We start from the raw sequence: 144,179 nt of genomic DNA on the forward strand, positions 1-144,179 counted from the left end.
TGAGATTAGATGTTCAAAGATTTGCTGTTTTATACAAAAAGTATCATAACATTAGACATCCTGCTTCCAAGATACTAAATTATAAGCCACTGTTCAAATGGAATTCAGCCTAGAACAACTGAATTCATGTTAAAAGTTACCACTGCTTGATTGTAATACAATGTACATCTTAATCTTGAAAGGGAACGAGGTTATGGTCACTGTAGTGAGAGCTATTTTAAAGAATTAGCATACATTTCAGATTTAAACGAGTACTGTACTGACATTCAAGAATTTCAGTCCCCATACAGACTGAGATGAACAGCACATTTATTTATTTCAGTTACAACAAAGACAGACAAGTCAACCTTACAACCAGAAAGGCAATGAAGGCCTCATTAGCTTAGTTGATAACCATTTCATAATCTAGGCAACATGTTATGATTTCTTGAGATCACAGAGAAAACATCCCCTTGTTTAAACAAGTTTTCCTTATTTAGGTTTCACTTAAACTTCCTGTAAGAACAGCACTGTTAACAGGATCGAAAGGGACCACTGATGTACAAAGCCTACATCCTCCTCCCAGCCTCCAAAAAGCATAAAAGTGTAGAATTTATTCAAAAAACTTATATATATAATGCAGTCATGATCACAGCTAGTAGAAAGGGAAAAAATTAAGTTTGATTTCCAGATGGGGTTTATGATGCATAAAACTTTCTCATGTGGCAGTGCACTTTTTTTTTTTTTAGTAATGAAACTCTCCTCATTTTAAGCCAAAGCCTACTGCAACTTCTGTAGTAAGGAGAGAGAAAAAAAAAAACAGAGCTCACAATAAAAAGGGATTTCCCTGCACCCCCCCCCACACACACACTCTAGGTAAAAATTCTGAATTAAAGGAAGCGTTAGAAACATGGGAGAACTTACTATATAACAAGTGCCAAGCATAAAACCGCTTTCCTAGACTTCAGTGTGTTTAGAGGCAATAGAAAAGACTGAATTCAGGAGTGGTTGACAGTGGGATACAGTGCTACAGGTTGAACATGACCCACTAACAGACAAACCCAAAAGCATGCATGTATCCCACCACAAAGGAAAGACATGCTTGTCTAGCCTGCTCATTTCTGCAGTTTGCTCTAGTATTATCTCCTCTTTCCTTTTTTACCACGTTATTCCTTCACTCCTTCAAAGGACCACTTAAAGTAAGAGTCTCCATAGTGCTCCTTATTCTCCAAAAGATTCTCTCACTCTGTCTAGGGATACAGAAACAGTAGGAGAAAATGAGTGCAACTCATCTCTTCAGCTGTCCTTCTAAGCTGTATTTAGATCTAGAAAACAACAGAAACTGGCATATCAAGTACTGTCCCATCCTTAGCTGTTTTAACAGTATAATTGAGGCAGACCATAGCTTTTCAGTCAATTGCTAACAGGTCAGTTTTTGGTACATGGAAATACTGATCAACTGAAGAAAAATGTATAAATATATATGTATATACACATACATACTTTCACTGGCCTCACCTCAGTCAACTGATTATACCCCTTACCACCCAAATAAGGGAAATACATTAGATGCTACTCGCAACAAAAATCAGAATCACAGCCAGAACTATTCATTCACGAGGAGTATCTTTTTGGCTCAGTCAAGACTTTTGGATACCTTAGCTTACATTCAATTCTGTGAGGCAGCCACCATGATTTGATTTACCCAAAGTACTATTTTTAATGGGGCTGTTACCATCTTGAAATTGTAGTTTAAAGTTAACCAGTAATACAAAACATGTTTCAGTGTTTCCAGTGAAGGAGCTGAGGAAAAAAAAAAAAAAAAACTGTAAGAAACCATTGCTGCAATTTTATTTTAACAAAAGGGCAGATTTATTCATGTTTACAAACAAATTTCAAAAACAAAAAGGAGAACATGTATGCTATCCACTAACAACCTTTCAAAATGCCAACAGCCCTCATGTTGCATGAAGGATCCTATAGATTAGGGAAAAAAATCCACAGTTCCACTCACAGTTCACCAAGACAGCACTAAACTAACATGTTTAGACAAAAACAAAGGACTAAGATTCTGATGTATTTTGATTTAATCCATTTTGCCCGAGATAACAGAAATATTTCAAGCAAGTTCCATCACATATTGATGTCCTGCATTAAACAATCCTAAGTTCTGAACAAAAGTTATTTAGTAAGTTTCTCAAAATTTTTTAAAAATTAAACAGTTGTTTCAAAACCATTAAGTAGTAAATGTATTTAAGAAACTAATTAGGACAGAGGCCATAACTTCATTAGAACACCACTGCTCATGTTTTTACAAAGCATTAGTGTTATCTATTTGGCTATTAATATCAGCAATTTATCTACAATATTTAACAAGGTAAATTGCAGGCAAAATTTAGTACAGTTTCAATAGAAACACCCTTTTCCTGAAAATACAGCAGTATTTGAAGGACTATTTTTTTGTTTTTTTTTTTTTGTTGTTTTTTTCTCTGCATCATTTATAAGGAAGCTTCCCATCTATGAACAGGAACAAAAAAGTATCTACAAACCTTGTAAACAGATCTGTATCATTTATAAACATAAATAATCCAAATTATTAACAGCCAACAGCAGAATTAAAGTATCATTTCAGTGATCCAGGGCCTCCTTGCCCTTCCCAGCCTTCCCCTCACAAAAGGATCAAGATAAACTAAAGCTCTGCTAACACACTGTTCAGGACCATTCTTAAGTACAACAGATGATCCACAGGTCACTTATGCTGAGTTACTGTTTATCTGTCAGAGTTCATTATTACTCCCACCCCCAGAAAAGCACCCTCCAGTCTGGCAGAAAGCTTTTTTTAAAAAAATAAATCTACATTCGTACAAGTGTGTCTTCTGTTGAAGTCCAAGACAAGAATATCATCTTGTCCATCATAATGTGTGAAGAGACCCAGTTTCAATTTCTTTACAATGCAGCTAGTGTGTTAACATTCAGCTTACAATCAGAGTGATGTTTCCAAACTATGTAGCGGGCTCCCTGGGGATGAAGAGGTAGCAGACTTGTTCGTGTCTGTTGTAAGGTGAATTCCACTGTCAACCGCATTGTTATTTTTATTGGGAGAGGGGGGAGGAGTAGAGTTGCGTTTTGTTGGAGCATCATCTTCAGCATCAGTATCATCAATAAGGGGAATATGAGGCTCGGAATCTTCTATTCTAAACTCAGGATGTGTCATAAAATTGTGAATTGAGCTTCGTGTCTCAGGTTTCTCTAACCCCTCATATAAGGAGCTACGAAATGCATTCACCACTCGGATCTGTAAACAACAGAAAAAAAGGTTGTTAAAATGCTGCAGGCTTACTGGTAATGACATGGTTCTTATGAGTTTGAATCCACAAACAGCTAGACATGAGTGAATCGAATTTGTATGTGATGCAGTGGAACTTGCAATAAACTGTAAAAATGAAGAGCATTTCAGTAGAGCACTGCCAGTCTACAAAAGTAGGAATAAAAATTGTGAGAGTACTGCAAAAAGCTGAAGGGCCTAAAAATTCAGACATGACACTAAAATTCTTCAATTATTTAGCATGGGCTAAGCATTTTTCAAAAGTGAGGCCAACATTTTTTAATCTACTTATTCACAAATTAAACAAATTTCTGTGAGTTTTTTTGAATACCGAGGGGGGTAGAAAGCTGAAAATAAGTTAGAGGATAAAAGGGTTACTAATTCTCATGCTAGGAATTAGGATGTCAACTGACTATGAAAAAGCCAAGCAAGTGTAAGCCAAATGGCGCAATGACTGGACATTTACAAAGTGTCATGCAAAAAAGGATACTGCTATAACAGCTGTAAATATTCGAGTATATTTCCATTTACCACACTAGAGAAAGTTTCTTACTGAATAATGATTTGCAAGTTTAAAACCAGAACCAGGAAACTGAACACGGTACCGTACACTTCAGATGCAGCCATGACAGGCTGCAAGTTTGAAGAATCTAGCACAAAGTATGACAGATGATCAGGCTTAGTTTAATTGAATTTTCAATTTACAGTGAGTTAATGGACAAGTTTCCTTGCCTGAAGATTATTTCAAATCTTTTCATTGTTTGATTAGCTTTTTTTTTTTTTTCAAATCAGAAAGGAAGCTAAAGTTACAGAATTTGTAACTAAATGTTTTGGAATAAAGTTAGATAGAATAAAAGCAATACAACTTCACTTTGTGAACAGTGCAGGTCCCAAGTTGATTTTGGTATAAGCTTTTCAAACTGCAATTTGAAGGCTGAAACCACCTGCTCACATCCCCCTTCTCTGCCCAAACCCCACACAGTTCCCTGACCAACTACAGGTACTGAGGATTCATTAATGAACTGATATAAAGCAAGCAAGGCTAAGTAGGAGTAAATGACTCCTCTGTCCAACACTTTCATCAGGATACAGTTTCCCTTCTGGTACCATCCCATTCAATTCTCAATATCTCTTGAAAGTTCAACTTTTAAGTAACTTGAATAATTCTCTAAGAAGGTATGGTTCCAATCCAAAAGCTCCTCTGTTGTATAAGTGGGGAGAAATTCTAGAGTAAACAACAACAACTGACTGTTACAAAACAGTAAGTCCAGTTTTAAGAGATTTTAACACATTCAAGGCAATATATTTCAAGCTGAGAGAAGCATCTCGTGAGTAGCACTTCCATACAGGATGCACTGAATTCCTTGGTAAGTAAATATAAATGGACTTCCAGGTGAAGGAATGAAGCTGAAAGGTCAAACAGATCTGAAGCACTGACCTCAAAAGAGCTAAGATATACCAAATGCCTCACTAAGTCCACTCACAAAAGCAACACGCTACCAAATTGTTGTAATGTACAGTGCTTGTGTAAGTCCTAGATTCTGACTGTGTTCTTTGACCTCTAGAAATAGCAGGGGATTCCCCTCTACCACCACCTTCAAGAGCACTTTCACAAAAAAGTCAAAGCTACACAAGTCCATATTTTTATAGTACAACTAGATAGCTAGGTCCCATTGACAACAGAAACCATTAAAGTAAGGAGGGGTGTCCTACTGTGACTATCAATACAGAGAGAACAGGAAATAAGTCTTAATGTGTTTGAGAAGATAAGGGTTACAACAGCAGCTAGTGCTTTACTATTCTCATCGCAAGAAAACTGAGCGCACTCTTAAGGAATTGACTTAGTTACATGAGCTCTAAACCAAGTACAGCACATTGCATAAACTGTCCTGGCACTTACTAAAAAAAATTAGTGGTGCCATTGTGCCAAACTGAATGTTTACAATGCCTTCATTGGGCATGTTGCATCTCTCATTCTTCCCACTGTGCCACTGATTTTTGTGGTAAACTGAAATGCAACTGGCTCATGAGACCAGTTTTCTCTTGCTTCCAGATGGTAAGGTATATCATGAGCAGTAACAGAGAATAATTTTTGGCTCAACTAAACAGCTGTGATTATCGCAGGAATATAAGCATATCCACAATAAAGGCTTGATTCATATGCAGACTGCATACTAAACAAATGGTTTGAATCATGACACAGAACACTCGCATGAACTCAAGACTCTGAAGGAGTCCAGCCATGAAGGCAGAAATCAGACCATCTGCATTTTAAGCTATACTTGAAAGGGAAAAGTTAAGTGTTTTGAAGGCTTTATTTTCAACTTCCTAAGATAATCAGACAAGAGAGGTAACTATAAATAAATAGCATAAGCAAGGAGCAAACAAGACAATTTGTTATCTGTAATTTATACTGTCAACAGGCCTTCCTCATATTAGTACCAGAATAGCAAGGAATGCAATAAGCACTCCAAAACCTCCTAGCCAGATGGCTGCTTAAGAGTTGCAACCTCACTTCACAGGAACATCTGAACTATTTCCTTGGAAACAGCTCTCTGAAGAGAGACACAATGAAGTCACATTTGCTTCTCATTAATACATATTAGTCATCAAAAGCTGTTCTCCTGAAGGGTGTAGCAATAGGTAGTGCTTTTTAACAGGGATTGAAAAATAAATCCCTACTATTGCAGCACTGCATCTACATTGGTCATTTGAAGCAATGAGATGTTGTGGTGCCCATTAGATTCTGCTCAAATGGCAGCATGGTATGAAGTTGCTCTCTAGGCGGTCTTGAATGTTTAATGTTCTTCAGCATACTTAAGGATACAGGTTACTCATTAGCATTTTAAGTAGGAGATGCAATCCTGCACATCCTTAGTGTTAAATATACTTTTCATTTAGTGTTCTTGAGGTATGCACATTTGTGAGCTGAGCCTCTCAATACTACTGCAAGGTAGAGAAATATCTTTTTTGCTAACAGAGGAAAAAGTACAAGAGATAGGTGCTTGTGCAAGCTCACAGAGAAATTTCGGCCAAGCCAAAAAATTATCAGAAGAGGACATTTCTTTAAGACAGCTCCTGAAATTAAGGATCTTCATCCATCCAGCAATCTGAAAGTTTAAAGAAAAAAGAAAACAGTCTTCCCACAAGAGAGAATTATTTACAAAAAAAAAATATTTAACCATCCTCTAGTAAGTTAGAGAAGGAGGTTAAACATGTAACGTTTAGGATGTAATGCAATTAGGATGGAAAATTATTTCAACAATAGTTGGATATTGATGGTTAATATCTATAACTGTTCTACATCTTCAGATCCCAGAACTTAAGCCTACATACATGAGTAATTGAATCTCTAGCCTTTAAAGAAAGGAAGGCTGAAACTGAAATGCCACTTAGAGCACAATATAAAGAGGACAGAATTAAGGTGAAACAAAAACTTCGTTCTCACTGATGGCTTATGAACTGCTGCCAGAAGAACCTAGAGAGGAAAAAAATATCATTCAGGTTTGAATGAAAGTTTCACCATTTAATGCATAAGCCTTTTTTCTGTTTATATTAGCTGATTAAATCTTTCTTCTCCCTTGTACACATTCAAGAAGCCTTGATTCGCCACCTGAGTCCTGATGTTGAGAAAGTTGTGTTTAGTAAAAAAGATCCAACAAAGGCAGAGATTCAGAAGTTCCTTGTGGGCTACAAAGAAAATGCATTTAGTGCTCCATGTCCTAAGTACATTCATTTTTTAAAAAATATTTGTTTCCATCTACTTATTTGAAATATCATTTGTTCTTCCACCTACTTATTTTACCTTTTAAAGTATCGTGTGCTGTAGTGCAAGACAGCTACTTTTGCTGGCCTAACCCCATGATTATCAAGTATTCACTTATTTAACATAAGTCATCCTAAGAGGCATATACTCGAAAATTTACAACAGTTTTCCTGTTTTTCCTTTAAACATCCCTCTGCACATGAATGGATGAAGGCACAGGATGTGCAGGCTCACAGCTTTCATGTTAAAATCTTTTGTTGCAACTGTTCCACCTGTTCTCAGCCCTCTAAGAAAAAAGTCTTGAGGACTCCACTTTGTGCAAAAGCTTTATGAAAAGCCTGAACGATGATTTTTGAGTACTAAGGAGAAAGTGAGAAACGTTAGGTATATGAATTAGGAAATGTTAATTTCATGCACTTTAGGAACACACACTCACACCCCACAGTAGTAGAAGCAGTAGTAGAGGAAAACACTACATGTGTAGGGGTAGAAATATTTGTTACATCATGGTGCTGGCTGGCGATGGAGGGTTGCCGCCTTAGAGCCCCCTGAATGGTACTTCCACTCTGGAAAGCATTCACTACATCCATCTGCAAGGAATCAGAGATTGTGACAGCTTGCTCAGCAAGAGAGAGAGAGAACAAGAGAAAGGACCATCTCAACTATAACACACAAAGAAAAAAGGCACTTTTCATAGAGCAGATACACAGGCAAGATTTGCATTTAGAGCTGAAGAAAACAGAGGACCCTAAGGGAATATACATCCATCCATACCCCCTTTTGAGAGTCTCAGCCACACCATCTAGAACGGCCATCTTAGTCAAGGGATTGGGGATGAGGGAAATCTTTTCCTCTCCAGAACACCCAGTGTCCTACCTTTTCCAAGACCATACCTGAGTTTGTATCCTGTTCAGGCCCCTAAACCACAAGATCTGACCACGACGTAATTCTCTCTCAGCATGATCAATCTCTTCTACATCTTCTGCTAATTCTTCTTCAGGAATCTCTTCCTTTTGCGTTCCATGACCAGCTTCTTTAAGGAATTTCAGACGGCTAGTTGGAATTGTTGAAATCAGCTAACAGTGAATGAAAATATGAATCAGGATTTTTTTTTTTGTTTTAAACTTAAAACAAACAGAATACTAGACTTCAGGCTTAACAAAATATCCTGTTCTTGATTAGCAAAGCTGAAAGACAAATGATAAAAATAGAATGAGTGCATTAACATAGAGCAAGCACTTCAACCAAATAGCTGCAAAGCTGGGAGTTTCCTTACCATCTCAACAGTAGTGTGAAGTTAAACTTGGATTACAAACCTAAATAACAAGAGTTTGTACCTGCTAGGTACACAAAATTCCACTGTAGGATTACTTGACTACGCGAGGAAGGAGCAGTGCTAAAGCTAAAAGAACCATTAATTCTGTAGATTGTGTCTGTATCTAGCAGTGCTACTAGACAGTTACTACAGAGCTTTCAGAGCTTCAGTTTGATCAAAGTGTGAACTGCTCCTTAATTGAGAGCTACAGCATTTCATTACAAGTAGCCACAGCTAATTCAGAAATACAGAACGGACACACATTCTTTTGTCACCTGGAAGATATCAATCCTTTTGGAAGATGAGTGATGCTTCCAGAACCATTATCCTAAAATATTAATTTGCTACTTGTTGGACATTCATTCATCTAGCCCAAACTAAACAAAGCTGTATGGCTGTTCCAGCTTTCCCTACCCTCAGGGCTCTTCTGGTGAACTGTGTAGCTAAGAGTCATCTTCTGATACATTCCATCTAGCAGATCCAGTTCAGTTCCAAGCCTGCTTTCCTTGTGCCTCACAAAACTAGAAGGCTGTTTCAGCAGCTGCAGAGGAAAGACTGCTCCAAAAGCAAGAGGAACTGTCCTTCAGGCTGAAACTGCTACTATGCAGTGCTCACACATGAACAGTATCCCAAGAAAGGAGAAACAAGTTTATACTATTCTCAAAAAGCAAAAACTCTTCTACCTTAATGAGATGGTGAAGCAGCATGAACTACATCAGGGAAGCTCTACCCCTGCAAGACACTTTGGGTCAAAGGTGTTTCAAGTCATCTTGATTCTCTTCTGGGCTACCTTTAAACCTCATCAGAATGACTTCATTTGATTTCTTTAAATAATTTATTTTCCAGAGAACCTTACTCCTAAAAAGCTTATACTGACTGTTAGAATATGCATCTATGTGTTACTCTGACTGTTTCATATTGAAAATTGAAGCTTTCTTTGCAAGATGGAAGAGAAGGGAAGGAAGAGAAGTCATACTGGAAATCTCATCATGTGCTATGAAAAGTTTAGACAAATATGCTGTTAAATAAAAACTAGGTACCTCTAAAGTTTTATGTAAAAAGCTTGTGGCTTACAAGCACCATTGTGCATGCAATAGTAATGAAAGCCTGAAGAAAATTCAAATTACAGTTGCCTAATAGTTGGAAGAGCTTTCCAATTATTTCATAATTATGAAAGTGAAGACATTTAAGAAGCTCCAGGAAGAATTCCAAGAAGTTTAAATAAAAATACAACCAAGTAGAACAATTGTGATTCTCAAGGAAAACATTACATATAAGTTAAATATATTTAAACAATAGTACCTTAATTGCATCTGTATTCTTACAGAAGTTTTTCTAATATTTATCTGGCTAAAGATATAATTTCATATTTAAGGGGTAACTACAGCTGTTTCTAGTTAAAAGTTACTAAATATATACCAGCCAGAGCATCCAGTTACAAAATATAACTAATCAATCAAGTCAGAGTAAGGATTATCCAACTAAAGGACTTATTGAACTAGACAATTTTAAGTAGTATTTACTTTTAAGCTCCGTATCTACATATGGTCCGCTTGAAAGAGGAGGTTTTCTGAGAACTGACAAAAACACATTACACAGAAAATACAAACAAAGCAATGCAAGTAAATATTTAGCATTTTGAAAAAAGTAGTTTACCTGGCCCCAGAGTAGTGTTCCCATGCCCAGGAAAATGGACCACAGCCACTGTTCAACCGAGAGTTCTGAGCAACTAAAAGGCTTCCCACCAAACTGCACAATAATTATCTGTGAAGAGGAGCATCATTGTCAACATACAATGAATCAGTGATCTCTTACCAGAAAATTCCTTCATGCTTCAACATCACTGTAGACAGAATTCTAAATAAAATTCATACAATTGTCCATTTTATTAAGCATACTCTACTACTGTCTCAACAGTTCAAGCTACTTCTTAACCAAAACGATATTCTCTTGCTTTTCAGTATTTCAAGAACCATTAAATAGTTTAGTTATTCTTCAAACATTATGTTCAGAAAAGCCTGCTGGCCACCATTCTTCATGCTTACAGTTTTTCCTTCAGTTGACATTTACAGCATGTAATGCAACAAATTTACAGTGATTAGTTATCATACAAATGCCCATCTCAGAACCAAGTTAAGTAATAAACTTCTACTGTTAACGAATCTTAGCTCCACAAGAAATAAAGATTTCTGAAATAGCCCAAAAGAACATTAATATACATTCTGCCAGCGTTAAATGCAAGACTGTAGATGTCATGCTTATGATTGCTTACGTTGCAAGACTTTGGGGAAAAAACAAATCTCAAAAAGTAAATTAAATAAGCTCTTAATACCTTATTTATTACAAGAAGCTGTACAGGCCCTGATGAGCAAGGTATCCCACTGCATAGGAATTATATGCATGAAAGTCTGTGCCCTGAAGAATCAACAATTCAAGTAGCAGGGCAAGTGTGAAAAGAAGACAATATTGACCATTATTAAGTAGGACACCTGTGAGCTGGAAAGCCCAAAAATATCTGTTATTTTGTTAAAACACAATAAATCACTTTAAGACAACTGAAGAGTTACTTGACATTCAGTCAACACAAACCTAGCTGCAGTCAGGAGCAATTTCTGCATATTTGCTTTTGTTGCACAACAACAGCCTGCTATATATGCAATCCTAAAAATAAAAGTAGCTTTTGAGAGAGTATAAGCTAAAGCAAACTACAACTGGGAGAAGAAGAAAGTGAACTAACTTTACAAGAAGCAAAGGTGCATACATCTGCATTGCTTGAATGGTTATGACCTTGGTCAACTTTACGGAATTCCAAACTTTAAGAGGCTTAAGTTGGGATATCTCTTCATAAATCTAGAATAACTTAAGTCAAAATGGGGGAAAAGTTCTGTAAAAAATGCAGTATACTAATTTGTTGGTTATTTCATTGCACCTTTAATGATAAATTAAACTTTAGGGCCAGTTAGAAGGTAAAGCTACCTCATATAAACTATATTTGTTTAGATACAGCTTTGACCTGGTATTTGTAAATATCAGTAGGTTAAATTGATCAATTTCAGATAATTCATCTTGTTAATTAATACTGAGTTAAATAACTAGCTCTTACAAATCTTCCTATATACAAAAAAAGAAGGTCCCTAGATACCAGTGGTTATTCAGATCAAATTAAGAACTAAGGCAGCAGCATCTATATAAATAACTGATTTCTGAAAGAGGACGACAAAAATCAATACCTAAGCTTGAGTTTCTAAAGTTTATTCATGTTTCTAGTCTCATTAAGAAAATAAGAGAAGTTATGCAGTGTGATTTTTCTACAGTTCTGTAGGAAAAAAAAAAAAAAAAAAAAAAAAAATCGGCTTTTGTTCAGATGCACAGGCAGATATTATGGGCCAGAGTCCTAACTTTGAATATGCAACTTCATTACATTCTGCAGTAAGACTAGAACACTAAGATCAGACTGAGGGACTGGAGAATTCTAAGAGACAGACAAGTATTTCTACACTTCTACTGATTTGCGAGGCCTTACCAGAAAGCCCTATCAAGCAGCACTTCCACGTGATTTCTAGGAGTTTAATGTGAAAAATCTTCAGTATCAAACTTACAGAAAAGAAACATCTGACGCTAGTTGTTAGTATTTTGAAGGTAAGCAAGTACAGCAGCATATGAAGCACATTCCCCCGTCTGCCCCCTCCAAAGCCTTCAGTTACTTACCTGCACAACAAATGTCCCCAGAACAATAGTACAGAAGATTGCATTGTTAAAGATTCCTTCAAAAACATTTCTTTCACCATGAATTTTTCGGGCATTAATTTCATTAAAAAGCTGCATCATCACAAATGTGTTAAATACAATAGTATAGTGCTCTGAAGGAGGAGCATGGAGAGGTGCATTTCTTCCACTATCGATATCAAAAATTTTCTCACCTGTGTAAAAGAAACATTTAACAACAGCATAATTGGTAAGATTTTATACACATAGACAGAACAGACATCTCCATAAAGCTATCATCATAACTTTGTACAAACTTCAGTATTCTTACCAGCAAACAGGAGTGTAAAGACCACCACAAGTTGGTAGAACGCGTGTCCCAAAATATTCTTCATCATTGTACGAGAAATCAAAGGTTTGTTTCTACCATAAGGCTTTCGCAACAAGAGAGCTTCAGTGGGTGGTTCTGTTGCCAGGGCAAGAGAAGCTAACGTGTCCATTATGAGATTTACCCACAGCATCTGCACAGCTTTAAGTGGAGAATCCTATAAAGATAGATACAGAAACCCTCCAATCTAAGTGAACAAATTGCAGCTATTAAAGGCATTTATTAAACACGGGCATGTTTTGAAGAGCATTATGTTCTTTGGGCTAGTATTCAACCAGAAGCTTGAATTCAAGAGTTAATCAGTGAAGGCATTTTCAACCTTTACTAGTGGAAACAATCCACACCAGTACGTACTTGTGTTATGCATGCTCCCGTGAAAGCAACAATTACTGCTACTACATTGACAGTAAGCTGGAACTGAAGAAATTTTGAGATACTGTCATATACGTTTCGTCCCCACATAACTGCTTTAACAATACTTGTGAAGTTGTCATCTGTAAGGATAATATCAGAAGCTTCTTTAGCTACATCTGTTCCAGCAATACCCTGGTAGAAAAAGAAAGAAACACACTATGAGATTTAACAGGATGCACTGACTTAGAGAGCAAAAGCTATTATGCTGGCTACCTGACTGTTCCTTGCTACAAAAGGCTATATAACACCTTGCTAGCTGCAAATTTTACATCCAGACTGATAAATCAAATACAATATTGAAAGACTGCTGTCAGCCTTTCAATCATCGTGGTGAGTCTGCTGTATTTTTAAAATCCAAAAGAACTGTAGGCAATGAGATTCACACACCACAAAATATAAACAAGCTGAAGAACCTCATTTGGCATTGAGTAAATCAAAATGCTAGCAGTTCTGAGCACATTAAAGCAAAGTTCTAATCCAGTTAATGTTGGGGAGGAGGGGAGAGTAAAAAAATTCTGAGCATGCCTCCTCTTAGTTTTATTTGAAGAGCCAACATATACCAAGATAATATGGTTTAAAAAGCCCACAGCACCAAGTTCAAAATTTAGAGAAAAGGTGACAGCTCAAGAGATAGCAATTTTTTGGCTTGTTAATAGATATGGGTTAGCAGTACTCTGAAAGGAAGTGCTGGTTGCAAGTGGGTTATAAAACATTTTAGAGCCCTTGTAAAAATCTAGCTCTACAGGTGGCTATTTCTGAGGTTCATCTTTTTAAATTTTTTTAAATCTCCAAGGATCAGGTTTGAGAAGTAAAATGAAGTTTTATATCCTTTAAAGAAAGTAGCAGTAATAAAAGCAGGCAGATTATCTAGACAGCATATGAGCTCTCCCAAAGAAAGGTTACTGAACTCGATCAAACCAACGACCACCAGATGGTGCAGTACTACCGTTTAGTCCATGCCTAAGCAGTCTGCTATATGGATTTCAGCAGTAGAGCAAGATGTGATGCACATCTCCAAACTTTTTTTGCAGAAAAGCTTTGACATTAAACAGTAGACTACGTATGCCATTAAGTTTTAAGCAGCTGTAGCCTCCTACAGTATCTAAACAGTTTGTTATGTCTAGTATGCACTTCTCTAGGATAGCTTTTTGAAATACTGTAAGCAAAATATTTAACTTCAATAATAAATTTAGTGATCTTTATTCTTAATTCATTATTTTGCTAAGAAAATGAGTCACCTGCACAGCTATACGTACAACTTAAAGGTGCATTTATAACATCTACAATATGCTATTTAAGTAATATTAGATAAGCAGTCAGAGAAATGAGCTTCTTACACAGATAAACATAGATGGCATCTGCAGGAAGCACCTACATTCTGGAAGATGAAAATAAATATCCTCTGATAGTGCTAACTACAGCAGCTAATCAACAGCAGAAAACAGGCATTTATTATAACAAGACTGTTACAATCCAAAAAACATTTCATGTGTAGCTGTCAAATTTGGAAGTTACGCTTTTGAAAAAAGCTCCCCAAGAATGGCACAAAAGCTCTTCCTTTCCTCATTTTTTCACTCCAAAGATAAGTATCCGAGTCAGCACATCTGTATGCGTTCTAGGAAGAGTGGAGCTTTTGCTTCTTAAAAAAAAAAAAAAAAAAAAAAGACTTACTAAAAAGCCTGAAAAAGACAAAAGTGACCTGCTGGCACCAAACTATCATAGCACCTTCTCATCTTAAGGCTGAGGAGGAATCTTGAGGCAAGAGGAAATTCTAGAAATATACCTTCAGTGCTTGGAAAGAGACAGAAGATAACCGAAGCCTACATACTTAAGGCATCCCTCCATCTAGTATTAATGCTTTAAAACTGTTTGCTTGAATTGATAGGATCAATCTGTTTCAAGTATGATCATGCCAGGCACTTACTATCACTTATTCTAGGAATCTGCATACCATAAGAAGCCAGTATTGCTAGTTTTTCCTTTATTTTCATAGACATATAGATTTTAAACCAGATTTGAGTAAAAACTTCAGTCTGGTTTACAAACAAATGTTGCAAGCGATCAGGTTTTGTAAGGCACTCGCTTTATAGCTGCTGTTTGCCAAACACTTGTTGAAAAAGCGCGAAGTAGAAGATGATCTTGTCTGTAGAATAAATACAGAATGAAGCAAAGACATTTCTCAAAAAAGCCAGTAAGTGTTGCCTGTAGGAGAGATGTTTATTATTAAAATGTGTGTGTCTTTTTAATAAGAGTTATCTGAAAAGGAATTGAAGTTTTGTCCTCCCATTCCTTCAGGTCAGGCCAGAAAGCACAAAGTAACATTAGATTCCCAAAAATTGCTATACACTGCTTAGGACTTTGCAATAAATTAGTACTTAACACAGTAATGATTAACAACAAGGTAAGCCTAGAATATGCTGTTTATCCCCAGCTATTAATGGGCCCTGTCTAACACCTAAGTTTGGCTACTGTTTCAAAGGTTGTTTGAGAATTTTGAGAAAGCTACATAATCTAAGAAGCCATCCAGGCAAATGCTAGTCTTAGATTGCTGTAAAATCCTCTGACTTCAGAGTTCTATAGGGGGTGTTCCTTAGTGCAGCCTGCAAAAAACATTTTAAACATCAAGTGGTAGTTTCTCTAATGATAATCTCCCTGTCTCATTATTTAATGAGAGACAGACAAATACATACAAGACTTGCATCGGATGCATTTGTAAGTCTTACTGAAAGTCAACGCAGTATGCTTTTTATCACACAGTCATTTTACCATATGCTGATCAGATCTCATTTCTGAAATCTTAGACTACAGTATCAGTATAATCTTGCTACACTTTGCAACAAACCTTTCTATAAAAGGTTTTGATTTACAACTGATTGGGCATCTGTGATTTTAAGTTTTATTCAATGGCAAATGCCACAAACACATTTTTCATCAAATAAAGACAAGATTAAGTTGGAAGACTGAGGAGGGAAAGAGAGCAGTGAGAAGTGAGAGGAACGTTGACTCAATTACATTAAATTAGTTGTATATTAGGCCACTAAAAAAGTAATGTTGTTCAATCTTCTTTTAAGTGATTTGATAATCTGTTTTAGCAAAATAGGGCTTAAACTACTGAAGATAAGTCATATGAGTCATACCATAGCAAATCCAACATCTGCCTTCTTCAGTGCTGGACCATCATTGGTACCATCACCAGTCACTGCTACAACTTGCCTCTGTTCAAAGATCGTGCTGTCAATTATACCTAAAATAAAACAACATCTCAGTGTTATAGTTCAATATTGACAACACAGCACAGATTAAAGCTAAGAAAGCACAGATTAAAGCTAAGAGAAAAGCCTAGTTTCATCTTCCTCAGAGTCACCAAGAAATCACAACAGATAGTTCAGGTTGATTTCATTTCTCAAGTAGTAAAAATTGGTTGCCAAGTGATGACTCCCTCATGGGCGTTTCCCATTGCTAATGATCCTGAATATCTTCTAGGAGCAGAATTTTACCTAGAAGCTCAAATAAGGATAGAAATTTTATATAAGTAGTTTTGAGAGGCAAAAAAAAAAAAAAAGTCTAAGGTTTGTGAAAGAAGATATTTACCTTTTACTAGTGTGTGTTTGTCAGTAGGAGATGATCTTGCAAGAACACGAAGCTTTGGCCAAATTTTATCTATTCGCTCTTGTTCTATCTGCAAAAACAGCAATGGTTATATTTTGCAGTTAGGAGCCTGAATAAAGATATCTGCTCATCTACTTTAAGTAGCCAATGTGCTTACCTCTCCTTTTTCATTGCGTATTCTCCTATTGAAGTCTTTGCCTTCTAAACACAGAAAGTCTTCACCAGGATTCAGAATACCACATTTTAATGCAATAGCACGAGCAGTATTAATGTTATCACCAGTGACCATACGTACAGTTATGCCTGCACGCTGACATTTTTTTATTGCATCGGGTACCTATGTGCAAAAATAAAATAAAATCCCAGGCTTACGATTGCACATTAGCTAAATAAATCTAGATATGTCAGTGAAAGGAAAGTCTTTGGCTCAAACCAAGATCTCCACCCTTCCCCCCTCCCCGCCCCCGCAAGTGTTCTATTTCAAAAATCAGTGTAGTTTGTTATAAGAGTTAAGTAGCTTACCTTAATCCTTCCCATGAAAACCCACAAACTTGTATTCTGACAAGTTTGTTGTTGTTGTTTTTCCTTCCCATCCCCGCCCCCCTTTTTTTCTTTAAATGAAGAGTCATTTTTCAAATACTGCAGTGCTAGAAAATTAATATTACACACCTGCAAGAAGCCTCATGATACATTAGGCTGCAATATTCAAAGGTGTTTTACAGTTATGCCATGAAGTATTGGCTTCTCATTTATGATTATGTGAAATAAGAGGAGCAGTTGTGAGCCATAAGTTCTAGCCTCTCACTCTTAGTATGAAGACATGCTAACATGGATTAGATTGCAGTCCCACCTATATGCATTGCAAAAACTGTCACTGTTCTTAAGAAATACCGCCCTCCAAAGACCTCAACTACAGTCCAAACTCCTTCCCTCAGTTCTTGTACTGAAGAATGACAATCCCTCCTCTCTGTCACTCCCCATGAAAAGCTGGCAACAAGTAAAATGGCTAGTATTATCCTCAACAATAGTCCTAATATTTCTAGTGGTTTAAAAAAAAAAAATGCACTCACCACACAAGCTGTTCCATCTACTCAAGATGCTGCTTAGTAAATGTCTTAAGTCATTAGTTTGTACAGAGCTTCAGTAACCCAGCATAAGTGACATTAAGACGTTTTAATCTGCTTTTATAGCTTCATTAACTTTTCCCCTCCCCTCAGTAAATTAGATTTTCGTTAACTATGCTTTAGACTTAGAATAGCAATTCAGTTTCTTGCACTCTGAGTAACAACATGAATAAAAATCTGCTTAACTCTACCTCAGGTCTCACAGGATCTTCAATCCCAACAACAGCAATGCATGTCAGACCAGTAACAATATCATTTTCGTTGTCCCATTCTGGCTCCGGTTCCCCTGCTGGGAAGTCTCTGAATGCTAGACAGATGGTTCTCAGTCCTTCAGAAGCCATAGGCTCTATTACAGTTTTTACAATATCATCACGGTCCCTAGGTCTGAATGCCTTTGGTTCTCCATTAGCACTCAGTATTTTGAAGCACCTGGAAAAAAAAAAAAAAAAAAAAAAACCAAAAACCCACCAAGGTTTAAGTTGCTATCAGTTTTTTTTTTTTAAACCAGAAGTTCAAACCTGTTGTGGAAAACAGCTTATTAGTCAATCCCAGTAAGTTTCCACAAACTTTGTTTTCACTGTACTCTCCCTAAGAAAGCCAGTAGCAGCAGTTTAAAGGTAATCTTCTGCATATGCACTTACTCACTTCCTAATTGCAAAACACTCCAGCTGTAGAACATTAACTGAGCAAATGGGTCATCCTAGGATGAAAAAACGCCCAATGAACTTAGGAGACAACGTTACTCACCTCCCAAAAGTATCTATTTCTCTATTGCCTGTAAACAGATCTGTGCTGATTGAGTTAGTCAACCTTGTTTCAAGTTCAACAAAATAACCTCACCTTGTTAACAGTTATACAGATCTCAGTACAGCATGTTTCCTAGCACATTAAATACAGTGCATAGATAGCTATAAGTACTGAAAGCAAACTCCGGTACTATGATGAGCCAATGCTATCTTTAAAGTAAAGTTTGCATTAAAAAAAATCTAAGTTTAGACTTTATAACTTCAGAAAGCATTTTAGCATAAAGTTTTCAATGTGAAGCATTAAATGAAAAACAAATATTTTATCTGATGTTAAATAGTTTTATATGAGACTAGAGTCAAGACTCTGTACTCTAGCATTCTAGTACATGCTTCTCTTGTTACACATTTCTTCATATCAGATATCACTGCTTTCACAGAAAACATACATGCTTTATCAATATTGGTGCCATAAGTATGACACTACCAGATATTTTGAACAGTGAATTTGATTTGCCAATCTGTGTCCTTAGCAAAGTTCTTCCATAGAAAATAGCATTTACTTTAAAAATACTATTAATATGGCCCTGAAAAAGATACTCGGCTGTACAGGACAATTTAAACTATCAAGCTCAAATCTTGCAGATCTGCTAGACAACTGCTATTAAATTTAAGTATCTAGTTCAAGGGCTTGAATTCTCAGATGCAACAGCAGATTAAAAAGTTTCTACCTCAGCCAGGAAATGAAGATGAGGCAAGCCCTTAATTAAAAGTTCAGAATTTTCATCATAACTGAAATTTGAAGTCCATCCTAATTTCCTGATTTGGGTCATCTGTTCAGATGTCAGCACCCACTGAGGCTATCCCATGTTACCTCCAATTATAGTGCTCATGATGAATTCAAAGCACTCTAAGATGACTAAATGGAAGTCATAAGCTTTATGTAAAGACTTAATTTAAACTCACTTCAGGTATTTGACTCAAAGCTTGAAGATAAGTCAGAAGAGATTCTTCCCTCTGTTTAATAAGTTTTGCAGCACTTATTGTTAGTTTACCATTAGTGATGCATATACTTTATTCTTGAGCATTGAAAGTCATGCATGTGCTGGTAAAAAAGGGGCAGCCCAGCTGGCAAGCCAAGTTGCAAGCTCTGAGATTAATTTTGCACACTGAATAGGTTGTGGGTAAAGGAAGTGGCTTATGATGCTAAGATGTTTTTCCCAGCTGGTAGAGATTTTTAAGTAGTTTTAGAATTTCAGCTATTCCAATAGTATCCAAGTTCTTCCAGGTTTTCTTGTTCTTTCCCAGGTGCCTTTATTTAATTTGTTTTCTCATCTCAATTGTCAAGCCAAGTGGACCACATGAGTCCAGGCTGAATGAGTTCTAGTATCTTGTACAGTTTTCAGTTGCTCAACAAGAAAATCTGACACAAAATACTTCTTACAGTAGAATTACTGCAAGTGTAGGCATATTTATTCACTGAAGAGACTTCACTTGAAATCTAGCTATGGAAAAAAAAATGCATCTAAATCTAAGTCCTGCATCAGAAAGAACAAGAGTCCTTGAAAGGCTGACTTTTTGCTGTTGACACTAGATCAATGGGAAAAGGAGAACAAGATTTAATCTTTAGTGTATCAGTACTTCCTTCGACAGTGGTTTGGGCAGCTAGTAGCAAGCAAAAGGTACACTGAACTGACAAACATTACCTGAGTGCTACTCATAGACTGGAAATACTCTAACTACAGGACTGAAGACAGACTGGGTACAACCACTAGGCCTAGAAAACATGATGCATGCATGTATGATTTCTCTCTTCACCTGGTTAAGAAGCTGCCAAAGCCTTCTTAACATCTGAAAGTCTGCTGGGACAGATCTCTCCCCTGTCCCAGAGATATTATATCTCTGATAAATGTGCCCGTGTGCAGAAGGTTTATATGGGAACAACTTTCTCACATTAAAATAAAATTAATGTTTCTCAGTTTGTCAAATTCAACATCCTATTAAAATGATGAAGTTGGACATTGACTTGCACTCTTCTGAAGCTGACAGTAACCTGTGTTCATACTCGCTTCTGAAAGGTATAAACTCTTCCTGAGGTTTAACCATATCAGCTGCTCAGAATTCAGTGGAAGATGGGTTAGCATTTTGACCAGCCACACCTAAAACTGAAGTAACCTGGCAGAGAATAGGGCTATTCACAGACACTCTCCTGTATCAAAACAGTTCACAGATTAAAGTCATGACCTGCTTTTTTTGTTGTTTTTAAAACAGTTTTGTTTGTTTGGGGGCAATGGGTGGGGAGGGGGAGTGTTGAATGAAAACAATTGAAATGCTACTTGCCCACTTTACTGCAGCAAGCAGAACAAAATTGAGGGAGACAAACCAGGGAGGTTCCAGCGACCAGAAAGGTATTGGGACTGGTGCACTTGTTTGTGAATAGGATAAAAACTTTATATCATTATTGAAGACTTTGTTTAGCGCAGTCTCCTCAGCTACCACAACATTTAAGCAAGTTAAAGTATCAGAGTAAGACAGTAGTAGTTCTTACTTTTTAAGAACTATCTCAGAGGCACCTTTACTGAATATCCGGAAACTGCCATCAGAATTTTTTAACACAGTACTCATAGATTTTCTAACAGAGTTGAAGGTGTATACTTTGTACAAGTCCTCTTCTGGTATCTCATTTCTTACATCCTGATAATCACGTTTTAAATCCAAGAGCAACCCCAACAAGGCACATTCAGTTTTATTTCCAACATGACGTGGTAGGCCACCTTCTTTTTCAGGAGGCTGCAGAAAGAACAAGAATCTTTGTTGATTACGAGGTAAGCTTATCAAGCACTGAAGTACAGCATCTAGAAAATGTGGAAGTCAAAACTTAGTTCTAGGATAGGGAAGTTTCACTTTTGTAAAGGACTAATCTGTAAACTCCCAAGAGTCACGAGCCAAAGTCATACTGCTGACATTTAAAAGCAACTTCTGCACCTGTTTAGACTTACGATCCCTTTGTCAGACTCAAAAGTCCCCCGCTAACTTTCTATCAAATCCCAAAATGACCTTTCTAAAAGGCATTTTCCATTGTTTGAGATATCTAACTGAATCATTGGAATGTAATGGATCCTTCAGTAATTTTGCAATTTAAAAGTAGGTATAAGTTTGAGAGAATTAAGCATACTAAACTGCTTTATTTCTGCTGAATTAAGGCATCTTCTCCTGTAATAATTCTTCTGCAATGATTTAGACCATGACCACATCACTTGTTAGCCTTCCATTGAATACAGCAAGTCTTTAAGCTTCAAGTCTCACTACAAGTTCTGTTTTCCAGGCCATGGCCTATTTGACTTTTTTCTGAAGTCTTTCCAGTTTCTAAGTCTTTAGAAGCCAATATCAGAACTAGTTCTTGTTTCAGTAATGTGGAATATCCTCCTACTAGTGCTACATGTGATTCAGTATTTTCCAAAGATATTTCTGAGCTTTCATAGCTGTAACATTGCAGTTTGTGGCAAAAAAAAAAAAAAAAGAAAAAGAAAAAAACCAAACTTATTCACAGCCTAACATCCCTGCAAGTATTTTGATCATAACTACATTAATGCTAAGGCAGTCGTCTATGCTGCAAACCACACATTTGGCTGTACTGAATACTTAAACCTTCAAAAGAAAGTACCCAGTTCTGGTCTCCCCAGTACAAGATAGACATGGATATACTGGAGTGAGCCCAGCAAAGGGCCATGAAGATAAGGGATCGGAGCATCTCTCATATGGGGTAAGGCTGAGAGAGCTAGGACTGGGAGGAAAAAAAGGCTCGGGAGATTTTATCAATGTGCATAAATACCCGATGGGAGACCGTAAAGAAGATTGAGCCAGACTCTTCTTGTGGCCTGCCACGTCATGTTGTCCAGTGAAAGGACAATGGGCAATGAGCAGAAAATGAAATACATGACATTTCATTTAAACATAGAGAAAAATCTTTTTTACTCTAAGAGTAGTTGAACGCTGGATCAGGTCCCCTAGAGAGCTTGTGAAATCTCCATCCATGGACATATTCAAAAACCAACGGGACAGAGTCTGGAGCAACACGCTGTAGCTGACCCTGCTTTAAGCAGGACTAGATCTCCACGGGTCCCTGACTACCACAGCAATTGTGCAGTTCCGTAAAACAGACTAACTTAAAACTGCACTGCATTGGATATAATTGGATTAAAATTAAAATTGTAGTAGTAGGGAACCTGGTCAGTTTGTATGCAGCTATGTTTTTTCTTTATAAAAAGTTGTTTTGAGAGGATAGCATGTGAGAAACCTCAGTCTAACTCATTAGTATTTCAATCTTGTTTGAGAAATAGGTGCTTGCGATCTGGAGGTGCCCTTTCAACTCAGCTGTCTTGACAAAATTCTTGCAGAGGTACCATCTTTCCTCCTGGTTGAAAAAAAGCAGCTTTCAGACTGTTGGTTTTACTGCTATTCCTGTAGAAAGCATTCATAGAAGAGGGCTCTACAAACTCTTGAAGTGTGGGGTTTGTTTGTTTGTTTTGTTTTGTTTGTTTTTAAAAGCTTAAACCTAATTATTTTTTATTGTCTTAATTCAAGTTATGCAGTATCTTTGAATAGCAAGGAAGCTATGTTTTGAGTTGCAGAAAATTGATGCACACAAAAGGGAAATTAAGGTGTGTTTCATGAATCAGCCAAAGGGATTAGTGAAGAGCCAGATACAGTATTAAGGAGTCCAGTATTTATAATACATAACAGTCCATCCTATTTTTTCCAAAATATTTTGGAAGGGTCAGCAAGTTATAAGCAAATGTGCTTACAGAATTCTATAATCTACAGACTCACGGAAACATTATCTGCAATAAAAATCCAAAGTCACTACCTGCACTTGCATTCTCTCATTACGTTCTAGGCAACATTACGCTACTCTCACAATTCTACATTGAAATAGTACCCAAAATGAGCTAAGACGCTGTCCGAGTAAGTAGCACCTCCCTGTAAAACACATTTAGACACAACAATTAATTTACCTTTTTATAAGAAAGTTGCTTCCTGAGATCATTTTTAAATCACCAGTTCAAAACAATTCAAACTGATAAGACAGTTTTAAGTTTAGTTCCAAATAAACCATTGAGTAATTTACAGCAGATGCAAAAAATCTTGCACAGCTTTTTGCCACACACTTAAATAACAACTGCCTATCATGTGACCACCAGATAATTTGGATATTTTGAGGAACATGTTTTGATTTCCTCATTTTAATGAATGCATCTACTTACCAGAATTTTGGAAGTATAAGCACAGTTAACAGAAATTCCAGTCACAAGATAAGCCATAGTTTTCTCTGGAATAGCTTCTGGTTCCGGAACTTTTTTATAATGTTTTTCATTGATGTAGGCTTGGACCACTGTCATTCTGTTCATGGTCAATGTTCCAGTTTTATCTGAGCAAATAGCAGTTGCATTACCCATTGTTTCACATGCATCCAGATGCCTCACCAAGTTATTATCTTTCATCATTTTCTAAAAAGATAAAAACAGTCAAACAGCCATGATTTTTAGTTCATGTTTCAGAAATTCTCATTTAGAGTGTCAACTTAAAAGCTATGTGTATTCTGAAACTGGTCTAAAATTTATCTAGCATCTTACAGATTAAGAATTTGTACCCCACTTTGTAAGGATTTCTCCAAGTCTATCATATCACAATAAGCTGCATTTTGAATGAAGTCCCAGATACAGTCTTAATTGCCCATGTTTGCACGTCAGCCAAACTGAGGCCATTAATATTACTCAGACTGTTACGATGAAATAGTTTTTGATGTTCCTTAGAAGTAGAGCAGAGGCACAGATTGAGCTTTACTAGTTACAATGTTAAAACATCTCTAACAAGTGATGTAGGACTCGCCTGAGTAGCAAAAGATCCATCTGTTGTCTGAAGTCCGTTGTTCTTTCCTCTAATAAGGAAAGGCCAAATAAGCTATACCACAGACTTACCAGAGCATCACATGACATATATTTCAAAGATGCTACAGTCAGACTTAACATCAAATACAAACTGGAGACCTAGTGTTTCTACTAAGAGAATGAACACTGCACAAGTTTCACAAGCCTAACATTGCTTTAAAGTCTTTACCTAAGACGTTTAGATAGCATTTTAACCTTGCAGTGGCAAAGTAAGTTCAAACACTACAACAGCAAGGCTATTAAAAGTTAGTACTATAAGTTGGTAAGTTTTAGAACAGAGCATACTTAGCCATTGTCTATATAATGACATTTTCAAACCAGTTTCAAGATTCTGAAGCAGGAAGAAGTGTTAGAAAACAAAGAACATGAGTTTGAAAAAGCATGCTGTATAATAAATAGCAAGCTATGTTCTGCAAAATTCAGAAACAGAATAAGATGTCATTCCCAGCCTTCAAGGAGTAATAATCTAAAAACTTTCAGTAATTGCTTGTTTAACATACTAGTTAGGTGAAAGTCCAGGTTTACAGAAGAGTTTGTAAATAATACAAACTATAATACTCCCATTTATTATATCATTAACATAGCATTTGTTTAGTATCAGAACACTGTATCAGAGGACTAAACACACCTCACACCCCATAAGGAAAGATGAATCCATATAACAAAATCATCATTTTGTTAGTGACAGACTGTCACTGCTTACTATTTATGTTAGTATGAATTCTGAGATTAAGAAAAATACTGTGGTGGATTGCTTGTGCAGTTAAGTGAAGAGAGGAAAGCAAGCTTCCCTTAGCCTGTTAGAAACATGCTGCTTCTGATGCAGTATGTTTCAACTGAGTATAGGGCTGATGAATAAACCTACCTACTTTTAAAGTCTGTTCCCACTTACCTTAACAGAGTAAGCCAGGGATATAGTGACTGCAAGTGGAAGACCTTCTGGTACTGCCACCACCAAGACCGTAACTCCAATAATGAAAAACTTCACAAAGTACTGAATATAAATCGGTGTACATTCAGCAAGCCATGGTCGCTTCTGAACCCAGAAGGTATCAATCACAAAATATAGCACAAGGATAATGACTGTGATCGCAGACATCAGCAAACCTTGTTGAAAAGAAAGAAACCATTTTCAGAAGTTATCTTTAACATTTGTCAGTACAGACTCTGGACAAGTCAAGTGCAAAGACTTTTGCTTTTATGAAAGTTAGTTTACAATTAAGATTTTTTTTAACAGGCAAGTCAGGAAGCACGGGGTAGTGCAGAGCAGTTCTGACTTCCAATACAACTATTTTCCTCGTGCACTTTTTTACCTAAAAAAATTTGTAAAAGTTTGTTTTGCTTTTTACTTAATTTAAAAGTTTAGATCTAATTATGAACAAGAAAGATTAGTATTTAAGGCAAATTGATTAAGCAGAATGAGAACTGAACAAATTCAACTGGTCTTCAGTGACAATACTGGTGCATTACTCAGAAAGCTGTTAACAACCTAGGGAGGGTTGGATATTAAACACAACAGGTAAGCACAGTGTTCAGTGAAATGGAAATAACTGGAGAGTTAAATCAGAGAAACTACTGTTAGTAAGCTGAGTGGCACACTTAAGACACCACAACAAAACAGCAAGAAGAGTCAACCGATGTGTCAGTTCTTCATAGAAGAATACTTCAGTGAGGCACAACCCAAAGAAGCAGGACAGAAAAATGCATGCATAAAGTTGATGATTAACATTAACAGTGTGTAGGAAATTAAAGGAGGTCAAGAGGTACAGAAAGAACAGCAAGAGTTCTTACTTATGAAAGAAATGAAAAAAATTAAGAACATCACTGAACATATCAGAGGTTTTATTCAATATTTGTTAGTACAAGTTTCTCAGTGAAAGAACACTGATATACATAACTATGAAGTACTAAAGCTACAAGCTTTATTGCTTTGTCCTCGCTCCCTATGCTGAAGTTGGCCCTTATGCTGGAGATTGGTCTACAAGACCTCCAGAGGTCCTTTCTAATATGATTCTTTCAACAATTCTACATGCAGCAAAATAAAGCCTGAAAGAATGGAATTAAACCTCTACATGCTAGGTGAAACAGCCTAGAATTTAGTCTCAGTGATTCTTGAACACTGAGCTACGTTGCTATCTTAGTTTATCTTCAATAAGCAACAGTTATCGAATGCTTTGACAGCTGAAAAGTTAGCTGATAGGGAAAGTAAAAGAAAAGAAAAAAATAGGAAAGTCAGTAAAACTGTTATTTACTGGTGGGACATATGTTAAGCTGAAAATCCTAAGCCTCTGGAAGTGTCAGAGAGAACCTGATCGACTCTACTACATTTTCCACATACCTGATTAAGTCAATCTATAGTTCTCTAAATGCATAAGTGCCAAACCTTTCTAAAGATAACACTGGGCAACTGTTATGAAAGGTATGAAGTTGGAATGTTCTGTCCTAGAAGCTGAGACTCTAAACTAAGAATCTGTTTAAATCAAGGAGGGGAGAAAAAAACCACACACACACACAAAATAATGCAGTCTGAGAAACCATCAGCACACTTCATGCATGAAGCATAGTTGCATATGTTGGAACTCTGCACTTAAAATAGTCAAACTGGTCCAGACTAGCTACTGAAATTATCCTCTTATTAGCTATTTATATTCCAACTTTATTCAAGTGTGACATCAAAGGAAGATAGCAGTAGGTAGTGATAAGTCATACCTGCTTTGCCAATCTGAACTGCTAGTTTTGTAAGTTTGCCTTGGAGAACAGATTTTTCTTTCTTTGGCAAATTTGCTCTCTTCTTGTCTTTCTCATCTCCATCTCCACCATCTTCACTCTTCAACGGTTGCATTTCCATGGCTGCACCATCCTGTGCTTTAGCTAGGAGTAACGAGCAAATAAAGTTTAGCTGTTCTGAAGTCACTGAAGTCAAATGGTACTTACAAGGCGCATTAATCCCAGTCTCCACTAAAAATCAGTGTCTTGGTACCTTCTATCCAGTGATGCCATAACTTCCTTGAATATTTACACAAGATAGCGTGAAAATCGTTTACTAGCATTGCTGTTACTTCCATAGTATCCATTTTGAGACTTATGTTCATTTAAGCAATTGTTTTAGGCAGATTCACTTATGCTATCATTAGCATAAATACTTTGTACGTAACTACTGAGTACGTATTTTCATATGAAAGTATATTTATTGTATAAACGCTTAGAAAATAAGGACTTTAAGAAAGGAGCACAAACTGCATTTACCTTTGTTACGGTTCTCAACAGCTCCATCCTGCTTTTTACCTGTCAGGGAAGTGAGAGGGGAACAGGTTATATGTCAGTCAGTCATGCAAAGTCTATTTCTATGAAAAAAAATAAAATAAAAATAAAAATAGCATTAAAAAAGATATTTCTCTAAAACAAACTGGAGACAGAAGACTGACATAACTGAGGCTTTAAATGTTCTTTGGACTTCAGTTTTCCTTTACAAGACTTTCTGCAGTATTATATTTTTACAGTTAAGTCTGCACAGACTACTGATACAGATATTCATAAGCGAGTAAGTGGAAATACAGCAGAAGGCCTGGCTAGAGTGTTGCCCTATTGAAATGTGTTTGATGGGAGGGTGATTGTAGAGGGTAGCAATTTTCCTCTGAGGAAAGCTTTTAAAAGGTTTGCCTAAACTTTTTTCTAGGAAAGAAATTTGCTATGTTAAAGTGATTCCGGTGGCCCAAGTCTCACTCTTCATGCTTCCAACACTTGACAATTTTTCTGACTACTACTATAATTAACTGTAAGATCTCTTTTCCAGAAGCAGTGCTTTTGTACAACACTGTAGAAGCTACTGTAGTATAAAATATTCATAAATCCACACCAAAGCTTAATGGAGGCACGGCACTGGATTACTGGATCTATGCTAACCCTATTTACGCAAGCATGAACATAATCTGTTGGCAGCACACCAACATTAGAGCGTTAATAGAGGAGTTCAAGTTCATAAAATATTGCTCCTACCTCTGTTCAGAAATTGAGTTCAGCAGGAGATCATAAAGAAGGACATTAGAACAATGCATATCGATTCATGAATAAAATGTTAAATGTAACTAGAAGAGCTATGCATCATGTGTAGTTTATTAGGGGTTCACTACCTTTTTTGCTCGAGTTTTCAGGTTAACAAGTTTTAGACACTACCTCGTCTAGAGACGAGGTGACAGCTTTTCTCATAACTAGAGAAAGCAAAGGTTATAGTAACTATTTGTAATAACTTGAAATGAAAACAGGAAGCTGTGGAACTTGGAGCAAAACCCACAATTTGTAGCATCACTAGCAAGTGTCTGACATGTGTAATTCTGATATATTACTCCCTGATAAGTAATGACATCAATTATGTCTTTTGTATAATTTCTACAGATAAGAGACTCCCCCAGCATCCTCACAATAGCTCAGGAGAAAAAAACTGCTCATCTTCTCCAGAAGATGTCACTTCACTCAGTTTAAGTCCTCATTGTTATCTGTTAGCTTAGTATTTGTTCTCTTCCAGTTTTTTTTGGTCTTTCCTACAAGAACAAAACTTTGTACTTGAGATGCTTCTAACTCCCTGTATCTACAATATGCTTTCACTCTGAACCAAGTCACATACAGACAACTAAAAATAGCTGCTTTAATCTCCTTAACATTCACAGAGAAGCCAATTTAGTTTAAGATTCTCCTTGGTAAAATTCAGGTTATCAGGCTTCCAGCTTAAGCAAAAGAGGAAGTTACCCATCTCAGGAGACAAACAAGTATTCAGGCCCTAGAATACACCAAAGCACTATCTTCCAAAAAGATTTCTTCTTATAGAATAATATACAGTGATAGAATACGAGAGCTATGATCTTTCCCCTCTCTTCTGCAGCATCTGGTATATTGCTTGCTTCCTTTTCCTTCCTCTGTAAGGGAAAAGGGAAAGTATTCTATACAAATCCCGCCAGTGCTGCGATTCAACTTTTACTCTTCACTATACCACTTAAGCTTGAAACTAACTATAAACTGGAAGTAAATTTCAAGAAGGATTAGGATTTGAGTATTTATGGATTAGGCCAAACAGACAGAAGCACAGTTCAATCCCAGTTCCTGCACAGAGCACACATTTCAACAACTTCCTTCTTAAGTAGGAGGCCACTATGTTTCCTAAGCACATTTCTGTATGTTTTTAACATTACTGTTTCTGTTACTCCAACAGAGGAGTATATTTTTCTGGCAAGAGTCCTTGTAGGCTCAGTCTCATCCAGTAGACCTCACAACGGTTTCTACAAGAATTTGGCTGTGGTGAAGCTCTGTACTGACCATGCCTTGTAAGGGCTAGCGTCAAAGCATTACTAGTAAACTTTACTAAGCTTTGATTCTCATACAGATGGGATAAAGGCTATGGCCTAGAAAAGTGACCTTGTAGTGCTGGTTACTGATCATGCTCCTCAAAGAAAGATATTCCATTTTTCACTTCACAGAAAGGTTCTAAAATGCTCTGTAGTATAAGCCTCTTCCCTTCCCCTACCAGCCCCGCTGCCCCCCTCCCCCCAAAAAAATTTAGAGAAAAGGTTGCTAGGTTTTTGTCTTATGTAAATCTGAGCATTCAAAGTTTAAATTCAAGGAAAAGTGTTGGCACAAAAAGACTGTCTACTCACCTTTCAAACCAGGTCACGTTTACGTTTAAATTATACACATACTCAGCACCAAGTTATCAATGATTCAGGCTATTCCCCTTCAAGTGGCACATTTGCCATAAAAAACTCACTATACACAACATTTCCCATCTGTTGAAAGCAGAACTAGATACTTATTAGCTTTAATTATTGGTAATAAGCTGTTCACCATAAACAAGTATTTACTGTGAAACATGAATGCACTCTGAAGTTACACAAGATAGCAATGTAACAATTTACATGCTATAAGGCTGGTTACGAGTTACAAACTTTTCAACCTATAATTGATCGAATGACAAGTTCGATTAAAAATCCACCTGACAATAGTTATTAACAGTAGCATACACTCTCAGGTCACTGGATCGTTCATCTGTGAAACCTACAGGAAAGCATGAGGGTAAGAAGTTTTCTGGCTCCAGATAACTAAAACACTTTTGCATCCAGTAACATTCAGTTCACCCCTCCCTTCCCAGCCTTTTAAGATTATGATGCCTACTTTTCTTGTCCTTCTTTTCTTTTTCCTTCTCCTTCTCCTCTTCATCTCCTCCAGCTCCAAGTAAGGTAAAGATGATTCCAGTCTGAGAGTTCACACCTACAGCAGTAACTACCATTCTTCCAGAGCCTTCCATCACATGTGTACCTGAAAGATTGCATCAGGTTTTCCACTGAAACTTCAACAGTTGTACTGCAGAGTATAAAGTAAATAGTTTTTTCAATATGAAGTTTGAGAACCCATAGGACCGTGCATAAATTACTGCATTTTCCAAGAGATTTAATTGCCAAAGTTATCTGGAAAATAGAGGGGGAAAAAAGCAACTGCACAAGCAAGAACTTCTATGAGCTTTAAGAGTCAGCTCACTTTGACAGAGTTTTGTGATAGTTGGGCTAAGGTTTCTGGATACTTCTAGAAGTCACCATAGGTAAGGTCCAGGTTGCTAGATTTTTTTTACCTCAAAATTTTAAATAACCAGTCCCCAAACTTATCACTTGCTTCAAGAATTTTCAAGTGTCACACACCTGAAAGCAGCATAGGATCTCTGTCCAGAGATTTCTTAACATGGTCAGATTCTCCAGTCAGTGAGCTTTCATCAATTTTGAGGTCGTTTCCTTGAATGAGTACACCATCAGCTGGTAAGAGATCACCTAAAACAGACCATTAGGGATTTGAATTCAGTTCCTTACTTCAAAAAAATGAAAATTTAACTTAAAAATATATTTACCATATTTGACTTGTGCAATATCTCCAACGATTATGTCAGCTACTGGTATTTGGATGACTTGGCCACCTCTGATGACTGTGAATTTCTGTTCTTGTTCAATTCGGCTCTGCAGTCCCCGAAATTGTTTCTCTTTACTCCAGTCATTGAAAGCTGTTACTAATACCACACAAACTACAGATAGGAGGATTGCTGCTCCTTCAATCCAACCTGTTTCCCCTTCCTCCTCCTCTTCACCAATATTCACTGATCCACATACTGTAGAAAACAGATTTTACAGATGTAAGTTAACATGAATAGTTACTTTATAAAACAAAAAAAAGTTAGCCAAAGGGAAGAATACTTTATAGCTATCCGTCTTTGCAACTTTAGGTTTAGTTTCAGGGATAATACAACGCAAAGTTAGAGAACCTGAAAGTTAGAGGTGCATGAAGTTATATCACCTAGAATTTATATCCCTGCTGGTCTGAACACAAAAGAAGCCGATACACAAAGCTACACAATCCTTATTATCTTATTAAATTATGGCATAAGAAGGCCAGATTAGAAAACTGGTTATCCACCTTCTGCATTGTGAACATTTCCTACTTCACTTTTATCTTAAGCCAGATCTCATTGCAAAAGTTCAGTTCAATAAAGGCCAGATCTCTCCATCTTTTCTTCAGAACTACAAACAAGGTTTCCTTTTTTATATTGGAAAGTTATCAATGTCAAATTGTAAGTCAAGGAAAATTTAAGATATGCTGACTTTCCACAGAAAGCACACGACAAATTACAAATTGCTTAAATATATTTGAGGCAGAGTTAACAAAACACTTGCACAGAAACATGACAGTCTAAGACAGTATTGTTTCTGCTGCTTTTACTTCACTAAATACTTCTAAGTAGAAGTATTCTTCTACTTACAACACTAACTACTTAATGTAGTAGCACTTCTTTTACTTCGTTCATTAAGCACTTCATGTTTATTATTATTTCAGTCAAACAGCCTGGACGATGACCTGGGAAAACTCATGCTGCCATTTTAAGGCAAATTAGAGTTTTAGTAGTATTCTCTCAATATGGAACAATAAGCTGCTTTTCCAGACTTGCCGCCCCCCATCAGATTTACAGGATAGCTATGTTGGACCAGGAAAGTCAGTAGCATAGTATAGGTAGATAGCTACTTTTTAAAACATTTACTTACATGCTTCATTCCCTCCTGGAGGCTGATAAAAAGAAAGGCCCAAGGATACTATGGCTGCAATTTCTAATATAATTAGTGTAACATCCTGTAGTGCTTCCCATACTAACTGAAGAAATGTTTTTGGCTTTTTAGGAGGTATAAAGTTCTTCCCAAACACTGCTTCTCTCCTTTCTATATCTGCTGGATTTCCACTTAAACCTATTTAATAAGAAGACAAAGTTAGTGATGCTTATTTGCATTTCACCTTCACATTAGAAGTGATTAAGGTCTCCCATTCATGAAGTGGAATCAAGTGCCACTCCACAGAGTTCATATGCAATACTGAAAAGCTATACATTAAACACTATTATGCAAGTATCACTGTTAATCAATTCCACTATAGAGAATAACTATATTTAGTAAATCACACTTTGCCAATGTAAACTAAGCTGAAGGTCTACCTACTTGTGCTCAATATGACACAGCAAGAGAGTACTAGCAACAGGCATACCTCAGAACAAAGTATACAGGTTTGCAAGACAAGATTAATAGAGTAAAAACTATGATGTTCCTCAGTCTTTACAGTAGTAACAAGACCACAGCCTGAGAAGCCAACTCTGGTTCCCACTGTAGGGATTCTATATTCAGAGATAGCATCCTAGGATCCTACAATTAATCTAACATTTATCATAAATCTGGTGAAGTTATCCAGGCCCAAGGATGTGGTGACAGGCAGCTATGTAACAGTGCTGCCACATCCTTCTACCTGGACAGTAGCTGCTTCTTGTTCTGAGGTTTAAGTCTTTATACCTTTTCTCATATAAAGAGAGCTCATATTTTGCACTCTGCAGCAGATCCCGTATGGTTTGTCACCTGAACTTTGCACCAGTCTTACTTATTTGGCATATTTCTTTAAGAATCCTTTTCACTGCCTCAACTCCAGCACCATGCTTAAGGCACAGCTAGCAGTTATGAGTCAGAGATCTTCACTAGAAGGCATTACACACATCAAGAGTTAACTAAGTCCTTAAAGATAAAGCAATACCAAGCATATTCAGCACAAGACCACACTCTCAATGTCTGCCATAAGTACCTCCTGTTTATTTCTTCAGCAGTTTCCAGCTGTCTAACTATTTAGTATTTAAACAACCAGCTCCTTTCTGATGACAAAACGACCACAATTCTTGCTGTGTTCAGATCAGACTTCTAGACACTTCAAACCTCCTGTCCCACAGAGGTTGGGATCAGTTATCTGCTCAAAGACAACAGTTTTCCTAATTGCAATTTTTCAACATTTAACCCAACTGCTTAGTGACATCAAGGCCTTATAAACATGTTAGATAATTAACAAGAATAGTGACCACTGCAACTAATTTTCATAGTGAAAGAGGGGTATTCCTTAATTAACGGACGTCTCCGACAAGCATTTCCTTAAAGCATCATATGATATAACAAGACACTTTGTAAAGCCTACTGAAGCATGAAGCTCAGTTTTAAATGCTAAAACCTGCTAAATAATTGCTTAACTGAAAAGCAAAATGTGTAGATTATTTTAACATCAAAAAGAACCAAATATACTCTTGGCATATGTAAGTTAATTTCTTCTAACTTTCTTAGATTCACCAGCTCTAGAGGTTTAATATAAAGAAGCATTTTTATTGTTTAGCTATAACAATACACTTCTCACTTGAAGTCTACACTTTGACATGCTTACTATTTCTCTCAAACTCAAAGGAGTGCAGCAAGACTCATTTTCAAAATTAAGTCATATCAACAGGTTGGCCATCCTGAAAGACCACAAATATATTGCTATTTTGTATCAGAAGCCATTTGTCTCATCCTTTTAAAATGGCAGAGTTCAAAAGATTAGTTACATAGTGCCTGTGGCACCATTTTCTTCCTTTCTTCACAGGGTACCAGGAAGCAAGAACATCAGAAGTATATAGCAAAGGCTTCTGAAGAACGAAAAGCATTTTCTAACAAATCTAAAGTCTAAGTATTACCAGCACCACTTAAAAGATTAGTGAATAAGCCTAGCAAAGACAAAAAAAAATTGGATTTTCACTATTTACAACAAGCAATCGTGTACTGAGCTTACTACATCTACCACATGGCTAGTAATTTCATAGTTTATAATAGACAGGCCTGAGATCTAACTACTGCTTTGTGTTATTGATTATGTATTTTAATGACAGTCATTTATGTGATTTGGGCTTAAGGTGGAAAAATATTGAGGAAGTGACTAGTAGATGCTTTGTCTAAGAATTATTTAGTGCAAATTTAGAAGTAGATACTACTAGAGAATCAAAATGTAGATCTGTGGAAACACTGATGTCCTGATGGTCCATCTACCCAGAACATCGGGGGGGTTTTACTACTTTGGTATTTGTGAAACAGCTGCATTCATACATATTTGTATATGCACACATTTGTACACATAAAGGACATGAGAATCGTTAAATATTAAGCAGTAAAGTCTGCTCAAAGTGTCTTTTCTTGTAGCACTGGTAAAGGACAATTCCCATTTTTCATTTGGGGTCAGATAGATTTGATCCACCTTTTGGCTGCAAATATGTTGCCTTACACCGTCAACAGCTTCAACGCAAGAAATCGCACAAGCTGTTCTCATCCACTGTACAGTATTTCAGAGCTATCTGTACTTTTGCTATGAAGCCACTACTAGTTATGCAAGTCAGCATTTTGTCATACAGAAAGCTTCCGAATAGGAAGATATGTCGTAAGGCTTTGCATATTTATACACACATTGACAAAACTAGAATTTCTATAATACTGAGCCGTTTTCAGAGTCTTGCATAGGTTTTCTCCATTGGAAATTTCTCCATTTACATCCTTAAAATTTGAATTTGACAATAAAAAAGAGACCTAGTATTCTCCTTACAAAGACTCTACACTGTAATATCGCCAAGAGAATTCATAGCAACTTATCTTATAAAAGGAAAAGTTGGTTCTATAAAAATTCATGTCATGATTTAGAACCAAAACACCACCTTTGTAGAAGAGTCTGTTTTCTGTAACCCATCTTCCTTAACCTTTTTAGAGCTAATTATCAAGTTTGACTGCTGAGTCTGTTGCATTTATGAGCTATTCTCACACTTCAAAAATATCATGCCCTTTTATCAACTTTGTCATTGCACTGTCCTGTGATCATCAGTTAAATACGTGTAAATGTTAAATCTTTTTTAAAAAGGAAAGACCACACAGTTTTCAGTACAGTAGAATAATCACTACAGCTCAAGCCCTGCTGCAGGAACAGGTCCTCTAGCTATTCTAGTTTCAGTACATTCACACTCGTGATTCTCATGTGCTAACTTGATTGTTAAAATTAAGGAATGTGAATTCTGCATTTTCCTAGGTATTTCGTGTCCAGTGCATCAAGGCCACCTACAATCATACATTCAGCTAGCTTGCAGTAACAGTGGTCCTTGAAGAGACATCCTGCAGATTACTGTAAAAACATTTAACCCTTACTTCAGTTCCTGTTTATAGAAGGCAACAGCTCTTTCCACCACTAAAATTTTGTGCTACTCATGTTTTAAAGTTTCTTCAGACTAGCTCTGGTCTAGTTCCATGCACTGAACACTCACTGGCAGGTAAGTCATAATAGCTGATCTAGAGAAATCTTTCTGTTCCGTAAGAAGAATCCAGTTTGCATGCTGACACCATTTCTTGATGTGAACATCAGAAGGGACATCAGGAGTCTGGCTTCGAAAGCAACCTGAGACAAAATTTGCTAAGTGTAGATGCACCCAAAAGTATCTTAAGGCATTAGTAAGCTGTACTTGATGCAAGGTAACAAACCTTTCCGTAGCATTTCTTGAGACTAGAAAGCAATAGTTTTCCAGGATTAAGACAGCAGGTACTTCACTGCCAGCAGCATCAAGCTGCACTGGATGACAGTTACATGAGCACTTAAATACTGAGATACCACAATTTGCCAAAATCTTGATTTTAGATCATCAGAATTACTAGAAACAGCATGACTTACCATTAAGTTTGAGTTATAACGTTACGTAACAATATGCAACAAAACTTTGTACAGGATACTACATCTCAGATAGCTTAAGTGTCATGACTTGAAACTATTTCTTTTATGATGCCTTCAGCTTTCATTTCCGCTGGAGAAGAGCAACATAAGACAAACAGATCTTGAAAAGTGCTGGAAAGCTCTTAGGAGATGAAAATTTATTTTTTCCCCTAACAGTTATACAGTCTATCTTGAAGTAACAATTCTAGAGAAGAGCATTAGATATGATCAGTGGTATTCGATGAAGTGTCACTGAAATGGCAAAGACGTCTTTGACAAGATGCTTTTTCAAGAGACTAAAGATCGTGTGGTCACTCTGCATACTTCTTACCAAAAAGAGTCACAGTACCTCTTAGTGTCTTAAAGCTGTATCAGTAGTTAATTTTGTATAGATAAAGTGAAACCTACAGAAATACTGTGGATTTAAAAGTTGGATCCCAATATTAAGAATTTGATACAGTGAGGATAGAAAATAGATGTCTCCAACTTTAAAAACTGCTGTATTAAGGAACACAAGAACAATACACAAGCATTAACAAGCTCTGCATAAAACTATTAAAACCTTGCGTTCCGTGATAGCATGATCTGAATTATGAACTAAATGTCACATGAGCTGATCACAAGCCTTACATGCTCACACTAAGTTAAACACAGCCTTGTTGCATTGCTACCTCAGATCTGGATTCCCACATCAAAACTGTTTCTTCCAAAGTGCAGCTATGCAACTAATCCAAAATGGCACATGCAGTTAGACCAGTTGAAAACCCTTGCTTACTTATTGAACTATCATACGGCCTTAGAGGAGCAAGAAGCAGTATCTTATTATAATAATTAACTTAATAATTACTTAAATACCTTTATAAACCTTACTACATACAAATACTTAGTTTGCTTGACTAAATTTTTTTTGAAGTGGAATTTCTTCAACATCAGCCTGAAAATTGACTTACCTTCATTTGGGGAAGTTTTCAATCTTGTACAGATGCCATGTACATCTCCATAACATTCTTGTATTTTATGCAGTGCATCTGTAGCTCGAAGTTCCATAAGTGAACGGAGCTCTGAAAGAGTGACTCCAAAATCTCCATGATTAGCTTCTTTTACAGCATTTTTTACGCCACTATATGCAACAGAGTTGTTTGCCATATCACCCATGATGCATGCAGTCTTTAGTGTAGAAAGTTTCCAGTAAGGAATAAGATTTCAATTTAAAATATTTCCAAAATGAAAATAAATCCTTTGGGTATGAAGACAGTCAGGACAGCAGAGATATCACCCAAGTAAAAGTCCCCATCTGGAGATATATCTTTGATGTTGTCCCATGGTGAGTTCTGTTCCCAAGCCAAATGGCATGTACAGTCTAGGAAAAGAATAAATACACATTCAGTTACATAGCAGCTACACTGAAATATATTGTAAGACAATCCTATGCTTTGCATTGAAGTTACAGAACAAATTTTTGCTTAAGGACAAGCTGTTCATATTTCCTATAATATTTTTAATAGGCATTCAGCTGGCAGTGAGTCAAGGTATGAAAGTGATATTTGCGGTCTCAAAACCCACTGCATCATCATACTTTCTTAAATCATTAACTTCTTATAACAGCTGCTGCCTCTAAGTCTTGAATTTTGCTTGGGACATCCATATGGTTCATCATCAACAGGAAACCTTTAAGAGCACCAAGAAGTAAACCAGTCCCAAGGAAAATGGAGTTTGGAACATTTAGCACTGATGGATGTCACACGGGCACAAATATGCTCAAGTTTCAAGTATCAGCTTATCACTAAAGCACCAGGAAACCTTCATCTTAGACTTCAAGCTGAGCAAGCTTTTGTGTATTCCCATGAACTCATTTGTGCAAACCTCCAAAATAAGTTTCAACACTAGGCTAACCCACACGAAGTACTTTCGTAGCACAAGGAGTATGTATCAATGCAGACCTAGGTCTTAATGCATTTTCATGTCCCAACAGCTTTAGCCTCCCTCCAGCCCATCACAGCTCAGGCCTCCTACATCTTCTGCATTTTATTCTTTGAATAGAGCAAAAAAATTGCACAATACCACTTTGAGAGATTAAGATTAGGCCTTCCATTTGATTGCAAGAGCTTTGCAGTTGAGAAATTAGCACCTGCCCATGAGTTTCTCAGCCTGAACAGGCACTTAACATTTGTTAATTCAAGCACAGCTGACATATCTTGTATGAACACAGGCATCTACGTGTGAACATGCATCTACAACAGTGAACACTACATTACGTGTCTGTACATAGATCTGCTGTGCGCAGGAGATACACATCCGATCTATAGATCAGCTTTACTAACATAACATGGCAGGATGAGCACAAATAATCATATATGTCCCCATGAGACACCATGGCTGCCAGCCATATGTCCAATAAGTTGGATGCTTCCAGGTCAACAAGATCTTTAGGTGTCACATGCCCATTTTCCTAGAACCAAGAAAATTAGGCCTCATTAAGAAACACATTCCAAGGTTTAATGAATCTCATCTAGAAACTCTGGTATTGCCATGCCAAATAACCAGTCATGTAAAATTGTTGGTGCCTAACAAAGGCAAACAGTTACCACTTGTTGCACTGCTTTGCAAAGGCCAAGAGTCAAACACAGAAAAGATTACTGGCTGTTGCTCTGTCAGGTCAGAAGACTGTTTGGCTTAAACTACTGTGTCTACATAGAGATCTAGGTACAAGCACTTAATTACCAGAACTTTAAAGACTGCTCCAGGAAAGTCTCAGCCCTCTGCTCATCTCTTTTCTGGAAAGAATTAAGTTATAGTTGATCTATCATTTTAAGCACAGAGCTCCAGTACTGAGTTTGCACTGAAGAATGTTGAAAGACACTGGAGTGACTGTCCCCACTTCCAGCAGTCGTACAACTTTATCACTGCAAGATTCTTTTAAGAGCAGAGTATGTGGTTGTTTTCTGGAGAGATACAAGACATAAAGCAATATTCATACAGAATGTTGAAAGTTTTATGAATAACAGCAAAAAAGTACACCAGTTAAAAATTCGGTTTAAACCTCCATGACTTTTCTCCATAGTAATTGCAAAGAAAAATAGACTACAACATAACGATGGTGTTAACCTGCATGCTAGGGCACACTGTTTTGATCAACACACATTCTTCACAGTTCATTAAATTGACTATAGCATGCTCTGCCAGAGTACCCTTTCAGTGAAGAAACTCATGCAAACTATCTACGAAAGACTGTTCTTTAAAGCCACACCACATCTTTATCTAATGCCCAAAAGCTGGAGGCTGTTGGTCAGCTGATAGCCTAGGAGAATTTATCAGCTGGCATCTGATCATGAGCTGTGGCAGTATAACAAGAAGCAGATTAGGTTAATTAATTTGGTATAGCTATGAAGAAGCTGCAGCAGCTGCTAATGAGGCAAGAACAGACCAAGCAGAATGCCCCACAACTAATTACATCAAGCTTACCTCAATTATGATTAATGCTGACTGGCCATAAGAAAAGTTCAATCAAGCCTCTAACAGAAACTCTGCACTCTTGAGGCCCAAATATACCCAAATCCAACTATAGGCATGAAGTTAGTAAGAAGTACAACTCTAGCAATTGAAAAGCTTTGAGATTAACTACTAAACCATGGCAAGACTTGATATAACTTTCATGTACAAGTTATCACAAGAGTGGTAACACTGCATAATTAATAGTTCATACTGTGCTTTGCATTCCAATCCTACTGTTCTTACGCATCTAGATTTGTGTTAAGATACAATAGTCCAGTGACCAGGTCTTACTAATACTTTAAATGAAAGGAGTTCTCAAGTGTTCTGAATGGTATCTTCACTCACCAACATATCTCCTTAGGGTTCACAGACAAATTCAATAATGTTGCATTAATACTACAAAAGCAGCACAGTTCTGCAGATCAGCCGTAATAGCGTTGCAGATTATTTTGCATATTCATCTAAAAAAAATTCAGAGAAACAATGGAAAGACTCTTCAAATTCTGGATAATGAGCAGTTTTGCTCCAAATCCTGCATACTTTGCTAAACATAGCAATTTTTATACCAAATCAGATCAGAAAGGATCTGCTCCAGTAGCTCATTTCCACCTGGCACTTTTTCAAACAATACAAAAGCCTTTCAGCACACAGGTACAGGATGGACCAATATTAACCTGATCCTTATAGAGGAATTTCACTCCCAACTTCTTAAAAGTAATATCCTTAACTCAGGCTGATGTCAAACCTTGCAAAATTCAATTGCTTCCTGTTACAGCAAGTTCCAACAGTCCACTTCTGTAAGAAGAACTTGGCAATGCATAATGAAATTAAAAGCAGTGAAATTCAAGCATCATAAAAGAAAGCATATTTAACTCACATAAGATCTTGCACTAGTTGAAGTGATAAATATAATTACTGTAGGATCTTGTTTTGATCAGTGCTCCATTTCTGAAGTCAATTTTTGCAACAGCAATTTGAAATAGGTTATTTGAGTAGCATGGACTCTGAAGCATTATCAGTGGTGGTGATTCTAGCCTTCTCTAAATCTATTTGCCTCTTATTACTCACTAATTTTAATAGTGGCACTTTCAACTGTTCTCTAACATGGTTTAATAGTTGAAAGCAATTCACTTCAAACTTCCAGTCTGCTAACATCCCAAATTTTAAATTCAGGTAACAACTACCCTAACTAGAAGTCAATAAATAAAAAACAGAACTTCAGTAATGGTAAAGTTTAATTCAACCAAAAGTGCCTGAGCATTCAGCTCAAAATAAGTGAGCCTAAGATGATTAAGAGGGAGAAACAGGTCTTATTAGGCACACCAACTTTTAGATAATCCTGTGTTTATACTTCATTGAAATTATTAGTAACTTTAAAACTATCAACTGTCACACTCAAGTGACTAAAAAACCTGTACTGAGGGGAGACCTTATGGAAATAGTAAACATCCTTCTAGGCAAAAGGATTCAGAAACTTGTGCAATTATCTCTGGAAAGATTCTGCTGTTCTATGAGTGTAATAGTTTGACTGATGACTCATGTAAATGTGATCATGGCTGCAGATGAAGAATACTGCATCTTAAATTGGTTACCCAAATCAAATTGGTATTTATTACTAGATAAGCATATTTTGTTATCAGATAAAGATAGTAATTCAAGATCATAATCAATGAAACAAGAGTTAGATAATATTTGCTGGTGTTAAAAATTCCAAAATCTCACGAGCCTTCACAGTTGGCTCAGAAGACCAAACTCAAAATAGTTTACATGTAGAGATGTGTACTAAAGCACGAAAAGACTACAGACTTAAGACTAATTTTAGTGCCACCAGAACACACTGTCGATCAAGCTAGAAGCTATAAGCCTTTCTTGAAGTGTTCTTACAACACTGAATAGTCAACGGTTATGAAAAAAAGTTGTTACTTTTCCCTTCCTTGAAAAGTGGCTATGAGACAGCCCTGAAAGTTAAACGTGCTTCAAAAAGGACTTCAGAAATAATCCCTCGTGGGCAGAAGTATTTGTAAGAGTAAACCTTTTATTTGTAAGCTAGCTATAATCTGTGTTTTACTTTTGTAAAATTTAGGGCTAACTTGAAGTAATACTTTGCTGCATCAATGCACTGACAATCAAATGCAATTAGAAACGTTCACAAGTGGCATACTTACTATTGCCCAGATGCACAAGCTCTAGTATACCAAGCTTGGTATACCCTTACTCAAGTCTTTCCTATTGCTTAATTTGCATTTAATAATTGCTTCATAGAGGACACCAGTCTACAGTTAATGTATTTTAATAGTCATAAAAAAAAGTCAACATTTAAGATACTCCAGCCAAAAGTCAAAGCTCCAACAATTACATAACCTGAGCAATTCAATTTCACTTATACATCCACTTGTATCTGTGTATTCAGATATTAAGCGCTGACTAGTACTCCTCTATACAAAGCATTTGACCTTCAACAACACACTAAAGCTGGTTGCTGTAATATAGGAAAAGATTCACAAAGTGATTATCTTAGGAAAGCCTTTGTTTAAGCTAATTAGCTCAGAGATCGAACAGATCTACATACGAACAGCTCACAGTAGCAAGAACTGTCTCTGTGTTTTGGTTCTCATTCCATCTTAATTTATTTTAACGTTTTAAAAAATATATCTTTAAGACATTCTGAAAAATATAATACACTTTTGCATACCTTAGATTGAAATGCACAGTGCAATATATGTTCCATGGCTTCAAACCATCACATGACATGGTGTGGTAAGACTCCCACAGTGCACATATCTTAGCAAAAGAATCAAAGCTGCTTGTAATGTTATTACTTGATAAGGAAAGTAATTTCAACTGAGAAAAGCACTTAAATATGCTGGAAAAAGGTCTTCTGAGGTCTTCCAAAATAAATTTTATCTTACTTTTCAGAGACAGACCCTCATACCTGCTTGGAAGTGTACAGAAACTCACCAACTGTTTCACAAAAAATACAAACAAATGCTAACAAAATAGAAGGTTCATACAGAACAGAGTATGCATTTAGAGGCCATTATCCTATATGTGAAAACGTGCCTAACTGAACAATTAGTGGAGTTGTATCATTTCAGCAGCATGCTGTTGCTTTTTCAGTGTAGGCATCTCTTCTGAGAGAGCCTGGCTTATGAAGAGCCACTGGAATGAACAGTTGAGCATAGACTGAAGAGCTTAAGAGGGGAACATTTAATCATGGAAGATGCTTAGAAACAGAAATAGTTTAATTGATCATCGTGAGCCTCAAACGTGCCCAGGAGTGTTGTATCGACAAGTTTGTTACAATTTCTGGATTCTAAAAGGTAAATTAAAGGTCACAAGTCTTGTTGAGTTTTCAAAGAGAAATTTTATTTCATTGTGAAGCTTATGAGGCAGGGGTAATATGAAGCTTATGTAATCCTTTATGAGGCAGGTGTACTTAACTGAAAAAATAGCTATTATTCCAAAACTCTGCAGTTCATGTATACACTGGTATTTACCAAACTTATCTAAAGTATTGTTGATGACTAACACGACTGCTGCTTTTGTAACAGTGATTTTATCCAACAACAGTGTCTCCCAAGACAAGATCCCAAACTATTTCTTATAGAAATGATGGCTAACAAATTAAGACTTCAATAGTCTGAAGTTCATTCAGTAGTACAAGTTAGCAGTGTTCTTGCACAGGATTTCCCCTTCATTCCTTTCCTATTTTGATAACAGTAAGAAAAAGTTGTGACAGTCTGAAAGTTGAGTTGTTTGGCAATCAGTAAAAACAATTTTGGATCAATTTACCATACACATCAGCCATCTGAAGTTTTCCTTTGCCTTAATGGGAGGTCATGCAAGGCATGAAGAACACTAGCATCTCTCATGAAGCAGCTCATTCTGCAGCCTCTGCAGAAACCCAGCAAGCAATCAGGCCTTGTTTTATACCATTAATCAGAGCAGGCCTTACATTCCCGTGCATGTTCCAAGCCATGGCGTTTCCACACTCATGAAGCAGACCAACTCAGACTGAAATGACAGCTGGATTGAAAAGAGATTGGAAAGTATTGTATAGAATAGTCTTTCCAAATAAAAAAAGCTATTTTCTCAAAAACTTAAACTAATCATGGGCTTTCTGAATTTAAGGTATTTTGACTTGCATATGAGAGAACTAAATAGATATACAAAATAACTGATCAAACATGCAGGGCTTTACAGAAACACAAACATTCTTCAAGGAGCAAACTGTAAGACATGCTGGAAAGCTCTAGAGAATAAACTCCATGCAATCAACAGCTTGTCAAATTGCATTTAAAATATTAAGTTTTAAATTTAAAACATTGGTATTTAAAATATTAGGTTTTCATACCTTCAGATTTCACATTATAAGGCTGAATTCTCTGTAAGTACTCCAACACTTCTTCCCCAGTGGTAACACTTTAAATCAACACATGCAGAAGAGTCAAGTGTTTACTACTTAAATTTTTTTTTAATACAGAAGTTAATCACTTCAAATAACCATTAACAGAGCTATGTTTTGAAGAGTTTACTACAATCTACAGTTCTGACTAATGTTCAGATAGCTTTTTTCCTTTACCACCCACAGGCCCTGAAACTTCCTTCTCAGCATTTCCTCTTACTAATCTCATGTAATGTTTGCTCTGCAATGACATCAAACTCCAGTCAAATTTAGCCTTTTTGTTGGAGAGCTTATAATACCAAGTAATTCCAAGTTGAGAGTATAATCCTAGAAAAAAGTTCTAACCTCCAGATATAACTCTGTCCCATTAGGCATTACTTCTAACATCTTCAGGTACCTAAGCTGCATTTACTATGTGTGTTACACTTCTCTGATAACTTGAGATGAGTGAAGCTGCCAAAATAGGCAGCTAATGATGAAGCCAAGCCTTAGAGATCACAAAATTCTATTCACTGGTGTTTTAAAACAGATAGAGGAAAAAAGTGTTTGTCTACAGCCCAATCTTTTACTTGACTACAGATCCATTGGGTCTTAAAAATAAGTGATTGAGGATTCTGTAAAGTTCTCTTAACCCTGCAAAGTTTAGCCTAAAAAAAAATGTTTGTTCAGGATAATTATGCTGCACTGTATGTTCCATTGCCCAGTCTATCATCTTAATTTAGTACACAGCTTTAAAATTAGTCTCTTTGTACAGTAAAGTCATCCATTGACAAATATTCACATTAAGTCCACGAACAACTTACCATAGGTTTCTCAGTATTTATCAAAATTTTGTATTTTTACATCAGCATCCATTAAGAGAAGTTGTATGCTTTTGATTGTAATCACACTTTGTGCTATTAAAGAGCTGCCAAAAGCTCTCTAGAGTTAGAGGACAAAATAGAGTTAAAGTTTATATCTTTAAGCAATAAAGGGCAGAAATACATCCCTACTCGATTCCTTTTATTTCCAGGAAATGAAGAGTGAAATTTTAAATGAATCCTAAGAATACTAGGAAATATTTACGTCTAATGAGAGCAAGCCTAATTATTTCTGTAAAGTTCCTTTCTGTATGACAGTGAGTCCTGTCTATTACGGTACTAACTTACTGTTATACAGAAATATTATTAAAGAAACAGTCTATATGCTAATTAGTAGAGTGCCAAAATGTAAGAGTACTCAGATCTGTATCCAATCATCCATTTAGTCCAATAGCCTGCTTGAGAGTGAGTAGCAGTTAATCAGATTTTTACCAAGTATCTAGTAGAGGATGGTCCTCTACAGTCATCCTTCCTGCAAGGAGCAGTTTGGAATCTAAACAACATGCAGCTCTGGCCACCAGTCTCAACTAGCACACAGCATGTAGCTAAGCAGACTATTTGTTTTGTCCTCTTGGGGCCCAAGTTTAAGAAACTTTCCTCTTGTCCCATAACACATCAGTTTAAGAGCCTTCATCTTGAGATATTTTTTAAAAGTCTTTTGGAAATGCAACAACACAGTTTATCCTTAGAGTCCGGCTGTTAAAATCTTGCTTGAAAGATTCATAACTTGAAAGCCATGGTAACTTCCCGTGTGCCATATTAATCCTTTCCTGTCAGAAATAGCCAGCTTGCACAGTGTAGAGCAAGCTACACTGTAGCTTGAGTAGCTTGGGGGGGGGAGGGGAGGGGGCAAACTCCTGTATTAAGATTATACCTAGATTTCCCTTCAGTTCTTTTGATGAATATTGAGAATTTAGCTTACTAATCAATTCTAGCAGGCTTCCTCCTTCTGGAATAGTTTAAGAAATACCTAACAAATAAATTGAGCCTTGCAGTATTTATCTGTTATGCTTTGCCATTTGGTGAGGCTACATACCGCTTTATCCTTTAGATGCATTTCCGCTTTCAAAAAGTAGTGTTTCCTCATGACTATAGTTTTTGGTCTTTCTAGAGTCTGGCACACAACGAAAGGCTAAGATTCCATGTTGCCTGCAGTATTACACCCTATCAGCCACTCCTTTTAAGAAACCTTCCCAGTTATGCAAGTTTTTTGTACATAAAATGATGTTGATCAGAGGTAGTTACTGGACAATTACTGGCGCACCACTCAGTACAGAGGCAATAAATATTTCTCTTGGCAAATTGTTTCTCAGCCATAAACAGTGAATGTGTAAGCACTGCTAAGTGTCACAATAGGATGCATAGGCTAAGCTGAGATACCCACCACAGCACTTCATAAGGGCAAACAAGTCAAGCAGCACATCTGCAGTCTGTCACCATCCTCAGATGACTAAGTATAGCTGTACTAAAACAGCTAGGCATAAAACTTTCATCCATATTGTTTCTGAAATAACGGCATTCAACACTAATAACATCACAACTTCCATCTTCTCCAATATTATTTTCTGTCACCTTCTCCTTCTGCAATAGGAGGAGCTACCTACATTAATAGGCATCAGGATTAACGAAGAAGTATCAGATTAAGTGGAAAACCTGCTGTCACAACAGTCATGCAGACAGCCCAGGGTTTGAAACACAACTTCAGATATGCCTGTTTACTCTTTTTCATAGCACCTCAGTCATTTAAGAGAAGCAACATTTTGGTTTCGGTCCTGTTTTAAGTCCATCCCTAATAGGACACTCAGCACTCCAAGCAGTTATAGCACCTCTTCCTTTCCTAATCTTTTTCTATTACTATTTTCCTCTCCCTAAACTAGGAACACCACTTACACAATCTGAAAGAACAGATTTTTGCCAGCAGCAATGGGATCTGCTACCCTGGATCTGGAGACCTAGAAAGCACCATACAGGTTTCCATGTCTCCACCCTCATGCTTGATTGTGATCCTAATCAGGCATTAGAGCACCATATAATTTAAATTTAGGCTATTTGTAGCCCTGATGCAGAGAGCAGTCGTCCAAAAAGCATTCATTCACAGACACAGAATAAAATTAAAAGATGTAAATAACAGGTTTTCTACTGGCTGAACAAGTTGCCACAACAGATCCCCCAAACATTTCTTCCTGGAAAAGCTTAAAGATGCTAAAATAGCTGATTTATTTGTAGAAGCCATAAGGGCAGTATTGATGAGCCAAACTTGGGTGATAAAGCATGACAGCTATCTCCGGACCATTTCTGTGTGTAGTGTTTAATCAACACATTCAGCTATAGTTGAGAGCACCTTCATCATAGAACTATTTTGTTGATGCCACCTTTAAGATACCATTAGTCTCTCTTCAAGGAAAGGTCACTCCTCCCTCTGTTGTATCAGGTAAAGTGACATGAGAATGAACAAGTCATATGATATGTCACTGCCATCATGGCCAGAGACTGAGTTGAATAGCTAATTCAGATGGTCAAACAGCAGCTCAGATTTAGTAATCTTGAATCATATCTCAGTTTTGCTAGGCTATCTAACAGCTGCTGCACAAAACCGTTAACTAACAATTGCAGCTTTATTTCTGAAGTCTTCAGGTGTGAAAATCTGTACTGTGCAGTAATTCTTCAGGTTTCTGAGAGCATAAAGACATCAACTTCATGATCAATTGATTTGGTTGAAAAAAAATGACTGCAGAAAGAGACTGCCAGTGGAGTGGTCTCCTATGATAACATTTAGGAGTCCTACTCCACTCAGTAAAGGAGATACCTGCCTCGGTTTCCTGTAAACCGAGCGTCTAAACTGTTTGCTAGCATCAATGGTGTCTAATATTAATGCAATCTGGATAGTTGTGTTTCCACTCTAAGCAGTAAGAATTCAAATTAAGATTTGCACTAGACGTCCATTTAGCTCTACCACTATGCTCTTTCTTCAAGCAGGAGAAGACCATGCCTTGAAAAGCTTCTTAGCTACCAGTCAGGTCTCTTCAGTGCTGACAACTGGATAATATTTGTTTCTCTTGCTTCCCTGTGCAACTGAAGCGCAGGGCTATCAACGAACACTGTAAAACCACAAACACTCAGGTGCCAAGAGCATAGCTACCATCGGCATAGTGAAATATTAGTTTCACATTAAGGCAGTCTGTGAATCCCCAGCAATGATTTCTAGCAGCTACTTCAATAAGGGTAATATTCCTCTTATCAAAAGGAGACATCTGAATTGTAAGCCTGCTGTGATTAGTTCAGTTGAAACTTACTCAAAAGGCCATAAGTCTATCAGTCTATGTAAACTACAGATCAGCACTCTGACTCAGCTGGGCCAGACCTGAATTACTTCCCACAAGTGTTTATTTTACTTTGGAATGTAGTAATGTTCTCCAACTTTTTCAGTCAGAGTGGTTTTAACAACTGCATACAGTACACCTCTAAAGAAAGGGAATTGGGAAGGACAGGATCCTCCATTCAAGTGAAGCACTTCAAGCAACCAGAAGAACGGTCTAGTTTGTGCATGTTGGCCTAATTCCAACTGGCCACTGTTGCAGGCTCAGATTCTTTTAAGAATCTGGATCTGTGTCCCCAGTTCAGGGTTTCCAATGAACTCCCTCAAAAAGCCTCTGCAATTCCAAGTCGGAATGCAGTGGACCTCAGCTCAGCATGAGCTTCTTCCTTATACAAGGAGTAGGAACTCTGAGACCAGCTCAGAAAAGTATGAAGCTCAATTACATTTTAATCTAGTCCCTATGTGTCAAATTTTCCTTAACTCACTGCAGCATACAGGTAAAGCAAAGTAGAGAAGCATAGAGCTTCTTCTATTCTGAGGTTAGTGACACTCAGGGAAATGACCATTTCCCCATTGGAAGAAAGTAAATAAGAACAGAGTATCACAAAACAAGAGTGGTAGAGTACCATGAAACAAAAGGTATAGGAGTTCCTGATAATCCATCTAGTTAGTGGCTCTATCTTTCCAGAGTTAAGTTTTGCATAACAAATAGAAACCTCCTCTCTGCTTTCAAGAATCAAGAGATTCTTTTGCTTGGAGAACATGGGGCTGTCCATCTCCATTTCTGGCAGAGGGAAGAGAAAACAGGCTGAGAAGCAGCCACACTAAGACTGTTCTCCCAGAAACTGCTTATTATTTCAGTCTCATTAAGAGCGACTTTTCCATTAAGTTGTCAAAGAAAGCATATGAATAAGCCATGTCTGACAACCTTTCTAATTAAGAATCATTTTAGCAGTGTTTCCAAAAAACTTACCTGAGGTAGGCAAGACTTTTTTTTTTTTTTTAACTGATATAAATATGAAGTCTGCTAATCTTCACAATAACAAGTTTCAGACTTTTAAAATAAATTCTAGGCAGACTAGCAAACAGAGATTAGGAAGAATTAGAACTTGCTACAAAAGAGGCCTATACATTGACAAAAAACCAGATGCCTCATTTTACAGCTAGTTTATGAACTTGGCTCATTTAAGTTACATGCATATTTAAGTTTGTACACTGTCAAGAAGGTTTGAAAGCTAAACATTATTGTGGTTTTTAAACTATGTTTAGCTAAAGCCTTAGTTTGATTCTCCTTCCAACATTTTAAAACATGGTTTTTTTGGGAGGAAAGGGATATTTTAAAATAGATATGAATTTATACTGAGATGATCAGGAACATCTTTCATGTTTCACATGTTTATAGGTACAGCAACACAGCTTATAAATAATGCTTCCAGGTCATCATCAGAAGATGTGCTTATACTGAACATTTGTATTTTTTTGTATTTTGCACCTCTAGCCTTGATACTAGCAGCTAATAATAAACATTGTCTTTTCCAGGCTACTAATAGCAAGGTTACTCCCAGTACACAAAGGAATTACTGCTACAGGAGTTAGATTGTAGCAGGTTTATCTCTTCCTGCTGGAATCTTTTTCTTTAAACAAAACCTTATGACTTTGCTGAGGCGGAGAGGGGTGGGAAGCTTTGTTTTGTCAGTATTTGAACACAGTTTAGAGCAGTCATCCAAGTAAAAGGACTTGGCAACATAACCAAACGGTAGTGTATGTTCAGCATCCAGAATCAAAGTGTAAAGGAACATACCAGAATTTTAGACAGTTATACAGCTGTGTCAAAACTAGAATCTAATTTGATGCACATTGCCTTATGCATACAATTAATTCTGATCAGCTTTTGAGACAACTTTCTTCCTTAAAACTCCAAAAGTAGGAACTTACTAAAATGTTACCTTTTTTTAACCTTTTTGTTGAGTGATTTCATTATTAAAACAAGCCCTTAGCTGTCAAAAAATATTTAATTACGTTTTCCCAAGTATTTAATTGCCTCACAGTAAAATTGCTCAAAGAAAGCCTAAAGCAAAGTACACTGATGCTTTCTAAACATTGTAAGATGACAAGTCTCAAACCTCCAAGTTCAGAAGTCAAAAAAATATGCTAGGCTTTCCTAGAAAATAGATGTATTTCCCTACACAGTGAGGATTCTCAGCTGTTCTTGCTTGACTAGAAGACTAGGGTTCAAGGCAGGCATTATTAAGCTAAATTTGATGGCCTATATTATGCAAGTCGGGACATTTTGGTTTTCTTGTTGATTAACATGAACTCTAGTAAAGTACACCTTTGTACATTGAAACAGAAATGATTCAACACAACAGTCATACGCTAAATTCTGATCACACGTGGAGGATATCCAACTCATAGGCTAAACTCTAGGACCTTAAATCCACAATAGCATACGTAATAGGAAAAACTGGATGAACTGGATATTTGGTCGGGTGAACACGCTCACTTGAAGAGAAGATTTATTTTAACTTCTCTGAGAAAGCTTAGGCAGCTGCTCATTTTGATAGAGCCAAGTAGCCAATTTTTAAGTATAACAAGGCCTAAAGATAGCTGAAGGAATCCATGGGTATACCAGAAGAGAAATCTCCTAAGAGAACCACAGAGTATTTGATTGCATAGAATTCTTTAAATCAAATTTTCAAGGTACTCTTACAGTTCCGAAATATTTTTTTGACAGTCATGAATTACACCATCAAACATCTGGACAAAAGCAGCTTTCCAGGAAGTACGCCTCGCAGGCATGAAACGCCAGAAAACACTTTCAGATCTAGCAATAGGGAACCAGACTCTTTACATCATAGGGCTCAGGGGTACCTGTTCAGAGAAATTTTGAACTAACAAATGCTAAATTGGCAATCTGATTTGTCATTCCTCTTATCCAGCTTCAGAATAAGTAATAAGCAGGAAAGCTTATTTTTTCAGTCCTGAGAAACTGTTAGGCCATCCAGCAGTTCCGGAAAGCAAAAGTAACTAGAATAATATAACAACAACAACATCAGAAAGACTGGCACTCACATGTAAAGATGCCTGTTGACTTTCAACAGCAGTTGTTTTGATTATGGACATAACACCTACACTAAGACTTTGTTCAAGGCCTGAACTTCTTCCATTCTGGATGATAATTTTTATAGAAAAAAATCTCTTTACATAGAAAGAAACATATAGTCTAGGAACAAGTAAATTAGTGTACAGGGCACTGTACTTCATAAAAGGACATAAGTTGTTTCTTGATGAGATGCTTCCAAATATCATATCTGTTTGTGCACATATAGCATATAACCCCTATGAGTAGGGTTCTGAGGCATACGAGTACTTGGTTATTTCTCCGTTTGAGTAGCACCTTCCCAATCAATGATACACAAACAACAGACCAGACTACAATTACAGAGGTATATACAACACTAGTGTTTACCATTATAGCAGGATATAGCACGAGGTACCTGATTATCTTTCAGCAGCTATTCGTTGACCCATTTTTCAGGAAAACCCTCTTCCATCCATGAAGTCATTTTTAAGTCAGAATTATACATAGCCATATTTGCAAAAGGTGACAGTGAACTATTTAATCTCATGACAGTTATTTTTGCAGAGCCAGCAGAGGGAGTACAGACATCATTTAACTTATCAGCTGTGGAAAAGATACCTTGTAAGAAAGCGTTACAAGAGCTGAGCCTGCAAACATAACGCAATTGCAGTTTAAAACAAGCCAAGAACTTCCTCAGACTTTCATACACATGTACATCAATGACCAGCAGAAGCTGGTGTTTTGTTTCTATTCCCCCTACCAACCATCAAATATTAAAGTCCTGCATACTGACAATAACAGCAGGATCAACTCTAGCAGTACTAACAAGTACCATAAACTTGACAGCTACATGATATTTTTTGACAAGTGAAGCAACAGTTCAGGTTAGTCAGCAATTTTTATTCCTATGATTCTGATGTTTCTGAATTTCAAAAAAGCAAAAGCTTTTTGACAATTTATTCTTTAAAGAACTGTTCATTTGGATTTCAGAAAGTTGAGAAACTAGGAGTCCAGCCCAAGAAGACTCACTAGTAAAGAGCCAGAAAGTTATGACGCCACTTCAGACCAGAAAGTAATGCAAGGCTAACCTTTCTGCTGGAACACTCAAAAGCAGGTACCTAGCAGCAAACCTGGCTTCACACATGGTCTGAAGCAAGAGCTCTGCTGCTTTATTTGCAATTTCCATTGAACTCTCTGCTTTGGAGTTAGCAATTACGATTGAATAGTGTTGACGCTGGCTGCCCTGGAAACAGTTTGAAACAGAGGAGCAGGCTTTAAGCAGACAGATTGATAGCTTTTTGCCATCTCAAGGAGGTAAATACTAAGCTCTTGGCCAAAATTAGACAAAATACCTTCCAGGCAAAAAGTCTGAAGCAAACATTACTTGCTTGTTTACAGAATACACTGCAAACATTTTAACAAGTTATCTGCAGTGCAAGAGTTTCAAAAGAAAGTCAGTATTTCCCAACTTGCTGTTAAAAGGCTAAGTTAAGATCAAATGCTCTTGCTAATCTTTAAGTATTTATCAAATTATTTTATGGGTTATATGGGTTATTTCTAACTTCCACTATTTGAAAGTTTGTGCCTGAAAAGCTCAAACAAAAGCAATAAACTGTTTTCTGTTAAAGGCATAGTGCCCAAAAGCTTAGTGTCAGAACTTCCTCTAGAAGAACAAACCGCTCCCCACCCCCACAAAAAGATAATTTCAGGGGTTTTTTTGAACTTCATATGAAGTGAGAGGATCCAGAAAGGTTTAGTCATTAAATTTTTCTTTACTGCCTACCCAAGAAGCATGCACCCACAGCTAGGAAATTTAGCATTTACTTATTTCAAGTTTTAAAAACAGAACCACCACCCTTCCTTCGGTGCACTTGATGGCTGTTTCTGTTCCTTTCTTCCTACAGGAAAGCAGTGTTCACTTCGCAGCTTCACGTTCCCCGTTGTAGATGCATTAAATGGGGGCCAAGAGGGGGGCCAAGTTGTTTCCTGTCTTACAATTAAATATCATGTGGTTGACTTAAATTTCTCCTTGAGCATAGGAGAAGATCACCTCATAGTTTTGCTTTCTAAATTCAGGACTCTAGTACCACTGCCTTTTCACTGAAGCGCTGTCATTCTTCCTCAGGCCTGTACTCTGTACCTCCCCAGCTTTCTCTGTCTTGCTCCTGAACTTCGGTCAGATTGCACTGTAAACTTAATGCAGGGAAGGAGTTCTCCTGCCTCTTCCATCAGAAATAGGGTCATGCTCAAATATCAGAACGAATTCCAATAATTCTTTGAATTATTAACACCTCTTGTGACAACAGTAGCATTTGTGCAGATCTGTAAGAAGTCAGATCAGGAAGCTGATCCAGACAGGAAAAAAGGTAATTTTCAGTCAGATTGGTTATCTGATCTGACTCACCACACAAACGCACCAACACTACTGGCAGCTCAGAAAGACAAGGTCAAACTGTACAGTATCTTTTTAAGTTAAGGGAACATGAAACCATATCCCAGGAGAGTTCCTTCTTCTCTTGAAGGATATTAGTGAATTTATTTGACTATGAAGTCATAACCAGGTGGTATAAGTGAGGTACATGTTATAAATTCACATACTTAATTCAACCAGCTATCATACCACTACTCTAATTCATCCTGTAACTGGAGTCTCATTAAGCTCCCTGATTTGGTTTTTCAATTTTACTGCAAACTGGAAAAAGAAAGACTTGGGGCAAACAAAAGAGCTATCTCACTGACAGCTGAATTTAGTTTATCTCATACTTCTGTATTAGTCCTAAAAGAATGGGGACTTTTATATATATATATATGTGTGTGTGTGTATATATATATATATATAAAGATGTTCTATTAAAAATACCCTTCTTTATATTTGAGAGATCATTACACTAAGCTCCTACTCAGGAAGTAAAGGCATGATGATCCATTTATATGAACTAGGGAAAAAGGCATTCAAAAATCCCTTGAAATATTAGTATGTTGTGAGTACTTCATCCTAGACAAATTTCTAAAGCAAATTTTACAGAATTTTACACTTTAAAACTACTAAATCTATATTTAAGGATCTATGGAGTTGTTGCTGTTTTAAACAAAAATGTAAGACCTTATGTTTATTATACAGGTGAACAACCACTGATTTCAGTGTTATTACTCCGTGAGAATTAGTACCTAAATAATTAGAAGTAGACAGATGGTAGGTGTGCAGATTTTACTTTTAGAAATCAATGCTGAAGTTCCGCACTTCTCCATCCCATTTTCCCTTTGCCAGCTGGAGATCCGATTTGAGGTTAACTTGAATCCCATAGTTCCAAAGCTTAATTTCTTACCCCTACAGGTAAATTCATCTAACCAAATGGTAACACCTATACCTAAGCTAGGTACCTTAGGCTTTTTTTTTTTTTTTAAATAGGAAACGGATAAATCAGAATTTCTACCTTAAGATTCAATTTAGATGTGTAGGACATGATCTAAAACAGTCACATGAATCTCATCCTACATGGGCTTACGTTTCTTCAGTAACGAAGGAGGCCTCGAATGACTAGCTTCAGTTTTTAAAATGGTTATCTAAATGGCAAGGATTGCACTACTAAAGTTAACAACAGTCCGCTCAGCTGAATTAGCATATCAAGCAGATATATTACCATGTAAGAGCAGGCACATGCAAGAATAAGGACATTGTTTCACAATTAGTTTAGGACTATCCAAACCTACGTTACTGTCAGAATTTATAGTTTTCTGCTCTGTCTTGTGCCAGCCCTAATGCTCACCTGACCACAAGGTCAGGGAACAGACCAGGCTGAGAACCGGTGACAAGGAAGACAGAAGCAACGTACAAGGCTCCTTCTGAAGGTCAGAGGTGACTGGGACTGTCCATTCCTGTGCTGCACACACTTAATCAGCTCGATCCAACCATGGAAGCCCCCATGCAAAAGGCAGTAATCAAGCTCTGAACACCTGCTAGAACATAACTTATGCAGGTGGTTTTACAGAACTGCTGATGACAATTTTAAGATATTAAGCTGGAAATCTTAGACAATATACCTAGCTGCAGTTTTTGCTTACTATTTATCCGGTTCATACGGTATCATAGACTAATTTAGATCAGAAGGGATCTCTGAAGGTCAGCTAGTCCAACCTGCTGCTCAGAGGAGGTCTAACTTCAAAGTTAAAGGAGGTGCTCTGGGCCTTGTCCGGTTAAGTTCTGAAAATCCACAAAGATGGAGATTCCTCCATCTCTCTGGGCAACCTGTTCCAGAGCTTAACCACCCATGTGGAAAATTCCTCTTATCCAATTGGTATCTCCTTCGCTACAACTTGTGAGCTTTGCCTCTTCTGCTGTTCACTGCTGAAAAAATCCGGCTCCACCTTCTCTGTAAATCCATGCACTGAATACTGCAGCCAGGGTCCTTTCCTTATTCTTCTCCCTTGCAGGTTGAACAAACTCTCTCTGCCTCCCCTCACCTTTCCTAACCACCTTACTGACCCTCTGTAGGACTCTCCTGTTTGTCAGGATATTTTCCATACAGTGTGTGTAGGGGGGGGAGAAGGGGTAGCAAAAACTGGACACAGTATTTCAGATGCAGCCTCATGAGTGCTGAAGGGGATAGTCACTTCCCTTAACCTGCTGCCTATGCTCTTGCTAATGTAACCCAATACTGGTCAGTCTTCATCAGCACAAGAGCACTCTGCCAACTCTCATTCAGTGCGCCCAACAAGATCACCGAGGCCTTTTCCACAGACCTTCTCCCTATGCTGCCAGCCCCTAATCTGCACTATCACATAGGGTAATTATACCCGGGGTGCAGGACTGCACACTTTTCTTTGCTGAATTTCAAAAGACAGAAGAGCGTTACACCAGCAGGAGATGGCCTACTCTGCTGGCATCCCACTGCTCCGCTGTAGCGAGAGAAGCACTGGACAATTAAATCCCAACGCAGCCTCAACCTCCTTGTATATTTTCACCCACAGGGATCAAGATTACCTAGCAGCCCTACTACCACAATCCAGAACTTGCCACATGTCACTATATTTCAAGATACAGACCAAGATCAAGTAAGTTAACTTATTTTAAGTGAGAGCTGCAGTCATTTCATGCATTAGTATAGAACTTCTGAATGCACTGTCAGTGCAAATCAAAGCTTGCTTCCAACTGTTCTGAACAGTAGCAGCTAAGAAAGAAAAACCTTTCAGTAGTGTTTTTAGTCCGTTAGCTCAATAATGCCTGGGAGAGGCCTTTGCTAACACTCATCAGATGCTTGTAACCAGCCTATTTCATTACAACCATCTCAGAGTAAATTGACTTTGCTACACTGTCCAGTTTACAGCATTTTTGCCCAAGATTAGTAAAATATTTTCTCCATATTCATTTGCTTAGCTTTAAATTTGGCACTAGAAGAATAACATGAAGCTTAGAGTCCATGCAAATGTTCAGTGTTTCGGTTTTGGATTGACTAACCCACATATTAAAATACACTACAACATCTTTCCAGAAAACTCAAAAGTAGTCCCTTCAAACATTCATCTATTGTATTTTTCCATTTGGTAAACCGGTTTCCTGTGCTTTGAGATAGCTGAAGTTAGTACGGCAGTTTCAGAATGTCAGATTTTGCATAATCAGACAACCTTTTCCACATGATTTTATAAGGCAGTCCTAGAAGCTCCTGTCAAGCATTTAGCAATACCAGTTCAACAAGAACAAAAAGGCCACATGTAAATTGCTCACTCACAAGCAGATATTATCCTTACGCTATACCGTTACTACTTTGTATGTTGGTATTTAGTTTTCTGAAATGCATGCTTATATTCAGACTGTTTCAAAAGGCTTTCTCAAAGACTGTTTCCTGTAAACTGGTGTGCAGTGTAAGCAGCTGTCTTTGTCTTAAGGATAGCTCCACTACTGGAGTGCCTCCATTAACAAAGACAGACTAACAAGCCAAAAAAAAAATCCAAAAGGCAAGAGGCCATGCTTCTCATGTTCTAGGCAGATAATTTACGGTTTTACTGTTGAATCATTTTCAACTCACTTTAGAAACAGCAAGATTGGTGAAACCAGAACAAAGTCGTCATATGCCTGTTAGATACTGCCTTACTAAGCAGCTAGTCAGCTTCAGTTTAGACACAAGTCCCTGGATTTGCTGTCACCACAGGTGAACTCACCTATTACCAAAATACATTATTCAAATCAAACATCATAAAGAATAGAATAAGCTATATACAAAGCAAGCTTGCTGCAGAATGGAAAATAGCTGTAACTTAACAATATCAATGTAAGGGTTCAAGAAGTAGGTGAACACAAGCAAAAATGATTTGTGCTGTTAATAAAGCAGAAGGAAAACAGGTGGAATCAGTGCAGGTGTTAATAGCAGTAGAGCTCCTTCCCTAGCTGCCAGACCCTCCAGCTTATCAAACTATTCTAAAGCTGTGTAGCACAGATACCGCCAACCTGTTTAAATCATTTCATCTTTTACACTACCTCACTGGAGTAAGGTTGCTAGACCCTGCTCTAATTTAAGTATGAAGTCTATGAAATACACTGCATATCAATAAAGTATTGCACAAGATTCATTCCCAAGTGAAGAAAGGGATGAGCAGACCAAAGTGAAGCAATGTAAGTACAATGTGACTCAATGACAGCAACAGCAATCGCACCTAGATAGAAGTGACAAACTCCTGTTCAGTACGCATATTAGGATTTTCCTTTAGTCTCTGTTATATTTAAATAGCAGCCATAGATTAAGAAATACCACTCTTTCTCAGACAACTTAAGGACTAACCATACCTGTCATCTTTTCTATCCATTTCCTGCTACAATCTCCTTTGCTATCTCCTAAGCAAAGCCTTAGAAAGCAAGTCTGTACACACAATATGACAAGCAGTTTTTCATTTCCTCTCCTTCAGTGTTAGAAGCCACCAAGGTATACAACAAACGGTTGTAATACTCTTAAATATCTTTGCATTAAATAAAATGTTAAAGGATAGACCCAAATCTTTTTTTTTTTCCTGGAAAGCCATTAGTTCAAGGCTGACACTTGAACTATCTTCTGATCTACTTCTCATAGACAAGAAAGTTATTCTGACAGATTAGTACTTTCTAGAGAACAGCTTCATGTGACAGCTGCACAAGGAGGACTACTCCTGCACCACCTACCTGAATGCCACTTCCCTTGTGTGACCCTTGCCTCTCATCTTATACCTTGCCGAACATGCTCACTGCACTAGTCTTGTGCAAATGATCTGGTGGTCTAGTGAGTCAGAGAAGCACAAGTAGCACACAGGAGAAGAAAAAGCATTGAGCAGCTGAGGACAGGGTGGAAATGAAAGTAGCTATTAGGCGACCTCAGTCACCCCATGAAACTTTCCCCTCATAGTGACAAGCCAAAAGACAGAGTAAAGTACAAAAGAACTTGTTCTAACACTTTTGGATTACGCTGATCTAGCACACCAGCTTTGGAAGGCCATGACACAAACGTGCCATAACTTCAGAGTAATAAAAAAAAGCAATCAAGCATCTTGCATGAAATGTTAAACAGAAGATTGGCTAGGTACTTCTGTTAAGAATCAAAAGATACCCTTTTTTAAAAAAAACCGCCATATAAAAATAAAAGTTTTCCAAGCTTTATTTAGAGGCTTACTGTGGCCACTCTCCTACCAATTTATAATGTTCTATAAGTCTTCCAAAAAAAAGTTTGCAGTAGCTGCAAGACTTCACTTCTTCACTGCTAATGGCTAAGCCCCTTATGTCAACCAAACACATCATGACATGGTACTCTACTGTGGAAAAATTCCATCATATACAGCTAACGCCTCTTCTTCCTCCTTTCCCCATAAGAAGCTACTAGTTATTTTGTTTGTTTTGTTTTAAAGCCAGAAAGCTATTTTGACCGAAGTCACAGATGATGTTTACTCTATCACACAGATAATTTTTTGAGAAACCTGATTATCAATAAAACCCAAGAAGTCTCAGATTCCTTAGAAATGTAATAGTTCAGGAGGTCATACCTGATACTGCAGGCAACACATTCTTGCATTTGCATGCACACAGAAGCAATCCCGAAAGAGCCATATGGACAACTAGACAGTTTGTCTAATAACAAGTGCAAAAGGATCTCTCTGCAGGAGCACATTGTTTCATGGAATCATGGAATCAGAAATTGTTTCATGGAATCATGACTAAGATCACCTTGGCTTCAAAAACCTTAAAATGAGTATCAAAATTAGGGTTTCAACGAAGACATAAAACAATCTGAAACAGAACATACCACTGACTCTTACACTGGGCAAGTCCAAAGAAGTTAAATAGCTGCTTAAGGTAAGAGTGGCTGAACCATCTTTTTTGCCTTGAGATAAGGAAGTCTCACTATCATCTGTAAATACAGTTTTCACTATCAACTATTCAAAGTATGGCACATCCAAGGCCTCTTCTTCATAGATCAGACACTGTATACCAAGTGGTCAGAACCTAATAGTGTTGTATTCCCTACTGCCACCTTATCTTTCAGTGAATATAAGGGCACAAGTAAGGGTAGATTACAAGTGATAGGCTCTACAGAAGTGTGTTTTAAGAACGTTTCCTGCGTGCAACGAGAATTAAGGCCGCATCCCACTTGTAGGCCACATTAAAAAATTAAGACATGTAGACCACTGAAGGGAGATCCTCTTGTTCCTACTTCATAGTTACGCATACATGGAAGGCCATGAAGAAACTCACCTAGACCTCTCCTTCTCCGAAGCAGTACATCAGAGAGTAGCCAGCAATATGCCAACACTAGCACTGTGAGACACCAGTTACTTTCAGCAGCAAAATGAATCACACTTAGTGGCCAGCACCAAATCCTGTCAGAAATATCCTTTCATCTTCAAAATTTATGTATGTACTCCCTAACTGCATGGTACAGTTGCCACCAGCATGAGGGTAAACCTTCTTGTACCCTCCATATCCCCCAAAGAGAGGGCGTGAGATTTGTCTTGTAACATATCATTATATCTCATTCACTTTATTGGACCAAAAGAATTTGGATTTACTTTCAGAGTTATTTCCAGCCTTTCTTAAAAAGAAACAAAAAACAAAGAAGACCCACACACTCTCCTACATTTTCTTAACATTTCCTCTCCCACTAGACCTTTCAAATACCGACAGGGAAAGCCTCATGCCTACTTTGCAGTTCACCAAAATTAAGCGAATAACACCTCCTGCTGGCATCTGTCATTTAAAATAAGATTTATAAGTGGCAGCAGAAATCACTTTCATAATGTTTACTAGAATATGAACAGCTTGAGCAGGCAGATCCCCCAAATTTACTGTTCATATTAAGTGAGAGCTGTCATGAAAGCTAGAAACTCATTTTTATAAGCTGTATTTGAAAGCCTGATAACATAGGAATAAAATACAAACTGGACCATTCCATATACTTGTGTTGAGACTATATTCAGGTGTGAAAAGGTACAACTGCTCCAAGATGGGTTATTACAGTTCTTTTTGTCTCGTAATTTAATTGTACAAAGTACCTCTCAGAAATTCCTCCAATACATCTTCCATCCATAGTGCTTATTAATATTGCTTCCATCTTCTGTAGGTACCTGCCCTGCCCCAGATGTACTAAACCCATTTTTGCTCTTTACACATTTGAATGCAAATACTTGGGTTTGTTTCCATAAACTCAGCTCCTTCCTTATTATTTATCATTTCACTGTGTATTTAGTGAACATGATCTTTTCCAATATTTGAAGCCAAAGTTAGGGGAAAATCAACAGTAGTGACAACCATTTAAAAGTGAAGATGACCAAACGTAAAAACAAGCCATTTTCAGTTATATGAATAACTAGCTATTAACACTTCTGGCTAATATCCATCCTTTACCTAAGTCATAATATGGGTTCCCTTCCAGAAGGAAAAAGCAAACCACCACATACGTCACATCTACTCCTCTCCTTGCTTTTCAATCAGTTAACTTTGTAAGGAGAAATAAGTGATGCCTTCAGGAGCAAATTCAACATGTTTGAGTACAGAAAAATGAAACTACTGAGATTGTTGCACCCACTACAGAAGCTAGTAGGAACAGCTAATCTTAACTTTTTAGACACAGTACTGCAACTCCAAGATCTTATCTATTTTTTAATTAAAATACTCTACAAAGATCAGTATCTCCTGAACAGCAGCTTTAATGAGTTTTTTTTTATTATTATTGAAATAGTTGAAAAATATGATTAAATTTTTATTGATCTTTTTGGAAAGAGGTAAGTGTGCATTTCTATAACAAAAATCTACAATAGATTCAAGTACTCTCCCTTATTTGTCAAAAGACGTTTGCATTTATATACCCTGGGCTAATCAAGGTTGTCCATTACTCTGCATTAGGTTAATCTTTGCTAACTGAAAGCTGATTTCAACTCTGAGTAAAACATGCATCCTTGTTGCACTTATGTTATTTTTCCCGTTAAACAGGGAAGAGACGTTTTATATTAAAATAGTTCAAACACTTAAAGACATCACTGAGGTCATGTTTCAGTGGTAAAGAATGCTCAAGTGCCATTAATATTTAGTCTACCTTAATGGAAGAAATTTGAGTTAGAAGATACTTCAGGTTATCTTGTCCACCCCCATGTCAAGGGAGACTTGCTTGCTACGGCATGTTACTGACTGCTTTGCCGAATCCATTTTGAATTGGTTAGTTAATACAGGTCCCAGCTCTTCCTAAAATCTTAAATGCTGGCAAATTTAAGTCTTTTGCGGTGGCTTCAATAGATCCAATCTACATTTATTCTTTCTTAATACCTCCATCTTATAAAAAAACCTGCAAGCTGTTATGTTTCTCTTATTTCCTGAATAATCTTGAACAGATAAAAAAAAGGCTAATTGCTAGATTTTCCTAACTGTGAGCTACAACACATTTACAAGCTTCTCAGTTGCCTGTTAAGCTTCCACAACATGACTTAGAGGTTCTCAGTTGTAATAGCTGACAGAAGTTCTCTACACTGTGGTCCAGTGAAAGAATCACTTCCTAAATGAGATTTTAACATTAAATAAGAGTATTTGAATTACTAGAATCACTAACAATTATTAGCTGATTGGATATTATAAGAATAGGGATCCTTTGCTTATATCGTTAGCTCTAGGTAAAATAACTTTATAAGAAACCAAAATGTATCATCCAATGCTAAACACACAACAGCAGCTACTTAATATGCAATAGTGAGTCACTGTATTTGTGCATACACACAGTACAGCCACGATCCACTTTAAAATTAGCTTTGACTTATATCATTTGAATTACTGACATCATAAGCAGTTATTTTTTTTCTAAATGAGGTAATGTTGCAGTTCAGCACTGAACTAGCAACATTGATTGGGAAAGCCTTCAAGTGTTTGTAAATAACACAGGAACCCTATTTCTTGAGCCCAAATAACCCCTGTCTAGGTGAAAGCTTTCAATGACTAATGAATAAAAAGAGCAGCAATACCCTAAACAACTCAACAACACTGTTCCAGACCAGCAATTTCACCTTTTTTTAAAGTGTACGAGTATTTTTCAGATTGAATTCAGTGACCACTTTTTCCACTGACACTAAAAGAGTTTCCATTCATTATGCCATAAGTATTAAAGTTTAGTACATTGGAAGCTATTCCTGCCAAAAGAGTCAATGGTTCAAAGATACACAAGTTTACTCCTGTCGGAATTTGCTATTGTGATGTTTGGAACAAACCCTTGAAAAGCTCCAACAGTCAAACAAGAAGTCACACGGGCTATAGCTACAGCCATATATTAAGACACTAAGAGGAACCAAGGAGTTGGCAAGCTATCTAATCAAAATCTTTATCATCTAAAAATGCAATTTCGACTCAAATTCAGTAGGACTGACAAGCATTTTAAAGATGCAGCACCTTTTGGACAGGATGCGGTTTTCCAGAGATACACTATACTCCTCCTGCCAACAAGTAAGCCAAGGCTGTAAATTGCTAATGATGCAAGACACATTTCACAGGTACACTTGGCTTGGGACTTCATTTCCAAGAAGGGACATGTTCCAGGACATGACTTGAATATTCACTCAGCTAGCTACCCCTTAACTCACTGTTAAGCCAGATATCACTTTAAATACATTGTTAGAATGACAGTTTAAAACAAGGCATTAGGTATTAACAGTTACTTTTAACCAGTATGCGAGAAAAAAGCCCCACAAAATTAAGTTAAGAATTTAAGAATGCTGCATGTAATAGCTATTTAAGACTTTTTGATTTCGGTGATGGGGAGTTTATAACGACAAGAAAAAAGCCCCTGAAATTTTGTTACTGTGTACCTTTCTTCCCCCCCCCCCCCCCTTCTCATGCAAGGAGGAAAAAATGAAGTGAAACAAAAAAGAAACATTTAAATATTAGCAACAATTTTTGTTGCACGTGGAACACAAATAGCACTATTTAGACTCCTATCGCAGCTGTGCAAATTAATCACTCATCAGGCTGAAAAATCTGGGACAGACTCACCCTTAACTCCCGATTTTCAAGAGCTTTTATGAATTCAGGCTTACATCGCTAGCCACTCCAAGAATCGTCACTTACATTGCTAGAAGTTACATAAAACGAAATGCCTCCACAGATCAGCGAGACCAGCTTTATCGGTTAGGTGTCCGCGAGACCTCCTTTCCCGAAATCCTAAATTCTTCCTTCCGAACCGCTTCTACCCACAGCCAAGGAGAAGGAGCCGCGCTGCAGCCAGCCGGGGCAGCCTTCAGTGCAGCCTCCGCGCTCGCCTCTTCCGCACGCCCCCCCCCCACCCCTCCCGCGCCCGCCCCGTCGGGAAACACACTCCAGCGTGAATAACGAGCGCTCTCTTCTGCAACTGGCAGAAACCATCCCCCGGTGCCCGGGCCCGCTCACGTGGTGCGGCATCCAAAGGTTATATACACCATTTGGCGGCGAGTGACACCGCCAGCGCCGCGGCCGGCCAGGCGCTGCCCTGAGCGCCGGCGGCAGCCCCGCGCCCGCCCCAGGCTCCCTCCTCCCCGGGAGCCGCAGCATCCCTCCACCGCGCTAGCGAGCCGACCGGCAGCCCCCAGTCAGCCCCGCTCAGCCTGCTCCGACGGGCAGCAGCGCACGCCTCGGCCGCCGCCAAAATCAACCGCCCCAGGGAGGCGGCGGCAGCGGTGATGATGATGCCGGGCTGCCGGCGCCGCGCGGCAGCGGCTGCCTCAGCCGGCGGCGAGCGGGGGCTCAGCACCACCTTCATCCGCGGTGTGTGCGCGCCGGGCCGGGGCTCCGCGGGGCCGCGGCGTGCCAGCTCGCCCCGCCGCCGCCGGGGGGGGGGGGGGGGCAGCGCTCGGCGGGAGGCAGAGCCGCGCATCGGCTGCCCTCAAGGTCACGCCGCGCCCGGCTACGCGGCGGCCAGGTGCGCGCTCCGGTTACCTCCGCGGGGAGGACAAAAAGCGGAGAGCCGCCCGCCCGCCCGCCCGCTCGGCGCGGTACAGCGAGCCCCGCCGCAGGGGCGCCCCCCATGCGCCAACCGCGCCGCCGGTGCTGTGCGGCGCAGCGCCGCCCCCCCCCCCCCTCCGGGGGCGCGCCGGCAGCGGCCATGGCCGGCAGCCCCCCGGCGGGCAGCGGCCCCACCGCCGCCTGCACCTGCCGGCGCGCCGCTGCCCGGCCGGCGGCGAAGCGGCGCCCCGAGCCCCGCCGCCGCCGCCGCGCTGCTTACCTCGACGCCGCCGCTTGCAGCCGCCAGCCCGGGGGGGGGCCGCGATGAGGCGCCCGGGAACCTGCCGCCGCCGCCCGCTCGCTCGCTCGCATAAGGTCCCCGCGCTGCCCGCCCTGCCCACGGCCGGCCCCGCCGCGCCGCCCCCGCCCTGCGGCCGGGGAGGAGGGAGGGAGGGAGGGAGGGACGAGGGGGTGGGGGAGCGGCGACCGAATTGGGGAGGGGAGCGGCGGGGAAGGGGCCGCGGGTGAAGGAGGAGGCGGAAGGAGCGGGGGGGGGGGTCACGAACCGCCCGCCCCGCCCCCGCCGCCTCAGCGGGCAGGAACGGCGACTCGCCCTCCCGCCTCACGGGCGCTCCCGCCGCGCCTCAGCGCCCGCCGCTCCCGCCGCACGCACCGGGCAGCGCCGAGCAGCCCCAGCCCCACCGAGTAACCGCTACAGGAGCCGGGCGCCGCAGGGCGGAGCGAGCCGCCGCCGCCACCGCCGCGATCACTCACTTGTTCGCTCCCCGCCGCGCAGCCCCCTCCTCTCCTCTGCCCGCAACCGCCGGTGCCCGCCGCCCCCTCACCGCCTGCCTGCCGTGCCCCGGCCACGTGACAGGGCCCCCCGCCCGGCGGAGGAAAGGGGGGTCCCGACGTGCGGCGTCTTCAATGGGGGAGGGGGAGGGGCCTGCGAGAGGCACGGCGCCGCGGGGGGCGGGGCCCGCGCCGCCCGCCCGCCCCCCGCCGCCGCCGCCGCCACTGGCGGGCGGGCGGCTGACGCGCTTGTTTCCATGACGTCGGTGGGCAGGGCCGCGGCGTTTGATGGAGCCCGGCGGGCTTCGGGGGTCGGTGACTTTGCCACGAGCGGCTCCCGCGGGGGCGGCGGCCGGGGCCGGGGCGGGTGGGCTGCGCCCCTCCCCGCCCGCCAATTCCCGGGGCTCCGCGGCGGGGCCGGCGGCTGCCCTTGCGCCGGGGGCGGTGGCGGCGGCGGCGGCGGGAGGGGCCGGAGTCCCGCGGGGGGAGGGGGCGGGCCGCCGGCGGTACGCGGCGAGCCCCGGGGGGGCGGGGCGCCGCCGGGGGCGGGGGCCGCGGCCATCCCGAGGGCGGCGGGTGGGGGGCGGGGCCGCGCGCGGCCGCCCTAACGGTCCGCCGGGCCCGCCCGCGCGCGGTCCTCCCCCGCCCCGGGGGGGCGCGCGCGCCGCCGGCGGCCGTTGAGGCGTCGTTGCCGGCGGCCGTTGGGGCGCTGCCGCGGAGCGGAGCGGCAGCGCCGTGGCGGAGGGGAGTGCCGGCGGCCCCGCGGCGGGGTAGGTGTGGGTCGGCACCGCGGCCTCCCCCTCTCGCCCCCGGCGGGTGTGCGGTGCTGTCTTCAGAGGGGGGCTGAGGGACGGCGTTAAGCCCCAGATTGGTGACTGTGGAGACAGCGTTTCCTGGGGCGGGGTGGGGGTGGGGAGGAACCAAGACCTTCCTCCCTACCGGTTTATTCATCGTTTATTAAGAGTGAAAATGAGAACCACAGCGTTTTCTAGGTGAAGATCTCAGTACAATTGCGAAAATGAAGCAGTCATCAGCGAGGCTTGCCTCAGTGAGATAGATGTTATGTTCCTTGTTAAATGGGGCCAGCTGAGGTTCAGAGAAGGTAAAGGTTAAACGACAGAAGTGAGTGTGTTGCTCTGAGTGCTGTGGGGTGTGGGATCATCAGGTTTAGCCTCTTCAGGCTTACCTCTCTCTGGGATCACTAGCAGCTTTTGCAGAGGAAATGGAAGCGTACAGAAGCTGCACGTGTTCAGCACCTTTCTGTCCCAAGCCCGAGGACTCTTAGGTTGGACAAAGAAAAATTAACGAGGGTGTCAACATCTGGGCTCAAGTGAGTTGTCAGGATACACTGGAAGTTAATAACAGGTCCGGGAATGGAATTGAGAAAAAAAAAAAAAACCCTTCAAGTCTTTTTTTTCAATGCGGTAAATCAGTCTCTTCAATGAAAAATCCTTGTACACAAAACATACATAATTCTATAATCTTTTTGTTTTAGAGTTTTATTTTGACATACTGTCAACCTCTCTGTTGACCATTTCACTAGAATGCATGGACCAGCTGTGCTATAGGCTGTCAAATTCTTTTAGCCTACCATAAATGCTATTTCTCCATTGTTAGTGTTCAAACCCCACTGCTTTTAGAGTCAATGCTGTGTAAAAGGAACGAAGCTCATGTATCATTATTGTTATAGATCTGAGATGTTACAGAGAATAGGGAGTTAAAGCAACAGATTGAAGTCAGTACGAAACAGCCCACAAGGACTGGCAAATAAATAAATTATCCTAACTACATTATTATCACGGCTTGCTTGAGCTTCATAGTCTCTTTCTTACCTGTATCCCTGTTACATTTTTCTCTTTGTTCAAGTGAGGCAATCAAAAGAGGCTGTGAGCAGTAATTGGCTCCTGCCCGTTTTGGAAGTTGCTAAAAATACTACCTTACCTTTGCATATCTGAAGGTCAAATGAAAAATCAAAATACCGAGGTAGACAAATCCTGCAGACGAATCTATTGAGGTTCTTTCTTGCATTTCTTCCCAGAAGGGGACTATAAAACTATCTGAACACATATCAAACAAATTCTCCTACATTCTACCTGCAATTTAGCACTCGTATCTGCACTGATCACTGTAAGCTTCCCTAGGCACTTGAAAATTACATTTCCAGCTTTATTAGACTGGCAGATGTGTTCTGCACAGTTCTGTCATATCTCCTAGCTCTCAGGCAGACAAAATTAGCTTTGGTTAAGCTAAGAAGAAGATGATATGTTTAAGGCATTGCAATCTGAGTACATGCCTGTACCTGCTTCATTTTGTCTTTGGGGAAGGTAGTCAGTTTGTGCTTCAGTCTTTCATTTATCAAATGTGAATAATTTGTTTCTATTTCCTTTGTGAGAAGGAAGCAGGGATAGAAGTGATAGGTACCAAAATAATTTTGTGAGATACTGTTGTAGCAGTTCATTAAGTGGATATGTTTTTCATAGGAAGGCACAAAATAGTTACTATTTAATGTTCCTCTTACACGAATATACCAGGACAACATAAAAACATGCAGCACAAATTGAGTGAAAGTAAGAAGGAAAAACTCCTTGTAGCTCTAGAGAGTATCCTATGTATTCAAAAAGTTTTTCAGATTAATCCTCCAGCTACAATATTCTTTATGATTTTCGTGAGAAAATAGGCACTCCTCCTATTTCTAAAGGTTAGGCACATCTGATCGAGTAACAAAACCTTCCATGTAATTTAGGTCACCAATCATACAAATCAAGCAAAAATAAAATGCACAAAGGAATATTTCTGGAAATATTTCATTTCATTTTTGAGGAAACATTACCATTTCAGGAAAATTCAGTGTGGTGTGCAGACAGTTTGGAAAGGCCAGATTTGACAAATAATGACAATAGCTCTAACTCATTTTGTGACCAACACTGTAGTGACGGAAGTACCATAGATTTTTACAGAAGCAGAAAATGTGTCACAGAGAATTTAAGTGGGTTGCCTGCATCTGATCCATTTACTATGAGGCTTTTAGCATAAAGAGCATGAATTTGAGTGTTTGGATCATTACAATATTTGGTCAAAAGGGAGTAAGGTGATCAAGGCCTGAGTGACCACCTTCACCATTCTGTATGAACTAGGGGCCTTTCAGCAAACCTGCGTAATGGGCTTGACCCAAGAAGAGAAAATAGCACAGTCTTTTCCTAGTTTGTGCATGGATCAAAACCTCACTAGATTTTGAAACTGGTTTCCTGACTGTGCTGCGAGTGCTAATCCTGTTCAAACTGAGCCAATATAGGAGTAAGTGGAATCAAGGCTTTTTTAAAGTTGATGAAACTGCAGAGCGTGCAGCAAGTGTGAAAAGTTAGGAGAATTTTTGCATGCAAACATGAAGAAACGAATGGCCAAAGATTCCACCAGTTTTGCATGAGAAACTTTTACCAGACTAGCTACATATCTTTCAGTCGACTTTCTCAGTGCAGTACTACTCTGTTCACACGCACTCTACACAGACCATTCTAGGCAAGAGTCCTTTTCCTCCTGTGCTCCTGGCTGGAGCTCTACAGCAACTTTCTGCAATGTCGTTAAGGTGGTGTCTTATGTGACAATATCCTGTATCATAACAGGTTGATCAGTATGTTGACTAAAAGACTGAACAATCTGACTTTGCAGACAATTGACCTCTCTTTTTGTCTTGTAGATGTCATCGTAGCCAGATTGCACTGTCATCCACCCATTCAGTTTAACCAAGGCCCTTGTGAAACAAAGCGAGCTCACCTAATTTATCTTGAAATCAAATTTACCTTTCCCTTAGGAAATAAACTTATCCATAAACATCCACAGATTTATCAGCTCAAAATTCTTTTCTTGACTGTTCAGGAACTCAGGATTTATGCATAGTATGTTTCCATCTGTGAATACATATGATAATCTAAGATATTTGAAATTTCGTTCTCACTTTCATTTCTGTCACAAAACTTTTTTTTAACTATTTTTCTGTTATATTCTTTCACTGTGATAATGCACAGTCAGGAGGGTGAGAAATAAAAAAGAAGTAAGATAAAGAAAGGAACAAGAGAAAGGAATGATTGTTACAAATCACCTTTTTTTCATTTATGTCATACTTGAAATCCACCGAAAATACATACTGGACTTCATATGCTCACTAACTGTTTGTTCTTTTCATGTTCTTTTCAGGCGCTGCCACGGCACACTGTTATTACAGCCCCAGACCAGATAAAAGAGTGCAAAGATACTTCGTGAACAATGGCACAAAGTCTACATTCAAAGAAAAAAATAGCAAAGTATAAAATCCTGGAACTGACAGAATCTGACTCTGTAAGGACTTGGATCAGGCATGAGAGAAACAAGAAAAAGAGAGCAGGGTAGGATAACTATACTTTACACTGCTATAAAGAGCAGAAAATAGCATGTTTGGGAGGCTTCTCAGGAGAAATAGATGAAATAAAAGTAAGTACCACTGCAATGAGGCAGCACTACGATGGCTGCCTCTTAAAAAGTGAGAAATATCTGGTGAATAATATTTGCTATTACTCTGCAAATAGTGGGCTAGTACAGCCCAAAGTGACATACCATGAGCACCCAACTACTCCTACTCCAATGTCTTCCAATGTGACACTTCCCTATTTTTGGAGTGTTCCTCTTTTACTTTCTTCCCCTATAGCTGTTTAGCCTTTTTACTTAATACTTGAATTCCAAAAGGATGGCTAAAAGTCCCAAGCAAGGCTATTTTGGAGGCAATCAGGTCCAGTTCACTAGAAGAGTTTGTTAAAAATAGCACTGCTGTTGCCCATCTCCAAAGAACTGCTGTTAGCCGTCATCCATCTCTGTGCCTCTCTCTGGTATGGATATGTATTTGTCAGGCAGCACAGCTATCACCCCAAGATTCATAATGTGGGAATATCCAGTATACTTACTAAGGTACAAAAGTACTTTTCGGGGGGTTGTGGTATGTAGAATTGGGCAATAAAATACAAAAGGCCAGTTTGTTTGGATTATATTACTGTGGATGACTTCAGATATGTTGCTTTTTGAGACTTCTTAATGCTACACTTCTGTGGAGAAGTTTGTGATCTTACCTTTAAGAGCATATAGTCAGCTAATGTTAATTTGTGAAGCTGCATTGATTTCACTGATTTTGTGGGCCTGTGCCAATTCATGCTGACTGAAAATGTGGTTCATAAAATTTTACGTTGTGATACATTGCTCTGTGATCAAATTATAAGTATTTTGTTTATTTTTTCCTTCCTCCCCTCCCTCTCTAAAAGATAAAAAACATCAAGGACAACCAAGCTTTCTTTCGCTGAGGCTATCAACATCACTGACCAGCCTAAATCACACTACTGACTCACAGAAATTAGTGTTAGCAAGAGTAAATATAGCCCCCTCCCCTCTCTCTTCAGTGCTAACTAATTGTCTTGAGTGGGACAGTAAATTGTCCGTTACTGATGCTACTTCAAAGTCCTTTGGATAAGAAAATAGATAATTCAGTTAAGCCTTAGGTTCCTTAAGCAAACATTAACATTTCTGCCCCTTGGCGATTGTTCAAGATGGTTTTGAAACATTTAAGAGTCATTAGAGCTAATAGCTCCCATTCTGAATTTCCTTCAAGGAAGAATATCAGAAAAAAATGCACTACCTTATTCCCACTCCCTTAGTCAAGAATTAATCATTCAAGTGATAAACAATGATGGTAACATACTTGAATAAATTATTGGTCGTCTTTGTTGATCAGATGCAGATCTAAATCATCTTGGCTGTTTTTAAGATACTAAAGATATAACAAGAAAAAAATCCCAGCTACCTAAAGTAGCATTTTTAAATATTAATAATGACCTATTTTACATGCACAGAGTTTAAAACTCTGGGCTCAGTTGTGCAAGCTTTATTCAGGAATAATTATTTCTTGATTAGGAATTGACGATCTGAAGATTATCTATATAAAGATCTAAATTTGTGTAGCTGTGGAAATGTGTGGATATGCAATCTATAGTATTAAAACATTAATGTAAATCATTATATATAGTAGTATAGAGTATAGAAAAGGTATTACATAAAATGCTTATACCTGTACGTATATAAAATCAAGTATACTTAGAGTGCTTAAGCTTGGATTATGGTCAGCGAAAAGAAGAAAATGTCAACTGGAGAATTGTCTCTATTATCACGTAATACTACAACTATAAATATTCAGGTTAGTAGGAACAATCTTTTTAATATAATTTAGAATGTTCCTGTAAGGTTATTAGCTAGTAAAAATGAAAAAAATTAAAATACTTCTTGTGACATTGACTGTATTCCTATTATGTATTAGCAGAAGAGATCAATAGGATTTTCCTCTGCCTAAGTTTCCTCTTGTCAGTTACATAACATGGCAGCCATGTATTGAACCAGCAGAGTTTGAATATATCATGTTGTGGACATATCTAGTAATAGGACTGCTGCAGGTTGTTTTGAGGCTATATCCTGTTATGCGGCAGTAAAGACAGTTTGGTTTAGGACAGAACTGGATTAAAAGATATAAAAAAACCCTTGTACATAACAGCAGGGCAAACACTGACAACTTTATTATCTTTGTTTCTGAGTGACTTCAGAGAGAGTTGTGCATACTTAGTAATTGCTAAAACTAACACCTCTGTTTCTAAAAATACCTTGGATTAATTAAAGGAGTTTAAAAATTAGTCTTTATAAGGGACTTTTAGATCTACTCAGCTCTAGATATAGATGTAAATCTTAAGTATCTTCATATTTTGAGTTTTTCTCAGCTTGGTGATAAAAATGCCAAGTCTGTTCCGCTGTTATAATCAGTTTCTAGAGTCTTTCAATTTCAAGCCCTCTACCCCTAGCAATGGCTTTCAAACTGGAGGCGGTTATGATAGGTTTCAAATAGCCTACCAAGGTAACATGAAGGGCCCAAAGCTGATCTGTGGGACTGTATTTAGTAGTATGTTCTGCTAAACTCCTAATGTATGAATTTTCCTTGACAGCATATGTAATGATTTGTAAAAATCTCAAGGGCTGGTGATGATCCACTGATCTGAACCATCTGAGAACCACTGCCCTAGCATATTTGTGCCATTGTGTGTGGGTGACTTGAATGAAGCTCAGCTAGAATCATCTCTCTCGGTCCTCTACTCTGGACTAAGAATAATGCAGGAGAGGCTTTTGTTTTATAAGGGGGATGGTACTAGGATCCTAGTGTTCGTAGTTCTCTGCTGTGTGTAGGGAAAAGTGCAGAGGGGACCCAGTCAAGGATTCAGTCAGATACTGTAGTTTCAGGTACGCTCAGATCAGATGTTTGGGATCCTCTAGAGATCTTCTTTTAGGATTTTCCTAGCCTTATCGTGAAGGCTGAACCACACGCATTCTTCCACCCGTCTTTGTTCCTTTGCAAAACTCCCTTTGTCTCTTCTTCTTTTATGTACTCTGTCCTTCACTTTTCTTTCAGTTTAGCTTATTTTTTTCCTCAATAACACCTTTCCCACAATCCCTGCCAAGCAAAACAAAACCCAAGAACATCTTGTGGAACTAATGCATCAGATGATTAACTTGCACAGTTTGTGCTGTTGGTGTGTGATATTCCTCCTCTGCTCTCTGATGGTCTTGTCAGTAGGGTGGGATTGATTTGCCCTAATATAAGGCATCTAAAATGAGCACATCTAAATCTATGCTAGTAATCCTAGGCTCCTTTTATAGTCAACAGTGAGAAACTGGCACCTCCAGTAAGGCAAAATATCATCCTAAGATTAATGTCTAGGGTGATTCTGCAGTTGTCTGTTTTTCTCCATCAATTGCGAAGGGAAACGAGGGTGAGTAGTAGGGATTTAAATGTCTAACTCTTAGAAGGTTAAAAATGGGTGACTGAGGCAAACAGCTCTTTCAGACTACATGTTTTTCTGGACTCTCTTCATCTGTGTGCCCTTGCTTTAAGTGGCCACTGAACTGGACAGTAGATACCAAGAAGCCAAAAATAGGAAAACACTACCTTAAGAGGACCGGCTTTTAAGGCAATCCACTGCTAGTGATTTTTAATTAGTGCATGTGTTTCTCTAATTCACACCGTAATTTCTACTAACAACTTCCGGTAATTAAAGCACTGAAACTTGAACTGAGGTGAATAGTCCTTTTGAAATGTATCACGTGAACTTAAGTCGCCACATGAATGAAGTACCTGAGGTTCCAGTGGAACGATCTGTAAGGAAAGGGATATTCACATTTGGAAGGCATGTGGGTTCTGATTCTTGGCTTGAATTCCACTGAGTTGGTAGTTAGTGGTCCTGGTTGACTCAATTTAGACTAATCTTTTATGAGATTGTGTACTTTTTTGCTAGATCAGCCAGACATGGAGAATAAAATGAGTGTGGATCCCATACAGACTGTAATGCATGGAGTTACTTAAGATTTGAGGTGCAGTGTGGAATTGCCAAGCACTACCGTACCCTATTTTATTGATAGTGAAAAGACTTTTGTACTTCTAAAATTGAAGAAAATAAGAATCAGTGATACAGAGACTTATGCTCTGACCCTTCTAATCCCTATATATTTGTCTGCCTCTAGCCTTATGTGGTTTAATTTAACTCTGTGATGCTCTGCCTAAGTGCAGTGAAATATTAGTGCCCAGAGAAGTGTCCTGAGAATCTTCTTCAAAAATGCAATGTATATATGTGTAAATAAATACATAAGTGTACATACATATAAAGAAAACTTGCTTTAAAAGGAAACTGTAATAAAAAATATGTCCAGCTAAAACTCCAAACTAGTATTGCACAAAATAATAAAACCTTAAAAATAAAAATAACAGTGAAATTTCTATACATTCTGTTGGCATTAGAAAATCCAGCCTATTCCTTAACGTAAAATGATCCTTTCCTTATTACTGTTTATTTCCTTATGCATACCCCATCAATTTTCATTTTGCTAAGAAGACTAGCAAAAGTATCCATTAAAAAAAAAAAAAAACGTTAGCAGTACGCTATCCAATAGTTTTATGTGAGAACCATGGAAAACTTTGTTCTTTTTTTTAAAAGCAAACAGAACTCAAATGGAAAGCAATGAATGTAAAACTGTAAAAAATGAAACCAGTAAGAGTTAATTAAACCCTCTGAAACCAGAAAACAGACAGGGTTGTAAAGAGAAGTTTTTTTCTGGTCTTTTCCTTTTTTCTAAATTAGACCGAAAACTACATTAAATATTTAATTTACAGACAACTAAAACTAAGATAAAGTTCCTGCCTTAAATATAGAATGCCAGGAAACAGAGCTACAACATTGCTCTATCCCATTCTGCAGCACTTTTGGCATGTGGGGTTGTTCATTGGTGAAAGACTATGGTAATATTGAGACAGGTAAGAACAAAGATAAGTTTTAGCCTTCCCTCAAAATTTTGTGTGTTGGGGTATGGGATCTTTTTTTTTACTATCTTACTGTAATATTCATATTTTCTCCTTCAATATGTTTCACCTATTCTTACTTTATTTTTTGTACTTATGATTGAGTACGCAAAAGTACATAGAATGATGTGAGGAGAAGTAGTGAATGTAGTGTACATCTGGTGCCTATATTAGATGAGGATTTTTTATTACTCTTTTGCAAGCTCAAAGTAGGAACACAAATATAGATTAAGTTAAACTTGTGCATGCCTTTGCAGGTTAGGACATAAATTTCCTAAAGAAACTTATGAAAAGGAAATACACTGCTTGCATTGTGTCAGGGAGCATCTCTCTCGGCATATTCATTGTTTTTCATTTTCAATATTAGAAAGCATTTACCAGAACTCCAGTCTGTTCCCTTGAAAATTTAAACATGTACTTGTTTTCCATTGTTTTGAGAGAAAGGAATGTTTTTTTTCTTAATATATTTCATCTTTATTGCACTCCTGAAGTACATCAAAGACGTATCTGATCCAAAGCATCATGATCCAAGTCATTTTCAGCTGAGTTACAAGAATCAGCAAATATTTCAAACAGAAATCACTGGGCAGGTCCATTTTGTTCCTTTGCTCAGCTTTCCCAGATTTTACCTGTGGCCAGTGTGGGGAAAGGAAGAACTACTTTATTTAGTGTTCACCTCTTTCAAGAAGTGGTAGGAGAGAGGGAGGGAGACAGAAAATGAATTAAGTAAGTGCTGGTTCCACACACCCCTACTCAGCTACCACTGGGTATACATTGGCCTATCACAGTAGAAGGATATTTATTAATGCCTCAGAGTAAAGAAAAGTAGAGAGGGGGAATGGATCTTAAACATGTGCCTCTGGGTCATAGTATCTTAGGTATTTAAACATGGAATGGTACAGTTTCCCATCTCCTGTTTTTCAGGGTTTTCTTTAGAGTTACTGTATCAGTCTACAGGAATTAAAAACTAGTTGTGCACAAAAGTACAGATAATTAATCATATGAAACACATTCACTTATATTCCAGTTCCTTTAATCTATATTTTGAACCATCAGTGAAATGTATAATTTCATTCATTTAATTAGGTATAATAAACACAAATTTATTTAAATTATGTTTTAAAGATTTTTTGATGTTTAAATCAAGTATTTCATTTTTACACTATGCTCTATATAAACATCGATGAAATGGTCTGTCTCGTCTTGGCTTTAGTCATGAGTTATTTTTTGTTTTGTTTTGTTTTGTTTTGAAACACTGACTCATGAGGTTTCTCTATACTTCTTATACAATACTTCTTCCTTCCTGAAAAGGCCTATTTGTTCTCTATTTTTGGCTTGCTTTTGCATTGTTATCTCTCAGTTACATACATTTGGCTGATGACTGCAGGATCCGTTTAATTAATACCTCTATATCAGAGTAGTTATTATGTTTTGCTATATAAAAAAGTATATTGTATTTTGCTATATATCTTTGCTTTTTAATACTTTAATAATTTTTAGTATTTGATGCCTTCATTTTGTTCTTCTGCAATGTTCCTATAGTATGATGCATACAATACATTAATTATGATTTATCTCAAAAACCAAAAATATGTTTAAAATATAATCAAGTTTCCCTAAAGAAGGGAAAATGTCATATTACCAGTAGTTCAGATGAATATTTGTTTAAACTGAAGAAGACGTTGGTTCGTGAGAATTCAGTCCGGCAAAAATAATGTTCCTGTACACTGATAAGACAATATGCTAACTTTTTATTGGGGTTAAAAAGAGGACACCCTTCTAATGGGATATCAATACAACAACTTGTAGAAAAATTAATTCACTGAGTGCCAGGTAATACCAGTTTAGTAGGTATAGAAATAAAGCACTTATTTACCCACAATAAGGATAGCAGAGTCAAGCTTCTAACAGTCTAAAGAACAGCTTGGGGAAAGGTAGCCATATTTATTCTTATCTTCTCTGGTACTTGCTTTCCTCTATAGTTAATATTTGTCCTAACAACGGGTTTTATATTGCTTTTAGAAATAGATGATAAAATGGGAGAAAATACGTATCAAGAATGTATAAGATCAGTTTGTGCTCTAGTTTTTAATATTCTAGCTTTCTTAGTAAAGGTTTACAATTCTTAAAATCTAATTATGAACAGATATTAGTTATACTTTAGTACACTCCAAGTTCCATATATTATTCAGTCACTGAATTTCATTTTACAAGATAATAACAGGGTTACGTTTTTATGAATATAGTTTGATATAATATAATTGCTGCTCCCTGTTTAATGATAGTAATACCTTGCAGTTAAACAATTTGCTTTACCTATGCAAAAGGTTTCCAGGATGTGTTATAGCCTTTTCTTTTTGTCCACTGAATTGTTGTCACTTTTTAGGTAAAAATATTTGCATTTTCATCACACTCTTTTATCCTCTTGCTTAATACAGATTTCTGTGTTTTCCTGAACTCTAGATGTTTGATGTCAGGCTTACAAGCTTCAAGACATTTGATTTGTTGAGTGATGTCCTTTGGAAAAGAAGAACATAAGAATAAAAATTGCATTGCTTTTAAAAACTTGAATGGGAAATAAATTGTCTTTCATAGCCAGTGTAAATCTATGAGGACTATGCCTCTACAGGATAACTATGAGAGATTTAAATGGAGAAGAATTCAAGTTTCTAAAAGTAAAATGAGAAACACATTTATTAATTTCATGAATGTAACAATATATATGCTTATCTTTCTTTAATCATACCCAACTTATAAAATATGTTGCACGGTCTGTTACTACATACATACAACTTTTCAAGAATCCTTTCTGTGATAGTGTCTCATCATCAAATCTGTAATCCTGCACCACTTGTATAACAACAGTCTGAAATGCTGTGGGGCAACCGAGTTTTTAAGTCAATATTATAATCTGCCTGGCACATTTTGAATGTGTTTTTCAGAGACACGCTCTCCTGATTTATTGTTGTTGGCACTGCCTTATACATAAAACACCTTTCTCTCAAGTGAATATTCTTGAATATTTTTGAGAGTATTTCCCTTAGAAGAGGAGACTCGCATAAAATGATAATGGCAGCATTGGTCTGCACCTCTTTAGAACAAACTCATAAACTGTAGGAAACACAAAAGTAGAATACTTTCAGGAAATGCTTTCCTAAACATTATCTGGCAGATTTTTTATGCTATTGGGAAATTGGTGGTAAGGAAAAATAAGGCCAGACTTGAGCATAAAGCCCAAAATCTTAGAAATGTGAGTCCGATATATATCTGAGGCATATAAGAGGAGCAATCCACATCTGCTAGAGCCTTATCTCTACTGAAAGCTCTCTGCTGAAGACCTATATGTTTATCTGACCAAACTAATTTGTTTATTTATAAATTCATCACTCTTTTATCTGTACTGATCCATAGTCTTCGTTCTTCTGCAGCTGGCAAGGAATGACCAACATACACAGGAAAGCACACCTTATGTAATCCATCTTAAAATCCTAGATGGTGGCTAAGCCATGTTCTTAACGAAGTTTTTCTACCTTTCGTTCTGTTTTTACATAGCATACTCCATACTACATCCAGCTTAGTAAGACAGCGCTTCAGCCAAATGGGCTCTATGAGTAAGGCAGAAACATTTTTTTTATTTTCTAGGGCATTAATTAGACATCCACACTGTCACTCCCACACTTAAATTAATCTCCATATGTTCAGTTATCATAGGAAAAAAATAAATGAAAGAAAAAGCTGAAGGAAAAACTCATAAACACATCTCTGCAATGCTATTTCAGACGCCCAACTTTCTGTCAGCATATTGGGAATTCATAACTTCATTATTATATACTTAACTGATCGGCATACCTCATAATTTCCGCACAAACAGTGATCCTCTCACTTTGCATCAAATATTTAGGAAAGACAGAACAAAAAAAAAATCTCATTCATGATACTTCATTAGTTATATTAAATATAGTTTAGGACAGTTACTATTTACTTAGGAAATTCTACTTTCAATTAAAATAATGCTTCTCAAGTTATTTGCTTTGTGATGTATTGTCTCAGGTTCATTTCATTTATTATTTCATTTCCTTGCTAATTTGGAAAAATCAATACTTTCTCAGTGACTTTACTAAATTGCCAAGGTTCTAATATGTCTTATTGAAACCCTTTTAGGTTACTTTTTAACTAACTTAAGTGTCTTGTCTTGTGGGTGGCCTCAGGTGAAAAAAAAAAACCTAAAAGTATACCTGAACCGTTCAAGCACTTAAAAATGTAAAATGTTAACAATTTGCAGCTAGTGTGGAAATATATCAATTTATAGCTTATATATCCCTGATGTGGTACAGTTGTTTACTCTATGTAACACCCCTGTGTTCTAAAGAATTAAAAACGTTCACAGCCAAAACCATCACTCCCCACCCCAGCATTTCAAATGCACAAAACGGTCTCATTGCTCAGTAGATACAGGACACTAGAGTCTACCATATAGTTGGTGCACACCAAGCAGCTTTTAGGATGCTTCCTATATAGCTCAGGTGGAGTTTTCCTCTCCTGCCTTTTGGAAGGAGAAGAATAATCAAATCCTTAACTTCAGTTTGATCTAAGTCTTTACTGAGGCTGTTGAACCATGCCAGTACCATTATTTTTTGCTCTACAGCACTTCAAAGCATAGCAGGTACTTAAAAACCCACAGTCTTTGGCAGCTGTCAACCTGCAGCATTTCAGTCTCAGTAAACAAAACCAGACTAAGGAAGAAAGGATACAAGCCTTTATGTAAAGAACTGTTTGATATATTTGGGGTTAGTTCGGTGACCTTCCTGTCTTTAAAACTGTACTTTTTATTTCTATATTTTGTTGAATCTCAGAATCTCTTTACTTACTTGATTCAGTGTTTTTTCCACCCATGCCCGCTTGCTCACTTTTTAATTCCAGCTGGGTTGGCTATTCCCTATACATTGCTTTAAGAGAGAAAAAAATGCTTAGTTACAGTCATACCTGCGCATTTAACTGTCATCCCAAATTTCTCTTCCTCTCTCAAGATGACATGAAGACCTGCAAAACCTCTCCCAAAATGTGAAACTCCTTGGGCACTAATCCTTAGCAAATGGAAATAGCTTCCCTTTCCTATTCACCGCTGTTGCGGGGCCTGCACGTTTCTTTTAAGGAGCTAAGAGGATTCGTAAAGATCTATTACTTTCTCATGGCATATAGCACTTCTGGCATTTCTGGAAGAAGACAGACTGTCTGTGGCTGTTCTCCTGGGCTTATTCTTTCTGTACTTTCTTTTTTCTTTCGAAGAGATTAGAGAAGGGGGTTGGAACTTTATCAGAGGTACTCGGAAGTAAAAGCCCTCCTCTCTCTCTTTTTTCTTCCCTTTCTCCCTCCTTCCCTTCCTCCCTTTCTCCCTTCTTTTTCTCCTTCCGGTTCCACAGAACCACTAGAGATTTCAGTGAGATTCTGAATTCACTGTAACTATATAACTAGACATTAAAAGAATTGTCCTTCTGTTTAAGGGCAACTAAAACAGAAGTTTAGTGGGGAAATTTCCATGGAAACAATAGTTCAGTGACAATGAAAAATATTTCTCACCACAATTCACTAAAAATAACTTCAAAAATAACTTTACAAAATTGGGCAATTTTTTATTGATAGCATGGCAGGCAGACAAAACTATTTCATTCTTCATCTGGAGGATAGTATGTCTCATTCTATGTTCCTAATTCTTGAATAGGATACCTTTACTTTTCTCAACCTGCTTTTTTATACCTGTTCTGAAGGGATATATTCTTACTGAACTAGATACAGGGATTAAAAAGCAAAGGAAGCTACACTGTCCGCCCAATTGCTTCCACTTCCTATATTCTTCTACATCATTGCTATTTCAAGCAATACTAAGATCAGTTCTCTGTGAAAAGAGCCAGCAGCTCGGATGTGCACATTCTTGCTATAGCAAGAAAACTGTCTTCTTTTACCTCACTTGCAATTTTACAAGAGAGCAAAATTGATTGGCAGTTCATCTGCACAATACAATAAAACGGTTAAACTGGATAAGCAGTGCTGCTTTGCAAGAACTGTCACCATATGGTATATGCTGCTTACTTGGTCACCGAGCTTATGAAATTGCCTTTGGGATCTCAGTTTTCTGTTGGTATTGCCAATAGTCATTTATGTCTTTTTTTTTAACAAACTTATTTTTCAAATAAAACTATATGAGCACATCTCTGTGATGATTTAGGTATCCTAGCTATATATAGTTGATGGATACTGGTTGATGTTACAAGGTGCGTATACAAGTTGGCTATGAACTGCAACTCTGTTTTGTCTGTAAGACCATACTTTGTTTTTCAACAGCTTTTCACTTTTTTATTGAACTAAGATTTCAATAGAATTGTCTATATAGAGTTGTTGGTTTAGTTAACTGAAATGTCATAGTTATTGATGAAGGAGTTAGTGGAAGGAGTCCTTTGAAGTGGAGGAAGTCCTTTGAAGTAGGACTGTACAGATCACTTGGTCAGCAGATTTGTCCAGCAGGGTTTTGTGGTCACCTGATGGGGCTTGTCTGCCAGACAGACTGGAAGGTTTGAAAGAGGAGGAGCTAAAGTAAATATGTTGACTTTTTTATTTTTGGCAGTCTAGTTGAGGGGAAATGAAATTGTCTGTGTGAGAAGTTTGAAGGAAGAGGAAATATTCCCTCAAATAACCCTCAAATTAAAAACTAATGCTTGGATTCTGTTCAGATGGTGGAGGACTTAACATGGGAATCAGTAACTGAATCGCCTCACGCTTATGTGAGAGTGTACAGAAGCAAGTTCTTTATTAGATGTTACAACGGTGAGCAATACAGATTATATTCTTGGGGTGTCTTCTCTGCCAAGGACCTGCTCTTGTATGTCTGTTTGTGAACAGCTTCCTAGAAGAAATATGTAAGCAGCTTAAATGCCTGAAGAAATGACTTACAGAAAGTTAAAAGAAACTGTCACAATTCAAATATGTAAACATTTAAACATGAACAAAGCCTTTAGGGGATCAGAGCCAATGTAATGAAACTTCATAGCTTCCTCCAGTCATAGGACAGCAAAGCAAATCTAGTGCACTTTTGAACATGAAATTCTGTAAAAAATAGAGCGGGACATAAAATGGGACGTATAATAACAAAACGATGACAGCTTGTCACGTTGATTAAAAAAAGGATGCTAATGATGAGTGTATTTTTCTTCAAATGTTTTGTCCATCTATGTAGCAAGACTTCTTTAGTTCAGATCAATACCACTTAAAGTTGAATATTTGCAATATATTTATTTACTGCTGGGAAAGAAAAAATAACCCCAGAATTTTGATCCTGAAGAAGAAAGTTAAGAAAGAACTTCCAGACAGAGGTTTAACTGAAGAACAGATTGGAGGGGCAGAACATACTCCTTATTTACAACTTCGAGGTAGAATGGATACAATAGCTGAGATCACTGAATACGGCCAGTCCAGAAATACAGTGAAAATGAAACCTGGTTTAAAGGAAATTTCTAAGTGATGTAAGGACAGCATGAAGCCTTCTTTGCTATTCTGCAGAGAGTTTTGTGGCTGACAAAAAGCATGGGCAGGACCCAGCCACTTAGCAGAAAATGCTTCTAGTCTTAAAATTAGCCGTCTTTTCTGACAGAGCAAACTTTTTAAAACTAGTCTTAATATACAGGTCTTAATATGCAAACAGGTTTTTATTGGGTGACTTGGGTTGGATTGGGTGACTGCGTCACTGTATAATTTCTTTGTGCTTAGAAGTTTTGTGGCTGTTTCTATTTCTGGTGATAATCTCTTTAGTGATCGGGTTAAAACACTTGCTTTGAAAAGACAGTCATCTATCTCTGCACAGTGAGAGCATTTGCAGTCAGAATTCCTTTCAAATTGATTTTAGAATTTGAAGTTGAACATCTCCAGTCTGTGATCTAGGGTAATCACCTATGTGAATGGTTTTCAGCCTCTATTTGTGTTCTTAGCTCCATTGGCAGTGTAGGTACTGTACAGTTCATTTAAGCTGACTATCAATAAGCTTTCTTTTCTTTGTTACCTGTTGAAAATACCGTTGACAATTTATGCAAACTGTACAGACTGTAACTTGAAAACCTTCAACTTCAGTAATTGTTACAGTATTTTTCTTGACATGTTGAACAGTACATAGTGTAACACTATATACTGTTGGCAATTGCTCAATACTTATGCTGAGATGGGTCTGTTTTTACCAGTCGGGTTCCTCAGGTGTGCATAGGTCTGTTTGATGCTCAGCAGCACTGACAGACTCGCAGGGCTGAAAGTGTCATTGGAGTGCACAAATGAGGCATTGGCTTCCAAGTTGTGGAGACTCAGGTAACCCACTGCATGTTCTCAGAGAAAACCACCTGGAGAAAAGCTACCCCAAACTCAAGACTGTGATACTGGAAGAGCTCTAGTTACTCCCTCTAGAGTAACTAGATGGTTAAACGTCACCCATCTAGATGATGGAGCATACAAGTCCGATCTCCTGTGGCTGAGGGGATTTCAACCTGCACCTCCTTGGTGAAAGTCTGAAGATCAACCTATCAGGCATTCTGTGTTGGACTTTTGCAGTCTCTCCTAATGAAAGATGAGAGAAAACTCATTGTGTGGAAACCATGTTCAACTAGGTAAGGTGACATCCAAGATGCTTTGGGCTTCAATGAATACTTGAACACGCATTGTGACCCTCTCTGTCTGTCTGATAGGGGAGGCTCCTTCTGCTTAGGCTGTTTCAGTTCTTTACCTCATCAACTCTTTTCACAAAGGATGTGAGACTGTCCTCATCCTGTAATTCCCATAAGTGCAACTGGACTTCTTCTATTCTTCTAAAGAGAAGAGGAAGAAATTCCTCTCTTTGAAGTATTTCAGTATATAACTCATTGCTTTGGGACAGGTTATTTGTTTCTGTGCTGTTTGTATGAATTAAGTTGTCAGTTGTTTCATTAAAAACAAAAGAAAATTGAAAGATGATGCAGTCTAATCTAAAGGACAGGACTGCAAGCTCTGTTAACTCTTCTCCAGCTTGACAGCAGGTGTTGCTTGAGTGAGACTTAGAGATCTAAGTCTTACTAGCATAGGAAAATACTGAAAACCTTTCCGAGTGCCACTTAAAAGTTGGTTAGCTCTTCAGGTACTGGCACATTTAGAGCCTTGGGGTAAAACAACACTGCCAACGTTTTAAACATTGTTATCTATTTAGAGCAGGCCTAATCAATGCTACTTAAAATGCTAGAGGCAGTCTGTGCTCTGTTTGTGCTGTGGCTCCCAACTTCACTGAAAGTAGGGGAGATGAATCAGTCAAAATTTTAGATATTGCCATAGTCTAGAGGTTTATAATACATTTTTACACAAATCTGCTCCCAGAGTGCAGTGTCCATTCCAATGCCACTGGACAAGCCACAATCTACAAGCTGCCTTTGCAACCTGAAAATGTAGTAACATTTTAGCCACTCCATAAGAGACTGGGACAATGGTAAGAAATACAACATATTCTGCAGGAATGCAAGACGTGTCATGCGATGGGCTGTGGAGAAAACTTACTTGTAATCTTGGTCCAGGAAGGAGACCATCTGAGAAGAATTGCCATCTGTGATATACATGTAACAACATAAATCATCTGTTAACAGAAACAAAACAAAAATTGCAGATAGAAGACTCTTTTTCAGTTAAAAGCCAGATAAACAAACTTTTCTTCTTAACTGTTAAGCTAGATACTGTACCAGCTTCTATCAATATAGTTGGACTTCAGTTGAATCGAAACACAGTTTTACAATATTAAACTGTAGATGATTGTATTATAACCTTTTAATTGCATTCAGCAGGTCCCATTCTTAGCTTCTGTGACATAAATGAGATTTTGATCTTATAAATGCTTACATATGGTGCTTTCCACTATAAGTCACACACATGTTTTTGGAAAGACATCGTACTCCAAAGTACAAAACATCTTTCTGAGGTTCAGAAATGTGAAAAAAGGATGCTATAAAGCACAACTGGAAAACTTCATAGTGTTTTTCAGTATGCCTTACATGACATAAAAATATAGCTGAATGTCCCCCTGATGACAGGGACAGAAAGCTTGATGAAGGCCCTAGGCTATTTTGGTGGCACCTTGACTGTCCATTTTGCTATATTTACTCTGCTTTTGTCTTATCTTTTCTGAATATTTCCTTTTTTCCCCCTATGTATTTATCAATGTTATTTTATTTTTCAGCATCCTGTAAGTTATTTTGGTATATTTACAACTATATTTTGACACGGAAATGTCGGAGCGTAGACTCGGATTAAAGGCTTTGATTGGAATTCATTCCTGGTTATTAAGTGAGATTCTTGGGGAAACCCTCAGTTCATTTCAGCAGGTATTTCTCTTTCAGGTTTTAGGATGGCATTCCTAAAAATGGAGATTTAGTCTACACAGAAATTATTTATCATTGACATTTTATATTACTACTCTGCCAAGTTCAAAGTACTGTAGATTTGTCTTTTTTTCTCTCATTTTTAAATTTTATTTGTTACTAAGTCCCCAGACCACTGGATATTGTGTTGTTGTTTCTTTTATTCTATATATTTTTTTTTCTGACTAGATTTAGTGTGATGATTGAAAACAGAAAAGTTCCAAGAATGCTTTGTGGGATAATAAAGCAATATTTAATTTCTGACAACATATCGTAGGTATTATCTCAGTTATTTTGTAAAAATCCTTAATATAGGTGGGAGGATGGAAGAGAAGGAAGCAAATCTTGCTCTCCCTTACATGGTTGTAGAAGACGGACCAGGGTGTGGAGAGAGCAAATAGCATTTCTTTTACAGTCTGTGTAATGGCTTTGGTAAGACCACAGGGTAGCTGCTCGCAGTTTGTCCATCTTGAAATAGACTTACTGGAAGACAGAATACTGGACCCTAGGGAAAGTGGGGTGAGGGGAGTGGGAAAAAGGTTGCCAGTTGGTCTGGCTGAATGAATGTTGTAGCTGCCAAAATTTGAACTAGCGTATTTCTCTTCTTCTGTTATTGACATAGTCTCATATCTCAGGAAGATACTCTGAGTAGCAGAATATTCCTACAAGAAACCCTCAAACACCTTAGAAGGTTGAAGCTAGAATAATGAGTTTGTTCTTAAATGCTTTGCAAAAAAAGAAACAAAATGTAGTTCCTATCATTAAGACCTTACAGAGGTCAGCTACACACAACGCAAAACATGAAGAGGGTTCAGGAAAGAGCAAGCATGAACAAAAACTGGATAGGTTAGTAAAAATGCAGCAAGGTAGTAGGTTTTAAGTACAGGCTTGAAAGCAAAGAAAGACGCTTGGCTGATAATAAGTGGGAGCCCTTCCAAACATAGGAAGCAACATTAAAGAATGTACAAAACTGAAAGAGGGAGAAGGATAAAAGAAACCAAGAAAGAAGTCAAAACTGAGTGTAAAGACACAAAGGGTCTTGAAGTTTTCCAATTCTACTGGATCTTTTTTTTTAAATCTCCATCTCTTCAGTTATCTGACTTACCTGTGGCTTTCCTTCCTTTCCTGTGGGACTGAGTTATGCACTAAACGTTAATTTCAGTATATTTGTATTTAAAGTCACTGAGCAGTACTGATTTTACTGTCTCTTTTGCCTGTTCTGATAGTGGAAGAGAACTTCAAAATGCTTTTTTTCCTCTCCTCAAGAAGCCAAAATGGATAAGACTGAGATCTGAGACTTGCTACTCAGCACCTGAATAGCAACCCCTTTTTAGCTGGAAAAAAAATACATTGATCTGAGACTTGGCTTGGCAGGTTTTACATTTTCATTAAATATTGATACTTAAACATCATCTTTGTTTACACTGCATGCAGCTTCCTCTAGGTTTTAAACAAGTTGGGTTTTTTGCATATCGTGTTGAAGTCAGGAGTTTGTAACAATTTTCCTTACAGATGTGTGATGAGTGTTTTTCGGTGTGTATTTGAATGATTTGGATATATATATATAGATATTGTGAATGATGCTTAAAAGCGATATTTTTTGTGGTATCAGATTTCTGAGTCCATTTCTCTTTGAGGATGCTTTCAATTGAATCAGTCATAATCTAATAAATAATCTGCATGTAGACCACGTTAGCTCTGATCAACACAGTAGGATGTGATTAGTAAACTTTAAGGACATCAACATTTGAAATCGAATCCATCTTATTCTGCTTGTTTGTATTTACTCTGTCTTCCAGTGAAACATATTCTGGTGATTTAAATGAAAAAATTGTAGGTAAGTTTTTGAAATATTGTGAAGATAAGCAAAGCCTTGCTTGTGTGTTTAGGTTCCCAAATCAGGGCCAGATCCTTCCTTGTGGTCATTACAACACTAAGTAAATAAGACCACTGTTAGCTCTTGCTGCACTGTGGTTGGAAGTACAGGAATTGCACAACTGCACAACCAACAGTCACTTGTAAGATGACTAGAAGCAGATTTCATTTGGGGGTACACTGGAAGGGGGCAGGGCTACATATGTCTTACTTCCTCATATTTCTTCTAATAAAATCACAAGAGAGAAAATTAAATCAGCATTTTCACATGTCCGTGATGTCAATACCCTGCAAGTTCATGGGAACGGGAAGTTCAGGATATCTGCAAAGTCAGCGATGCAAGAAACAGCAGATGTGATACAATGGAAACATTTGTACTTTGCTGCATCAGCCTAGGTTTAAGTCGTCCTAGCTAACACACAGGAGTGAAGGGATGGAGCAATGTAAGACAATACCAAAAAGGTATGTTAGAAGGCATAGAGTAACTCTGTCTTATATCTTCTAATAGCCACCTTTTCAGAGCTTTTCTTGCTTCCAGTCCATGCTTACACTGATTTTGGCTTACCGAAGTACCATTTGTAGCATCAGAGACACCCATTCTCCATTTCTGTCATATCTCTGATCTGTCAAAGGTCATGGCAGATATCATCCACTTGCTGAAAGGAAGCTAGTTGAAAAACAGGCTGAACTACAAAGAAACATTCTGAATAACCGTAATCTTTCTACCATCCTCCTTTTCAGAGGGCACTCTGATTAGTAAAGCAGTCTGTCATCTTTATTCTCCTGGACTGGATTCTCTGTTCTTTCACCTTATACTGTTGTTGATGATCCTCAGAACAGATGTAAAATACACTAGCTCAAAAGGGCAGAAACCATAAGTGTGTCCCAGATAGAGAGATCTGAGCTAGAGACATACATTAAGCAAGCATGATGAACTGTTAGAATAACTCATCGAAGAAAACAATGGATTCTCTACTCAACTCCTAAAATAAAGACTGATTTTCACAGAGATACTATAGTACAAGTAGAAGTTACAGGCTTCCTGCAGAAATTAGTTGGATTAAAGTTGATGGCCTAGATTGCCATTGTGAATATATTTATTCTGCAAGCAAAGTCCATGCAATAATCTGCTTATATCTAGCTGAAAAGAATAGGTAGGCATTAACATAATTTAAGGAAAATGAATCAAGCTTGCACTGATGCAAGCTGGAAAAACAGCCCTGAAGTCAGTGGAGCTATTCTAATGTAAACAAGCGTAGGTTAGCAGTGAATTGGAAGCAATCATAAATAATGTTTTCAAAAGAAAGGAATGCATATGGAATATTAATATCTCAAACAAAGAGTAAAGGTGAGTTACTATCTCCAGCTCATTTTGTTTATCATCATAGTGACAGGCTATGGCATGAGGCAATTATTTCATCATTTTCCATGAGTGAGTTTTTTCCATTATATCTTTTATGCCCATATATAAAAATCAAAGGTGTAATGAGGAGTTGTAAAATAGGTTCTTAAATTGCACACTGCTGCCAAGTTCAGGTTGGAAGTAAATGGGTGTGACTCCCATTGTGTGAAGCTGTACTGTGCCTGCTTTTTGTTGTACTGAATTTATTCCTGGAGGTAAACAGGTACTCCATCATATCAAAAGGTTCTCCATGTCTTTGCAGTAAAGAATGTGTTTTAGGATCCATCACCAGGGTCAAATCTGTTCATCACTGCTAAAAGAAGTCTAACGTTTGAATGCCAATAATGTCAGTAAACAGCTGTGAGAAAATGAAGTGAAAGGCAGAGGACACAGTGTTAGTGAAGCCTAGATTTTCTCTGTCAGGAAAAATGGGCAATAAATGAATTAACTTGAACTAGAGGCATAGCAATCCAAGCTTCCAAACAAAGAGGGAACTCGTTGTTCAGTCACTATTACCACTGGACTACATAACTAATATTGTTAATGCCCTGAAGAGCAGTACCATTACTGCCCCTTCTTGGTGAGTGTGTGCAAGGGGGGAAGGGAAAAGCAGGCTGAGAGCAGGGGTTTTCTACGCTGAACCAGTATTTTGTTTTGTCTATTCATCTTTTTGTGCCTGGTTGTTTGCTAGTTAGTCTTGGGCTCTAGGTTCACTAATTATGTGTCTTTTTTTCATTTTGTTTAACACTTCTGGGAGATATCTTACATTGTTCTCTCAGACTGAATAGTTCTGTGGTGAGCTTTTACCTATCTGACGGTTTGTAACATACAGACTCAGCAGCTCAGCTTCTCTTCTTCTCATGCTTTCCTGAAATGTCAGACAGCAGCATTCATATCCGTGCAATGGCAGGGCAGGAATCAGCCTGAAAACAGTGTTTCAATATTAATGCAGTTCTAGTTTCTGTTCAGCTGGGTGGAAAGCAAGCAAAACAAAAGTCAGTTAAATCATTTTTCTGTATAAGCAGGTGAATTGTGCCACCCTCACAGCAACGAGTTACGGAAATTAATGTAGAAAGCCAGTTTGACCAGTATGCTTCAACAATGTATACAAAACTAGTTGTTTAAACTGGATTTACATTGCTTTGTATTGCCAAGTAAAATAAAGATAGGTTTGTTACAAAATAAATAAATCTAGGACTCTTTCAAAAGCTATAGCCAAGACATATTCTCCTGTCTTAGTTCTGAGGATTTACTCTCTTATTAATGGTCTGCATATTTCCCTGCTCTCAGAAATGCCTCCTAAACCATGTATTGTGATGGCAAAGGGAATTTTGATTATTGTGCACATTGCTCAAGAGATCATGTAATTTCATTTAGACTTGAGAGAAAACTGATCAAAAAGAATTGACAGAGGTTCATAATCAAGAGATTATGAGAAATATATTTATAGCAGTTACATTTGACTGGCATACACTCTTTCTAATTGATCTATACTGGGGAGAGCATTCCTCTTTTCTGGCATAATTTAAATGTCATAATAAAAGCTACAATGAGAAAATTGAGACTTGATCTAATATACAGAATTATGGTTTTGAGTAGTCCCTTAACATTCAGTATGGCTTTGTCTACAACAAAATACAATGAGTCATATTTAATCAAGAATAATTTTTTTATTTTAGTGAGATCTGTAATCTAGAATATCAGACATAACTTTCATGAGTTATGGTCCTCTCCAAGGACAGAATGGAGGAGAGAAGAGAGAGCTGTGTGTATATGTGTGAGGAACAAGATGAAAACTAGACCACACGGCATGTTGATAAGCAAAAAATAAAGATAACTAGGAACGCAAGAGCCTTAATGGTTTCTTTAGTACTGAGCACTGATGCTGGAGAAAATAGAGAAAACACAAATTGACTAAGAATTCATTTTGCAGATGCGTGAATTCTTTTCTGCAAAATGCTGTTTGATCAGTTTTGACCACACCTTTCCTGTCTTCTAAAAAAAGCTAAAAGTATGAATGAGGACTTGCGGTTAGAAACTGACACCATTTATTCTGTTGCATGGTTACAGGTTGTCAGTATATCTGTTAGGATAAATAGATTTATATTATTGCCAACTCCAGATGTTTTGTGAGTTATTTCTGCATGTAGCCCCAGGAACTGCAGTGTAGATCAGCAGAGACTTAAATAACAATTAGCGTTTTGATGAACAAGTGCTGAGTATGATCAAAAAGAGAAGGAACTATTGAAATTATGACAAGTAAAATTCTTTATGCTGGAAATGAGGATAACATTTACAACTTCCTGTAATTTCAGTGGAGGATTAATGGGATTTGGCTCTGCATTTTTGAGGGGAAAAGGGGATGAAAGATGTCTTAAAATAGTAACTACAAAACAGAAATTGTGCAGAACCGCCCCTGAATATTGTAAATATCTTAGAGCTTGTTTACATGGAGGAATTGTTATGTCTTTAGGGCATACCATCACTTTAGGCTAACGTGGTTTAGATGTGCTTGGCATGCAGTAAGCATAATACAGCTGCTTCCACTTACAGGAATTTCAGAATCTGAAAATAAAGAATACCTTTGCACTGGTGGGCACAAAGGGCAATATCAGAAATAAAGGCTTGGCTTTTGAAATGCAGTTTAGACTTAGATCTCTATATTAAGGAGTGCAATCTTTAAAATTAAAAGAAATAGAAATAGAAATAGAAATAGAAATAGAAATAGAAATAGAAATAGAAATAGAAATAGAAATAGAAATAGAAATAGACCTGAATAACCTCTGCAGTGTCCTCAAGTTATTCAGATACCTAAATTTTCTGGCAAAATTCCCTTGCAGTCAGTTTAGTGGTTAAGATGTGAGGGGGAAGGGGTTCCTCAGGCTTCAGGTCCTTCTTGCTATATTACAGAGTAAAAAGTAATGTAAAATTCAGAAATTTTCATGGAAACAGATTGTATAATAATCCTTCAAACAGTGTGCTGTTCATTTAGAAACAAATGGGACAGGAGCTGGAATGGAAAAAAGGGGACAGGACAAAATGGCACAGATGCTGTTGTGGAAATCCTAATAGTATTCACAGATTATTCTTACTCTTATTGAAGTCCCTAAATAAGTTTGCTGGTTGTTCTCAGAAAACTGAATAGAAGTGATCTGGGCATGTAAGTACTGAGCCTGTCCAGCAGAAGTTTACTTCTATGCTGGCTTTGATTTGTGTGGATTTGGGCTACCCACAACCTCACTAGACCCTCTAAATTTGCTTGCTACCACAGAAAACTGCTGACTTTTTATCCAATTGTCATGGCATCTTCAACTGTACAGCCTGTACAGCCGGACCTGAGATGAAGACCTCTGTTCAACTTCTCTATAGAGAGGCAGTAATAATATGGCACTTTGCTAGAACTATCCTTTCATTCTCACTAGCGATGAGCACAGTAAATGAAACATAAGACCTCTGGCAGTCTAAAAACCATATTTTTGCAGCAGGCCCTTATCTAGTGCAAACTGGCATAGCACTCATTGACTCAAATGGAGTCAGGCAGATTCATATGAAAATTGTCATTTAAAAAGAAAAATCTTTCAAAAGTCTATACTACTCTTAAAACTCTGTGGAAAAAATGCAAGCAGGCCAATGGAAAAAACTGACATTTTGAGATTATTACGTTCATTTTACAAAGTATCGATAAACATACTGCTAAAGTGAGTTGTAAAAGATGGGCGAATGACAAAACGGTATATTAGATAATGGAATTAAAGCCATATCCTTGCTACATTAAGAACACTTTATATTTCATTATCTATGTGATTGAGATGCCATGTAATTTGCTCCTGAAAGTATGCTCCTGCAGTCCTTGGGTCTTCAGAAGCCATTAAAACAAATGAGCAACAAAAGTTTAGAGATCAAAGATAGGCTGCCAAATAGCTATGCATAGGTCTTCAAACCCATAGGCATAGTAATACTAGATAAAAATCTTAATGTGTCCCTGCCATTGTATTCCACAGCTAATACCAGGCCTAGCAATGGTTTTTTTGTAACTGCAAATTTTTTTGCCGAAAAATCATGTCCTTAGTATGCATTACACATTAGAGTTCAGTAAATGTATAAATTTTATTAAAAAATGATAGCAAAAGAGATTTTTAAGACAATACAGCTATTCCTGATATTGCTCATAGAAGATGGATGTAGTTATGAAAAGTCTGTCTACTGAATATCACTTTGGTATATATAAGTATGCAGGCTTCATGTCTGGGCAATCTGCAGTATTAGAAACAAGAAAAACATTTGGCAGGCAGTTTTCTGGAAGGGAGGTTACAGACTGCATAATGCTAGTAAAGTAAGCTCACACTGTTTATGGCCACACCATATGGCCTATGTATAAACACAGTGCTTGAATACTTGTCTCATTCTTACCCAACATTCTCTTCCTCTTATTCTTATCTTCACTTCCTTGTTTATTTTTTCTGTTAACATGAACAGCACTGTCTATGGACTAGACAGGCATGAGCACTGCAGTTTCATTTAAAGTCTGAATTTCCATTACTGATCCCCCCGCCCCCACCCCCAGTGGTTAGAATCTTGAGCTATTCAGAAATATCTACTACCCTTATAGATGTGAACAGAAGTTGCTCAAGCTCAATCAATAACTGATTTCATTGGAACTATGCTAAAAGGGAATCTGACCATTCGTATTTAAAGTATGAATCCAGAGCAACGAAGATAATCTGTGGTAGGTTACCACTGGACTGAGTGTTAACTCAGTGATCACACATTAAGGAAAAAATGAAAGTCAAAAATGAAAGTCAATAAAAACATCCTCCAGCAGCAACTGTAACCACAGAGGTGTAGATGGACATTCATTTAACCAAATCATGTTTATTTTAATCACTTTAGAATGATAGAGATCTATGCCTTAAAGCCTGTGTATGGATACTTCTTTTTGTATTTGCATGTACATTTTGGGACCTGTGAGAAAAATACCAGGCTGAGAAATGTGAATACATGTAGCAACTTTAATCCATTAAGAGCTGAACATGAGCCAACAGTGTGTCTGGGCAGCAAAGAAGGCCAGCAGCATCCCAGGAGGTATTTACAGGAGCACAGCCAGTAGATCAAGGGAAGTGATTATCTCCCTTTACTTGAGACTCAAGAGACCACATCTACATACTGCATCTAGTTTTGGGCCTGCCAACACAGGAAAGATGTTAATAAACTGGGCAAGTTCAGCAGAAGACCACCAAGATGGTTGGGCTGGAGCACCTGCTTTGTGAGAAGACGCTGAGGGAACTGGGCTTGTTCAGCCTGGAGAAGAGTTAGCTTCAGGGGGACGCCCGCCCCGTGCCTACAAGGTATCAAGAAAACAGCCAGGCTGTTCATGGTGGTGCATGGTGGGAGGACAAGAAACAACAGGGATAAATGGAAATAAGAGAGGTTCCTATCTGGTAAATAATTTTTCACCATGAGAAGAGTCAATCAGAGGAACAGGTTGCCCTTTAGTCTCCATCCTTAGAGACCTGACTGGATAAAGCTCTGAGCAACCTGGTCTGATCTCTGATCTGACCCTGCTTTGAGCAGGAGGTTGAACTAGAGACCTGCTGAGGTCCCTTCCACCCTGAATTATTCTTGATTCTGAATGATTGGATGATTCTGTGTGGATGAACAGATTTACTGCCTTAGACTTTAAATTTAACTCCATTTAAACAAAAGAAAAATAGGAGACTCTTCTGCTATTCTTCTGCTATTCTTTGTACTATGGTTGTGACTATGAAGTTAGATGTCAAGATATGAAATGCAAAAAAGTGCATTTCAGTTAAATTTAATTTTAGGAAGCCTCTTCCTTATATACCAGATATCATTTTCTTCTGTTCAGTTTGATCTTACATGTTCAGAAACCTCTTAGTACAGTAAATGTGACATAACTGCATGTATGCAAAGGTCTTTATGTCAGACCAGACTTATTGCATACATATACACAGAGAAGATTACATGGCATATTACATGTAATGTGTTAAGCTTCCTGACATTTGCTGGCATTTGGGAGCCATGTAAAGCTAGAAAGCCAAAGGCTGCAACCCTATAAAATGGCTTTGCCTTGTCTTTTTTTGTTAGCTCTGGGAAATTCAAGAAGGTGGTCACATGCCATGTTTTGCCTCGCTCCAGGTATATTTATTGATATTCAAGACTTATATCTTTTAATTTTATAAGCATGTCATGTTTCACAGAATCACAGAATGTTTGAGGTTGGAATGGACCTTTAGAGATCATCTATTCCAAATCCCCTGCTCAAGTAGGGTCACCTAGAGCACATTGCCCAGGACACTGTCCAGACAGTTTTTGAATATCTCCAAGGATGGAGACTCCACAGCCTCTCTGGGCAACCTGTTCCAGTGCTCAGTCACCCTCACAGTGAGAAAGATTTTCCTTAGATTCAGAAGGAACTTCCTGTGTTTGTTTGTGCCTGTTGCCTCTTGTCTTATTGCTGCACACCACGGAGAAGAGTCTGGCCCCATCCTCTTGACACCTTCCCTTCAGATACTTACACACATTGATATCTCTCCTCAGTCTTCTCATCTCCAGGCTGAAAAGTCCCAGCTCTCTCAGCCTTTTCTCAAATGTGAGATGCTCCAGTCCCTTAATCATCTTAGCAGCCCTTTACTGGACTTAATCCAGTAGCTCTATATCTCTCTTGTTTGGCAGAACCCAGAACTGGACCCAGCACTCCAGGTGTGGTCTCACCAGGGCTGAATAGAGGGGAAGGATCACTTCCCTTGAGCTGCTGACTGGTTTTTTGTATTTTAAGGTAGAACTGTGTGAACAAACAATAGCATACTATATAAATAATGATCACATAATAGAGGCAAAGCAACAAAGTCACTATTTTCTTTATCACACATAAACGTTTCCCTTTTTTGAAATTTCACGGGAGTTACTCTGGAATTCTCTCTTCATAACAGAAGAATTAGGCCTATGAGTACGTATAATTTTGGGATAAAGCAAGAGGCAGTGTAAAATGCTATTTTGGAATTGAGAAATACACAAAAGATGTTCAATTTTACTTCATTTTCATTCCCTCATGGTAAAATCTCTCTCCTATGGCAAGGGGAAGAACTGATTTGAATACCATTTATATCAGATCCTTCCAAACAAGTGGAAATACACCAATAAATGAATTGAATCAGATGAGGGAAGATTTAGTTCTATCACAAGCTCCATTTTGCACTTTGAAATGACAGGGTGATGGAGACGCTAGCATTTTCCAAGGACAAACACAAGCTTTAGTTCTGCACATAGTTTACCCAGTGATTTGAAGAGAGCAGTAGTGTATTTAACTGTTCTATAATTCATAACAGTTATTGAAGTAAAGGTGACAGAACAGTCTCCTGATCAAAACACATCTCTGGAAGTGTTTAGTGTAGTAACATTTAGAATGTTATCTAATTTACAATAATGAGCACTTTTTCACTATCCAGAATTTTGTCATGCCTGAGTTTTTGAAGTCTGACTGAACTGTGCAGAACCTGAAGGTGAAATGAAGATGGTAAATGAAGTTTGTACACCTCCTTCATGGCTGCCAGATTCCAGAGTTAATGAAGAACCACTTTGATTGAAGGCTGTAACCACTTGAATCAAAGGTCACTCTGGCAACTGAAAGCATGTAAAGTGTAGAAGTATTCTGGATACACCCATTTTCTCAGAAAAATCTAGGCCTACCATTTTATACAGTCCCTATAGTTCTTTTTATCTGAGGAAATTTCCATCTGATCAAGTGTCTATATTTATGGGCTATTTGCACCATTGAAGAAGGTACAGTGACATTAAGTGCTCAAGGTTGCACAATGAATCTGTGGCAGAGTGACTTAATTCAGATCTCTAGTCTATTTTGAATTTAGCTATGAAGACATTGAACTCAAGACATTGACTGTATTAACAGGTTGTGAATTCTCTTATTCTTTAATACAACATTAGTGTTCAAAGCACCCCTCAAAAAGCAACCATCCATAACTAATTCTGTCGTTTTAAAGGAAAAAGCATTCATTCTAAAAATTTTAAGTCAAAATATATAGTTAGATCAAATATGAAATAGAATATCCCCTGCTGATCAAACCGTATTCTCTTTTAGAGAAGGGCTAACTAACTTTTATTAATCACTCATACGCGCTCATCTGTGATAGCCCTATCACCAAAACAGTGCTTACAGTTTACTGTACCTAAGAGTAGATACAAAGAATCATATATATTTATGGTTAGTATTACAGCAGTACCTGCACTCCAAACAAAATTTGTGTCATTTTATGTAGCCATAAACACATAAAAAAAGATTATTCCACCTGTGAAGAGTTTTCATGATTAACTAAATGTCTAGTTACTAGAGTTGCACAATATCTGTGTTTCAACTAATGCAGGGCTCCAAAATCATTAGCTATCACTCCTTATAAGCAGCATTGCATAGAGGACTTTAGGTTCATACACGCTAACCTCTCTGAGTAGTTTCACAAATGACTGAAAAAAACATTCTTTTCACCTCACAACCTCAGAAAGCTATATGTAAAAAAAAAATGCAAAAATTAGAGTTGTGCAACTCTGTCTTATATTGGATGAGCCTTTTTGTATGAGGAGAACCACCTGTCTCAAGTTTTCTCTTCACTAGAGTTTCAGTAATATTCCAAGTGTCTCTAGGAGCTTTGAATTAATTAGTTTGAATCTTACCTAGTCTTGTAACCTACCCATTGTAGTATGGAGTTGTTTTTCTCTTTCAATTATACTCAAGTTTTAGGTTAATCTCTTGACAGTCCCTCCTAACTCCTATCCATTTTACTTTTACCACAAAAATAACAGATAGTATGCACGTTGACCATTTCTGTTCTAGATGATTCTTTGGAGATCTTCATCTTCCCAAATGGTTAGCCCGTTAAGATGAAGTAAACCGTAGTTTGCAGTTGAGTTTCTTCTTCTCTTTGCAGTTGGTCCATAACACCTTCTATTATGTTGTCCTATATGTTGCTGCAGAATGACTTTTCTTCTATTTGCCTCTTCAGATATTTACTTCTATTCTTTTATAACCCATTATGAAAAGCACAGAGCTCAGAATAATCTTATTACCATATCAAGAGGTCCATATTGAGCTCCATGCTAGTTTCACAGCTAGTTTACTGAGGTGACTACTGGCAACTAAGATAGGTAGTAGAAGGTTAATGCTGGTTTAAATATACCTTTTTCACCTGTGCAATGCAGGTGCTTTGCTAGTATATATCATGTCATTCAAGAGCCAAAACACCAGCTGTGACCTTTCTTTTCTTTCCCGCTTTAAGGAATGGCTGCTGCCCAAACTGAACAGAAATGTAACACAACCAAGACAACAACCAAGACACTTTGTGGCTTCAGCCTTAAAAATACATAAAGCCATTATGGAGTTCTATGCAAAGGAACTTCAAAATGTGCTTTTAAATGTGTTTTCAGTGCCAATTCAGTTCAGGATTACTGTTTCACATGCAAACTGGTTGAGCTGATTAGATTAGCTGCTTGTGCAAACTACTGTTTGGACAAACTAATGCTTACAATTTAGAGAGGTTTTTGTGTATGTATCCTTCTTCACAGCAAGAGAAATAGCTCTCTGAAGAGAGCTATTGTTCTCTTGATTTTGTTACTGAAACCTTTCCTTGAAGCTCAAATTAAATAAAAGATAATTTATAATAGAATCATCTTGTGTTTAAAGATCACTGAAATTAGGAGAAATGGCTAGAATGATCCTGGAGATTACTTTGATCTCCTTGGGAGTCTTTGTTTAAGTGGAATTGCATACATTGCAAATGAACTCCCAATGTAACAACATAGCTAAAAGCACAAATATATTCCTTACCTGTAAACATAAAGCCTATCAGCATGGAGACTCTATCACTTCTGTATTTATGGAAGCAACCTTTCCTGGAATAGCGTGTTCATTTCTTGTGTCCAGAACTTAAGAGGAGTATTGAAAACTAAAAATGGGTGAAAGGAAGAGATACTAGGAGTAAGAGAAATATGATACCTAGCACTCTTCAGTCCAGCAGACAAATACATAACATGACACACTCTCTATGTTTAAAGTAGAACAAGTTCAGTCTTGAATTAAGGAAGACATTTTTTGCAGTAAAGATAATTAAATATCAGAATAATTTAGCAAGGTGGATTCTTCATCAGAAATGCTTAAATCTAACATAGGTTACTTTTTCTTTTCTCCAAAGGCATGCCGTGGTTCAAACAGGAACAAGTTGTAAAGTGTCCAGTAGGCTATTGGAGGTCAAAAATGACAGTCATTACAGTTAGCTGACTGATGTGGTATTGCTAGTCTTTATACCTTCTTATTATACGACAGGAGAAATGTGAGGTCAGAGAGGGATGTTAGTCCTCTTCCTAGCTGTATGTCAGCTCACAAGGCTAATGGAAGTAAAGAATATGTGAGAAGAGACATCAGACGCTAATTACTATAAAAGCAAAGGCAAGTGTAAAATTTCATCCTGGGTCTAAGTGACATTGAATGTTTTTTTCTTAAAAGTGTAATTCTTGAAAACCAATGATATAGGTTTTAAACTTTTCTTTTAAAAAGAAAAAAAAATCTTTCTAACCTTCTCATTTCAAAGAGAAACTTGAAAACAAGACACAGTTTCACCCTGGAGGCTCAGAATGTCAGAGATAAAAGCATGCAAATGTATAATTAAAAAAAAAAAATAAAGCTTCATGATTTTTGGAGAGAGAACTGATTCATAAATTTTACATGTTTGAGGTTGGCAGCACTGTGACCCATACACTTGGGTAATGCACTGATCTGGGAATTCTAGGCATTAATTTCTATCTTTTGCCTTTAGAGAACATGGCAAAGGGCAGATGTGACTTGGTCCAGCTCACATGATAAGGGCATATGCTGTGGCTGGAAAAAGTAGTGTTTAGTCCTGAAATTGCCTAGATTCCTCTTTTCTTAATGCTTGTGGACAAGATTCTATTGCCAGCTACAAAAAATTGCGAGAAGTTCTAAACCATGTTGAGGCAATGAATTGTCAATAGTAGCAGAAGGCAAATGGGGGATGCTAATAGAACAGATACATCCTTTCAGGTACTGTTTGCTTCCTTCTGTCACCTCCTGCCCTTCTTAGTGTTGTTGATTTATCCTAGGACTTGCCAAAACTGGCCAATAGCATTCATTAATTTTGGCCAGGTCCGAAATTCTTCATTACCTATTTGCTTCTCATGCTTCAACCCACACTCATAAATTAATGCTAGGCCTTCATAAGGATATTTAGTAATTTAGCAAGAAGCCAGAGCCTTAGGAGTTGCTAGAAATGTAGGCTTTGTATTTTATTTTATTTTATAAGTATGAATTCACTCATCACCTCAGATGAGTGGGCTTTTTAGGGACCTAAATGGTCTATGCATGCTTGATTAGTAATCAAGAGAAACTAATAATGAATACTGAACTAGAAGTTGCATATTTGGTCCTTTGCTATTGCCATTAGAGAAAATATTCCTTATCTTAATGCATCTAGGTGACAATCCACTGAATTGTGGTGCTTTATGGTTCTTAATGCTAATCTTAGTTTATGTTATTTCCTTTTTTTTCATTATTAGCTTTGAATAGATTTTAAAATGTCCTTTTAGGAAGGGATACAGATTGGAGTGGCTCCCTTTAATTCAATTTTGCCTTTTTGAGCTGCTGATATATTATTTCTGAGTGTTCTGGAGTTAGTTCCCTATAGCTTGTTCTTGTGGTAAACTCCTTTTTTTAGGCTAGTCATCTGTTGTGGGTAAGCTCTGTCTTGTATTCAGTTAGCTGCTCAGAGGTAGCAAAATCTGAGCAAATTAAAGATTTATTTTGTGCAATTATTAAAATATTAATATTAAATTAAATATTTATATTATGAAAATAGTTATTTTTAATTATAAACTAGTTTATACTCCAATGGAAATGTGTGATCCCTAAAAAGAAGACTGGCTGGCAGATAGATGATAGCTTGGGACCAGCAAATGCGCAATGTAAACATGACTTAATCAAAGTGAGTTAATCTGCTTCTGTGGAAGGTACTGTACAATATTTTAAAAATATGTTAAATCACAACAGCTCTTCAGTCAGCCAAACTTGTGAAATAGCTGGGAGAAGAGAAGCAGAGCCATAATTAGCTGATATTCCATTTTACTGAAAGGTCAGGTCCCTAGCCTCATGTCCAGACCCACTAAGCTCTTCAAGCAGTGCAAGACAACTAGAAATCTACTCTTACAATCAAATCCTTGTTATTAGAGACTTCTAGTTCCTTCCCCTTACAGCCATGCAATGTTAAATCAGGATAGATAGTTTCTACAGCATTTATTCCCATACTTTTGCCTAATGAAACTATTTGAATTGTGGAGTAGGGTTGTGAGGAAATTTGAGCCACATCCTTAGGGGCTCATGTGTGCCAGGCAGAGCAGTCTTCCTGAATCTACTGCAGCCAAAACCCTATAGAACCTTGGGCAACCTGGATTATTCCGGAGATGTTAATCCTAAAATGGTCCCAGACTGACAGAGATCAAAAAGGAGGTTTAGAGCTCATTGTTCTGTCAGCCATAATCATAGATAGCTCCAAGTTTCTCGGTAATATGTGAAAATCTGGGTTGTGTCCCCTGAGAACATCCAAACTTGGACATGTCTGCCACATGAAGAAGAGATGCCAGAGGAGAGCTCTAGGGAATTGAGTGTACCTTTGTAAACACAAGGAGATGAGGCTAGTGTCTGGTTCTGCCTGGAAAAGCTGCTTTTTCATTCCTGTTTCTCCTACCCTATCATGGTTGCAGTCACAGCTTGCCAACACTCTCTGTCTCTTCCTTGCTACCAGCAGCTGCAGACCTGGATTTCTAGGATGTGAATAGCCATTTTTCTGTCCCTGGCTCTACTACCACGGACAACTTATTCCTTTACCTATACCTAAAACTCACCCTGACTGTAGTGCCATTGAACACCCAGATTGGTTAGAGCCGATCTAACTCTCTAGCTATTTCTAGTCTGGTTGAGAGAGCAGTTAGCATCCCTCCAGGACACTTTACTCCATTGCTATTGCTTTTTCAGCCTTTTCCTGATGAAGTTCTTAATTTTATGAAAGCAGTAATTGGATATTTTTGATACTAACTGGCTTCAATTTCATCTGAACTAATGTTGCTTCATGCCTCCCTTTTTATACCTATCTCCACATAATTGAAAAAAAAGGTCTGTGCTTATTATTGGTGTAGAACAAAGATCACCCCTTCCTCTATTCACATTGTAAAGGTTAGTCTAATTACTTCATAGCAGAGAGAGAATTTAAATAGCTGTGTGGGAAGAATTGATTCAGAGTGAGACATCTCAGTAAGCTAGAGAAAAAAAGGATTCCTCTTATCCTATCCTGCATAGAATGCTTGTTTAAAGGTGTCTCCCAAGGCAATACTTCACTTCATCACACACATTGTTCCTAGAAATAAATGACTGACTCACCCGGATGAATATGCTCTCACTGCAAGAAATACGTTAAAGGACTATGAGAAACGCCCCTGTTTAGGTTAGTATGTTAACATAATAATATATGTTGTAAATGCAGCTTTTTTAACTAGAGGACTCTTGAGCTTCTATCCAAACACTTAAGAGTTCAGTTTTCAAATGTGGATTTCTCTCCGGTGTTGATGTCACAAATGCTGCATTTGGACATAAGAGTAGCAGATATGTTAATGAATGTGTGTATGTGCAAATGAAGGTATTCGTATACTTCTGTGTGGTCGGTGGAATTAGAAACCTAGATACAGAAGAGTATAACAGAATTCAGTATATCTAAGTATTTATCCAAATGTTCAAGGCAGAGCTTCAAATTTCCAGTAGGAACCCATTTTTTAAAATGAAGTCCTATGTGCTGTTATCTGGCGGTCAATTACACATAGCTAAAGAACTAAAGAAGCAGCCAAGATTTTGAAAAAGGAAGAACGATATTGTTTGTATTTTTGAGGTGCCTAATTTCAGATCATTTAAATAGGCTTGTGTATTCGAGAGTAGATCTTCATCACTTTATGAAAAATTAACCTCCGTAAAACTTCTCAGTCTGGATATCTGAAACTGAGCTATCCCAAAGCATCAGTTTCTTCTTGACTAGAACAAGTGCCCAGAAAATCATTGCAGATAAGGCTGTATACCAATCTTGTTCATGTAGCATTGTAAGTTGCAGTAACAACAAATGTTTCTAAAGCAAATTTTTTACATTCTGCTATTCTACAGCACTTTTTTTACTTGATTCTTTGTAAATATAAAATTGTATTAATTCTAATCTGTCAATTGGATTTAAATCACTTTGTTCATATACCTTTGTTAAAAAATATGCCAACATTCTCAAAGAGGTAAGGCTGTATCAAGGCTGAAGTATTTGCAGAACACTTGACCGGATTAGTTATCCCACCACATTCAATTCTGTTGACTGAGGTGAAGTAAATGGAAAACTCTGCTTCTACATCTGGAATGTTTAAAAGAGCAGAGATTTAAACACTTGGGTTTATTTGTGTTTGACCCATGCTTGGAATTTGCCACTATAATTGAACATGTGATAGTCGTGAAGTGTGCTGACTGACAAATGAAAGCTTCTGTGTATTGATGCTATAATAAGAACTATGCTGCTTCATGGCCAAATTCTCTTTGTCAACATAACGTTTTAAAAGTTTCAAGTGCAAAATTATAACAACTTTTATGTTGGAAAAATTTTAGTAAGATGCTAGTTATAGACAGCTTCATATTTCCTGGCAAGTGAGTAAAGCAGGTTGAAATATTTTTACACAAAAAATGTTCCTCTTGGAAAATGTGGTTTTGCTGAAATAAGAACCTTCTGTGGGAAAATGCCAATTTTAATGAATATTTTTTATTTTACATTTGGAGTAATCAAAACAAATGCCCCTTCATTTCCAAATGACAATTTGAAGCAAAGATACTTTTTATTTCAAAATAACTATTTGAATTTTTTAAAAGTCAGCTTACGATACTCAAGAACTTTTGTCCCAATCACAGGTGTCATAATTTTCACTTTGACAATTTTATTTCAAAAATTCTGAGTTTTTTGCCCTACTTTTGTCACACTACAATTTTTCATTCTGCTTTGGAGTAGAAACTCATTCCTATGCAATAAAATTTTGTTTTGCAACCAAATCTACAAGAGACCAATCAGTGAAAAGTTTCTATAGGAATAAGGAAGTAATACTTTATAAATACATGTGTATCAGTTACAGTTATCTGTCTAATCTCTTAAACTGTTTTCATTCAGCTCACCTAGGAGAAAATGATACTATTATCAGATGTAGCACTCCTCTGAATACCATTAGAAGGGACATAACACATGGGAAGATGTTTTAGATTTTCCTTTGACTTGGTTAGATCCACAAGAACTTCAGAAACTGTATTTTTTGAACCAGCCTCAGAAACTATCCTCAGATCTGTCACTAAAGTCCCTGAGAACTAGGGACAATTTTTCCAGCTAAGAAGGATGTAAAGACTTTACTTCAAAAGAACGACATCCTAAAGGATCTGTACCTGTCTATCTAATTGCCATTTCTTATCCCATGAAATTACATGCATGTTAGCATATGTAATAAAGAGCCTAACAATCTGCAAAATAAAATCTAAGGAATCATCTCCCTTTGATTTCCACTCAGCTCAGTAAATAGTGAGCACCCTCTCTACCATCTTCTATTAACAACCAGTTGCCAAACAAATACTACATAAACTGTATCTGAAGTACATTGCAGATTTTTGTAACTAAAGATAATGGAAAGTTCTGTAAGAAATAAAGTGTTCTCCAAACATAGCCTTTCCTTCTATCTTGGCTTCACTACAGGTCTGCCAGGATGCTGGATTATTCTTTGCTCAAGTTCTAGCCTTTGATGTTTTTAGAATCTAGATGTGCTGAAGGACATGTCTCTCAAGATAACCCATTTTACATATTTTGGGAAGATTAGACAGAAAAATTTCAGAAGTCCACTAATTATATTGTTAAAGATCTTGATTGTGGTAGTAATGGATCAGCAGCACTGTGTATAGGGAACAACATCTAGCAAATATCTCTCTCTTCCAGCAAGAAAGCCACGCTAGGAACAGTAAGCCTAGAATATGCTTAGTGATGTGGAGTGTTGGATGTTAACTGAAGAAGAAAATAAACCTGTCTTTGTTTGTGGAGGCCATACATTTAAAAAGAAGTGTAACACTATGAACAGCTTGATTCAGAACAAGAATTTTCATTGCAGACAAAATGTTGTATTTTCCCCATTCTTTCTGGATTCGTTCCGAGGTGAGACTTCACAGTATCATCTAAAAAGATTGCTATTAGGTGTAAATAATTGTATCCTTCCTTAATCATATTATAAAAGGCAACAGTTTGATTAGCCAGCATGTGTTTAACAGAATGAATTAGAGAGTAAGACAGTTATTTGCAGATAGAACATGCTCTTAAGAAAGGACTTTGGGAACAGCTTGTGGGGCTGAGATTAAATCTCTCTGTCTCTGTCTCTCTCTGTCTCTGTCTCTGTCTCTCTCTCTCTCTCTCTCACACACACACACACACACACACACACACACGCCCATGCACCCTGAATATATCTCAAGTTTCAGGATGTGAGCACTGGAAAATAGTCATCTTTTCCTAGGTGTTACCAGATGGAAGTAGATAAATCCAGTTTCCTGATGGGCAAGGGGAGGAGTGTCACATAAACTTCACAGTTTACAGCACTGTGGATATCAGCGTATGACTGGGCAATAGTTAGTGTGACTGACTCTCAGTGAAAGCATTTACACCTGGACCCAACCCTCCACAGAGTTCAGGGAAGTTTTGCTCCAGTCCTAGTGCTGTTAATGCAGTCTTGTGCTTCAGTACTCTGAGATTTCTCAGACTAGGATGATCAGAAGACTACCTGGGCTCGGATATTTAATGAAAAGATTCTGCAGGAAGTGAGGTATACATCTCTTTGAGACCTTCCTAGTAAGCCATTTATCCATTATGACTTTGTGAGGAAATTGAAACTCAGGTTTTACTTTACTTGGATGCTCTTTTCCATGTTTTCCAAGAAGTGCCAGAGTTCCAAGGGGAGAAGTTATCTATTTTTTTCTATAAATCTTAAAAAGAAAGAAACAGTCTATATAAATTAAACCTCATGTACCAAAGAGGAGCTATAAGGAAAGTACATAACAAAACACTTTTTTTTTCTATCACAGTGGTGACACTACTCAACAAGCAGTTAAAACCACAAGGAAGAAAAAAAACATAATTCCTTGACATAATGCGGCAGGCTATTATCCAATTAAAAATGGTCTGATAAAAACACTTTTTAACATTTTTCTCATTTTTTTGCCTATTTGTAATCCAGCCAAAGAATTTCTATCATTTTCTGAATGCAACCAAGAAGTAACTAACCGTTGCCATACCAATAACTAGCAAGAAAAAGAACCTCCTCCACATGGACTACCCACACAGACTTGATGGGCACAGTTTGTGAAATGCCTTAGGAATAAGATGGTGTGGCGACTGATGCTATGCACATGGCTGTGGCAGTTGAATCTGGCTTTAGAGTTATATGGTGTGCATGTATATGTGCATATGGTATAAACTGTGAGTCACTGGGGCACTGTGTCTGCTCAGGATCCAACTCACATCTTGCACTTCAATCGTTGGCTGCTTCCTTTTCTCGCAGGCTGTTAAACTATCTGTATTGTGTCAGAGCAGCTGTGGGCCTGAGTCTGGCTGTCGCTCTCTAATATAACAGCACAAATCTCATAATCATCACAGCACTTAAATAAATGGGGTTTTTCATATTTTCTTTGCATTGAGTTGGGAAGAATGTTGCCTATGTATCTTCTTCAGTTCTTTGGTGCCAATGTGTTTGTAATACTTGTACTTGTATGTTAAGAGATATTTGTATACATAGTGAGAAAGAGTTTATATGTTACAACTTACACATATTTTCATTTTTAATATGTCTGCTTAATTCGCTTTTAAGCAACTTTTTTTTTTTTCCTTCCTTCTATCTCTATCTTTTTGGCTGTTGAGTGTGAGTATCTTGGAATAACGTTCAGTTATTTCTGGAGGACTGCAGCAGGCTTAGAATATCATGAAAACGAATACATATTTTTTTTTAAAAAGAAAACAATCTGAAGAAGTATCTGAACTACTTATTTCCCATTTATGTTTTAAAACAATAGATAAAAGCTCTATAATCCAGTCTGAAATCCAAGAAAACATTCAATAAGAAAGAAAGAACAGAATATATAATTTTTAATTCCTTAAATCTTTATAGACTCTCAAAGTTACTAAGTTGTTTACTGCTCAGTTATTGTTATGTTGAGATGACAATGTTATGATACGACTTTTTGTCATGAATAAGGAGTATAGTCATTGAACTTCCCAAAGAGAAAAAAATTAGGCTAGTTTAAACGGAAAAAAAAAATCTATGTGAAAAGAAGTGGAGATTTCTGCAAAATTAAAAAGATGAAAATGAAATCCTGTTCTGTTTTATTTTCATGTCAACCCAAAAATGTTACTTGATCTGAAATAAAATTTCATTTAGTTGTGGCCTATTTAAAATTAGACTACTAACTTTTCCTTCCTTATTTTAGTCTAGAATGATCAAATTTTTATTTTGAAAGTGTAGAAAGCAAGAAGTTTGGCTTTTTCAAAATGAAAATTGTTTTGACATTTTAGAAAATCCCATTTTTTATGCTAACATTTTTCATCAAATCCTACCCACATCTGGAGATAGCTTCTGCCATTTGTACCTCTTTCCCCCTGTAAAATGCCGTTAAAATTAGCAATAACTTCACTGATCATCAAAAGCATGTATCCTCATTTTAACAGTGGACCTTTACTGTTGTATTCACTTAAATGTCTTCAAGGTTTCATAAATCATGTTCCATTGGAATATATGAAATCATTGTAAATTCATGTCTTATATTTTTTATTGAACTCAAGCGTTTATCATTCACAAGTCTGTCTTCTCACTTAAGATTATAGGGATTTTTATCCAGTGCTTTTTTAATAACAGGAACATTTTCACTTATGCTTGCTAATGAGAATGTCTTCTAAGATATTTGATAGGAAAACCTCAAAAGTTTATGATGGATCTACTCATTTACATTTCAGTCTCTTGTTTCCTCATTTCCTACTTACTGTTTCTTTCTGTGAGAATGCAAACTGATTTATTGCTTAAATAGCTTTAAGATAGGGCAAGTTCTGGTCCATCTTTGCAAGCAGCACACCCTCTCCTATATTTGTTGAATGCCTTCTTTAGCACTTCTTTAGTGGAAAAGGATTGATTTGTATCTGTCTTCTTAAAAGTTTACATGTAAATGTCTGAAGAATATAGGCTATGGCCAAAGGCAGTACAGGCAATTCATGGATTCCAAGTCCAGAAGGTGTCTTCTAGCATGACCTATATGACAGACTTCATAGTGTTCACCCACTTAGATCTGCAGTGGTTCCAGTAACTTGTGATGAAGAAAACCGCAGAAGGCATTTTATGTCAAATTTAATAGAACTTCAGCTGAAACATCCATCCAAGTGAGCCAGAAGTTTTCGTAGCAAATCTATCAGGTTAGGTCATTTTACTATGGTCATGAACTTTGAAGGATTTATTTTTTGTGGCAGTCAGTAGCTCTGCGCTTCTGGAAAATAAAAGCAGTATTTAGGTAATCGTCCAGCTCTCTTCTAGGACGTATGTATATAGGTTCTTTTGATTTCAGTGGGAGTTGTGTACCCAACGGTTAAATAAGCCTGCTAATAATTAATTGTAAGGAATTTTAGGTTAACCTTAACATGTGCTGCTGTATAATTTGTAGTTTTTTTGGAAAATTGGGTTAGGTAACCTCACCTTTAATTCTACGTTCCAGTTAAAAGTCCCAGTCCAGAACCTATCCTAGCAGCAGATCGAGCAGTAGAAAAAAATCAGTCTCTTTTGTTACTTGATATAATAGTCACAGGTAAATACATAGTAAGTCCTTAGTCTTCTGCTGAGGTTAAGGGAAAAAAGGTATTTAATCTAACTTTCCTGTCTCCTCACTGTTGTGGTTGCAGGACGGTCGCCTTCTCTGGTTCTCTGTAGGTAATGTAAGTTTCAGCTACAGTGGAAGAGTAGACTGATCATGAACCAGTTGGCCCCAAGCATGGATCAACAGGTTGGTTCACCATCCTAAGACTGGTCAAGGGATGAAATATTACCTTACAGAGACAATTTCTTCCTTGCTCCTAGGAATATCAATCTGTTATTCTTCCTTGCTAGCATCTTACTGCATCTCTACAAGGCCTCCAAACATGGATACTAGGGGCCAGGAGCTAAGGGAAAACCTATCCCACATTACACTAGAATGAATGGAGATCAATGAGTGCGCTACCTCTTGCACTATTTCCTGCACCACGGATTGCTACATAATTTCTGTGTGTCTGTTCCTCTGATGTCATGTATAATTGCATAGATTGGACCACATTCTAATCCTGAATTAACTTTACATAGTTAAAAAAAAAAATCACATCTTTCTAGTTATAACAACAGGACATTATTATCAACACATAAGTATCGTCCTTCAAAAAAGTAAACTTCATAAGGGGTTTAGGGTTCCGCAGATGATCCCTCAAATTCTGGTCTTGGGGTTGTATAATGTACTTTAATACTCTTTCATACTGACTTTCCACTTACTTAATAGAAAGTTAATTAGGTTTGGGAACTTTACAGATTTTGGCACAGTGAAAGAAAACCAACCTGCTTTATTAAATTCATGACTGAAGGAAATCACTGTAAGGCTAACAAGATTTACGTGTTTCCATTCAATGTCAACAGGAAGTCAGATTAAATCAAGGCTGAAGGTCTCAGCTGTATACTAGCCCTTGATCAAGCTACTAATGCTTCAGTCTGAGAAGTGTGACAAGATGATTAGATGATTTAAATAGTCCTGTACTTTTCAAAATTGTTGATATCACTAAAGCAATTATTTTTGCAATCAAATTATGGATTTCTTATAGTCAAATTAATGAAATGTGGTTTGTCAAGTTTTTCAGAAGGTGGTTTAATGAAACCATCTATTTTATTTCTTTTGTTTAATACAATTATTTGTAATGCAAGTTGTCTCTTACTAAAGAAAATAACACCTGGCACCTACATAAGGCTGTCCTCAAAGCATTTTACAGAAGAGGTCTGTATAATCATCCTTTTCCACAGATGTGGAACATCTTTAATGCTGCAGTCATTGGATGACCTCCTAGGACTGCAGCTTGTGTGATGATCCAGAGTGACCAGGGATTCATTACCTTTCAAGGTCTTGTCCCATAAATGAAGCTAAAATACATCTAAAAAGAAGGATTCATTTAACCTGCAATGAGTATATGGAAGAATTTTCTTGTACCATTTGAAAATGAAACAGCTTTAGTTGGTATGTCTTCATTAAGGAAGGTCCAAAAGTAGCCCATAAAGTTCTACAACTGAATCTTGTCACCTCACTTCTTGTGTTAACGTGAGGCCAGTTATGGTCTTAATACGTGTTGCTACCCGTAGTATTCATGAGACTTACAGTCAATGATGGGTATTTAAAATTGTCAAAGCCATCTATTGGGTATAGAAAAATATATTCTATTTATTTTAATGGAATTAAAGGCACCTTCAGTCTACTCCAATTTGTGCAAATAGGCTTGGATTTCAGGACTCTAGCAGCTTGCCAAAGCAATCCAGAGACGTGGAGTGAAATCTTGGGGACCTTGTTTTCATGAACTGTATCTGATGAAAATATTGAAATCAATCAATCAGTCAACCTGTGGTTCTGATAAAACATGCACTTTGAGAGCCAAGAAGATTAATGCACATTTTGCTTCAGTGTTTGCAAACCAAAACTGTAATCCTTGACAATCAGTCTGGGAACTACAAACAGTAGATGACTGACCCGTTTGTAATCATCTCCAAAGATAAGCCACATACTAGGTAAGATGATGGGTATTCATGATTACAAACTCAGCTGATATTTATCCAGACTAAATTCTTTTCTAAATCATGCTTTTCTTCCTATATGAGCTAAGTGATCTTTATTAGCTTTGTAGGTTAGCAATGCCATGTAACTTGTTCCAAAAACTTGATTGGTACTGCTTTAAAATGGATGCACAAATCAAATTTGGCTTCAGCAACAAGTTATTTTCTAGTCCTTACTGGGGCTTAGCTAAATGACAATCATATTATGCTCCCTGAGACACTGAAAGCTGGCAGTAAAGCAGTTTTTATGTATTTTATTAAGCATCTTTCTGAAATTTTAGGCAATCTCCAATAGTGGATTTCATGTACAAGCATCAAGCACTTGTACTAGCAAATGGTCAAGGTCTTACACAGTCTGTGCGGTGCTAGAATTTTTCTATAGTAAAGGAAGCGATGGAAAGCTGCTTCCTAGGTTCTCATCCAGAGCATATGGAATCCAACTACGCAGCCAGGCAATGTGGATGTGGAAGGAAGGGAATATCATAGATTGACACTTGGCTAGGATAGATCAAATGGGATCAACCTAGGTCTACTAGATTAAGAAGCATCACTGCTGATAATGTCATGGAATTGTCTGAACTGTAATCACACTGCACCTTGATAGCCTGGGAGATAAGTATTTTCCCATTGTTTGTAGCAAAGTGATAGCTGAGAGTACTTATAATGTTTCGGGTCACTGAAAACTATTTTCCCCTTAATGAACACTTAAAAAAAAAGAAAGTGATGCACAGATGGACAGACTTGTTATCAGTCTGCTGTACTCCGAGGATGTTGATATATAGAGATATGAAGTTTCCTCCGATTACCCCAATCAGCTAAAAGTAATGACACTTTTAAATAACCCTCCCCGCTCCAAAAGCTCCCAGCTTTTGTTTGCATAGAATTTACTCTGTAAGTACTGACAGTTTGGTTTGATTAATGTAGGCTGTAAACATTTCAAATAATGCAATGTCTAAAGCAAGAAAATACAAACACTTTGTATACTAGCTGCAATTAACTGAGTACTACCTGACCACACAGCTTCCTGGCTCTTTGTTCTATATGATTCAGGATCTTTAATTGTATAGGTGTCTTAAAATATGCAAAAATATCCTTTATGAAATGCAAGTATGTGTAAATGATTTATTATAATTGTAGGAAGCAAAGGAATAAAATATACACATTGTAAATGCTCAGCATTGCTGAAAAAGTGTCAAGGATAATGGTACATGTGTTGAAAGGAAGTGCTCTCCTTTTTTGTGAGTAAATCAATAGGGGACTATTTTGCGAAGCCATTCAGTGAGCTTTCCAACATTGCTGTAGGCTACTGACCACAAAACAAAATGCTTATGTGTTGATTTTGTTACAGGCTGTGAAATGTCACATTTGCCTAGAATCTGTTTAATGATGAAGGTACAGGAATTTCACTTCCTTCATGAATTTCCTATTAACACACATGCCTTTTCTCAAGTTAGCTCTTGGCTAAGACACTGCAGTGACTGGCCAAGCTCACACAAATGAGATAAAGCAACTTCTGAATGGCAGCTGTCAGCAGCATAGGCAGCTGCATGACGTATAAGTGACATGGGAGGGGCAGGCTGGCTGCCAAGACCCCTGAGCAGCGATGTACTTGAGGTACATGTGAAATACTGAACGCTCTTCGTATACAGCTCTGCTCTGACCCATTTTGTGTGTACATATGGAACGTCTCTTCAAGTACCAGAGATAAAATTGAGGCAATGTAATACTGAGAAACACATGCGCATCCATAAAACTAAGCACCCTTAGATAATTTGAATGGACTCCAAAGTGGGAGGAAACCGTATCTGCTGTGGTATAAGTGCTGGCTGACTAAGGGCTTGACTGATAACTGACAGTGCCAAGATGCAAAGTGGGCTCTGCACATACACAGTTGTTTCTGTAACCTTAGTCCTAACTTCTCTTTTGCATAAGCTTGGGAACCCAGTGATTGCAATGAATAAATAAAGAGGTATCAGAGTCTGTCGGTGACAGTCCTCCGTTTCTGTCTCTGGAACCTTCAGATTCATATAAATGTTCAGACTCTGTGGTCAAGAGTTTTTCAGATGCTAACCCCTAATTTACACAGAGATGGGAAACTGTTGCGCTTGGTAAATAAATAACGATGAGACAGATTCTAATGTTGTCAGGCCTAAACTTATCTCTGGGACTTGCAAACTACTTTGTGTGTTGAGAACAATGCACATACTTCCAGGGTGTCTAGGAAAAGAGATGCTTAGTGCCCCCCAGCCCATCCCTTCTCTACTATCCACTCTCAGGGATTTTATTCTTATTTCCAACCCCTTGAGTGACTGAGTTGTTAATCTTTAACGTCTCTATATGTTGTTTATGCGTGTGCAGTAGCAACAGTAATGAATGCAGTATCTTTTTTGATAAGTTAGAATGTTTGTTTATGCAATATAATAGTTCTGTGGCACTGTTCTGAATGTTTTTTTTCCCCTCTGATATGAAATAACAAAGACCATTGTTTACTCACACGTGATGTTTGAGCGGTGTTAGTGGAATACATAAAATAAATTGATAGTCTTATTCCCAGATCCAGTGAGCCTTATTCGTCCTCTGTATTTACCCTAATGTAGAGTTAAGATACTGTTAGACCTGTACAAAACACAAGAAGGTGATCCTTTTCTGACAGTGTTCACCTTCTACCAGAGATGTTGCTGCATGGTCCATGTTGAACAGCTACTGCAGGTTGGCATAAGGATGCTTGTACAAGGTCCACTCATATTGTACCTATTCTGTGGCTAAACACTCTTTCTGAAAGCATTGTTTCTGAAAGCATTACACTCTTTCTAGCAATGGCAATATTGCTGTGCAATAGGCCTGCCATTGCACCTCATCTATTGGAATAAGCAGGCAGGTGGAGAGATGCTGCCATATTCTTCTGTGCTAAAAGCAGAGTGAGAAGGAGAAAAATTTATATTGTTTGTATAATGTATGAAACAATTGGGGAAAAAAGAGCCATATGCTCGGATAAAAGTTGAAAGCTCATTAATTTATACCAGCATGATAATTAGGACATTGTAACTCCATCACCTACATCTTTCATATAAAGTGTGCCAACAGAATATAAAGGACAGGAAAAACTACATATCTGTTTGCTTAATCACTCCTTCCTGCGGTTCTGAACACAAACTAGAGTTGTTAGCATTCAAAGCAATTCTTTCTGTCAAATGGGAATGAGTTCCTGCAGAGAAGCCTCTTTTTTTTTTTTTTTTTTTTTTTCTACAGAAAGGTTTAGGAGTGTTACTGGCTGCTTAGATACAAAGAAGAGTCTGCTTGGTTACTGTAAATCAGTGCCATCTTGTCAGTGCCATTACCATAGCCACGCTATGGTAATTTATACTTGCTGAAGTAGTCAAACCTGCCTGCAGGCACCTGGTTAAATATATATGTTTAACCTGCCGGAGTTGCTCAGAAGCAGGGCAGCAACTACTCCATCAGATAGAGAAGGGGTAAGGGGCTGCCTAGTTGAAGTCCATCATCCACTACAACACCAGGGGCAGTAGAGTCCAGGGTGGTGCCTTCCCAACCACCCTCTCCCACTGGAGCCTCTGATGAAGACATGAAGAAAGAGGAATATAGATATCAACAACATGCTGTAGGCACAACTGAAGAAGTAACCAAAAGACTTACTTGCCCTGCTGTGCCCTGTGCTGAATGGTGGCATGATCCAAATCTCCCCTTCTATTGCCTTCCCAGTCCTTACCTCCCACTTCCCTTTTTTGGAGCTGCCATATCTCCTTGGTCTCTTCCCTTCAGCTCTTCAATCTAGCTATGATGTTAGCTGCTGCTTCTAGCCCTGCTTACATACTATATACTTTTCCTCTCCTTTGTCCTGTCTACTTTGACTGTAAGCTCTGAGCACTCCTTTTGTCTAGGCACCATACAAATATGGTGGCCAAATACAAATGGGCCCAATTTTAGTTTATCCTCAGGCGTTATGATAATAAAAAGGCATTTCAAATTAGTACTTTATCATAAAAATGTGCCTGTTCCTAATGGGAGATTGTCTTTTCTAGCTCCTACTGATACAAACAAAGCAGAGAGACCAGCATACTGATTGGCAGCACTTGCCGAATAGTATTTCAGAAAGATCTTGTTATTTTTGTTGCCTTCTGTAGTACCTGTTGCCAGGTACTTCTTTCCAATATAAAATGCATCTGTTAACAACAGCTAAAGTACTGTCATGGAATCGAGGGAAAAGAATTATTCTAATGCTGCAAGTAATGCCCCTACAGGACAGATGACGTGAGTGATAAAGGAAACTAATAGCAGGCAATCATCTTAATGTTTTAAATAACATAACACATTAAGGAAGAACTTAGAAACTTAGAAATTTTCTACTTTCTTAGTAGAAGAAACTTCTTACAACTTAGAAAGTAACTTTTGGAGACAGGGCAGTGCGTTTTTTTTTTCTTTGTGTCTTTCTTGTTACCATCCAGTTGTCTGTCCTCATAGGGGACACTACTTCTGTACAACACCATCAACTTCTGTAGGTCTCTACAAAGGTGGTAAGATATCAGAGAAGATTTTGATTGCTTGATGGTAAGATTTCTGGTTTATGCTAGCAGTTGCAGTATTGTTCTCCCCCTTGCAAATGGTATGTTGTAAGTTTTATCTTGGGCAGTATCATTAAAACAACATTTTCGAAGTATTAATGTGGTGACTTAGAGGAGAAGGAACAGAAGTGTGGATGATTTTTACATTACACTACAACTGAAATCAATGTAACTCTTCTATCTTCCTTTATTAGATGGAGACATGAAACATCTCACCTAACTGTAAACAGCCACACTGTAGCTATCTCCTTTGGGCAAGTCATGCTACTCCTTTTATAGTTAAGAGAAAGAATTGTCCTATTTTAGACATTTCCTTTCAGATGAGATAACTTGCATCCTGTAAGTGCCTGTTTCTCGCTCCTGACTATTAAGGCCATCTAGACTAGAAGTTTAGCTGAGGACATTTACACTGTAGACATTTGCATTTGGTCATCTGAGTCCTGTTCTTGGTGCTGGGTCAGCAAGGACTCAGGAAAATGCATCTTCTGCAAGGTTTCATTCAATATGCACCCATCGCTCCTGTTGTGCCTCTCAGGTTTGGACCAGATCTGGGTCATCGCTTCTCAGCTTTGAAGGCAACGCTGAAGATTGCTGTGAATGGGGAAGATGTTAGGGCCAGGGCCTGGCTGCTCCTTCCACAAGAAGCAGAAGGAGGACTGGGGAAAGGATGGAAAATCTGAAGAACTGAGCTTAATGCTTCTGCTGCCTCACTCTTCTCAGCTGTCTTTGCCACACCACATATTCTGACACCTTATTTGGCTGCAGTTGTAATCTGATTTCCAGGTGCCCGGCATAAGAAAATGGTGCAGGGAGCCCATGGCCTTTCTGCCACCCGCACTGACTCCTGCTTCTGGTAACTAGCATGAGCCCAGCTTTGACCTGAGAACAAAAAAAGATACTCTATAAGACCAGGTGTGCCCAAGGATAAGTCTTCTTTCCTCATTCATTTCTCCAGCTGTAGTTTTTAGCTGCCTCTTATTTGAAAAGATAGGATAAGTACTAATTGGCACAAGATAGTACAGGCAGACATCTGCCTCCCTTAGTAATGAAGGGTATGAAATGCTGTGAAGAAATTTACTTCCCTTTAGAAACTTAACTCCATTTACAGTCTTTTATGTAATTTAAATAACTAATCTCAGTTACAGAAATAGTTAATTCCTGGCTACTGTTTGCTCCTTGTGAAGAATAAATCCTTCATGGTTTCCCTCTCCTCTCCTCTCCTCTCCTCTCCTCTCCTCTCCTCTCCTCTCCTCTCCTCTCCTCTCCTCTGCTCTCCTCTCCTCTGCTCTCCTCTCCTCTCTTCTCCTCTCCTCTCCTCTTCTTTTTTCTTGCCTTGTCTTGTCTTGTTTTGTCTTGTCTTTCTTTTTTTTTTCCTAAGATACATTTGAACCTAAAATAATGATGAATATTAGTTATTAAATGCTTTGGCTGAGTTTGTAGTAGACCACACAAAACCAGTGCAGCAGAGGAATTAACTATTGCTTTGTTCATCTGTTGACTCTCAAACTGTGGTCGTAATTTTGGTAGCAGTTAAATGATTGATCAGATTGACGGAATAGTCTCAGCTAAAGAGAAGATGGAAAGGCTCAAAATGCTTGTTTCAAAATTTAAAGAAGTGTATGTACTACCTTTTTAATCTGAAGGGGCTTTTGCTTTGGAAATAATTTATTTGAAAGGATTTTTTGCAAAACAAAGAGATTCCCAAAACAAAAATGAAAACAACATGTTTTTGTTTGATCTGAATCAATTTGTTTCACCAAATCTAAAAGGGCATTATTCATACAATTGTACTTACAAACACTGAAGACAGATGAAACACTTTTTCCCCAGGCTCCTTGGAGACCAATGAACTGTACTGTTGGTAGCTTGCTTTAATGTAGAGCTAGAACAAGGCTGTACTTACCCACACTGTGTAACTATATTTGTCTGAATGCATTTCTATTACTTTGCATTGAATACTATCAGTTATTTTTCACCTATGGTCTTCTGTGGCATACTGTTACATGATGTTAGTGTTGTATTTGGCATCAAATTAATATAAAGGGATACATGAGGAAGTATTACCAGAAGTATTTTAATTAGACAAGATATTCTATTCACTTACTGAATATTTGCTTTGGGTTGCTTGTAAAAGGCTGTGGAGTGCAAGTACCTAGATACTCCCAGCTAAATGTCAGATGGGATATCCTGCACTCTGCTGATTAATTACCTAATATTTAGATCATTTAGCTAATCTTTAAAATGCAGATAGCATGATTAATGAAAGATTTCAAACCTCCAGGCAGACTTTAAGAAATGAATCATCGCGTACAGTACACAATCTTTATTACTCACTGCAGAAATGCAGCATCCATTGGTACGAAGTTTAAACTAGGAGAGGTGCAAAAGACAATGGTGCCCTGCCAAATGCTGCTTGCTATCTATTTTTCTGCCTGCCTGAGGAACCGCAAACAGCAGGTTGAACAGAACTGGCTTCTTCTCAGTGAGGCTGAGGCTGATCTCAGAGGTACTGATGAGGAAGGGACTCTTTGCACAGCTTGTTCTCCTGCAGAGTATGCAGAAGCCTCTATTAGCTGGCGTCTCCCCCTTGTGTTGCTGCTCTGGGTAAAATGTTGAGGTGGGAAAGGAATAGTAAGGCTTGCCCAAGCAGAATGAGTTCTGGGATGTGCAAATTTTTTCTTTTCTTCTCATGTGCAGTGATGTGCAATGATTAGCTAACAAAGCTGAAATGTCAACATTATCATCACCACCTATTGGCATGGTTTGGGTAGCTCATTCCATTTTCAGGGTGTTTTTTTGAGTCTGTTAGCAGCAATTAAAGGTATCACTTAACTTCTAAAGTGACTGTCAGTTTTTCTCACGTAACTCTGAGGGCCAGAGGTTTATTGAGATAGTGAGAGAGAAAAGGTTGCTTATTTTTTTAAGGAAAGTATCTGGGAACGTGAAATGGAAGCTTCACCAAACTGCCAGTTTGTTGATGTTGTGTGATCCAGCTCATTAGGTCTGGGCTAGAAGCCTTGGGCTTGTAACAAAATACTTTATGAGGGCTCAGTAGAGGAAAAGATGAAAAGCAAGATGGAAATGGTAGAGAAGAAAGGCAGGTAGGATGAAAAGGCAAAAATGTGACCTATTTAGTTATCGGCTGATTTGATTGCACTAGTATTGGGCAACTCTTCTCTCACAGATTGCCCGTGGAGAGAAATGACACTAACGGTATGATGTGCTGTCACAGACAAATAAAAATAGTAGAATCTGTCCTCTGGGATGTAACCAGGAGACTCCAGAGAGACATTCTTCTCCACATCTAGCTCGCATTAGTGTTTGGGCTGTTATCGGTGCCTGGGAGCATTAGGGGTCACCCTGCCCTCATCTCCCTTGGTGGGAGGGATTGTGACCACATTCCCTGTATGTCTCAGGCAAAGTCAGCTGGGAGAGCTAATATCCATCTGCCTCAGGTTTTTAAAGTTGACTCTGGCTGAAGCAGATTAAGGACCATTTGCACTATCCTGTCTATTAAACCTCCAGTAGGGGGATAGGAACAAACAGTTGGCATGGGAGTGGTGTCTTATGTGCTCCAGCTGTTTTCTAAGTGGATATCTGACCAGGGTCTATGGGGTACATAGCAAAAAGCAGCATCTCCTCCCCCTTTTAAAAATTCCTGTATGTGGTCAGGACCTGAGTTTTATATCTCATATGAAAGATAACACCTCCAGGAGCATCTTGGGAGAGCAATTTCGTACTGAGTCAGAGGAAAGAGAATGAGTCATTGCAGCTCTTAGATTTTTCTTGGAAGTTCCTCAGTAAAGCACTGACCCAGCCTGACACTGTTTTGTAGATGACATCAGAGAGACTGAAGCTTATGCAAAATTCAGAGAGGAAAAAGGCTAGAATCCCAAGGAACTGGTTTGGAAAGAGTGGTTAATTCTTTGTAGGGCAGTTGAAAAGTATTTAATTGGGGAACATCCATCATGCAGATACCGTAAAACCAAATCAAACCAAAACAAAAAAAAAAAAAGAGAGAGGACAAGACTGTCTAACCAGAAATCTTGAGTTGCTAAGTAGTGGATACAGCATGTGTCACATTACGGACTGTTCCTTCCTTTAGCAGTAGCACACAACGTGAACTCATTATAATTGAATTGTATTTGGCTAGAAAAAGCTCCCGTCTTTTTTTTTGTTTTTAATCTTACTATGCAGCTACCTGATTTTTACAGTGGAGCTGCCTGCAATCCTGCAAAGGATCCCCTCATCAACGGAAAGACATCAATGGCAGTGTCAGGTTGTCATTGTGGAGTGGTGCTCTGGTGATTATGAGTGAATTGACAATGATTAGTGACTCAGAGTTGCTCATTCTTAATCCAGCCCACTCCACCACTGCTTGTACTGCCTCGTGAGAAGCAAATCTAAGCGCATGCACGGGAAGAAGCCTCAGTGTTATTTTGCTGGCAGCCCTCCAGAAGCCTCCTTTGCACTGTAACTGCTTGTCTGCTACCCACTGAGTTTGCCATCAGGCTAAAGATTTTTTTCTAGTCCTGTGAGGACTTTAGAGGGCTTGCGTTCTACATTAATGCCGAACACTGAAGAAGATAAAAATGATTTAAGTCAGTGCTTTATGAGATGTGCATGTATATGATACAATGCTAATACATATGTGAGTGAAAAATGGACCTCCTGGCAGGACTCATTGCAGCCTAATCTCCTGAGGAATCTCCCTGTGATGAAGAGATGACCTTCTGTGGACTGCAGTAACTCCTACATTGGCATCCTGCTCCATAAGAACAGGGGCAAAAATTAGAGATTTCTTTAAGCATCTTTTCTACTGCTGCAGACTTGAAATCACATGCCACCTAGATAACTGTAGATGAGCAAAAGCTGCATGTGCTCTGCCATGCCCTCAGTATGCTACTCCAAGACTGTTGAAACTGCAGACCCGACTGAAGTGTGGTGAGGTTCCTATCTGGCCCATGTGCCCAGATCACCCAGGTTAAATACAGCAGAACTTATGGAGCCTGGTAAGAAGTCCCCTCAGCATATATCACAATCACATGAGATAGAGAAAGTGGAAGAATAGAAGGCTAGGTCACAAACTGATGTGAATTCAGCTGTAAAAGTAGGACTTTTAACAACTTGAGCTGGTGAAGCTGAAAATGAACTTGCCATTATTGAATATCGGAGAGTCACTGTAGGTGTGTCATTTCTCTTAAAGTACCATAACTTCTGCCCCCTTTTTACTAACCCTTCTGCCTCTCCTGTCCTCCCAATATATTTCCTGCATGGAGCTGGCTAGAGAACATACAGCTGACTTGGTCTGCTTCACATAATGCAGGAATTCTGCAGTAGCAATGGAAAGTTTTGCATGATTTTTTTTTAGAAGTGTGGCTGTCTGCTAGATGGCCACTTCCTGAGCCAGTAAAAATTGAGCTTCCCGTATGATTAAGCACATAGGGTGCAAGGCAGAAGAAAGGCCAATATATTTTCAACAAGCTATTCTTTAAGAGCTGAAGGAAAGCAATAGGTGCCTATAGAAATGGCAATCTTTCTAGTTTAGCCAACCTATTAGGGGCAATAATTCTTAGAATTAGAATCAAAACTGAAGGGAAAAATGTGCTCAACAGCTTCATGCTCAACAGCATTATTCCTGGAAAGGAAGAATGTTTCTGGTACTTAAATGAAGTTAGAAAACAAGACAATTGTGGTCTATGATCACTTTGAGGAAAAGCAGTAGCTCTGTTAGGTCTCTACTCTGACTTTCCTTTTAATGCCAAGTATATTTTGTCACATTAATACTCATTGCTTTGAGGTCTTTCTGGCAAATCGAATAAGTTCTGCTTACTGCAGCTATACATCTTGAACAAACATGAAGTTGTTTATACATAATGTTTTGATGGATGGAAAGAAAGCTGGCATTTTAAGGCACATTTCAAGTGTCTGCATCCAGAGTTCTTGGCATGCTGGCACATCCTGTGAAAAAATGGTTCTGTCTCAATAATATGGAACACCTGAGCTGTATTTGAGCAGTACTTGATGAGTGGCCCAAATAACATGGCCTCCACACAGCTACTTGCCAGGCACCCCGCCCAGGTGTACAGGCAATGTACTAAGCTGGGCAGCGTGTCCCTTTTACAGTGTAAGGCATCTGTCTGTGCCTGCGGCCACACTTGCCAAACCGAGCAGCAAATCTGTTATTCTGAAGATAAATGGATAAGTCTCAAAAGACTCTTGAGACACATCCTTGGTGTTCTTATTCAGGCTCTAATATTTTGTGGGTTCCCTTAGAGTTAAAAGGACTCACTTTACTCTCTGTCCTTTCACTGAAGCCTTTGTCTACATGCCTTGTAGACCAGATTATCGGGACCTGTTCTGTTTTATGCACACTAATTTCTTAAGCCTTCATACTTCTGTATCAGAGAACTGTGTTGTTTGAATTTCCTGCCATCTGAGGCATGAGATAACATGGAATTGGGCTATGTGACATGGGGTGTATCTGGCATGGAGGGTTACCCCTACCTGTGCATGAGGTCTTTCTGGTTAACATATCTTTGCGCTATTGCACAGTGCCATGGTCTTCTACTCCATGACAGCAGCAGCTGGTCAGCAAGTCATAGACCAGGCTGATCAGCAGTGCCGTAGAGTGTCAGAGTGGGATGGAGACCATGGCACTGTGCTGGCTAAAAGGGGCACAGCAGATTTTGCTGCTAGGCAGGAGTCAATTGTGAGTCTTTCACTTTGTGTAGGACGTGACAGGTCTGCAGAATGCTAACACTGCTTATCGTCTGTATCCGCTCTGTGTTTCTTCATTGGCAGCTGCAGTGAGTGAGAAACCTCAGACTCCTACATTTGACAGAAATTATGGGTCACTGTTTCCTAGCACCAGGCTACATCAGCAAGCATTCCAAGAACACGTGCTGTCTGTCTTCCTCACACTTGTTAGTGTGGGCTCTCATCCTGCTCCAGTTAAAATCAAGGGACAAAACGCCCGTTGAAGTTAATGGGAACATGGGTGAGCCCACTTCCCATATGGTGCCTGTCAACCACGTGCTTAAAAAACATCTAATGTATTTTTATTCTGATCATGTGTTTGATATAAAGATTGAGACTTACGAAGGTTTGTAAGTCCAGAGACTGTAAACCGTAAGAAATTCCCAAGTTTTGTATAAATATCCACCTTTATTCTTTTGTGAGAGAACCACATGCCAGCATGAGAATTCATATGATTTTGGGTGCAACTTAGAGAAGCCATCTGTTTTAAGGTCACATATAGCACTCTGTGGCAAACTCTGCCTCCTGTCAGTGCAGTATTTGTTTATACAAAGCTAAAGTGGCTAGTTACTTTGAATTTCTGATGAACAGCTGAGAAATATTAAGGCTGACTTTATCCCAGTTCATAGCCTTTGCAGTTAGAATTTGTTCCACAGTAAAGATGCTATAGCAGAGAAACATTGGAATTATGTTTGATCTTGATAGATATTTTCCACTGATAAATATCTTGTTAGGTGGTTCATTTCAGTTTAAATAGGTCCCTGAACTTCAGGTAGATGACCAAAATTGTAATATGACAGTATGGTGGACAGGATTTATCTGTTATGAAACAAGCTTACTGTTTTATGTCACCTTGACTTTGAGCAATTGTATGATATTATAACTGAAATTGTTCCGAGTACAGTGGAGCATAAAAGAAAAATGATTCTGGACGAGACACAGGCACAAGTTGCCTTTCATGCTTCCTAAGGACAGAGACTAAAGGGAAGTGTGAAACATCATCTTTGTTGACTTGCTTTTATCATCCGGAATTGTATGGGGAGTCCTCCAAGGCTTATGGATAGTACTTGAGTGGACTGGACTTAAATAGTGTATGGCCTAGAAAAGATGCAAAAAACAAAAGATACTTTTCCAAAACTTCTTTCTATTGAGGTAAATTGTTGTCAACATAGCAGGGCCCAAGTTGTGATTTCTTATGCTAACAATAAGAGTCAGGAAAAAAAGTTTCTCTTATTCCTGTTTCATAATTGCCATGCTTCCTGGAGCAAGCACATTTTGCATATTGGTTTGTGAGCAGTAAAATGCTGATAAAGGAAAGGAATAGAACCACAACAGCAGCTATGTTATTTATAGGGGACTAGAGTAAATTTAATATAATTTATCCTACCCAGGATAAAAATCAATATCTATCTTGAACAGGCGAGAACCTATCCTGAGTGGACAAAAATCTTCATTTACTTCCACTGCACCCACAGTGATTTCCCAGTCTGCTGCCTAAAGCTTATTTTTCACCGTTAATAATAAACATCATTGACTAAATGATGACTGCAGTTCCTCTGCTGGAATTACAGGTGATCACTTGTTTAAGACAGTGCACCATTCTTCCTTCAGTGCATTCATTCACAGCACGCTCTGCATTACCAAAGCCTCTGTTTGATCACTGGCTTCAGTCTCAGTGAATTTCACTTGAAGTAAAGCTGTAAACATTTTCCAAATAGTTGTGAAACACCTAGTAAACCCATATGTTCTACTAACGCTTCAGTTAGTCACTGCCTATTTGCCATAAGGAAAAAAAGAAGGACTTTGATCTCTAGAATAGAATTTCAGGGGCGATCTCATCCAGAACGTCTGAAAAATGTGTCACCTCCAGCCGCTAACCAATTTAACCTTTACTGTGTTTCGTACTTAACGGAGAAAACAATTTCCTCTAACTGTATCCTAAGGGTACTAAAGAGATACTGATATCACTTACAGTATATTCTGGAGGATAAGGTTTCATTTTCCTCTTTGGTATTGGAAGATGTTAAGTCTAATGATATTGTATAAAACTGATGAGCTCTTCTGCGTTAATTTTCCAAATTGCTAATTTGGTAATGCAAAAGGTTAGTGGTAGTAAGCTCCAAAAAATGGTTCATTTGTACACTGATAGTTTAGAAAATGTTCGTTTGGCTTCTTAATAGGTGGGTGAGTTAACTCTTGGAGTGTTGACTGAAATAGTTGTTAGTAATCTGAGAAAGGCTGAAGGTTATTTGAAAGACTTACACATTATTTTTTCAAAATGCATTTGAACAAACTCTGCACGTGCCATACCTTAACCCTCCAAATACTACAAAATATCTGTGAACTTTGAAATAGTGTTTAAAGTGTATCTCCGGGCTATGATTAGAAAGCATCCCTTGTCAGGTTTAAAAGTTAATGTTAATCAAGGCTTAGCTACGAGTGAGAGCAAACAAGTCTGAATAACTACTCAGCATATCTCCTTAAGCCTCATAGCTCGTCTGGCTTTTGTTTGTCTGAAAACATACTTACGCCTGGGTTATTTTCTACTTTCCTGTAATCTGAAAGATATTTTATCATAGATGCAATAAATATTCCATGGTAAATGCAATTAAATGGTTTTAGTTCCAAATTTATTCATCTTCCTGCCTGCGTCAGCCAGGCTGCAGCCATGTAACATAATATAATGGCATTCTTAGCAACAGAACTGAAGTTATTAGAGTAAGACCTGCACTGGTTACATAACATGCTGGGTACATTCCTATCAGGCCTTGTCTACCTAATTGTATTGAGTCTGCGTTCTAGAAGCACTGTACATATGTTTCTCTCTCCAGTAACTAATTAATGAAGGCTGAAATAATTAATGATGAATGTAACAGAAGTACAGTGTAGATACTGAGGTTAACATGTTTATCTTATTTCTTGCCATCCATTATCTATGCATCTCTGATATTAATTGAATAAACTGCCAAATCAAGAACTGTGTAACCTAAAACCTATGAATACTGCAATATTCCAGTTAAATTTATTGGCAATGTGAAAGGTGTATGGTAAATCATCAATCAGATGACTGAAGTGTTATTGTAGATAACACTAGAAGATCCATTCCTGGGAATGGTGGTGGTGTTATGGCTGTGATACTGTCTGAAGGACATTAAAATAAATATGTTGTTTATTTTCAATCTGGCTGCTAATGTCATTCTTATCCAAGCAAATGTGAAAAGAAATAGTTGGGGTGCAGACTTCAGTGTGACTTCAACTCCTGTTGAAGCAAGTGGTGATGGCAAGTAGTTAGGATATCTCTTGAAATATTTAGCAACTCAGTGAGCCAAGCTTAGAACCTGCAGGAAAGAGAATCATTCTCATCTTTCTAAAAAATTTTAAGAAAAACAAATCTTTCTTGTTATTAAAAACAAATTTCCCAAGAGCATCTGGACTTTCCAAATGTTTAGCATGTGGATGACTCACCAGCTTTATGCTAAGATACCGTGCTGTTATTTCAAAACCAAAATATCAGCTTTGACATTTTCATATGTTGCACAGAGATCCGTAGTCTTTTTCATTATTATTTTATATCAGTTCAGCTTTTAAAAGTCTAAAAAGAAACTTAGATTAAACATGATGCTGAGTTTGGATCCAGGAAGGTCTTTTGCAAAAAGTCTTTTTCTCTGAGAAACTCTATCCATTTGGTAGAAGAATTTTATAAAAAAAAAAAAAAAACTTTGTTTTTTTTTTGTTTATTGAGACTCCAGTACTTTAATTTTCTTGTTTATTGATAACTGTGATATTAGCTGAATTGTACTTGTTGCAAAATTTGAAATAGGAAGAAGAACGTTACCCTTTTTTGGGAGGAATACCAACTAGCTCAGGATGTAACTTGGAACAGATCAAAGCTGTCCCGAGTTAGGCCAATTAGGATGGTCTTTCAAGAACTCTTCTGCTCACTGGGTCTTACTAGAAGACAATTCGAAATTTAGCTCTTATACCACTTGTCAAGAGGCCTTGACTGCTCAGGAACCTCATTTATAAGGGGGTGGGAGGGGAGTGAAGAAAAGTGTTAAAACACCTAGCACACTTAGAGATTTCTTTGTTAGGAGATTTTTTACCATTAAGAGTGGCTTTAAGCCTTTATGGAGGACTAATTTTGTTTTTTGATGTTTATATAAAAAGTAAAGTAAAATGCTCCCCTTAAAGAATTTACAACTGTAAGATTTCATTGTGACTTCCATTAGAACATAAAATTTTTGTGCACAAGGAGTTATAGGCGTACAAGAAATATATACTTAAACCCTCAATGTGACTGTACAAGTTATTACTTGGAATAAAATATGGCTCTTCTCAGCTTGAATGGCCAGTACTACAAAAGAGAAAAGAATCTCTATGCCAAGAAAGGAAAACTGTGTTCCCAAGTCACATCTATTGCTTATGATAAACAGATAAAGAATTAACTTGTTATTTTTGTTCCAGTGGTACATGGAGTCTCAGATACAAAACTGTAGTCCCCAGAGACTTCTCCATCTTCTTCCAGCACAGAGTGATCTCTTGGTTGGTGCAAGAGAAAGATCGTGGCTGAAGTATCTTCTGTAACAGCATCTGGAGATCTTTTTGTTACCTCATTTATGTTATGTCTAGATGAGCTCAGGATCAAGAAAAAAAGGTATCTAAAGCTTCCCCCTCCACAGTTTAGTGCTAGGCTGTGCTAGAAAATATATGAATATATAACAAGCCCAGAGAGAATGTATGGAGTGTATGGAGACCTATATTGCAAATACAGGAATTCACTGTATGTGCTTTGCAAAATCAGAACCTCTGGGCTTGCTATGCGGTGCTTTTCATAATAAAGAGTTGGAGACTTTCTTTAGCTATGTAGGCTCATTAATTTTACATTTACATGTACATACGTTTTACACTTCCATATAGTCCAAGAAGGTACTCCTGGAGGAACTGAGTTGCCTCATAACTTTTTACTGTAGCTGTATTTGTATTTTCATCTGAAGCAACAGATATCAGATAGCTTTTTTTTTGTTTTGTTTTATTTTGTTTTGTTTTGTTTTAAGAGCCATAATGATAGTGGCATGACCCAAGAATATGGAGCCCATCTGGCAGCTCCTAATTTGTATTTCTTGTCCCCTTCTCCGAATACCTTGATCTTAAATACCTGTACGCAATCATGTGGCCTATATGGGAAAATCAGGTACAGGCAGGAGAAGATACCTGCCTCCTCTCGAAAGGCTATGCAGCTGTCTGGCAGTGTCCTTTAAAAGGAAGACAGAACTCTTTAGCTACACTTCAAAGCAGTGTAAGGGCTGGATACGTAGATTTAATCGCCAGTACTTCATGATCCCCTATGTATGATCATTCTACCTTTCTATGCCTCTATAAATAATAAAGTAATTGAGTAAGAGAGGGACAACGGTCAAAATGACTTTTCACACCTGGGGGACAACCTGCATTTCTTCAGCCCTGAGAATCCCTTTGGCTCCCCTGCTCCTATTCCTGCTATCCATTGCAGGCCATTAGGTATACAGTTCCCTCTCAGTAGCTAATGAGACTTAAATAAACATACTGAGAGATGAACACGGCCTCTACAGTTTAATAAATGATGCTGATTCTGGTCTCAATTACGCTGGTGTAAATCTGGAAGATCACCACTGCTTACCACTGAATTACTCTAGATTTATATCAGAGCCGAATTTAGCCCATAGACTTCAGTTTTTTGACCCATTGCAATTTTATCACTGCAATTTAAGCTATTTTTAAAGCCTAAACATAAAGATCATTTAGCAGATCAAATTGCATACCTAACTTTTGTCATATCTTTTTGAACACTGCAACTCTAGCTTCATTTTTATCTGTTTTTAAACCTTACTCTTCCAACAGTCAAGGAAAGGGTAACATTGCGCTAATAACTGAGAAGATAACGTTATATATTATAATTAGATCAGTGTATATTTTCTTAGAGAAAGCCCTTTAAGTCTACCCTTGACTTTTTGAACTTTGGTACATGTGCAGCCCAGGTTTTTAAACATAGTTTTTAAACATAGTTTGTCGTCTGGTTCATGATTAAAAAGAAGTGTCTTGATGGATGTAAGAAATGCAGTGCATCTTAAACTATTCAGAGGAACAAAGTACTGTTTTGTTCATATAAAACAAGTAGCGTCAGAGATCCTATGATCACATCACCACTGTTGTAATGAGCAGGTTGTTCAGAATCATCACCAAAAATCAAAGGTGAGTCAATGGAAAAAAGACATTAAGAGGAGAGCTACAGCCAGTCAGCTCACAGGTAACAAACCTTTGACTTAGGCAGCTTTCTACCACATTCTTCCATTTAGGTCAAAATAGTAGCAAATGACAACACTCTGCTGAAATTGAGTAGCCTTCTTTTAGGTTATTATTAACTGAAGAGTATGAGTGCAAGTAACTGTATACAGTATAATGAAGGATATCTCTATGTAGTTTAAATCTGAGATGGAGGAGCCAAATATGCCTGAAATGTCATGATTTTAACCTTATTTGAGGCTGATTCTGCTCAGGAATGCTTTTTGGGAAGCTCTAGACTTCAGGCAGGACAGTAAAAAACTGGAATCTGAATTGATATAGTAAATTCATGAGGGAGCAGAAATCTTTAGTTGTATGAGCTTTGACAACATAGGATATGAAGGTATTCTAGGCTGTTTTTGAGATGAATGCACTTGATGGTCTTGATAAAGTGATGATCTTCAATACTACTGAGGATAGGAATCCATACATCCCATAACAGTTACCCTTATCTACTTCTTATAATAATAAGAAAATGTATGTGGGAAGGGGGAGGGGGAAGAATATATAAAAACCTGTTCAACAGAAGCCATTTAAAAGACAAGATTTGCCAACTATCGTTACCATAGTTACCTTGCATTATAATTATAGAAGAAAGATCCGTAGTGGTCTTATTTAACCATGTGTGGGATGTATCGGTGATTGGATGATGACCTCTGTTGTGTGAAATAAAGAAGAGCCATACCATCTCTCAGCACATCAGACTCATGGAAATGAATTGACAAACTCATTAAAAAAGTCAACTTTTCAATGTAATAATGATGAATTATATTTATTTCAAGACATCTGGTCACATTTCCTGGAGATTTATGCTTGAAAAAAAGCTAGCTGATTGTTTTAGTGTTAATTTTCAAACCTCCTAAGTCATGCATTCCAAAATAGCTAATACAAACTCTAACCAAAGAGTTAAAGTACACTGACAAGTCTAGATTACCTCTGAGGACTGAGTATTTGCCAGTTTGTTAGTTATGTATGTGGATACATAACTCTGTGGATTTTTGTTCTTTCTGTACATAAACTGATCTTTCCTGAGACATGCATGTTCTCGTCTTATAGCTCATCATTGTGGAGGTTTTATTTTTTTAACCCTTTCCCTTTGGGAATAAAGGAAAGGTGATTTTCAGACTAAGGGTGATTTTAATAGTATAGGATAGCACACATTCCCCAGCTATTTTTCCTTGCAGAAAAATACTGCTCCAGACCTGCTGTGGGGCTTGGAACACACATTTGTGTTGTTGCATTGCCGTATCCTATTGCATTCAAATTCTGCGTAGTGCATCCTTTTCATTTGTGACTGGTGCAAACCATGGGTCATCTATAGATTATTTGTCTTGCCATCATCTCATCATTTATCCTAGGGACACTGATATACAGAATCCTGGTAAAGATACATGCTACCTTATGTGCCTAGGAACCAATTCTCATAGAAACCCAAAGATGTAAACATCGTGAACTTCCTCTTGCATGTCCTGGGAAGAATTTGCAGTGTCAGGACTTTAATCCTTGCTAATTTGTCAGTTCTCCAGTTGATCTTTGTTTGCCCTTTTGCAGGCTTTCTCCTGCCTATCGTTAGGAAGAGCCTACAGCTGAGTAAAATATACAACTACTTACACCAGAGACTGCCTGTTTTGTGGTCTGATCCTTTTGAGCCACAGCTGCATTTACCTTTTCAGAGAGTGTGGTTATGTTTACATTATTGTCAAACAACTGAGCTAGCTTTAAGCTGGCTAATTTGGGATCTGCTAGCATCACAGTCGTGGCAGCTTGTGCAAACTGCCCTAGCACTTACCTGCTTCTGGGGCATGCTTTGCAGGCTACTTTGAGCTTGTGGCTACCTCTTCTACCACTGAGATCTGGACTTGAAGTAAAATTTAAAATGACCCTAGGCATGCCTACAAGGGCTGGACTGCATCTCTTTGATTACAAACATAACGCATACTCCATAACACAATACCATGTTGTGACTCATGCTTAATTTTCTATCAGATTGCTGTTTTCTATGGCAGCACCATTACTTTTTTATTAGATCTCCTTATTTCCCATAATTTATTCCTGAGAAAAATCAGTCTAACTGTTCTGCCATTTTTCTAACCAAGATACCCATACTTCTGTTGCCCAAATCGTGGCATACCTGTGCAGCAAGAAAACACCAGTAGTTTTGTTTGCAAAGAGAAGAGCTGCTTGGCTTGCATAAGGTAAGCCAGAAAATGTGGCTTTCTGCTATCTAGGCCAGTAAATACTGGCTGCTTTCTGCTTACTTGTTTTTTAAGTTCTCACCATGGCTGCAGAGGATGGGTAATCAAAATATCAAAGGTGCATCTCCTCCCTATTCATCTGAGTCTCAGATTTGTTCCTTTTTAATTCTAGCTTGGTGTCCAAGTTTCCTTTGGTTATACATTAAAGATGCCCTAAGATAAACTAACCCCTCCCATCCTGAAACAGATTTATTTTCCATTCACTAAGTTTTTACATCTGTTTTCTCTCAAGTTAGAAAATACATTTAGCCCTTTTCTCAGGTGTGTTTGCTTTCTGTTCTGTCACTAATCCAGAGAAATCAATTGTTTGGATAGTTTTACTTGTGAGACAGACTCTTAGGTAGTGTAATCTGCAGTAACTCCTTCGATTCTGCTGACCTATATATGCTCAGCATCTGATCTACAATTTTTTTGTTCTCTATATACTGAATATTCACTCATCCTACACCTAGACTGAAGGATGAAGGTGGGAAGGAAGGAAACAAAAGCCATTTGGCATTTTTATTTCTGTGTAAAACTATTCCTATTCTACTCACATGCTGATATATCAAAGAAACCAGTAAATCTTAGAGTATATTTCAGGTCAATGTTTTCATCTTTTTTCTTCCTGAAGAAGGGATTAATCATAAACATGCAATAATTTGACTGAAAAAAATGATGGAAATTATTCTTATGGGGCTCACATTGCCTTATTAGTCTCTATAAAATGGTTAAAATGGTTCAGAGAAACAAATCATGGCAGCATCACTATACTTCATGAATCCTATCTTTCCTTTACAGAGTGGCATTTATTGCCTGGAGAGGACATTAACTAAGGACCGGAATGACCCCCAAAAATCCATATTTGGTGCATGACCAAACCATGGAGTTTGCAGAAGTTTAATCTAAAACCACTTGATATTATTTCTACATTCTCTGTGAAACCTAACAGCCTGAATATGTGAATATCTGTTAGTTAATTTTCAGTGGGGGAGGCTATAACATTTGAAGAATGCCCCACATGCATAAACAACTAAATTTAAGCCTGTTAAGCCTTTTCACCCCTTATCAACCTTGACTGGATATCGAGGGTGGGGGAAAATGTCTTTTCTCATGCTAAGTAGCCTCCATTTTACAGAACAAAAGCAGTAAGCATCATGAACTCTTCTGTAGTAAGAAAACACTGTGAGACTTCTAAGATGTAACTGGGAATTGTATTCATTTTGAAGTGGATTTTGCTTTTTGCATCCATAGCAGTCATGCAGTAATGAAAATGAATAATCAGTTCTGGCTGTAAAACCAGATGCTAAAATGTTTTGCAAGCAAATTGTTTGTTTATCAAGTAAGATAAAAGGTCCTTAGACTCATTTTGTACATATAAACAGAGCCTAATATTAATATACTAACATAGCCTAAACCTTGTGATAACAGCCATTTGGACATGTGGAAGATATGAGGCTTGCTGATACGGATCTGGCCCAAAAGTTCACACTGAAGAAACCAGCCTCACTGAGTTGTCTGATTTTAAGAGTCAAAACTTTTTGTTTTTAATAATCTTGTCAAAATGTACATTTAAGATTTACTCCAGCAATGCTGTGATGGGTGAGGAAAGCTTATCACCTTAGTAGTTCATTGATCCATTCTATAGGAATTCTTATTAAACAAATATTTGCAAGATTAGGATCTTAAATTTGACACTTTCATATGAGGATGATAGCAGTGGCCAGTTTTTTAAGAAACGAGTGTTTACTGAGGTGAGCCGATGTAAGACATCCTACATCTGGAATCTCAGTGTTTTTTTATTTTATTTTTTCAGTTCTGTCTCTTCTATTTTACTCCTACATCTGCAGATTTGAATATTCAAGCACAAGCTGGGAGTAGGAGTACATTATTTTGGGCTACTGATATTTAGTTTGAAATTGTCAATCAACCTACAGTTAGTGTACAGTGAAGAACAAATACTGCCAAAATCTGAAAAAAGCACTCATTGCTGTTGATATGAAATATATTTATACTGAATAATCCTAAATTAAATGTTAATGGTTCACAAATTGTGTATTAAATGTTAGTGCATGTTGACTTCCTCATAAAGTTCTAACGTAGGGTAAGCAGAAATATACATGGTGCATAAGTAGAAATGACTTCTCATGAATTCATATATCTTAACGTTTTCTCAAGGTCAGTAGTAATTCCTGCAGTAAACTAAAAAAAAAACCAAACATTTTTTCTTTTATCCTCTTTGTGTATCTTTTACATAACCTGATTCTGATGTAGCACTCTTAAGTTGCACAAAACCAGAAGTAGTATCTCTACTAATGTAAGGCAGGAATATCCACACATACTCAGTCTGTTATCAACTAAATAAACTCAAGTATTGGAAATTGCTCAAAGAAAAGAGAACAAATTCAACCACAGCCAGTAGCTCTATGCCAAAGTAATCCCTGGAAGAAATACCGATAACATGAGTAAATGTATAGGATGTCTGTAAATAAATTAAAAATCCTCAAAACATGTTGGTGGCATGAAGATCATTGTACAAAAACTTGGGAATTAAAAATTAAATAGCAAGGTCACTTTCACATTATTGAGTATTGGATAGAGTATTAACTTCTCTATTTCTCCAGCTGAACATGATTCTTCAGAAGAAAGATTAGAAATCATGGTGACTTCAGCTAAACTGCTGGCTGAAGTGTGGCTTGAGGAATACCTTTCTGGTGCCATTTTGACATGATGGCCACCTGTTTGGTTTGGCTTTTTTTATGTCAGTGTGCTGGAATGGCTAGTAAGCCGTCCTAAACAACTCAGGATCTTCCGTGCTGAACTGTACAATACTTCTCTCTTCAAAGATAAGCTTAATCTTAAATTTTTTTTTCAGGATGGGAGCCTTAATCTGTTCTATTTACGGATTAAAAAACAGTAAAAAAGTCTTAAAGCCTAATGACCCCCAAACTACGTTTTTCAGCAATTACACTGAATTCTTTCAATGTTACTAAAGCAAACTATTCCAGTGTAATTAGTAGAAATCAAGCAATGCTGTAACATCAATCTGAAAAGTTCAAGCGGGTCTTCTAAGGGCAATGAATAGGTGATAACGGACAGAACAGTATACACCATCCCTGTTATGCAAGATAATACTGCTAATTATGCAGTGAAATCTGTCAGAAGCAACCACTCAGAAAACCTAACAGAAGCCTGTTGCTCACAGAGGTCATATCTAATAGTAAAGGTAGAGCAGAACCATTTATTCAGGTATAATTGAGGGGTAGTCTCTGAATTCTTGTGGCACAGTGTGAAGCTGTGAAAGTTCTGCTTTCAGAGATTGGTTCAGGAAGGTTATTTTCTTGTGCAGGTCCTTTTCTTGTTAAATTATTATTGGGCATGTGCTGAAGACAAAAATGTATCCAGGCAAGTTGTTCTCTTTTTAGAACCGTCTCTGAATATAATAGTTTAATATGAAGAAATCTACATTTTTCTAGCTTCTCAGATTCATGCTTTTGTTCTAGCATCTGTAACCAAAGCAGTTGAATAGACAGATAGCTAAATATGTATGTCAAGGTTTTATTTTCACTGATCTGTAAGATTTAAATTTTTTAGCTTTTTGGTATAATTTTAAATGGTGCCAGAGAACCTGTGCATGGGCTTGATGTTTTAAGGCAGACACATGTTATTTCTAGTCGCCATGTAAACGCAACTTGTAAAAGTAGACATCAAATTTTTCCTGAATATCTATCTGGGCATCCAGAATGAACAAATATAACTTGATCTTTCAGATCTGCTTAGTATCTGAACCTTCTGTTGACCTTATTTCAATATCCGTGATACACATTGAAATCATAAGGCCCTTTTGGCTCCAAGCTAACATCAACTAAATTATGCATCAGTATAATCGTATAAAATCAACAGGACTCTGTTGATATAAATAGAGGATCACCTTAAACACTGAATATAAGTACTTCAGTACTTTAGTTTGCAGATTTTCTGACCTTTGCCTTCTGCAGAGACTAGGGAGTATAAGCTGCTCTTATTGACTGTGATACCATTTTAAGCATTGCACTGCTGCTCAGTGGTGTGTCGTGTGAAAGAAGTAAACTGATACAAACTTATTCAAACTTGTCTTGACAGCTAGATTCTTCAAGGGGGTTCAATTTTTTTTCAAAAGTCAGATAATTTTCATGTAGCTGTCTTTACCTTGAAGGAAGTGGTCATTCCATTTCCATTCCCATTTTAACATTACTTTCTCATCATCATTATAATACTTTGCTGTTAGGTTTTGACCTAGAGCTACGGTAAAGTGCCATAAGCTTTGGTACTCTTTCTGGGAAAGTTATGACCAAATATTGTTTCACTGCAAACAGGCCATAACAGTGTGGGTTCAAACACTGCTGATGCTGAAGAGGTGGAAAATACCAATGATCAAACACTGCCCTTCCATATTTGTAAATATTATAATCTTTTATAAAGCAATTGGAACTGTCTGCACATACGGGCAGCAGAAATTTCATTCGAGTTAAAATGAACATATAAAAAAATCTGAGAACCCAGCACTTACAGAAATTGCTTCTTTGTCTAATGGCTCCAAGGCAGCAGCTCAAAAAGAGGCCAGAAGAGCTGTGATTATTTGCTGTTACTGTTTGGTTGTCTGTGTGAAATCAGGTAGTGCTGCCAGTTACATTTTGTGACTAATCTAATGCCTGTTCAGTTATGGGAGTTGAGAACGGACCTAAATAATGAAATATTTCCCATGCTTGAAATTAAGCAGGTGGTTTAGTACCTTGATGAGTCAGATGTCATAACAGAAAGCGCTGTAACTCTTAATGCTTGTTGGCATGTCTCTAGGTAGGCTCAGCCAAGAGGACAAGAAAGGAACGGACTTCTCAGCCCAGGAGGCTTGTTGACAGCATAATATGAGAGCTTACCCTGTCACAGCCTAGGCTGTGCTGAGAGATTAATGATTATTTTATTCTGACTACCTTCAAGTATCAAACTGTATTACAACCTCTATATGAACGTCTGAGAGTTTGAGATTGTGACTCTCTATAAATGCACAAACATAGATAGTATGCATATACACAACCACACAGATGTGCACAACACATATATAAAGCCTCTCATAATGTAGATGGATGAGATTTATGACTGAGATTTATATAAAGAAACCAGAATTTCACCAGCCTTTCTCTGTACCTTACAGCTATCACCTTTCAAATTACCTTTTCCTGTCACTTTTTTTGAGTGGCATCTTTTCTTTGCAAAGTGAACAAAAATAAACAAGGATGACTAACAACATTGTAGGAACATTAAGAATTGTAAAACTTGGATCTAATCAGACTTTTTTTTTCTAGAGTTTTATCATTATGAAGTTTCTGCATGAGAGGATGTTGTGCAAAGAACATCTGGAGAATCTTGCAATCACTAGAGTTAAAAGTAAATGGAAAATATTCATTTCACGATTTCTAAGGACTGTTTTTTCAATGGCTGTTTTGTTTTTATTTCTCAAAATATGCATGTATCCAGATAGGATTTTAAAGTTCTTTCCCAAGGTCTTCAAAATAATGTGCAAATCCAGTAGCTTACTCCTCCTCTTAAAAGAACAGGCCTAACTCACAGCTCAGAGAGGGAATGTAAATATTGTAAATATCTCTTTAGGAGATATCAGTTATCATGGTTTTGTAGCTGAGATGACCAATCATGTATGTGAATAGAAGGAGAGGTACGTGATAACAGTTACACATTGTCTGACAGTTGTGTCTTAGCCAGTACTGCAGAGCCTTCAGCACTTCAGCAGACACTTGATCAGCCCCAGTGTATGTCCTAATGCCTGTAAACAAACTAGTTGGCCAGAATGATCCATTTGCATTTTTCTTTACCTTTAAAGCATTTTAGGACTCCTGTGCTGGATTTTCATGTATGAGAGAGCAGCGCTCACTCTATTTGCAGCATGACTGTCTTCTGGCTCCCAACTCATGTCATGTCATGTCATGGACTCGTTGGCTGCCAAAGGTTGCTTACCAAAGTCTAGAGAGATATATTAAAAAACTAGAGCTCAAAAACTGTAAGTTGGGGCTTGGCAATACTGTCTGAAAAAATTCCATTGCTTAGGGAGAAGAGACAACTGTGTTCTGCTGCGAAATCCCTAAACTGCCTCCTCTCAGGATCACTTTCCATCAGCCGAGGCCCAAAAGCAATTATTTGTGGCCTTCAGCAGCATGGAGAAAATACATTGTTAGCTTTTTTAAGCATGAGTTCCTCTCCTCCCCCTCCGTCAGGCTCTACGCTTCTCTAAGCCATGCTAGTTGTTGTGCGCTCAGGTCAGTCAAGGCAGCGGAGCTATTTGAACAGCTTAGGATCATCTTTATCTTGCTTACCACCAGTCTAAAGGCCCTGTTCATTTTGAAGTTGAGCTCCAGTTAGATTAGAAAAATAATAATAACAAAACCAGTAATGAGTATCTGGTCACAATGCAATCATATTTTCAGATGTGCATGTTTTAGAGTTCTATTCATCTTGTTCAGTTTCTGTGTGAGCACAATATATGCTTAGATCAATAGGGCAAGCTTTTCTGACTAAAATAAGTTGGATTACACCTTTATGAGCCTTGGACGGGAAAAGTAATCCTTTTTCCTTAGTCTTTCGCCTAATTGTTATAGAGATTGCAAGTTCATAAGGGCAATAAACTGTCTTAATGTATCTGATATATACCTGAAATGTACATAGCAAATCAAATGCTCTAATACATTAATTTTATGTGTTATGTATTAAAAAAACCCTTGATCTCTATACTGAATAGCCTGAAAAATACCTGTCTCATACAGTAAGCTTATATTTACAAGTGGGGTTAGTATATTGGGTGTTCAGTTGAGATACTCGGACAAAGCCTGATTCTCTGAGAACACCAAGAGCCTCCTCTCTGAAAATGGGGCAGTTTTAAGGTCCTTCACATTAAGCACCCAGAAGTCTAGATGGCCCAAGTTATGAGGCCAAATGAGACAAAGTGGGAAAACAGTTTCAAAACATAGCATTGGTGGTTCTTTCAATGATTTGTAAAATAATCCCAGATCTCTCCCTTGCTCTATTTTGGATCACCAAAGAGAACTATTAAGTGTATAACTAGAGTGTAGGAGAAGGCAGTGAGTTCATACAAATTCTGAAGAATTTGAATCTGTAGAACTACTTTACCTTTAGCTTTGTGCTTTTACCTGCTCAATTGACCTTTTATGCTATTTTGAATTATTTAATAGCCATCTAAATATAGTTTCACAAAGCTACAACAAATAAGACTGTAAGCAAATAGAAACTCATATTTGTACTATTAAACTAATAAGCTTAATAACAATAATCCACCAACATCTGCAATCATAAAATAAAGACTTCATTATCATTTCAATACAGTTAATACAAATCCTCAGGTTCACCAGTACACCAGCTGTGTCCTGGTGCTCAACAACACAAAACAGCAATTCATGCAAAATTACCAGTCTTTGTTACTGACTCTTTTCCCTGGCTCCAGTCCCAAAATATTCCTGCTGTTCAGATCTTTTGTTTCTTTTCTCTGGAAGTCTTTTGTTTCCTAGGAGAACACAAAAGATGGTCCCCAAGGATGCCTTCAGTAGCCTTCTCACCTCAAACATCATGCCTCCAGCTTTTTATTTTGCATAATAAGACTCTCAAGTGCTTGTTTAGTAGTGATTTGACTATGTGCTTCGTTCTCCTGTGCTGTTGGCATTGTTCTAGACCTACCCACAGTGTTCTCTAGCACCTTTAGCTGACTTGGAAGCTTAAGGGTATTAGGAAAAATAATCATATAACAGTAATATTTTCTGATATCTCTCCTTAAGGATTGCAAAAAGCTTGAAAATGCAAACAACCAACATGTAATACTTCTCTTTGAATTACGATAATATTCATAGTGTCGGATATTTCATTATGCTAGAAACTTAAGCAGGCCTTAGGCAGGAGCGAGGCCTGAATGTGCTGGGCGCTGTACAAGCTTTTTCTAGGAGGTGTTCCTTGTCAGAAGGAGTTTGCAACTTAAGTGCATAACAAAGGCAAGAGACTAAGAAGGGGAGATAGGTTCATGATAAAGTATTTGTCTTCTAGATTTGAGCCAGTAATTCAGAAATAGTCCCTTTGCACCAGACCTATGAGTTCAGTCACTGACAGCAGCTTTCCGGTGTGCATTGTAAACATATATTAGAGATCAGATAGTTTGTAGTGCTAAGATATCACCCAGCTCCTTCCCAGCCCATTTCTTGTCTCTGCCAAGGAGCCAACCAAAAAAAGGACAGTTTATGTTTCAGACTCCTGAGTGGCCTTTACATTTCCTCTCCATCTCAATTAGTTGGCCATCTTTTCAACCCTGGTGTGGGTGTAGAAGAGCTTGTATGTTTGCTGTCTGAGATAATAGGCATCTTCCCAGCAGTTCTTGTGGGAGGGAAGAGAGAGTAAAGGAGGTAAAAAGTTTGCCTGTTAGTCAGCTGCATCTGTTATTCCCCAAAGGGTACCGAGAATACAAGAAGAGGAATGAACATCTCAGATAATTCCCTGTAATGTAGTAGACCACAGATCTCTCAAGCAGCCATTAAGATGAGATTCAGGACTGGTAGATACAACAGAATAGACTAAAATAATTATGCATTATGAGAGGGCTGGCACCTTTCCTGAAAGCATCCTCATTGCACCTTGGTAGAAAGAGGATACAAGCTGTCTGACTCCAGTGTGCTAGCTACACACTCTCTTTCTTATCAGAAGGCCAAATGATGTGTCCTTTAAGAACACAACTTTCCCAGGTTACAGGATACCTACCTCTTTATGTGGATCATTCAATCAACCACAAGCAGGGAGAATCCAGATGCTCCAATGGTGTTTGGAGTGCAAGAGTCTGTAAACAGTGCCGTTTGCTTATTAGGCAGAATAAAATAGATTTGGATGGTCTGACCTCACTGGAAACCTAACAGCATCATGTTTCCCTATTGCTTTTAAAATAAGTATTAGAATTGTGTTTTAGGTAAATAAAGTTAATGTACCTTTAAAATGGACAAAACACTTGAGGCTTGAACTTATGAAGTGAGGGGAGTCAGATACTATATCGTGGTTGTTCTTTTAGAAAAATTACTTCTTCAGTACCATCTCCTTCTGTCATTCCCTGCCTCTCTTGTCTATTTGCATTACAGACTCCTTACGGCAAGACACATTTCCTAGTAGGAGTCTGTGCAACGCCAAAAATTTCCAGACCTTACTCCCTGTTCGTCCTCAGACTGCTCTCAGATCTTAAATGACTTGTATGGAGAAAGTTCAAAGGACACTCTGCACAGTGCTTTTAGTGCCATGGAACTATCTCAAGTGTATCTACACTGAAAAGGGGCTCAAGTCCATATATTACTAATTCTCTGTAAAAGTCTAGAGTTACATGTTTGTCCTTTAAGGTCTAGCTTGATATCTACTGAATATAGAGAAATTTTCGTTTTAAACATAAAGTTCACATTTTCAAGCCTGTAATCATTTATCACAATGCCCAGGATTATAAAACTTTAATTCTGAGATTTACTGTCAAAATGTATACTCCAAAAATAAAGTCCTAGAAATGATCAACCTCCAAAGCAGCTCTATCTGGAATCTGGACTTGTTACGTGACAAACATCGTCAGTTTTATTTCAGCAACAATGTATTTCAAATGAAAGGGGAAAAAAAGTTTGTTCATTTTGATTTGAGATTGTCTGAAGGAATCGTCGTGTTTTCATAAATCTTCCAACATTCCCATCTAACTGTATTTTCTAACAGAAGACAATTTCAGTAACAAATTTCTAACTGTTTCCAGTCCAGGTGTTTGGCTTTTCTGTGACTTGTAGATTTGGCTATCAAAAGAAAAATTGCATAATCCTGTGTGAACCTGTTCCAGTCAATGAGTTCAGTGTTGACTAATAAATCTAAATGGAAAAATAGTGAATCAATCATCCCCAATTCATTTCCTGAAAAAAAAAGAGTTATCTCAAGTTACCTACCTTATTATCTCACTCGTGCTTTTCCCTTAGTGCCCCTAGTATAAACATACAGTACACATTCTCGATAAAGAGGACATACTTTTGGTGGACAGTTTTATCACTATTACACGCTACGGTTGCTATATCTAAAGGTCAATCTCTCTACCCCATAATCCAGATTTTTTTTGTTTGCATTGCTGATTCACTCTTTCCTCCCTGAGTCAGATAAAACGATCTCCTTTTGACCTTCTTTGTAGGTGTTGTAGACTAAATTCTGTACAACATGTTAAGAAGGAATATGGACAGACTTTCAACTTTGACTGTGGATGCAGCAGGGGTAAGGGAAAAAACCAGACCTGCATAAGAACATGAAAATCGACAACAGAATAGTTGGACAAATACAATTCTATTAAGGAGTGGGGTGCTTTCCTGTGCTCTTTGGAAATAAAGATGCTCCTCTCTTAGGAATACAGTACAGCTACTAACGATAACTACTTAGGCAGAGACAGAGCTTCATGAATAACTTTTCTGATGTCAGCCTGTAGCAATGACTCTCAATAAATCTCTTTTTTTTCCCTTTTTCACAATTTCTGTTGTATAATAGCAATAAGACAGTAGGCAGAATGTTTCCAGGCAATATTACATTTTTTGCCTGGTAGAAATAGATTGCTTACCCTTCAGTAATGTCTCCACACCGCATTATTTGAATACCGAAATGAGTCCATAGATATACCATGGGCATTCGCTGTCATGTTTCATCACTTTAAGAAATCACAATATCCAGTTTTTGGCTGAGTGAAATAATTTTCTAATAAACAGTTCCCATAATGCAAATGAAGACTTCAAAATATGTACCTAAGCCTGCTCTTCAGGTAGGGTGGGTAACGTAGTATAACCCTACGAACAATAGTCTCTATTCCTTTTCTGTGTGGTTGCCATTAAAGTTCTGATATGAGAAAAAGGTTATGTGAAATGTTAAGGTATTAGCTTAGGACTCAAGACATCTGAATTCAATTCCTTGTGATACCACTAATGTCCTCTGTGATACTGGGTAAGTCTAGATACAGCAAAGGACTTAGGTGCTCTGCAAGACAATGTTCAGATACACAGAATGCAGAACTGTGTCTAGTAGTCAGGCTTCCTATTCAGTGGCTTGTTAGAAATGAGATCCCAGACTGCCTTCCTGTTAAACACAAAGACTGAGAAGACTGAGTGCACTTCAGACCTTAGACTCCTGAGTCAGGGCTGCAGGTAAATGGCTCTGTTCATTCAGAATCTTCAAAACTGAAATAGTTGCATACACTTATTTTGAAGGAACTGAGTAGAGTTATTTATTTTTTTTCTGTCTCTCTTATGCAATGTAAATAATAAACAAAAACATTATCTCCTCGGTGGCTATCATCCTCTGCAATTTTAGATTTTAGAGGAAAGTAAGACAGTGCAGTTATTTAACTACTGGAGAAAGCTTACTTTTTAATAGTGAAAGCCTACTATAAGGTTTCCAGAAGACACTTTTATGTATCTCTCAAGTTTCCCTCATCTCTTTAGGTAAAATATCAGGGTATATGTTGTCAGGAATTGTATGTTACTGTGGCTCTACTGTTATTTTTACACTGATCTATGTGTACGGGTAGTATAGATACTGGGTATGTGGTTTTTCCTTCACTTCAGCAAGGCAGGCCTTATTCTTCTAGATCATAGGTCCTGCAGAATGAAGAAGAGCTCAGACTACTTCTCTTACAGCTCAGTGTGTGCTTGCCAAAGCCTCCTGCTCAGTATGAGCAAGATCATGCATACATGTTTCTACTAGGAAATAATTGTCTATTTCCAACTTGCTATGGTTTAACTACTTCATAGGGCTGTTGCAGGTTGTTTAGTTGACAAAGGTTTTTCAAAGGAGACAGTAAATTCAAATGATTACCACAGCATAACAGCACAAAAGGCTTTCCACAGCATCTCCCTGCTGCTGCAGCCGTCATCCCTCTAAATGTTACTGGACTTTCCTTCTCTATCATTCTGTCACCTCTCACAGTGTTCTCCTCTTTCTTCCACTTGACAGCAAAAGGTGTGGGAAGGGTAAATAGTGAAAGCCTGTCCCACGTCTAGTTTGGAGAATGTATAGTTTATCTGCTTCTCATGGTTATCAACACTGAGTAAACCACTTTTTTATTTATTGCTACACCTTTACAAGGAGCTTTCAGTATTCAGAGCCATGGGCAAATCGTAGTACCACAATGCACATAGGCCACAATCCAACTGGACATATAGTCTCAAATTTCCACATTTCTGTAGGTGATCAGCTCCTGGAAGCTCCTGCAGGAGAGGACATCTGTGTCTCAGGAGGAATGAAGGCGCATTCCTGCAAGTAAAATGTGATGGTACTGAGTTCCTGTGGTAAATAAATGCAAAAGTCGTGGTTAATGAATAAAAAAGTCATCCAGGGATTTGGTCAAGTAGCAAAAACAACATTGTGTGTGAGAATCATCCACTTCTGATCATAACTCTTCACTCTGCTGTCTTGCACATTAGTCATAAGGATAGTCAAGAAAGGATATTGACTTCTCAATCAATATGATCCATTTGAAAAAGAAAACTTGTTAATATCAGTATGCGAAGAACGTGACCTCAACCATTCAACTGTCCATTCAACAGTTCTTGTTTTGAATTTATCCTGCATCAATAAACTAGTGGATTTTTTATGCATACACATTTACACACAATCATCTGCATTTTAAGAGTTGTATATAATATATTATTACTTTCTCTCACTAGCTATAAATGCCTGAGTTTGCCGTTTGTCTGCACAAGTCTTTTTTTCAAGTCTTGCTTGCTTAGGGATGTAGCTTGATTTTAATAGGGTTATCAATCAATTGTATTCCCTATCCCAGCAAAAAGTATATAAAAAGTCCAAAAAAGCTTTCTCCATGGCAGAATTTTGTGAGTCTGCAAACCATGAAAACTGACCCAACATGAAAATGAAGACATTTTTAAAAGAGAGCTTTAGAAAATTTGCACACTTAAAATTACAGAAGTAGCTACATGCCCTATATATATATATTAGCTTCTGTTCCAGTTCTAGGTGGGCTACAACATCTTCTGAGTAGTGGCTGTTATGTAAAAATAGGTTAGCTTTTTTTCTGAAATCCTGCAAGGATATCAGAATTTTTCACCTAATTTCTGTGAGTGAATTATACACAGTGGTAATGAAAAAAAGCGAATGTTAAGCTGACAATCTATTGGTATTTGTATTAGAACTGGTTTGTGTTTCATTGGACAAGGCATTGCTAGACAGAGAAGACAAACCCCTTTTAAAAGTCCCCTATTACAGAGCAAGCAAATTAGCGTGCTTGTGATGTGATTATCCCTCTTCTAAGTAACATTTAGCAGGTACTTTGTGCACATGAGAATAATAAAAAAAAAGAAAACGAGATTATTTTAGACATCCCATAGAGCAGAGACCCGTTTTTGTTCTCTCTT

The 144,179-nt window shown here is 38.0% G+C and overlaps 1 protein-coding gene across 16 annotated transcripts; it reads right to left on the reverse strand.

Moving 5' to 3' along the window:
• Positions 1 to 292: 292 nt before the first annotated feature.
• ATP2B1 (ATPase plasma membrane Ca2+ transporting 1) lies at positions 293 to 65,911 on the reverse strand. Of its 16 annotated transcripts, XM_068937051.1 has the most exons (23): positions 65,244 to 65,690; positions 39,128 to 39,348; positions 37,357 to 37,766; positions 32,383 to 32,580; positions 31,200 to 31,454; positions 30,997 to 31,122; positions 30,476 to 30,619; positions 27,563 to 27,601; positions 27,026 to 27,187; positions 25,209 to 25,423; positions 23,633 to 23,875; positions 20,917 to 21,158; positions 17,817 to 18,054; positions 16,659 to 16,838; positions 16,484 to 16,571; positions 16,030 to 16,136; positions 12,833 to 13,024; positions 12,422 to 12,635; positions 12,094 to 12,305; positions 10,042 to 10,149; positions 7,964 to 8,146; positions 2,961 to 3,274; positions 293 to 1,782 (listed from the first exon to the last, which is right to left on the reverse strand). In XM_068937051.1, the coding sequence occupies exons 3-22, from the start codon at positions 37,559 to 37,561 to the stop codon at positions 2,963 to 2,965; spliced, it is 3,663 nt and encodes a 1,220-aa protein (XP_068793152.1). In that variant the 5' UTR covers positions 37,562 to 37,766; positions 39,128 to 39,348; positions 65,244 to 65,690; the 3' UTR covers positions 293 to 1,782; positions 2,961 to 2,962. The 16 variants fall into 16 exon arrangements, with proteins under 16 accessions (XP_068793152.1, XP_068793188.1, XP_068793099.1 ...); XM_068937087.1 differs by lacking the exons at positions 39,128 to 39,348; positions 65,244 to 65,690 and adding exons at positions 7,507 to 7,660; positions 65,738 to 65,911 and having other exon boundaries at positions 293 to 3,274; XM_068936998.1 differs by lacking the exon at positions 65,244 to 65,690 and adding an exon at positions 65,738 to 65,881 and having other exon boundaries at positions 293 to 3,274.
• Between the last annotated feature and the right edge of the window lie 78,268 nt (positions 65,912 to 144,179).

This window comes from Struthio camelus, chromosome 1, assembly GCF_040807025.1.
Source record: "Struthio camelus isolate bStrCam1 chromosome 1, bStrCam1.hap1, whole genome shotgun sequence".
NCBI classification, from domain to species: domain Eukaryota; kingdom Metazoa; phylum Chordata; class Aves; order Struthioniformes; family Struthionidae; genus Struthio; species Struthio camelus.

What these genes read in the sequence shown, in the direction of transcription:
- ATP2B1 (XM_068936988.1), bottom strand. Translation starts at nt 37,561, where the DNA reads ATGGGTGATATGGCAAACAACTCTGTTGCATATAGTGGCGTAAAAAAT. An exon ending in TACGCAATGAAAAAGGAGAG is followed by an intron (nt 16,572 to 16,658) that starts GTAAGCACATTG and finishes CTGTTTTTGCAG; the next exon opens with ATAGAACAAGAGCGAATAGA. An exon ending in CAAACACACACTAGTAAAAG is followed by an intron (nt 16,137 to 16,483) that starts GTAAATATCTTC and finishes GTTTTATTTTAG; the next exon opens with GTATAATTGACAGCACGATC.